Consider the following 144,179-nt stretch of genomic DNA (forward strand, 5'->3'; position numbering starts at 1 on the left):
ATTCAGTAATCTTCTGTAGCCGTGTGGTTTCATGTCACCTTTTGAAACCCCCCATAGTTCAGCTATTTATTTGTTGTTTTTTATTCATATTTACCATAAATCATATACAAATACTTATATTAAAACCATCCTGAAAATGTATTAAAACAAGACAACTTCATCAAATTAAAATATTGTAACAGTTATATTTTCAATATAATATTATGGTGTTCATATATCGGGATTTATATTATACTCCACATGAAACATCAAACAATATAAAATATTCTATATATAACTAAGCATTTGGGACCTTATTATATATGCATAAACAAAAATTGATAATAAAAAAAATATACAGCCGTGTGCTGGGATCGAACTAACGTGGTATATTGTATGTCTCTTTTAAAACAATGTGTTAGAGATATTTTTATTCAAACCCTTGAAAGTAGGATCCATGACTCTTTAAGAGCAAGATTTTACAGTACTTTCGTTAATTTTAATTTCCAACCCTATTTGAACTATTGAATATTCCAAAATATAGAATAGCACTTAGTAAATTAAGAATGAGCGCACATAGATTGAATGTAGAAGTGGGTAGATGGAATAGAACTCCTTTGAATGAAAGGCTGTGCCCTATATGCAATGAACTTGAAGACGAGTTTCATTTTATTTTTGAATGCCAGATGTATGTTGAGATAAGAAATAATTACATACCGAGATATTATCGTCAACGACCCTCTATGTTAAAAGCTATCGAACTTTTACAGTCAGAAAATAAACAAATACTACGTAACGTATCCATCTTTGTGTACAAGGCTTTTGAATTGAGAAATCGAAATGCTCAAATGTTACACTTAGTGTTGTTCCCTTACCTGTCATATTGTAAATTGCACTTTTTTCATAATGTATAGTTTCAAAGAATTGAATATTTAAATGTACTTCGTTGATTATAATATGTTATTGCTTGTGAATGACATTAGCACTAACACCATCACGTAGAGATATCTACACAAGACAACTTATAGGAATATAGCTTAAACAGTATTAATTATTTTTATTTATTTTCTTTTTTTCTTTCTTTTTTCAGGCTTTCATTCATTTTTATAACTGATCGCCATGTATATATGCAGAATATTCAATTTATCAATGATCAAGGGTCATCTTTGACTTATATCATTGTCTTTATTATGTGAACTGTTTTATACGAAATAAACTTTGTTCTGTTGCTCTGTTCTGTTCTGTACTAAAATACATCTGCTTTTAGACAAGCTCGTTACCATTTAAGCTACTATTCCAGAAGAACAAGACTTATACTCCTGACAATGGTTTTATTTACCAAGCGCGAAAACCCCAAAGATAATTTAAGAATTCAGCTGTGAAATTATGCTTATAATTTTTTTAGATTGCCAGGATCAGGTCAATGTTGCTGAGTAATATTACAACACTCACTGATGATTCCATCGTAAGTTGATACGTCTGCTGATGACAAAAGCATGTCAAGAGATAAACAAGTTCCGAGTAATGAAGGTCTAATATCTTTGAAACTAATGTCATCAATCTGACTTTGTTTCGATCAATAATTTCTCTTTCAAAATGACTTTCTTCGGAGAATGTGCATCAAATATTTGATATGCATCGTTTAATTACAAACTGAAAGTTTCAGATAGAGAGATACTGCAAAATTTTCTTTTAACCCATCTCTTGACACTGCTATATGAATTCAAACTAGAGCTATCACAGAATGTGATTCATACCCCTTCAAGTGTTTGAATGCTAAATGATTTTAAAATCTGACCTTGTATGAAAAACTTTCACATTAAGGCTTACATAGCAAAAGTTCAGAAGGTTGCTGTGACCTTGACCTCGAAGGTAGTGATAGGGGTTTTGAGCGGGACACATTCTCATACTATGGTGGTCATTTATGGCAAATAATTTTAAAATCTGACATTGTATGACAAAAAATAGACTGCATACAAAACTACTATCAGTAAGGCTTATATAGCAAACAATTCAGAAGGTTGCTGTGACCTTGACCTTGAAGGAAGGGACCCCGGTCTAGTGCACAACACATCCTCATGCTCAGGCCAAATGATTTTAACATCTCACCATGAATGAGAAAGGTATGAACCGGACAAAAAAGGGATGGAGAAACCAAAGGAAGAAGGTAGGGACATAATCTTTTAAGCGACATTAATCCTGTGGTCACTTCTGCCTTATACCAGGGGTGGGGGTTGGAGGTATAATTATAGGACATTTTTCTCAAAAAGCCAGTTTATGATTGGTTCAAAGGTTGCATTTTGTCTTAGATTTCAGAATGCAACAAAATAACTACTTTAAGCTGTTGTTTGATAGGAACATGTTAAATAAAAAGCGTAATGTAGGCTCTTTAACTGGGGACATGCAAAATAAATATGATGCCCTTGCATGATATAGAGTGACCACAGATAAAGAACAATCAGTTTTAATCACTTTTAATGTGTCTGTTCAGTATTTTGCTAAACACCCCATGTTTATCATATTAAATCACAAATTATTTGTATGTGGGCAGTACTTTCACAGATTTATAAATAGTATATACTGAGGACACCGTATTTTCAAATTTGTATTGATCAATTATTTGAAACTGGCTGAAATGACATGTCATGGTAATAGTTCTCTTTTCTACAGTATGTCTTAAACGTTAAGAGTTTATATTTTTCAAAAGTGTATAAACCATAGGCCATTTATTTGTACAATATAAATTTACCTTATCTCTAAATGAAACAATACTTTATATTCCGAGGTGAGTGTAAAATGATGATTGCAAGTTGCAAGATTGAAATGGTTTCGATTTCTAGATATCGACAATGTCATAAAAAGAACAGAAATGTGTCATTGTTGAATCAATATCCGAGTCAAGAAATGTTATAAACTTTTATAATACGAGCTGTTGTAGGACAGCGCGCTCAACTATACGCTGATTTGTCTTAGAAATGAGTACAATAATGATGTAGTATGTGCCTGAGAAAAGCAATAAAGAAAGTCAAATTAAAAAGTTAACAAGAAATATCGCAATTAGACAAAACCAGTTTTAAATGATTGTCAGCAGAACCTCAGCCTTCGTTGTGAGATTCAGTTTCAACTGTTGTTTTTTTCTTTTAGTAAAAGTGACCTTGACCCTAGGAGACCCAAATGCAATCCCATGGTAGTTCTTCATAAACTCATTATATATACCAAGTTTGGTCGCTATATGAAAACCCCTAACTAAAGTTACTCAGTACCAACGTTTTTTCTAGTCTTTGTAAGAGTTATCTTGGTTCTAGGGCCCAAAATGCAATCCCATGAAAGGTCTCCATAAACACTTCCTATATATCAAGTTTGGTCACTATGTCAACCCGAACTTCAATAATTCAGTGCTTACCATTTTTAGTAACAGTGACCTTGAACCTAGGGGTCCCAAACGCATAAACTCTTCCTATATACCAAGTTTGGTCATTTGATTTGAGATCTGTTAAAAACCAAAGTTGCCCAAAAACTGGCTATTACAGTCATTGCCGGGAAAGAAGGTGCTGTCAAGGTGATTGCTGGCTGTTGCAGTCACTGGCCTGGAAGCAGAGTGATGTCAAGGTGATCACTGGCTGTTATAGTCACTGGCCTGGAAGCAGAGTGCTGTCAAAGTGATCACTGGCTGTTACAGTCACTGGCCTGGAAGCAGAGTGCTGTCAAGGTGATCACTGGCTGTAACAGTCATTGACCTGAAAGCAGAGTGCTGTCAAAGTGATCACTGGCTGTTACAGTCACTGGCCTGGAAGCTGAGTGCTATCAAACTGATCACTGGCTGTTACAGCCACTGGCCTGGAAGCAGAGTGATGTCAAGGTGATCACTGGCTGTTACAGTCACTGGCCTGGCAGCTGAGTGCTATCAAACTGATCACTGGCTGTTACAGTCACTGGCCTGGAAGCAGAGTGATGGCAAGGTGATCCCTGGCTTTTACAGTCACTAGCCTGGAAGAAGAGTGTTATCAAGTTGATCACTGGCTGTTACAGTCACTGGTCTACTTAAAACTAAAGTGATTTTTGATAAGTGACAATACTCTGTATAAACTGTGGACTGTGAAAAAAGCGATGATACAAATATATAAATATCACAAAGGGCAGGCAGGTGTTATTTAAAATGCACTCTCACAGATACACTGTTTTTACAACTTTTTATTTTTTGTCTTGGAAAGAGCAAATTTTTGCATCGATATCTGCAAACCTATGATAAAAGATTGCTGAAAAATGGCTCGTTCCATGACAAAAAATTAAAAAAAATGTCAAAACATTCAATCTGTGAGAGTGCAGCTTTAAGAGTTCACAAAACCAGGTGTTCAGAGCTCTTTTTATTCTGACCTTCACTTATAAAAAATGAACACGGTGTTCAGCTTACGTTAGTTGATAACTTATTTAAACTACAAAGTGGAGAAGCAAAATATTGATATATGATTATACACACCTGTCTAAATTAAGAATATATTTAGATTGAATATCAGTCCAGTGACTGATAGATATCTTAAATGATATCTGTGAGATTTTGTGCCTATTTTGTAAGCAATATAATTTCAGTCCGATTTGTATCCAATAGACGGAGCATTAAAAAAGGTGTGATATTGTTTTTTTAATGTTTCAAGAGCAGCTAGATATGATATTTGATATATGTCAGATATCAGTCCAAACTGTAGCTGACATAATATCGGCCTAACTTGTATCCGACGGGCAAAAAAAGTTATGCCCGATATCGTTCCAAATATATATCTGACATATAAATAATATCTATCTCGATATGATTTTGCTGACTGGGATGCATGTATTGTCACTTAAATGGTAACAAGTTATGGCCAAGGTTAAAAAATTGCCCTCGAAAATCGATGATGTTGTTGACGAGACCAAGGCTATCACAATATCACGACATCTTTCTTCAAAACAACAGGCAAGCTGAAAATTATTCCTTAACTCCCATATCCAACTTTTTGTTCATGCCAAATGTACCATCAGTCATCATTGGATTTCACCAAAATAACCACATGGTTTATATCACGAAATTCCGATGGGAATTTAAAACAATTTCTAACATAATAAATATTGGGCATTTTTGCGATAAAAATCTGTTATGGTTAGAAAATATCATCTATATCTGGTATACATGATCATCCACTTATTGAGAGTGACATTTGTGCTAAATACAATTGTTCAATCTCCAGGAATGCCTTAGAAGCTGTTACTCCTAATAAATGAGTCACTTTCATTTTAGAACATTTCCAATAAACACCCCAATAGGGCAGCCTCATGAACTCTGACTCTCAGAGGGTAACACACATGGAATTGCTGTGAGGAATAACTGGTACATTATAATATCACCTAATATTATTGGGAATTCTAGTGAAGTATACTTCAGAAACCGGAGCACCACTAATGGATGTCAAATTGTCAATACTTGTTTGTTTTTCTGTGTTGATCAAGGGGAAGAAATTGGCAATTCTGTGTTGATCAAGGGGAAGAAATTGGCAACTGTTCCAGCCAGATTTGCTACCCATAAGATGTGAAAAACTGTCCAAGTGAACATTCGTACTAAGTTTCATATTCATATTATTTTTGTACCAAGTTTTATGTTACCAAGAGAAAAGCAATTCTTTTAACGTATTTCAAGTCAATGCCAACATTTGGAAAATATAAAAGCCGATGGGCTTCCTTAGCGAACACGTTCTCAGTACGACTTGGGAGGTATGAATTAGGAGGTATTCTATAACCAACATAATTTAATACCCTGTCAAATGTATGTCAGCTTATTGTAAACAAGACAAGTGACAGACTGTATCATTTGTTGAGCAATTTGAGATTGACTCATTGTTTCTGGGATAAGCTGAATTCCCATCGGATATAAGGAAAACCGTTTTTTGTTTTCTACCTTGTGTTGTTACAACACCTCAGTGTTTCTTTTCAATTTCCTTTCAAAGTCAGACAAAAAACGTATCAATTGTGTACAATTTATTGCCCAATTTTCAAGTTGTTACAATTGTTTGTATTCACATAATTCACAAATAAATGACAAGTCCCTGGTACATAAAGACAGCAAGATCAGATTTAGCATTACAGAAGAGATAAAACAACTGCATGAAAACAAAACAGTAGGAAGTAAGTTTAACATACATTGACATATAAGAGTTATCAATTTGATAAGATATTGCATAATTATCATCATGTGTCCTTGTGTTATTAAAAAAAGTGGATTAAAACAGTTTGTTAAAGGTTCAACATAAAAAGACATATTATGCATCATATAAAGAATTTTATACATCATTCTAAAATTCCTAAACCAACATGACTATGCTAAAATACAAATGTGTACAAAAACACACATTACATAAGAAAGACAACAGCACAAAGTACATAGATACACACCGATAGGATGGTGACAATTTTGAGAACCTTACAAACTTCCAACACTACACAATTACACTGATATGTTATAACATAATAAGAATAAATAACTGCAGTTGTTCTAATAAAATCATCTCTACTTTGATACAGCGTTTAAAGTGCCTAAATGGAGTTATTCATTTCTTACCATTATTTCTTTATTTCATTGTTGATACAGATTGATATGTATATACATTGAAAGTCACAATGTTCTAACTATTCATCTATTTTTGAACACAACAGGTATGAGACCCAAATTCTTTGTGCCTGGTATGGTTAACAAGTGTTTTTTCTGCACTTCTTAACGTTTTCAATATTTTTCAGCATTTTTAACATACCTCTTGCAAAATTTTACAATAATTTCAGATCTTTTTCCATACATTTTGTATCATATCTGCATGTTTTAAGGTAATTTTTAAACATTTCCCTAATCACTAAGTAAGACCAAACTATTATACAGATATTTACATCGTCGACAGCCTTCATGTCAGCTGTTATTTCCCTGAAGTCTGTCGCTTCATTTTCTGTTCACTGAAAAACAGGAAGTACAAAAATGATGAATAACCAAAACCCGATTGACTGTCTTTAGGCAGTATTACAATTATCTTTAGCAAGAGAGACCCATTTAGCACTAAAATTGACAGAAACAAGTCAGTTTATCAATGTCAACATTGCTCCATGAAAGAGTCGCAACACAATTCAATTTATAAAGATTAAAATACCTAGAATAGCTAATCAATAGTATTTCTCCCTAAGGTTTAGAGACCAATTATATAACATACATATTTATATAAATCAAACTTTGACATAACCCACTCGACCATTGACCAAGTCAATCGACCAAGTCAAGTTTTTCCCCCCAGAAAAATAGGACAATTATTTAATCGGAAATTTGTATCGTTATCTTAATCTGTTTCAAAAGTCTAGACACTTGTTGAAATCGGTATAGCTGATGCCAATCAGAACATCTCGGCCAATATCAAACAATTATGACCTTGGCAATAATACGAGTCTTTATAAATGATCCATCATGGTTGCTTCTATATTGAAATTGTGTTATGTGTATTCATCCGTCAAGGGTTGTATTAAAACATAATGAACATATAGCGAAGAGTATCAAACTGTTTTCCTTAAATTTGAATCTTATTTTAAGTTTATCCTTAGCGTAATTTGGGGGCATGATGGTGAACAAGCGTGCTAAGTTTCAAAGCCAGATGTCAATGGACTTTGAAAATATTTGAGGCCGTACGCAAACTTTAACGTAAATTCTAATTTGAAAAAGGGGCATAATTTGGTTAAAATGCTTGATAAAGTTATCTCCTCCTGTGTGCAGGTTTGGGGCATGATGGTGAACAAGCGTGCTAAGTTTCAAAGCCAGATGTCAATGGACTTTGAAAATATTTGAGGTGGTACGCAAACTTTAACGTAAATTCTAAGTCGAAAAAGGGGCATAATTTGGTTAAAATGCTTGATGAAGTTACCTCCTCCTGTGTACAGGTTGGGGGCATGATGGTGAACAAGTGTGCAAAGTTTCAAAGCCATATGTCAATGGACTTTGAAAATATTTGAGGTGGTAAAAAACTCTTACAAAAACTTTAACATAAGTGGTTACGCCGACGCCGACGCTCGGGTGACTAGGATAGCTCTCCTTATTTTTCGAATAGTCGAGCTAAAAATGACTGAAGACAATCACATATATATATTTTCCTTACATACTTTGAATGTCAGTACACCTTCAAAGTGCATTAGCACTTTTCTCAGATTAATGACCTAGACGTTTCCCCAAAAGGCCATTCATCCAACACCTTCTATCTTAGAAATCTTTCTATCTTCTATTTGAGACGGGATGCACAAGATCAACAACTTTATTAATTCATTTATCTTGCAATTCTTTGTGTGATGTTTGTGATATATTCATCAGGGACAACTCTGCCACTCAACAGTGCTTTCTTTACCATTTAGAGATGGGAACAGGGCATTTCTGCGTTGGAAAACATGTCTTTTGGACTGAAATTGGGAATTCTAATTTTGCCTAAAAATGAACAAGAGTGCTTTAAAAAACAGACAGTATAGATAAAAAAATGAGATAAAGTTTGCATCAACTTTTCCGTACAATACTATTTTTTTCAAATCATAAAATTGGGAATTTTATTTTCACTTTTGGGAAAAAAAGAATATGTTTTAGCATTTGGAATTGCAGTGTTCGAAATTCGCGGTAGCCAGATAGCCCGAGGCTACCAAATTTCAGCTGGGGCTACCGATTTTCCACAGAAACTAGCCCGACCGGGCTACCGTTTTTTCCTCATGTGATTAAAAAAAACACATGCCAATTAAACGCGAAACACATCGTATACGCAAAAGCTTATTATTCAAGAATGCTTCCTTCAAGGTGACTGGAGCGACTAAGTCGCCTTGACAACGGTGAGGTCGGATTCGCCGAAATTTACGATGATCAAAAAGCTAATTGCTCTGCTATTCAGGGCTAAAGCCATGTGCTGAATGTTTGTTTATTTAATCAATGAATATAAACACATGTCAAAATTAATTAACGCCCGAAGTGACAAGTAATTATCGATCAGTTTCTAACCAGTAAGTGTGTCTATTTATAGCAGCAGTCAAACTCTACGACGTCAATAACTCCACCAATTATGTAAATAAACGGATAACATCGGCAGTTTCGACAACTACGAGGGCTATGCAAATCAATAATGCTAAAATAGCAATATCAACATTGATACATTTTATTTATTTCGTTTAAATATATTTTATTTATTAGCTAAAATAAAAGGAAGGATATTTGAGTTTTTAATGCGAACAGAATATAACCATTCTACAAACATCGTCTTAAATGCGCAGAAAACAGGTGCCCGTTTACTTCTTGACAAATTTAATCAAAGTGAAAGGAGAACTGTCGGATATAGTTAACTCGTTGTCAGTGTACAGTACAGTAAAGTTCTATTTTATACCTTTGAATTGCTTTGCCATTTATTTTAAAGAACAATTATAGTAATATTGGCAATATAAACATCGATATATTTTTGTTGTTTCTTCCGAAACTTGAAAGTGAAACTGAAAGTTGGAAAGAGAAAAATGTCATTGCACAATCGCTGGTGGATTTCGGATTTTACAAGGATGCATTGGATAACGGAACTTAAAGTACATGCATAATTCTTTCCATTAAATAAAATGATATGTTCAGAATTTTTTTTCTCTTTTTATCACCTTTTTGAAAACTTTATTAGTTACTGAACTTTTGATGACAACACTTATTATGTATGATTATAATGTATTATTGACGCATTGTTCAGATTGGGGAACATTTATTGAAACTGTATGAATGTGCTTGATTAGATGATCAGAATCGCTGTGGAATCGTATTTAAAATTCCAAAAATTATTACGAACAAGTGATACTTTATAGTATTTAAGTTTGGGCTAGTGAAATTGGTTTATGGCTAGTAAAATTTCCTATCTGGTAGCCCTAATGGGCTAGTGGAATTTCGTACACTGGAATTGGGCCAAATTTTAGCACCAAAATTGTTGAAAAAAAAAAAAGACTGCTTGAAATAAAAAAAGACTTAATAATATCTATGCAAAAAATGTTTCATGTAAGACAATAAAACTTTCAGATAATCATTTAACACTTAATATATTTCTGGTATGCATCAAACTATACCAATACACCTGGCTTTGTTCCACCTTAGCCTCCAACCCATGTTAACCTGAATCAATCATTAGAGCAATGAAGTCTAACCTTCTCGCAAGGGGGATTTTCCTGTGGGTGCTGGTCCTGTGATGTTCTCCTTCCCATGTTGGAAGGCCTTTTCTGGAGCAAACCTCCGTGGGACAGTCTTCTCCTCCAGCTTCCGAATGTGACGCTTCTGTTTCTCCACCTGCTCTTTCAGGGAAAAGTTCTCCTAAAAATAGATGAATTAGAGATGTTATTTATCTACGTTGATTTTGAATTAGCTTTCAACACATGAAAAAATAGCTGCTATATAAGAAAGCAGTAAAAATCATGAAAATCTTCTACAGTTTAAAAAAGCATCTACAGAAGGCTTCAGGCACACCTGTTAGATTTCATGTTTAATATGCTTGTTTGTATCATTCAGACTGCTGACATTCAGTCCCATTTGACTTTCAGTCAAATCTCTTGGCACAACATTTCACAAGATCAATGGTTATATTATGAACAGATACTAAGCTATTTAGCAAGGAATTCACAAGATCCATGACTGTATCATGAACAGATACCCACCCATTTAGACAACAATTCACAAGCTCCATGCCTATATCATGAACAGATACCCACCCATTTGTCAACAATTTACAAGATCCATGGCTATATCATGAATAAATAACAACCAATTTAGCCTACAATTCACAAGATCCATAGCTATATCATGAACAGATACCCACCCATTTATTCAACAATTTACAAGAACCATGACTGTATCATGAACAGATACCCACCCATTTAGACAACAATTCACAAGCTCCATGCCTATATCATGAACAGATACCCACCCATTTGTCAACAATTTACAAGATCCATGGCTATATCATGAATAAATAACAACCAATTTAGCCTACAATTCACAAGATCCATAGCTATATCATGAACAGATACCCACCCATTTATTCAACAATTTACAAGAACCATGACTGTATCATGAACAGATACCCACCCATTTAGACAACAATTCACAAGATCCATGCCTATATCATGAACAGATACCCACCCATTTAGACAACAATTCACAAGCTCCATGCCTATATCATGAACAGATACCCACCCATTTTAACAACAAATCACAAGCTCCATGCCTATATCATGAACAGATAACCATCCATTTAGTCAACAATTTACAAGATCCATGGCTATGCCATGAAGAATAGCCACCAATTAAGCCTAACATTCACAAGATCCATGCCTATATCATGAACAGATACACACCCATTATGACAACAAATCACAAGATCCATGCCTATATCATGAACAGATACACACCCATTATGACAACAAATCACAAGATCCATGCCTATATCATGAACAGATACAAACCCATTATGACAACAAATCACAAGCTCCATGCCTATATCATGAACAGATAACCACCCATTATGACAACAAATCACAAGATCCATGCCTATATCATGAACAGATACAAACCCATTATGACAACAAATCACAAGCTCCATGCCTATATCATGAACAGATACAAACCCATTATGACAACAAATCACAAGCTCCATGCCTATATCATGAACAGATAACCACCCATTTAGTCAACAATTTACAAGATCCATGGCTATGCCATGAAGAATAGCCACCAATTAAGCCTAACATTCACAAGATCCATGCCTATATCATGAACAGATACACACCCATTTCATCAACAATTCATAAGATCCATGGCTTTATCGTTAACAGATACTGACCCATTTAGTAAACAATTCACAAGATCCATGGCTATCTAATATCAAAGAGATACCCACCCATTCAGTTAACAATTCACAAGAACCATGACAATTTCATGAACTGATACCCACCCATTTAGCAAAACTTTTACAAGATCCATGGCTATATCATGAACAGATTCCAGTCTATGAAGCAACCAATTCACAAGATTCATACATATATGTATCATGAAAAGACACCTACCCATTACACCAATTATCCACAAAATCCATGGCTATATATCATGAACGGATACCCACACATTAAGCAAACAATTAACAAATCCATGGCTATATTATGAACAGATACCCATCCATGAAGCCAACAATTCACAAGATCCATGTATATATAATGAACAGATACATACCCATTCAGCCAACAATTCACAAGCTCTTTGGCTATATCATTAATAGATACCCGCCCATTAAGCAAACAATTCACAAGATCCATGTATATATAATGAACAGATTCATACCCATTTAGCCAACAATTGACAAGCTCAATGGCTATATCATTTATAGGTACCGGCCCATTTAGGCAACAATTCACAAGCTCAATGGCTATATCATTTATAGGTACCGGCCCATTTAGGCAACAATTCATAAGATCCATGGCTATATCATTTATAGATACCGGCCCATTTAGGCAACAATTCACAAGCTCAATGGCTATATCATTTATAGGTACCGGCCCATTTAGGCAACAATTCACAAGCTCAATGGCTATATCATTTATAGGTACAGGCCCATTTAGGCAACAATTCATAAGATCCATGGCTATATCATTTATAGATACCGGCCCATTTAGGCAACAATTCACAAGCTCAATGGCTATATCATTTATAGATACCCACCCATTTAGTCAACAATTCACAAGATCCATGTATATATAATGAACAGATTCATACCCATGTAGCCAACAATTCATAAGATCCATGGCTATATCATTAATAGGTACTGGCCCATTTAAGCAACAATTCACAAGCTCAATGGCTATATCATTTATAGATACTAGTGATGGGCAATCGGTTGAATTTTACAATCGATTATCGGTTACAATCGGAAACCATCAACCGATTAGACATCGGCTATAATCGGATATTATAGAGCAGTGGTTTTTAGTAATATACTTGAAGTAAATGGGTATCTCTTTGTCTATGTACGCTGAATTTTATGTATAATTCAAAGAATAGAAATAACATATTTATTTTTCATGATATAGCACTTAAAATCATAAAACAGAAACAAAACTATTTTCTAAATAAAAAGCATAAACAACAAACTGAAATGTTCACATCAGAAAGTCACATGTATGAATCTACCAGTATGACTCTAAGTTTTTGTTTAGAAATATTGTCTGGTCAATGAGATCTGGATTCATCCTACATCTCTTCTTGCTAACCACCTGCCCAGCTAGGCTGAAAACTCGCTCACTAGATACAGATGAAGCCTGGCAACATAGGTACTTTTTGGCCAACTTAGACAATCTTGGGAATGATTCTTCATGATCCCTCCACCACCCCAGGACTGTTTGTCCGGGGTCCACTTTGGTGCCTAAGTATCTGGAGACCTCCGCTTCAACAAGATCAGTTGGATCCTCATTTGTTACCCCTGTGCACACAACATCATCTAACCAGTCCTCTGTGTCAGCAGCCTTTGCTTTTTTTGGAACACTTGGATGACCTAATGCTTGAGGATCTGGTTTACTTTCACTCCCTTTGGCCAGATCAGGCATCTGTGGCAATACAGGTTCATTGTTGTTCACCTCTTCTGGCATTTTCTGTTTGAATGATACAGAAGTAGTGAGTGCTAATTTCATTAACAAATCATGAGCTTCAGCTTTCATAGTGGGCATGAAGTCAAAGTTCTTGCGATATGGATTTAACGCACATGCTGCTAAAGACACATCTTCAGTTTCTGTTCTTTTGTCAAGTTCCTCCCTCATTCTGCTCTTAACAGCTCTTATCACTGGGGGATCATCCTCATTGGCTGCAACTTCTTTTGAGAGTTTGATCACCACTGGCAATACTTTGTGCATAGTAGGGATTTTCTCAGCACAAAGAATTTCTGTTGCACATTGGAATGGCTCTAGAACAGAGACCAACTTCTCTACTATAGCATGCTCCTCAAAGTTATATGCATTGTTCTTAATAGCTGTGACAGCTGCTTTGGTGATAGTGTTTTCACTTGTAGTAACAAGTGAAATCACAGCTGGGGTTAACTCACACAGACGCTTTAGCATTGCTAATGTACTATTCCACCTGGTGGGAACGTCCATTATAAGCTTATGGCTGGCAACATCTTCTGATAGCAGTAGTTTTTGTTTTTTGAGCAGCTCGCCACTAACACTTGGTGATGAATGAAAGAAAGTTACCAACTTTCGTCCTTTGCCCAGAACTTTTGCCACCTCTGAAACTGACAATGCATGTTTCACAACAAGATTTAACCTGTGGCCAAAACAACCAAACCGTGTCCAATTAAGAAGTTCAAAAGCCTTGCGCTCATTAGCTGCATTATCAGTAGTGGCTATTGGAGTTTTCAAGTTCCATTCAGCCTGCGTTTTTTTCAGTGAGGTTGAAATATTCTGTGCTGTGTGACTGCCTTCAACTTTCATGGCCCCTAAAACTGCAGTCTAAAGGGTCCATGAATTGTCTATGAAATGGGCTGTTACTGTCTCATAGCTCTCATTTTTTAGACTGGTCCAACTGTCATGTGTGATAGAGACATTGTCACATGTCTCTAAGTCTGTCCGGACCTTGTCCTTCACCTCATCCTTTTTCTTTTCAAGCCTGCGAGTGATGTCACGTCTGGATGGTAATTTGTACCTGAAACATATGAAATACCTCTTAATTAAATAAAAAATATTGACAAATTGATAGTATGCGCCTTTTTTTACATAATTTTCACATACAGTATGACATAAATAATATTTTCTTGTAAACATTTTCTGCATAGAAGTATTCATAACCCATTAGGGATAAAAATATATCCGTTTCAGGTTTCATCATTTTCATTTCCTCTTAAATGTTTACTTTGAGTGATCAACTGTTCTTTATGCAAAAAATGTAGGTCTTTAAGGCCTTTAAAATTGACATTAACAAGCATTCAAGGAAAAATATAGGTTTTCAATAAAATGTCAAAGATATTTTCTGATCTACATACTTTAAGTCAAAGTGTAGACTGAAAAAAACATTGTTTTGACTTTGACTTTTAGTCTACTAGGCTTATCATACCTATTATCCAGAAGATCTACGAAGGTTTTGAAGTGTTTATTTTCGACAAGGCTGAGAGGTAACACTTTGCCAACAAGAAGCTTCAGCAATGCGTCATCTAAGATGGCCTGTCTATCAGAGTTGAGTCTTGGGGGCGCGAAACTCAACTTTGCCTGGACTGGTTGTTTTGTAGCTTTCTTCATTTCACCAGTAGAATCATGGGGGTGGTCATGTTGTAAGTGAAACTGGAAGTTTGTTGTATTGCCTGAAATTAAAAAAAATGTTCTGAAGCATCTTCTATTGTCAAAAACATCTAAACAAATAAGTTCTCATCATTTCAATAACATTGTCAAGTTCGTTTTCATATCAACAAAGTCACCTGAGCATTTTATTATTCTTATAAATATTACCAGGTAAAATTTATTTGCAAAAAGATTTCACATAATTTATTTGTTTAGTGATATTTTCGTATAAAAAAAAACCATAAATAAAATCATCATACTCTTAAGATGACTGTGTTTTAACATAAATCAATCCGAACAGCCCTGGCAACAATCGGTTACTGTACCTTTGTTTGCGTAAGCCTTTTTGCAAAGGCGACAATATGCCTTGCTCATGTCAAGGTTTTCTTTGGTTGGAGGTCCTGGTTTGATTATTTTGAACGCAAAGAAGAGCCAGACTTTGGATTTCGCTTTTCCACCCGGATAGTCGTACAGAACATCATCATTTTCGTCTGCCATTCTTACGAATTGTTCCCAAAGAAAAATGAGCGGAAACGTCGGCAAGATTAAATTCGTAAATGCGTACTGAGTAACCTCCCTTGTTAGATTCGTCAGATGTTCCGCGATAATCGATTATGAAAATTTACAATCGATTATCGCCGATTTTTAAGCTTTCCGATCAATTTTCGATTATAATCGATCATCGGCCCATCACTAATAGATACCGGCCCATTTAGGCAACAATTCACAAGCTCAATGGCTATATCATTAATAGATACCCGCCCATTTAGCAAACAATTCATAAGATCCATGGCTTGAACAGGACCAATAAGGAGTCACTGCTAGGGGGGCCTAGGGGCATGCCCCTCTGAAATCTTTTAAATTCCTCATGCTATTTAGTGCGTTTTTTAAGCATATTTTTATAATATGAAAACAACTTTGAAACTGTTAACAGTAAAAAAAACAATAGTCAGAATGATTCAAAAACGTTCATGCAACAAAAATGTAACAGTAGGTTAACTAACCATGCTAGTAATTCAATTAAAACAAGAGATGTTTGTCAAACATTATGCCCCCCCTGAGCGCCATGTTGTCAGGATTATATGGACAATTGAATGAAATATGCATGGACCGAAATGACAGCTGATTTGTTGCTGTTTTAAGATTATGACCGTTAGAGTGTGAGGATGAGGTGTGTTATGACCGTCATGACCTTTGACTCTATGAACTCAAAATCCAGAGTCATCAGCTGGTCACCAGAAACCTAAATGTCTAGTTTTAGGGCCATGGGTGCAGGCATTGTCAATCTATCACAAGACAAGTTTTTTTCGTTCAAGGTCACTGTGACCTTGACCTTTGACCCCTTAAATCATAAGGGGTCATCTACAAGTCAGATGCAACTCCAAGTCAAGTTTGAAGGCCATGGGTTCAGGCATTGTTGAGTTATCACTTGGACAACCTTTTACCATTCAAGATCACTGTGACCTTGACCTTTAGCTCTATGAATCCTAAAATCAATAAGGGTGATCTACTGGTCAGGCTTAACATCCATGTCAAATTTAATGATCATAGGTTCAGGCATTGTTGAGATATCAGTGGGGGAAGATTTGTTAACTTTTTTGCGTTAAAGGTTACTGTGACCTTGACCTTGGCCTGATGACCCCCAAAGTCGATAGGGGTCATCTACTGGGCAGGCCCAACCTTCATGTCAAGTTTGATGACCATAGGTCCAAGAATTGTTGAGTTTGCTTTCACTGTGACCTTGACCTTTGACCCCTAAAATCAATAGGGGTCATCTACTGGTCAGGCCCAACCTCCATGTCAAGTTTGAGGGCCATGGGTGCAGGCATTGTTGAGTTATCACTTGGACAACCTTTTATCATTCAAGGTCACTGTGACCTTAACCTTTGGCCCAATGACCCCTAAAATTAATAGGGACAATCTTCTGGCCAGGCTCAACCTCCAAATCAAGTTTGAGGGCCATGGGTGCAGCCATTGTCAAGTTATCACTCGGATAACCTTTTACCATTCCAGGTCACTGTGACCTTGACCTTTGGCCCAATGACCCCTTAAATCAATAGAGACCATCTTCTGGCCAGGCCCAACCTCCAAGTCAAGTTTGAGGGCCAGGGGTGCAGGCATTGTCGAGTTATCACTCGGACAACCTTTTACCATTCCAGGTCACTGTGACCTTGACCTTTGGCCAGATGACCCCCAAAAACCATAGGGGTCATCTCCTGGTCAGGCCAATTCTCCAAGTCAAGTTTGAGGGCCATGGGTACAGGCATTGTTGAGTTATCAATCGGACAACCTTTTACCATTCAAGGTCACTGTGACCTTGACCTTTGGCCTGATGACCCCCAAAAACAATAGGGGTCATCTACTGGTCAGGCCCAACCTCCATGTCAAGTTTGAGGGCCATGGGTGCAGGCATTGTTGAGTTATCACTCGGACAAGCTTTAAAATTATTTTACCATTAAAGGTCATCTACTGGTCAGGCCAAACCTTCATGTGAAGTTTGATGACCATACATCTAGGAATTGTTGAGTTATCACTCGGACAAGCTTTGGTCTACCGACGGACCGACCGACATGCCTGTGCAAAGCAATATACCCCTCTTCTTCGAAGGGGGGCATAAAAAATATGCTTAGTTCAAGAAAAGAACTGTTAGGAACATAAAGCACAAATTAAACATTGTAATTCTTACGCAAATTTGGTTGAAAATAATCGTTGATCTTTGGTTTCGACAATGTGTTCAACCAAGCAGCCAGAGGAGAAAGAGTTGACTGGGTAACGACAAAGTAATGTATAACAGTCACCTGCAGACTGCAGAATTGAAACCAGTCTCTTAATTTTAGCAAAAGACATGTAAATTACAAATACAAAAGACTTTACTGCAAATAAAAAAATTCCCACTGGAGAGATTTAAATGCAATGAAAATTTTCGATTTTTCTTGAATGAGAACCCTGGTCATGAACAGATACCAACCCATCTAACCAACAATTCACACAATCCCTGGCTATATCATGAACAGATACCAACTCACTAAGTACCAAAAAACACCAATTTTGCCGACAATTCACAAGATCAGGTGTTAGATCTTGAACAGATTCCAACCAATTAATCCAACAATTAACATGATCCATGGTTATATCATGAACGGATGCCCACCCAATTGACCAACAATTCACAAAATCCATGGTCATATCATGAATGGATACCAACCCATTTAGCCAACAATTCACAAAATCCATGACTGTATCATGAATCAACACCCACCTTTTTGAGAGTGCCGTTTTCGTCCTTGATCTTGACAATGTGTTTGATCTTCTGTTTCTGGTTCTGATGTCCCAGCAGTTGGGCGTAGTTCCGACCCAGCTTCTCTATCTCAGCTTGAACATCCTTGTTTTGACCTGAAATTTAACATTCATTATAACCACAATCAACACTAGTCTTATGCTTATAAATTATCTAAAAGCTGGCCTTAATCAGGCAGCTGAAACAAAAACATTGCAAGCAGATAGCAACGCTTGTCTGTCATTCTCCATTGACCAAGGGACATAAGTTAATTATTTTCAAAAAACATTATTACTCCTTGCTAAGCTGCAAGCATAATGCACATTGTCACTGGTACATATACTTGGTTTGATGTGAAGATGTCAGACTTTATTTTGCTATTGCCAATTTTGTACAGTTGAACACCGTTAATCCGAAATCGCAGGGACCAAACAAATTACTATTTGGAATAGCGGTGTTTTGGATTAACAATTTTCCGCAAATGGCAGCGTTCGCAAATTATAGATGACGTGAAATACTAAGTTGTGATGATTGCAATTTTGGTAACACGTTACTAATACGATACACAGGGGTCGACACTAACCATTTTCCCAAGGGATCCCGAAGGGACACCAACATCTGAAATCCGGTGTCCCTTCCTGAAATTAAGAGTCCCTTCCATTTTTTACATTTTTTTTCATTAATGAGCCTGTTTTAATATTAAATTGAACATACAAATCCAGTGCCTTTTACTTTTCAATTTGTAATTCAAGTATACATCATATTATACATGTTTTCAACAGCATACAATGACAAGTTAGTTATAGCACAATGTCACCCATGTGAACCTCTGGCAATGGCAGAGAGGAAGATTTGGGTCTTAAGTCGGTAGATTGGGTTCAAAAGTGGTAGAATGTCTAAGTCACACAATGGGTACAATGTAAACAAAAACTTGATGTTGTTACTATTTTTAGATTTTCGGAAAATACGCATTAAAAATGCCATGGTTCAGGGTCTTGTCAGATGTCATTGCTTTTGATTGAAAAACAGTAGGAATATTACATCTGGCTTGTGAATAAATCAGACTGCCCAACAAGTGTAGTGCATACTGGAAGAGCAGACAACTGGAAAATAGTGTATGTTTATTTTCGCTTCAAAATGTCATTATTTTTTAATCCATTGATTGAAGATAAATATTAAACTTTGGGAATTTTATTTCTATAATGTTTTGATCAAGGCATAAAACAAAGAATGCTGAATAGTAGGATGGCTTCCCAGTAAACAAGTTCCGTAGGATGCCCGTCTTTTGTGCCGTAAAAGTTACTGTAACAACTCGATGGTCGCATCATTAAGGCATCATAGTCAGCAGTTTTGGCATCTTTTTGGGCGGTTCTGACACATGAGCAAACTAGTTCACCATAATTATTGTACCGATTATAAAAGTCCGTCACCTCTGACACCATAATTATTGTACCGATTATTAAAGTCCGTCACCTCTGACCTTGTTGATAATGTAAACAACAAAGTGGAAGCGTTAACCCGCATGCGCACTGTGAAATGACCTGTTTATTTATAGATTCATGAAGTAATTATAGTGAAAAGGTCAGCCATACTTTCGCTTTAGTGTGTCCGACGTATTAATATTAATACCTTTTTTACATGCACTGTCAAGAAAGTTAGGGGGACCCAAATTTAGGTAATTAATTCATGAAACGCTATTTATTTATTGATATTTAGCTTATATCGGTCAAAATTTAAGTGTCCCGACGGAATACCGGACTTTGAAGTTCAGGTGTTCCTCCCGAAAAATTGGTGTCCTCGAGATCCCGGGACCCCGTTAGTGTCGAACACTGATACACTCGGTTTGAGTTATCTTTCGTATACAAAAACATTTGTTGATTTTGTGTTTAATAATTGACAAATAACAAAACATTTAAAACAAAATGACAGCACATGTATGCATTCGGATTGTTCGGTAATGGGTCGAGTGAGCAATCCAGGGATCAAATCAGATGAGACATTTTCGAATGATATTCAAATTGTGTTAACCAGCAATTATACACACACTACATTGATGAATAGCTCATTTTCTGACCTCGATGTTTGTAACATATGCATACTCAATGTCGCTAATTGTGCTCTATTGTCACCTCAAGCCGATGCCCGAGTGCATTTGAATTGATCGTAATAGCGATTATTTTGGAATAGGGATTTCGGTATGGAATAGGGATTTCGGTATAAAGACCAAAAATTTAGTAAAACAAAAAAGGAGTAAAATTGGGACCGAAAAATTATTTTGAAATAGCGATAATTTCGGATAAACGGTGTTTGGAATAACGGTGTTCAACTGTAGTTTTATCAACAATTAAAACATCAAGGCTAGGACTAAATAAATCCTTGAGCTCAAACTTTCTAGGATTTTATGAACCACTGTGAATGGCGTTGACCAATATCACATTAAAGGGACTAGACACCAGATGGTAAAAAAACCCTCTGTAAATTTTGAATTGGAAAAATACCAAATAACTGTGAAAGAAACATGTGTCGTAAGTGATGTGAAACATCGGTAAGTAAGATTCCATGCCTTGTACACATTGATATAATTTTTATGTATGTTTTTTACAATTTTCTTTTTTTCTTAATTTTATCATCTGGTGTCTAGCTAGTCCTTTTAAAACTGAATGTTTTAAAGATAGTCATTCTTAAGCACACATACCAAGCAGCATGTTTTTCTCAGCCTCGAAAGCATCCAACTGGTCCATGAAGGGTTCCACCTTGGCCTGTAGATCTTCATACAGCTGACGGTATCTTCAGAATAGGAAGTTTCATATACAATGGGGCTCTTTCTTTTTACAAATTTGTCATTTTACAATGGAACATGAGCTGTCACAGAGACAGCGCGCTTGATTATTCCGCCCCTTTTCGGTGTATGGATTGAATTTTTTTTGCGAAACATGCATGGATCACTGTTAGATTAGATTTCAATGCAACATGATGTGCTGAGATATTTACATAAATTGAATGGAAAATATTTGAGGTGGTACGCAAACTTTAACGTAAATTCTAAGTTGAAAAAGGGGCATAATTTTGTCAATATGCTTGTTAGAGTTACCTCCTCCTGTGTACAGGTTGGGGGCATAATGGTGAACAAGTGTGCAAAGTTTCAAAGCCAGATGTCAATGGACTTTGAAAATATTTGAGGCCGTACGCAAACTTTAACGTAAATTCTAAGTCGAAAAAGGGGCATAATTTGGTTAAAATGCTTGATGAAGTTACCTCCTCCTGTGTACAGGTTGGGGGCATGATGGTGAACAAGTGTGCAAAGTTTCAAAGCCATATGTCAATGGACTTTGAAAATATTTGAGGTGGTTCGCAAACTGTAACGTAAATTCTAAGTAAAAAAAGGGGCATAATTTTGTCAAAATGCTTGATAGAGTTACCTCCTCCTGTGTACAGGTTGGGGGGCATGATGGTGAACAAGTGTGCAAAGTTTCAAAGCCATATGTCAATGGACTTTGAAAATGTTGAGGTTGTACACAAACTCTTACAAAAACTTTAACATAAGTGGTTAAGCCGAAGCTGACGCTCGGGTGACTAGGATAGCTCTCCTTATTCTTCGAATAGTCGAGCTAAAAAAGTATTGCTATTAGATGGGTGTGTGGTTTTTGAAATTCAAAAATCTTCCGCACTCAGTTGTTTGTTGGCCCATTCCCAGACCTAATTTAACTATTGTTAATATTTACCAAAAAGGGCAGACTTACAATTCTGACTGGCCTTTACCTACCACCTACCCCTTTACCAAAATAAACAAGTACATAAATTACCTTGCCAGTTCCTGTTCTATCTCGTGCGTATTTGTTGCTCCTGTCACATGATCCCTTAGCTCAGTCAGCTGTTTTTCATATTCCTCTACCAGGGCAGACTTCTGAACCTCAACACCCTCCTTTTCACTGCAGTAAGAGATAGGTTTTTTCTCATTGTATGACAATTAGGTGTTTTTTGTTTAAACTGATACAAGTCATACTAGCATTGGGCATCATAAAACAGACATGTTACAATCTTTAAAGTCGTACTGAAACAAATGTGTAAATAAAATTGACTGCTTGTCTAGTTTTAATATTTCCATCCTAAAATGGTTAATTGTTTTGCGCAGTTAATAAAAGACACAGCAGTTTAATTGCATTTCATTTTTCTTTGTCGGCAACCACAATAAAAAAAATGCTATATTTCTCTGGAGTGGACAATTGTACCCAACTTGCTTCCATTTCTGCATTTCATATGACATGCTGGAAAATGTTTTACTTAACAATAATGAGTTAATTGTATCTATTATTATGTAGATACATTTTGTGTAAAACATACAAATTGTGAATTTAAACAACATTTTTTTCTTTTTTTTTTTACAAGAATCACACAGAAAGCATGCAATAAATGGTACATAATCTCTACTCAGTGTTAGCGAGGGATACAACTAGTTAGCAGGGAATAACTGAAGGCTCTGGTCAGGTTGTTTCCCATTGTAACAAATCATGTGTTTCTATGATAATTTACCGATATCACAAGGAACGGTAGATATATCATTTTATTAAGAATTATTTCTCTTTCACACAGCAATAAAAGAACCTTCTTACTCACTTTGGAACTTGAAAGGAATTTGAAGGCAAACCAAAATACTGACATAATTATGTGTATTAGACCCCCCAACAATAAAAAAAAAAGATGTTTGTTTCCACTAACAACTAATAAAAAATAGGGTCTGTAGGCGGGCGAAACTTTTTTCTATTTTATTTTTTGAAACACCTTGATTTCTGTACCAAGTCAATCTCAGGGTATATCGCTATTGTAGAAAGTTTTAAATACAAAATGGTCAAATTTTAACATGTTCACTCATTAGTCATTAGTGAATATATTGTAGGAAATTAGGAAAAAAATCCACACTACAACAAAAAAGTGTAGGGTCGGTAGGAAAAAATAGTGGGAACAAACACATTTTTTTTAAGCCTAAGCAAAGTGAAGCCTTTAAGCAAGGGGAAACATACTAACCAAAATCTATCACACGCTTTAAACCATAGGGGAAATGGCATGCATTTAAAACCTTAGTTCTTTTATTTACAAAAGAAAACTCGAATTCCCTATCTTATCAAATTACGTGAAGTATTTGATGGGAAACAAGCTGGGCACCAGAATGTCTCACCCGGAGTTAGCGTTGTCTATCTCGTCAAAGATCTGGTACCCGGTGTGGGTGACACAGATCATCTTCTCATACAGGTAACCATTGTATCTGACAGATGCATACATATCACAATACAATAACAATCAATATTGAGCAGGTTTTGAACACAACAAATTATGAATAAAATAAAAAGTAACAAACAGTATGTGTTTTGAACTTCCACCAATAGAAACTATTACAAAAACAAACGAATAACAACTAGATATCCATTAAATTAATATAGAGTTTGAAAAACCACCAGCCAAGGCTTGTAAAGAAATGGCCAAATTTACTATGATAAAAAACTACAAGTATGGAAAATGAGATGGCTGTGGGTTTGTTATTTTTTTGCGAAGTTTGTAATTTGCCCTTCATTTCATTTAATACCAGGGTAATTCTAATGGCCTTTTCCTGGTATTATTCTGTCATCACTCAACCTACCTCTTCAGTATGTCAATGCGTTCACAGTAGTCCACAGCCTCGCGGGCGGCCATTGTGATCTCTGCATCAAGCTCTTCCACACGCAGCTGAAGCTCATCAACTTCTTCACTCTTCCTATAATGTACAAGATGGCAGCTGTTTAAATTACATGTAATATACCACTCAAAACGGGTATTAAAAAATAACTACAGCTTATAACTAAGACTTAAAAATATTATTAACATTAACATTGTAGTAAATTTTGTTTGAATGACCAAAAAAATTGGTCCCCTATTGGAGTTTGTCTGTATGGACACGAGTAAAGAATTTTAAAATATATGCCCTTACGTCTGTAGGTGTTCCTTGTAGTCCACGATCTGCTGTTTGTAGTTGGAGACCTTCTGATTAGCTGCAGTCAGCTCCGCATCTTGCTCTTTCAGCTCCCTGAAAAAAGAACAATTAATATAACTCATAAGAAGTTCTTTTATTGCTCAAACATGTATGGAAATAGAACTCTGTGTGAAATGCAAGCTTTTTAAGACAAATTTTCAGGATTTACTTCACATTTTAATTTCATTGTCTAGTTCTCCAATGGTCTAATCAGCACAAGCCTGCAAGCCCTTCACTGGTTATGTGCGTTTAAATAAGGGATGGCAAAGTTTACTTGATTGTTCATTCATGTACTCGAATACTAATTCACTATTCAGAAAAACACACAAAAAAACACAGTGTATTAAATTTCACCATATGCACAATTTACAGATGACATACAGATGATGAAACAGTACTGATGCATTGCCATAGACTCTCATACTAATGTTTTCCCATAGAAAAAGTAGTCTATCGATAGCCTTAATTGAATTGATCCCCATGATCACTACAAATTATAAGCCAGGCACTTAGAGCACTCCCCTGCACAGACAACTGACAGTACAGTGCTATTGAAGAGTATTTAATTCTAACATGCAATGACCCTTATACAGGTTACATTTACATGTCTCTTTTGAAAACCAATTCAAATTTTTCCACATACTCCATTGGAAGATTATCCGAGTAACAATTTTACTACTCATTACCATCCCTATATTAAATTCTTCGTGTCATATAGCTGGCCTTATTCCACATCTTTTATTCAAAAAGTAATATAAACATTCAAGCTTGTTCATTAAAAAGTCTGATTTGATGACTGTTTCTCTTTAACATAGAAATTGCCAATACATACTGCATGTGCCTTTCATCCTGAGTTTTCATTTTTTCTTCCAGCTCTATCAACTGCATAGACATGATCTGTATGCTGGCATCCTTGGCCTCATTCTTTCTTGATAGTTCATCTCGCTCATCACAACGCCTGGAAATAGGTAACACATTCTTAGTGATTGATAATGCTCTACAAATTGTCTGGACCTTCAGGTTTGCATGCTTTGCATAATTCTTTCTTGCTTGTTCATCACAAAGCCTTGGAAAAGTTGACTCAATGAAAGAGTTGCTTACAAAATCTACCGCTTATGGTCAAGTTAAAATCATACTTGAGGGATCAGCCCTTGCAAGCTGTTACCTTGACTGAATGGCTATACAAGTTTCAGGAAGTCAGCCCTCGACTGCAGGAACCATGACTGAATGAATAAATACTTGAGGAAGATAGTCCTTGTCTGCTAGAACCATGACTGAATGAATATAGATACTTGAGAAAGTCAGCCCTTGTCTGACAGTACTATTACTCATGACTATTATACATACTTGAGGAAGTCAGCCCTCGCCTGCTGGTATTGACTCTCAAGGTCCTCATATTTCTCCCCCTGAGTCTGTAGCTGATCTGCCAGCCTGTCTGTCTCCTGGCTCAGCTCCTCAATCTCACACACTTTCCTGGAATAACAATATGAGAAATGACTTACATTCCATAGGCAGTAATCAATTAGCCAGTCGGCAATGAAAGGATCACTTCCCCAACTCACCTTTTAGAAATTTAGAAATCTGTGCTAGTTTCCAATCTGTGTGTGGACAAACCATCAATGGAGTAATAATTGAATAACCTCTAAAGTCAACGTTAGAGCTCCTATTATATCTAAAGAATAAACCAGAAGTCATTATAAAGCCAAAGCGAACAAGTCCCTTACTGGTCATAAGACTTCTGTAGGTCAGCAAGGTCAGCCTGGACCCCAGTTAGGGCCTCATCCTTCCCCTTCAGCTGGTCTTGGAGGCCCTCAATCTCAGCTTCTAGCCTACCACACTCACTGGTTTTACTGAAATTGAAAAAAAAACATGGAATATAACCTTACATTTAGTTACATTAAAATTGCACAATGGTAACAAATGATCAAGAATCGATGCACATCTACATGTAATACCGTTTTATTCCAAATAAGGATATTTACAGAACTGGGCTGTATTTATTAAGCATATTAGTAAATATTTTCAACTTAAGAGAACATTTCGTAGTTGTTGGTGATTATATTAAATGCCTCCTCTTTTTTAAAAAAATATGTATAAATTGTTTATTCCATTTTTCTTGCTTATTTTCATACTTTTGCTGTTCAAACAATGCGATTGACCTGGCAGCTGAAGGGCTGAAACCATTTTGGTGATGGGTTTGAGCAGCGCTTTTGGTCCCCAATGGGGTTAAGCATCTTACAACAGAAAAAAAACTGGAAAGAAGCCCTTTCTAAAGCTCTCCTGACTTGAAGCAAACTGGAGTGTCGATACTACATGTAACAACAAATAAAGTAACAACCAACAGTAACCAGTGAACTTTTTTTAATCAGTTAATTAATAATTAAGGAATGAATTGCGGGGTTGATGTCATTATCGGGGTATGAACGCAATTGGGTTGGTCAATGTGTGTGGACACGTACTTTGACCAACCCAATTGCGTTCATATCCCAGATAATGACATCAACCCCACAATTCGTTCCTTATATTTACACCAATAGTTCATTATTTCATTCAAGAATTGTTAAAAAAAATCTTCATTTCATTTAAGAAAACCTTTAAGTAATCCGTTTTTACCCATTCTGTAAATAGAACGATCCAACTATAACCGGAAACATTTTTTTGAGATGACGTCACAATAACGCGGGAAAAGATCAACCACTTGAAATCACTTTAAAACGTAAAATTGAAACACTTTTGGTACCATTATATTTAAAATATAACTAACACTTTTAAAAATGTTGATCTATATTTTACGGGACATGCAGACACAATTCAACCAATAACAAGATCAATAGCTTTCATGTATATTGTTATGCAATGATTTACGATCCGAACATATCCGAAGGCAGTTCATTTAAGGAATGGAAGTTGAGGTGTAAATATTTATATATATAAACATTTTTACATTTATAGATTTTTTTGTCCTTGGAGCCATTTAGTCTGTAGAAATCCGCGAACAAATCACATCCCTGAGAAACACAAATTTACAAAAATCCTATAAAAAATATCCATCCTCACAATTGCAGCTGTTCCTGGAGTTCACGGATCTGAGAGGCATTGGTAAGGAGGTCAATGCCGTGTCGTTCCATGTCACGTTCCATCTGCTCTTTCTCTCCCCTAATGGCCGAGATCTCATCCTGGTTATGAGCTAACTGTTCCTCATATTCCTCACGAGTCTGGTTACTCTCCATCTCAAGCACTGAAAGTGTGGGGAAATAAAACAACGCTATATCACCTACAAGAATATTTGATAATGATGCTCAGGGCTCTCGCGAGGGGGCGACTTAGGCGAAGTGGTCGCCTAAAATTCCCAGACTTCGCCCATTTGTATCATCAAAGCGACATTGACTTCGCCGAAAATTTTAGCACATTGTAAATCTGTCAATCAGCAAGTATTTGGCCACTGTCCATTCAGTCAAAACATCGCAATTAGCCATTCATAAAATTTGGTAATCTCCTTATCCGATAATTGGGCCGTGTCATCCAATTACCAAAACATTGCCAGTAGGCGGAGGTATTGAAAGTTAACCAATCAGAATATACATTGAGAAGACCCTGATCAAGTGATCGTTAAAATGAGATAGAACAGGCGACATAATTATGAAAAATCGTGTCAAGAATTAATAAAGTTAAAAAGTAATTGATATATGTATTGAACAAACAATGCAAGACATTTTAAACATTGTTGCTTTTGAAGCAGACGGTCATAGCCATTTTCGGGCCATCGGCAAGGTGGCGCTAAGAAAATCAATAACATGACGTATCACCAAATATTTGATTGGTTTTAGTGAAATGTTAATGATAAAAGATTTGTAAACACACAAAAAAAAATAATTGCTTTATGTAGTTTACTTACAGTATTTTTCTCCTGTTTACGATGTCAAAAAAATTGGCGAGATCGCAATTTTGTCAGAACAATTTTTCGAGTTAATTTCTCAACCTCCCATTATGTATCAATTGGTAAAGTTTTCATCAAGGACAGTGATTTAAATGTCATTTGGTTCTTAAATGTCAGCATATTTAAAATTATTTAGCCAGAGACAAGTAAATAACAGCAGAGCTGAATTTGACATTCGTACCCTATCCCGATTGTACCAAAATAAGATTCGTCCCCCTACTATATTGACAGTTCATTTATACGGTCATTTTGATTGTTTCAAATCCTTAGCTGTCTTGGTTTTTGTTTCATTTTACTTGCTATTTGGAATTAAACTACCGGTATGTGACATTGACAAATACACTTTTGCTGAGCCAAAAATGATGATTTTATGTAATTTATATATATTTTATGAACATTTTATATAGTTATAGCAATCAATTTGAATGTAAATATAAAAAATTTGAGGTGTGTGGTATGGCATAGTGTTTGTATCAGGTGTTACGAAAAGTATAACTTCTCCCTAAAGTCTCCCCACTTCTCCCTCAATTGACTGAAGGGAGAAGTCACTTCTCCCAAAATTTTCAGCCAGCCCTTTTTGATAACATTTTAGCTTGCCATCTTCAAAAAGCATGAGCCAAATTGGACTAAAATGATTATATTTCTTGTTCAGAAAGCTGTTGCTTTTTCTATCAAAGAAAACAAAGAACATGATAATAGATTATAAGTATTGAACATTGTTGCTAGTTTTAGAATATTTCCACTACAACTACATGATATAATACACTTTTACAAACTTTAAAAAAGTAGCATAATTGTTTAAACAAGATTTAAATCAAATGCTTGCCAACTCTTTACTTCATATACCCTACTCAAACCATGCCACATTCCACACTTCCTACCGTTGATCCTACACTGCAGCTTGGCCACCTCCATATCAACTTCTGCCTTCTCAAGCTGTATGTCCTCCAGGTCATGACTCATCTGGTCCCGCTGTTCCCTCAACCCGTCCACCTCGCTGATCAAGTCTGACACCCGACTTTGTGCATCATTTTTCTCTAAAGAACACTTCTCGGAGAAGTCATCAAAGTCTGATTGGAATTTTTCAAGTGTGCACTGTAGTGTTTCATTCTGATTTTTCAACTCCGTGGTTTTATCATCCGATTTTGTTTTTTCAAGGGTTAACTTCTCAAGACGTTCTTTCAAGTTATCCACAACCTTATCTGCTTCACATTTTGTCTCATCAACCTCACATTTGACTAGCTTCATCTGTGCTTCCAGGTGCCCTATCTCTGTATGCAACTGAGATTTCTCATACACAAGATCTCCAAGTTTGTTCTGTAACTGAACCAGCTCTGCTTTCTCACCATCCAACTGTCCAAGCAAATTTTGTATCTGTTCCTCTGTGTAAGCCTTCTGATCTACAAGGTCACACTCCAGTAACTTCACCTTAACTTCTGTATCAGTCAACTGACTTTCCACCATGGATTTCTGAATGACAAGCTCCTCCACCTGAATCAGAAGATGCTTTTTCTCACCCTGCCATTTACATTCAGCGTGTTCGAACATTTCTTCAAGCCTGGCATTTTCTTCCTTAGTCCTGCTAAGTAATTCACCAGTTTCCTTAAGTGTTGCAGCCAGGTCTTCATTTTCCGCTTGTAATTCGACAATGCGTTCATGAAGCCCAGAAGTGGATTGACTTACAAGAACTTCCCTGTCTTCCAAAAACCTCAATTTCTCACAGTTCTCTTTCACTGCTGTTTCATGTACCTGCTGTAAATCATCAAACTGCAGCTGTAGTTGTGATTTGTCAACTTGTAGCTCTTCAATATTAACTGTTAGTGACTTTATATTGTCTTTCATGAAGTTATTGTCATTTGAGAGACTTTCAATTTGTGTCTGTAAAAAGGTGGTGTTCTCTTCAAGGTTCTTCCTGGAATCAGAAAAGAAAACTTCACTAAATTAAGAGCATTAACATTCCGGTCACAGGCAAAACCTAACTGAAATCACCCAATTGCTTTTCAAAATAGGAAGAAGGTAATTCTTTGAGCATTGATTTTTAAATCATTTATCTTTAAAAAGAATTTCTACCAAATCAAAATGTTGATGTTTCAAAGTGTTGAAACCAAACCCATCCATGCAAATCAAATCTGAAACTAACTAACAGGACTATCTTGCATTTATTTATGATAATATGGTTATAATGTACCCCAACATTACACCAAACCAAAGAAGCATGATTATCCCCATCCAGCCTGCCAACCTGTGAGTCTCCAGTTCTGTCCTGGCCTGCAGTGCCTCATGTAACTGTCCCTGTATGTCCTGTACTGCAGCCTTCAGCTGGCTGTTTGTAGACACAAGACCCTCATACTGGCCCACCAACTCGCTAGTTTGGCTCTCTAATCGCTGGAATACACTTGTCATCCGGGCATGGAGAACCTAGGTGAGAGATGATTGTATATGATTATGAACAAGAATTTTAAAGACTAAATTCTAAAGTTATGATTTAGTCAACAGATTTCCAGCGTTTACATTGGATATGTTTGTGTTTCACCTGTCCACAATTATATTTATACTAACAACTAAGGTTCTTCTAGTCAACATACCGAAACATTAGCTGAACCAATTGACCACTCACCACACTCACATGTCACCGTGTTTATATTCAGTAAAGTATCATTACCTCGTATGCTTTCTTGACAAGCTTGAACTTTTCATCTGTTGTAAGCTTTTCATTCTGTAGCCTCTTCAAAATATCTGGAATCACGTACAGCAATAAAATGGTATTATAAAACCATTTTAACCCATAAATGAACTTATTCGGTAAACATTTACTACTTCCAACACACAGAAATGTTAAAGCCGTACAAAGAAGATTTTTTCTGACCAATTTTCAGCCAAAATTCAACCCAATTCTCAATGCTTAAACATATTCTTTCCCAAAATTGTGAAATTAAATTCATTATAATGAAATGAAGTATTTATCAACTAAAACTCTGGATCCCAAAATAGTTTTTATATGGAAAGTTGATGTATTCTTTAACAAATACACAATCTTATATCTTTTTAGTCTAATTTTAAAGCATTTTTGTTCATTTCTAAGCAAAATTTATATATCAAATTTCATTCAAAATGCTGCATTTTTCCTTATCTAAAAGGCCCCAGCTCCTTCAAAGAAATGTCTGGGTAAAAAACACTGAGCTATACAGTAACTTGTACACACACTGACCTGCAGTTTTCCTGGTCCTCGTTGGTGAGGAAACTGTACCATCAGCTTTCATCTGGGACATGTCCTCTCCCTTTCCATCTGAAGAATGTTAGAACATCTCTAATATGTTACATACAGTACTGGGTTATGCTTTATGACAATAATTACAGAAAAATTGAATATTCCGGCATTTCACCAATATTGTAAGAAATCATTTTATTTTTTCTATTTGAATCCATGAAAATGAGTAATTTGAAGATCCAGATAAAAAAAGTAATGTCAAAATATGACCACTGGACTTAAATTAAGTAGTTTTTCATTAATTTTTCAACAAAAATCAAATCATGACACAGCACTGTTAATCCCACCATCACATAATTATATGGCTTGAATTGTACCACACAGGAAAAAATCCCTATTCCCCTCACCTTTAGACAACATTCCCTCCAAACCTTCCAAGCTCGAGTCCAACCATGCCACCTCCCCTACCAGTGTCGCTAGCGTTGCCTCCAGCTGTTCCCGTAGCCGAGTGATCTCCCCGTCCTTCTCTCGTACGGCAGCTCGGAGTGTGGTAACCTCTGCCTGCACCTCCTCATACTTCCGACCGACATTCTCGCTTGTTGACACCTGGGGTATTGGAATTTCATTTCTATATACATTGAATATTAGTTATCACACATTTTTTTTACTTTTGGACAGAACATTTTAACCAAGTTAAAAACATTTCAGTATTTTCTCCATACTTTGAAAATGAGTGAAGTCTTACAACTTATTCCATTTTTTTAAATTAAAGTTACACATGAGATTTTATATCAATTGGAACTATTTACACTTAAAATTCCAAATAAAAGATGGCCAGAAAACATGGGTTTTAAGCAGAATATTATATATATATACATAAAACACACCCTATTTTTGAGAAGATCATTGGATTTCTTAGCCTCTTTCAGTTCCTTCTCAGCTCCAGCAATGCGAGCCTGGAGGGAGCTCCTTTCCAATGTGGCATTATGCAGTCGCCCATCAAGTTTCCGCAACTCTTCCTCCTTTTGTGATAGCAGCTTTTCTCGATCTGTCCGCTCCTTAACTAGCTTGCGAATCTTGAGAAGAAACATCCACTTTCCAAATAATGTTTTATTCATTCAGGGACATTCTTTTTACCCCTTTCACATCTTCGATCAATTCATGGAAACAATCATCAACAAGACTTAACTTTGTGAAACAATTAATTATTATAGTTATGTACAAAAGTGTATGTCCAGTATCATCTTTAAATGTTAGATCAACCATAACTTCCCATGTAAATGTAGCATACAGAAAGGATAGGCTAGCAATACGGTAGGTATGTATATATATATACCTCTTTTTCCAATTCTTTCACTTGACTCTGGTCCACTGTTGTTAGAGGCTTTTTGTTTGGCTGAAATCAGAATTTCAGAGATGTTGCTATAGTTATTAGAAAAACACCAAACAGATATTAGAATATTCATGATCAATAAACAACCTGGAAAACAACTGACAATTATATATTAAGGCACTCTCTTTTTCGTAAACAAGTTACTGAGTGAGATTATAATAGAGGATAAAATAGAGCTGTCACAGGAGTGCCGAATTCCACCTGGACACAGGATTGGCAAACAATTTATTTAAAAAGAGGCCATAACTCAAAGGCAATTGTACACTGCATTATCACTTATCATGTTGAACAATGTTGTTTAATTAGTGTCCATTGAGTAATTTAGAAGTTATGCCTCTGACAAGAAAATGCAACAAAGTGTAATTATTATGTTGTTAGCTGAAATATAAATGTGCTTTACCATCATTTGAAGTTTAATTAAATTCCATCCAGTAGATTTCAAGTTATGGTCTGGACAAGGAAAATTGCATGGGTACTATAGAAAAAGCCCTGGAGTATAATACTCGCGTACTTTTACACTAACCATGTCCAAAATAAACCAAATACAAGCATTCCTTCATTTTCTGGAATACAAGTCAGTGACGCAGATCGGCTAAGTTTGATGCAAAACAGCAACAGTTACTTCAGAGTCAAGGGACTTTTCCACCCTCCCCCTTTTCCACTGCAAAATTCACCAATTTTGAAATTTTTGGCAACATTTATCTTTAACAACTGAATTTATGCAAGTGCAAATGTTCATACATCTTTCTATGCCCTCCTGCATGTAAATCAGGGTTCAAATTTAGACTCGCATACTCGCAAAATGCGAGCGACATTTGCAAATTGCAAGTGACTTTTATTCAAGCTCGCAAAATTCTGCGAGTGGCTTTTTCTAGACCACAAAATGTTAAAAGAAAAGTAGAATAAACATGAACTTAACTCCACTATGAAGTCAAGTGTAAACCTGCTGATGCAAGCCAAAGAAAAAAATTTGTCCTGAACTTACTGGTGGTGGAGGTTTCTTGTTTGGAGTGCTTGTAGAGGTGAATGAGCTTACATTGAAAGTTTGCTCCGCTGAAGTGATAAAATAGAAAAATAAGTTTTGAAAACAAGAATTAAATCTACATCCATTCACAATTTCCTATTTAGAATTAAACAATTAGAATAATGCTCCTTGAATCTTAACGCATTTAACAACTGATTGGAATGTGAATTTGGTCAAACTCTGGAGTCAATAATATGATCTGGCCGCTGATTGATCTCAAGTCGCCAGACAACATGATCACTATTATTTAATATGTCAATAACATAAAATGCACTAAATCGTCACCATGGGTGACTCTTGACAGAATGAATATATTTTTTTTAAAGTTTTTGCAAACATCAAAAATGAGAATCAACGTCAAGAAATGATAATTAAGCTTGCCTCTGCCGTTTTATAACAAAATTAAAAGGACTCAAAACACAAAGGGCTACAAGCAGACAAAATAAATTATTCCAAACATACCTTTTGGAATTTTAAATCTCTCTGTCTTGTCGACAACAAACCCAGCAGCCTTCTCACACTGTTTTGGGTCATAAGTGCCAGGTGGGGGAGCACAACCTGAAAATTACAATATTATTTTAATACATATCACAAATAACTATTAAGTATGTTCTTTTTTTGGTCCAATGTTTAAAAAGCCTCAACTGCCTGCCTTTTGCCTCCACACCCTGATGATTGCTGGCCATCACAGTGTATGGCTGTACTTAAAAAGGTTACATGACTGTTGTGGTACTAGCAAGTTGCCCACTAGATTTCCCTAGCACAGAACAGGTCTAGTTCTCCTTGCAGAGGATTGAAGCTCTTCCCCAAAATTTGATAATCTTGAAGGTCCTCCACTTGTTCAGCTTGTCCAATTCACATGTTTGACGAAGTGTCAATCCTTGCAGTATTTTAAATGTCATACTTGTGGGACATTTACCCTTCACTTTTAAGGTCTGTTTTTAAATTCTCAGGTCAAGAGGTCACCATGGGGAACCTTGATCGTCTGGACCCAGAGTCTGCTTACTTTAACAAACTTAACAGGCTCATTATCATCTTCAGAAATCTAGAACAGGCTGCTGGTTTTTACCAACGCCAACTACATTGAAGGATATATTCTGAAAGCAATTTTTGTCAGTAGTTGGCCAGCAAGACATTCCTTCAATTGTTATCTTACTGATCCAACTTGCAACGTACAAGGACCTAAATCATCATTTTCCACCACATTTATATGCATGGCACCATTGTTTTTTTATGACAAAATACAGTGTGGCAAATCATTTGGATTGTGTAAACTAAAATACTGACAGCTTGATCCTTTCAACAAATGTTGATATATTTTCAAATATTGTCTTTGAAGTCCACAATTTTGAATAGCATCATTGATGTGAAAGCATTTTGTAAAATCAACCACTCTGGGCCAAATCTTAACTTCTCTGGGAAACAAATCTACTTTTCTAGCACAGCCAGAGTTTCACATGTATGAAATAGTGTTTCCAATTCTGTTGTTCAGTCAAGTTTTTCCCGGAGACCAGATCAGAACTAAATATTTGAGTGACCATCTATTGTTTGAAGGTCAATTCATCTTTTCTTCTATATCAGTAAATTATCCAATCACCATAACAATTTCTTTAAAATTGAGATAATTACATAAACAAAAGTACATTAACTTTGAACTAGAGCTGTCACAGGAGTGACGAACACCCCCAAATGCCGCCTGGACACAGGAATGGCAAACCATTCTTTTGAAAAGAGGCCATAACTCCAAGGTTACTGCACACTGCATCTTCTTTTATCATGCATGTATTGTTTTATTTAAATCTGTTGGGTAATTTAGAAGTTACACTGCTGACAAGAAAAACTAGCCTTTCATGAGTTATCGTCCGCAAACTGTTTTTCTATTTTTAGTTACAGTGACCTTGACCTTGGCCCCACCAGCCCCAATATTGAACTTGACCTGTATCTTCTGATGTTACACCTGTGTACCAAAAATTGTTCAAATCTGTCTAGCCTTTCATGAGTTATCGTCCGTAAACCGTTTTTCTATTTTAAGTAACAGTGACCTTGACCCCACCAGCCCCAATATCGAAATTGACCTGTATCTTCTGATGTTACACCTGTGTATCAATTTTTTTTCAAATCTGTCAAGCCTTTCATGAGTTATCGTCCGGAAACCGTTTTTCTATTTTTAGTAACAGTGACCTTGACCTTGGCCCAACCAGCCCCAATATTGAACTTGACCTGTATCTTCTGATGTTACACCTGTGTACCAAAAAATTTTCAAATCTGTCAAGCCTTTCATGAGTTATCGTCCGGAAACCGTTTTTCTATTTTTAGTAACAGTGACCTTGACCTTGGCCCAACCAGCCCCAATATCGAACTTGACCTGTATCTTCTTATGTTACACCTGTGTACCAAAATTTTTTCAAATCTGTCTAGCCTTTCATGAGTTATCGTCCGGAAACCATGAAAACCGACAGACAGACCGACCAACTAGCTCACTCCTATATACCCCCTCAAACTTCGTTTGTGGGGGTATAATAAGCCCTGTTCTATGGAGGCTATTCGTTGCCAAAAGTCCAGACGTGTATGTGTGTATTTTAGGTTTGTATCATTGATGATTTACAAATTTACATTTTACAACCGCCAACTCATCGGTTGTATGTTTACATTTTACACTGCACATTTTCATTTTTCATTGTACCGATTGGAGTTTTATTCTTGTTGCATCTATTCAACAGAGGATTCAGGGTTTCTAAATTACATCATCATATTGTTAAAGGCAAGTTATACGATCTATGATTTAGTGAGTTTATACAGGGTCAATCTGACAAATATACATTTTGACTACTATAATGACAAATGACAAATCAATACTGAAATACTGACGAATAGAAACAACAAAAAGCACGTCTACATTGACAAATGTAAGAGATATTGAGTACGATTAAGAAGCACATTGTGGGAATTACACGTCTGGACTTTTGGCAACGAATAGCCTCCATACTGTTCACAGGGATTCAGTCTATGGTAATCCTTAGTCCACCTTAATGGCCGTCAACGAGTCTTTTGACGAGCGTCTGGTGTGAACTAGCTACAATAATGAGCTATCAGGGAAACTATTTTATTATCTTAACATTTGTTATGTATCCTGTCGAGTCTGCCTCAACAAGCACAAACTAGTAGCATTTTCGCAATTTTATTTGATAACTCTGCCAAGAATACTGTTTATTTACCGACTCACAAATCTTCGCCAGTAATTTTGACCATGAGGCAGCATGAGCTTTTCAACTTTACGGGAACCGGGTATGTTAACCTCTTGACTGGTACCCGTCCGCGCGTAGAGCCAAAAAGTGCATGCCGGGTTCAGCACTTGTGCATACTCAACTGAACATGCATGCTACATATGCAGTTGTTTTATCAAAAACATCTTACGACTAAAAGAGGATTATTTGTTTGTTATGTGTATCATAGAGTATGAAAACACATTTTCTATGATTCTCAGTCCAAGAGATCACCCTAGGAACCAATCACTCGAATCAGGTAGCTTGACTGGCCAAAAATGCAGTCCAAATACCAAGTACGTAACTATGCCGCTGCCACCAAACCTTGGAGGAAAAGTGTGGTGAAAGACCTTCACATATAGGCAGCTATGAAGATGTCTATTATGCATAACATTTTGTGTTGATCTGACTCTAGGTTCTCGTCCTCTGCAGGCCGTCTCAATAAAGGAGTTAATAATTAAACAGCCCTGTATTGAACGTTTAGTACAGTAACAGCAGAAAAAAATATTTTCAAAAAATGTGTCAGTGGCATCAGAAGAAATGTATACCTTGGTTGTCATTGAAACGTTTGATTGATGCTTTTGGGAATGACATTTTCTTTTCTATAAAACTCGGATCAAAATAACATTTTCTGTCTTGTTTACAGCCGCCAACACTTTTGAACTTGATTTTGTTCAACCAATAGATTTCGACTTCCTGTGAATTGTACAGTCACGAATAATAACATCGACATCGCATGAGGGTCAACGTGTAGAAAACTTTTGTTCGCCAAATTGTCGATACAGTACAGGGGTAAGATTTTTTTATTGCTTTATATGCATCTCATTGTACGAACTTTGAATAATATGCTTAGAGCAAATCACTTAGAGTCAAATCAAATCCAAAATACCAAATGAGTATATGTATCTAATTCCATGAGGTATTTAAAAAAAACTTATGTGAGGATCATTTTATAAAGTTATAAATACACTCAAAATGTTGGAGCAAATGCATTTTCTAGACTACTTCCAAGTATGCACACATGATTTAAACTGACAGAGATTTAAAAATATGCACATTTATATAACTATTCTGTATCTGTTTTAAATCGATCATTTCTCCGGTCCCTAGCTGCCTCTGTTTTTGGCCCACCAGCAAATACAACTATTTTGAAAGGAGATGCGGGGATGGGGGGTGGGGTGCGAAAGTTCCCCACCGCGAGCACAACCATCGTGTTAGTTATGCATGTAAAAGGGGGGAAAACGCTTGTATTTATTATTATAAAAAAATAATGTCTTATTAATTAAAGATTGATTACTGAATTAAAATGTGTTCATATATGTTATTTTAACGTTTTTGTTTGTTGTAGAAATGCTCAATGTTGAATAAGAATTGTTGAAATAATTAAGATAATTAATTAATTATAGATCTGTTGGTCATGTCAAGCCTTTTTACCAAGTTTGAGGTCACTATATAATGTCCCCGCGTTCTTGATCAGAATTTAAAAGGATTTTTAACTCAATGTCACTACGACCTTAACCTTTTACCCACTGACAATCAATAAGTTTTAAATGATGTTTTGACCAAACTGCCAACCAAGTTTATCGTCGATCACGATATGGCACCCTTCAGGAGCATAAAATAAAATACACTGAACTGTGTTGAAAATGTTTGAAAATGTGTACATATGAATTCCCATGCAATCCCCATTGAAAACAGAAGTTGGTGTTATGTAGAAATAGTTTTTCGCTAGTGTTGAGCTAGTTTTTATCTGTGTCGAATGCACATACAGTATGTGTGTTGTCATGGCTAACGGATTTTTTATAAAGCATTTGAAAAAATACAATATTTTACTAACATCAGAAAAAAAGTGCCAGTTTACATGCAAACATTAATAACGGATTTGTTATATTGATATACAATTTCGGATATTTTTCAGTCCAATCTTTTATGACACTACTTCCCATATGCATTTTTACATACCATCTTGATGCTAAGCGATTGAAATTCAAACATTTATATTGCCATTGTTTTGATCTAAAAATATACTTGTACTAACATTAACACTTTCAACTTGGATGGGAGGCTTACACCTATACCACAAGACCATTTTCACATTGGTGGGGATCAGACCCACAACCTTTTGGGTTAGAGGGTGATTACAACTTCACCTGTCCCAATCCTCTAATAGGAAATGGTTTTCTCTCATTATATACTATAAGTAAACCATGATATTCTAAACGTGCCCTGTACTCGATCATACGTCTACACATGCACATTAGTATCAGCCAATGAAATAAAGCAGGTCCAAAATAACGTATACATTTGCTATAACTTCCGCAGCAATAATGGTACGATTAACGAATTGACAAATTATATGAAATAGGAACGTTCATTTAATACGGCCATACTACCGAATAATACACTAACTCGATATTGCCAGCGTACCATTCGTTATATAACCATGGTAACACGCAGGGGGCGCACGCGTTTATAACGTTATATGACACTTTATTGTATTGTAAATAAGCAACAAAGTGCTAAACCCTTCAAACGCGGTGGCATTTCGGCTTTAAAATGCATTTCTTCTGATGTTATAGTAGAATTGACGTCATTTGAATGTTAAACATAGAAATAAACAACATTTACATCGCATCGTTAAACCAATGACGTCGTCCGATCGACTTAAAGCACGGGTGTATGTATGTAAATATGTCTGTATGTATGTAAATATGTCTGTATGTATGTAAATATGTCTGTATGTATGTAAATATGTCTGTATGTATGTAAATATGTATGTATGCCTTTACAGACTTATGCAATGATTAACGAGACGACAAGATGGACATAAGTCAGCAGGGCACTGATTTTCAAGTGGCATTAACGATTTTCCGAGGGCCAAGAGAGCTAAGAAAAAACACATGTCGGCCGTATGGAACGCTCATCAATCTTGCCTGAGGAGACGGCCCGGATTTCAAAATCCTGAGGAAATGTTATGTCCATTGAGTTCTGTGGCTGGAAGGGGATTCTCCTGCAGCATGGCCTTCCAAAAGACATGATTGTCAAGGCTGAAAATCATTCGAAGGTAAATTATATGAAGGAAATGTTTATTTAATATAACCATAAAATAGTCCGCATAAAATGCGAACACACGACCTCCAATATTGAATTATCAGTTAAATAAATAAACGCGTATTTGCAATAATATTTAAAAAAAGATCACAAAAACTCGATGTCATAAGACTGTCATAAGTATTTTTCAGGAATAATAATTACTCGTATATTCAAGTCCACACGTAATGGACGGCTGTTTTACGGTGCACGAGGTCCAAGAGAAACCTAGGAGATTCTCTTTAAAAGCTCTATACTTCACTAGGATAATGCCCCGCAACATACGGCGGAGGCAGCTAAGCTGACCTAGATCGATTGTTTTAAATGTTGATTATCGCTTAAGGATTTTAATTTGTGCATTTAAAACATTAATGTGTTGTTGTTTATGAAGAAAACGCTCCGAAAATGCTTTGAAAAAAATAGGCTGCTAGGTCTACTTTTTGGGAATTTTTGATAATTCTTACAGCATGTTTATTTGTTCATAAAAACGGTCTTTTTATTGTTTTCCGAAGAAACTATTGCATTGAAATGGAATGTTTTTAGGTCGCCAACTTCACGCCGTTAAGCAGCTAACTTCAAGCCGCTAGGCAGCTTGTCCGTTGGGCCTCTAACTTCACGCCGTTAGGCAGCTTGAACGCTAGGCCGCTAACTTCACGCCGCTAGGCAGCCTGACCGGAAGGCCGCCAACTTCACGCCGCTTAATAGCTTGACCGATGGCGATAGGACGCTAGCTTTACGCCGCTATGACGTTATGCAACTTACTTCACGCCGCGAGGCAGCTTAACCGCTAGGCGGCCAACTTCATGCCGCTAAGCAGCTTGATCGCTAGGCCGCTAACCGCTTGACCGCTAGGCCACTAACTTCTCGCTGCTAGACAGCTTGACCGCAAGACCGCTAACTACACGTACATTTTTTATTGTTTGTGCGATTCTGATTTACATTGTGTTGCGCTTTTTCTTCAAGAAAAAAGTCTATTCTTTGCCTCAATACTTCGTCTTGTGTATGCATTTGGCCATTTATATGGAATTAAAATTGAGTCATACACTTAAATTAACGCAAAATGATATTTTCAAAAAATATACATAACTTCACAGCATCGTTAGTACGGAATGACAGTGTTATTGTTTTGTCAAGAACCTTGGTTGACAATCTATCAACAAGACGTTACTATACTACCAGACTGCTTCATACCATTTGTAATTATGAAAAACGTGAGTTCACGGCAATCATCGGCTAAAGAGCCAATCGTTTCTACTCGGCCATCTCCGACAAGCTCGATTCGCTAAAGAACGTGACCTAAAATGGGCCATTAGTTATAACGTGTCCATCAAAAGTACTGAACACGGACAGTGTACAATTAAACTTATATCACACAGACATGGTAATTGTCCTGACTTTGAGTGCTATTTTCGACATACCATAATAAGAAGATATTAAAGTGACACTCTTATTCAAAATCAATACATACATATGTATAGCATTATTTTTCACTGATAAACTTTTAACTACTTACTAAATAATGCATTTATAGAAAATATTAATTACTGATAACAAGATTGTAACCGTGTATTTAATAGCAGAAAGCGCAAAAATAATAAATGATTGGTGAATGCTAAAAGATTTACAGTAGTCTTCTATAGTCTCATAAAGTAGAAATACCGTGTTTTATGCTCATTGCTTTCAAATTAAACTCGGTATCCTTCATAAGAACCATTGTTTATAACATTTATTCATCCTTTTTCGAATATTAAAGCAATATTATTAATTGTGGTAAATCTACTATGGGAGTAAGAGTGCATCTTTAAGAGCATAAATATCAATACAACAACTCAAAATCGTTATAAAATAGTATAGCAACAGTATGACGTTTTTTAACGAAATATTTGTTCTTCATGCTGTTAAATGTTAAGTTTTAAAAGAGAATAAACGATTAGCATGTGCATTTACTGATTATAAAAAGTACTTTGATAGTATTAATAGTGGTTTCAAACTGTACAAGTAACAGATTCGTGTAAAATTATTACGCCATCTTAACAACATGTATACACAAGTCAAAGCTCGTGTTAAATGTTGTTCTTCATATGTTGTTTTTCGAATGCTCTGCACGAAGTAATTTCGCCTTTACCCTTCCCCTGTTTTTAGAATATTTAGATAGTTTTTGATAGATAGATGATGTTCATACTAGCGATAGTAAAATAGTTGATACATCTTCTATATTTATGTTATTTTTCGATGGTATGGTTATTCTTGGCAAAACTGTCGAAGGTTGATCTCAGACACCAATATTGTCAAACGTGGAGCTTAGAAGTTAGCCCCTATAAATGTAAAATTGTTGAATTTTGGGAAAGAGGCCCTGTTAAAGTTACTGAGAAATGTATATGGAGATAAACCCCTAGTAGACACTTTGAATTATTTAGGTACTGTATATAATTGTACTGTTCACTCAATCAAAGCAATTTAGCTGGTAAAGGTTTAAAGGCATTAAATACATGTAATACAAGTGAATGTCAAACTTCATTTTATATTTAAGCCAAGTACAGTTTGTCAACTATTTGATTTTTCGTTTTTGTTTTTTTTTTAATATAGAATTATGGGTGTGGGGATTAAGTAAAAATACAGAAATAGAACGTGTACATTTGAATTTCTATAAAACATTAGTACATTTTAAAATATCAACGTGTACATATATGTGTATGGTAAGCTAGGTAGACACCCGTTGTATATTAATAGATATGTCATCGTTATTAAGTTTCGGTGTAAAAAATAGAACTTGACAAGAGCTGTCATAGGACAGCGCGCTCGACTTTACGCCGATTTGTCTTAGACACAATACAATGATGATATGAAAAGTGCCTGTCAAAAAATTAAAAAGTAAACAAGAAACGCCGCAATGCAACGAAGCCAAAGCCTTCGTTGTGAGAAATGCAATCCCATAAAAGGTCTACATAAACTCTTCGTATATACCAAGTTTAGTCACAATATGTAAACCCTGACTATAGTTTATATTCAGTACTATCAATTAACAAGTGTTAGTTGGTGTTGTCAGAGGGCATTTACTGTTAAGGATTTATTATACAACTTATGTTTTACAGGTACTTGTTCCGGAAACATATCATTACACCCGTTATGCATTGAAAATGGCCGATACGGCAATGATATAATAGACCATAATCAATGAAACTATAATTTTAAATATGTCTTATATGTAGATATGGTGATTTAGAAGATGAATACCATTCTGTATGTATGTGTAAAGCCTACGAAACTTAAACAAATTCCTTACAAACAATTTATGTTAAACCAAGTGTTGCAAAATTTATCGAATTTTACAAACAATGAACATCAGTGTTCTTGTACGGCTATGCAAATATATTCAGAAAGCTTTGGTATATATGCGCTCGAATATCGTTAAAATAAAATGTAATTTCAATAAATATAAGTCATTCTTGTTGGCTGTACTACAAACCAGTCCAACCTCGTCTTGTATTTGTAACTGTTATTTGTATGCATATTGTATGTGTTAAATGCATATTAAGTTTATTGTTATTGTATACAACATCCTTTTTCATTTTTTCCTCTCGTACTTATTTATTTTCCTTTAGAAATAATTGTCATGTCACGTGATTAATTACATTAATTAAACATATCATATAACAAGAAACGTTTAAATGTATACGTTACTAAATAAATATATATGAACCTTGAGTCTTGCATAAGTTAAGCCCATTGAAGCATATAAAATTGCGGGATCTAGAGGCATCCATCCCCTTGTCTATAGGCCTCACTTTCTCTGATAGTAGTTTTTATAGCAGATCAAATCAAATGCCTTTAATAAATCAAGAAATACAAATGGTAATACCGATATTCAGTCGATTCTAATATTAAACTCATAACTCCAAATTTGGGTATGCGCATAATACATCCCAATTATTGTAAGACTGATCTATCCTGCCAAAGTGCGGCAACGTTTCCGTATTAATTATGAACGAATTATAAAACAGACGTTGCGTGACGTTCCGTTGACAGGAGTATGCGTCACTATATATAGTTAGTTCTATTAATGTGTTTCTTGACACTGGATAAAGATGCACACAGCAATGTGAGTATTTAGATTTTTACCTTATGTTATATTAAACAAACTCATTATTTTGACAATAAGTTATACGTAAATACACGTACATAAGTACCGTCGTTTTAGCGCAATTTCAGTGGAAGAAAATTTACACGAACTTATCAGAGGACAAAATAGTTTCGTAACCTTTCGTTTTATAGGAACACAATGTGGTAGATTACAGTGAAATACAATTTGAAATTTCAAAAACTAAAATTATGTTTGAGAAATGCTTTCAAAGAAAAATCATGTGTGGAGGAGAGTTATGCATGTTATGTTTATATAAGAGTTTTGTCAACAATAATCTCCATAATACAGAGACTGCAAGTTTCATTTTTGGAGTGATGTATGCTGGGCCCATACACACCTCTGTGTTGAGTTTGAGTTAGTGACTTGGACAAAGAAAAGCAAAATTGTAATATTGTAGAAATGCTAATACAGGAGCAAAGATGGTAAAAATGCTCTATCTGTTACAAATAATATATTTTCAATCATACACATGTATTTTGTTACAATTAGTTATATTATAAATATTTCGAAACTTATATGAATTCTGTTTTCTGAGCCTGGGTATGAAAACGGGCTCGAGACATTTGTGAAAACGGACCCCGTGCTTACAAAGGATCACCCATTTAGTGTATGGTGTTTTCATAACTCGCTGTTGTTTCGCTTGTTAGTTGACGTTAAACAAAGATTACATTTTCCAGAAATCTATTTTTTCCATTTAATATAATTTTATATACATGACTCAAGGCACTATAGTTGTTGCATGTTTTGAAGGCTTAGATCACGTAGGCTTATGTTGTTTTCGTGGTTTATGAATACGTGTCATAATAAATGTTGTGAACAATCACATTTCTTTATCAACAAGATGCCGCAAGTCCTAGTTAGTGGTGCCATAAATCCTCATACGTCAAAATAGTCAACGGTTTGCCTTATTATGAAGATAATGAACAAACAGTTATTAATGGTGGTGTTTGTTTTTCTCGACGTAAGTAACGTACGTAACGGTTACATAAATGGCTAAAAGTAAACTAACAGAACAGCCACAGTTATGGCGGAGCGAGAAACCGTCACCTGTCAAGATGTATGTGTTTAACGTGTGATGGAGCGCTGTATCGTGATAAACACTGACATAGGCTTTCCTGGTTTCAGAATAAATATGCTTCTACAGATAAGTCCCAGATATAAATTTAGACATTTTTTTTATTTTAATGACCAGATCTCGAGGCATTTATATTAATGACATACTTAATACAATCGAATGATTGTTCTATGGGCCAGGTTATGTTTTAGTTTGCCAACAAATGATTGTTCGAGTGCAGATGGTGCTTCAGCACGACGTACAAAGCAGATATTTAACATTTACTCATTTTTGGATATGCTATTAATATTTTCTGTTGTTTCCCCAAGTTTTTGCAGTTCAATGATAATGGCAATACATGTATATTCATTGTCATTATCATTGAACTGCAGAAACTAGGGGATATAACAGAAAATGTATATATACTGAATCAACCACACAAGTGGTTTTAAAAACGGTTTGTTAAAATATATCCAATGTTGCAGTGGGAAAATACCTCTAACACTTAACGGTGTGCTTTGAGTATATTGTGTATTGTCATATATTATTACGAATATTCCTTTTGATTAATTGATTGTAAACGGAAATGACGTACGTAAGCATCCTCAAATACGGCAATGGATGTATTTACATACAACGGTTTAGTCTTTAAAGTGTGTCGTATTTCCACTGTACGTGGGCGTTAAGAAGGCTTGAAAATGTTTCTTTTGTGCCAAAATTCGTCAAGTTTTTCCTCATTGTGGAAAGAACATTCACCCCGAAAACATATTGAGACCTTCACATATGGATAGCTCGCAGTAGCGCATCTTGGTCATTTGCTCGCTTGCCCTACTGCGTTCATACAGTATACACGCAAAAAGAAAATGCGATCAATACTTATTTTTACCAAAAATAGTCATTGCGATTAAAAATTAGCAGTATCTTCTGCAATTGAGCATTTGTTCTTAAAGAAATGTAACCGACAACATACGTTTGTATAAATGAATAGCTGATTTTTGTAACGTCGTATATCATTGGTTAAATGGCGTCGCACTAATCCAATCGGATCGCAATATTGAAATAAACAATGACGCCATAACTCCTTGCGTTGTTTTACAATATGAACGTCAAGTGCTATCTAAACAAAGGGCAAGGCGAATGTAAATCTTTCAAAATGCTACAGGTACGCCCCTGGGCCCCGTTTTAATAAAGATAGTAAGGCTAAAAATCATCATTTTCCAGGGGTAACATTGCTTAGGGTAAAAACTGCGTTTGAAAAATTATCTTAAGGACAATTTATAGCATTGATTCTGACCGTAACTTTACGGTCGTCTCTGGGTATTGCTGGTTTTCAACAAAGACGAAGCCCTGAACGGTTAAGATATGCAATGTGCATTAAAATTATGACATTTCGTACCACTGCAACATCGTTTCCGTTGTAACCAATCGGAATTAATTATAATTAAGTGACTGATTTTATTTAAATTATACAGCGTACGGTATTTGAAGACAATCGGCTCTAACAGAATATATGAATTGACAATACCACAAAAAACATGAAAATATTCATTTAGTCATAATTTCATGACAAGGGGACATGAAATTATATCCGGGCTGTCATCTTTTGAAGGCTTGAACTGGATAATGTGACGAAAGACCATCTAATTTCGTCCGATACACATGCTAACACGCTTGTCTTAATGTAACTGTACCTGTCAAGAACACACTAACAATAGTCTGGGCCCACGGTCAAAGGGTATGCAGTAAACACGAATCTTTCATTAAAAATAAATCAATATGCGGGCTCTCTTTCTCGATGTATGTCAGAACATACTGCTGTATAGACGTAATATTAATGGTATATAATTGTTGATGTATTATTAATGATATATAATTGTTGATGTTTTCCGAATACCTTTGTTTTTATCTAAAAACATTGAATAGTCAATGGCGAAATTCGTTAATTATTATGATTATTTCGAAGTAGCGAAAGGTTAGCTGTTCGAGGGGCAGTATATACGTAGTGGCAACAGTAGCGCGTTACCGATGAAGACTGCGTCTTGGCAGAACTGACTATTTCTGTCCTTCAATGTATTTATTGCCCCTTGGCATATGCGCTTTTTAGTCTGAAAGAATCCTTTGTAAACGTTTTGTTTGGTGAATTATTTATACACTGGTATAAGGCAACAAAGCGTAGACACAAATTGATTCGGATATTCAACAAGAAGGCGCAAGGTGAAATGTCTGGACCAAATTTCTCGAAACATCTTAAGCATAAAGGGCTAAGCATTTTACTACATTTAGCATAAGGGGCTTAAGCATTTTACTACATTTAGCATAAAGGGCTTAAGCATTTTACTACATTTAGCATAAAGGGCTTAAGCATTTTACTACATTTAGCATAAGGGGCTTAAGCATTTTACTACATTTAGCATAAGGGGCTTAAGCATTTTACTACATTTAGCATAAGGGGCTTTAGCATTTTACTACATTAAGCAAACATTAGTTGCTTATATTTGATTTAACCTAACAAAAAGCAGTTGTCTATTATTATCTTTAGACAATTTTCCTTAAAAGCCTCCCTAAACTCTTTAAAATGAGAAATTTACACAACATAACTTTGCGATTACAAAAAGGTGGGCTTAGCTTGATCATTTTATAACGAACTTAAGCCTGTTTGTGAAATTAGAGCCTGGGCTGCATGGTGGATGTTGCAAAACTTGGAGCCAGTGCAGAGCGATTCGCGGTTGAATTATTGTGTAACAGCTGCAATATGTGTGCGCTTGGTATTATAATGAAGCATGAAAGCAGAGGGATCCCTATAAAATACGACTAAGACTGTGCTCAGAAACTTGAACTGGTGCGACGATCCCGCCCCTTTAAAAAATAGAGCGAATATGACCCACCTGGCGCTTCTGCTGCGCTTTGCTATCACAGGGCACTCACTATTTTCATCCGCGCACATTTTGTCTTTTATTCGTTTCTGTCTGGCTTAGAAATAGAATCATGTCTCATCACCTAAACAACCGAGAGTCCTTGTCTTTGAATTAAGACCGCAATGCCAACTACTTGTCAACAAGTGCTAGTTTCTGTTCTTGCGTCAACAAGTTCATAAAAAATCAAATACATCACTGACAAACCATCTTGCAACAGAACAGAGCGGTAGAGCATTTGCAAAACACCTTCACTAGATCTGTCTAAATTTCTAATACGAGTTTATCCTGTGAGCCGCGACTCTTACACAACGCTCTTGCTTTTCTCGCAGATTCGGGCTTAATTCCGTATTAAGTATGTAATGCTATGTTGCATTTAAAATCGCATTAAACTACTGAGCACGTGGAACACTTGTAAAAATAAGATGGCTTATATAACTTATAATGCCCTTTCCAATGGTATATTATACATGTGTGTGGACGAGAAAACCGTGCAGCTATGTTGTCACTATAAAAAACGTCCCTCGTACATGTACCGAGCATGTGTCATTAAATATAATTATTGTTTTTTAAATGGTATTCACAATTTGTTAAGCTGTTTTAATGTTTTAAAAGTATATCCAGTTTAAGTCTTCGACGATGCCGGTGACTTTTCATTTCTGTTTACATTTCAAGGACATGTACATATCTATTTTTACACAACAATGAATTTTTTTCTTGCACATCATTGTAAATCTTAGAGAATATAAAAATAAAAAGAAAATTAATCTCCAGTTATTATTCAAGCATTTGCGATGATGTTCTTAAAGAGAACATGTTAACGCACATTTAAAAATCGAGGTAACATAAGGAGGAAAATAAATGTTCAGTATTTTGCTTTTTATGTAACATGAACATATTAAAACAGTATTGACAAAATGTAACAAATGTACTATGTACTTGCTTAAGCACACCGACTGTTTTTAGGCTTACAGCTACCCCAAAATTCACAATCGTATAAAACAGATCTCAAAACGATGAGGTACTTCAGACAACCCTATTTTATGAACAATGTTATTAACTCGCAATCCAGAGTTGTTTTCAAGTCAGATAAGTTTTTTTTTGCATGTTTGACATTCGAATGTTTATAAAACAACAGTTTTCGTTCAATTTCGTTTATTTTAAAAGGTGCATTGTTGGGTCATTGTTGGGCATTGATGAATTACGTTCAGTTGACCTACATACAATGAGAAATTTAATGCAAAACTACATAAACTATAGTTACAAGGCGTTATATTATCATCAGTGTCAAATAAATTTCTAATTAAGATTATTGACATTGGCATATTTTAATACGCCCAAGTATATGAATGAAGTATGTTTTATACTTTGCTTTTATATTGTGGTATGAACATAATATTTAAATATGAATGTGAGTTTCATGGCTGTCAAACACAACAGTATACAGTGGAATTTTACTAGAAAACATAAGAGGAAGAGAAGGCAGTAGAAGTCCATTTTGTTATGTAAAAAATTAAAAAAATTACATGTAATCTTAACATTGAAAAATACACGATTATCAGTAATATTGGCAATTGGCAATTCTTGTCTGTTTCAGGAAGGTGCCCATCTGCCTAGTGTTGCTGTCATGTTCGGTGCTGGCCCAACCCCCGCGGCCACCGCCAACACAAGGTGGCCCTGGCGGTCCTGGTGGCCCTGGCGGTCCTGGCGGTCCTAGTGGCCCCGGTGGCTCGCCTCCTACAGCGCCTTCCGGTGGAGGCGGACCTGGACTCCCTGATGCGAATCCTTGGCATGAACTTCTTCACAGGATGATGGAGCTAATGCAGACGGCGGCTGGTATGGAGGGCCAGCCTGGAGGTCAACATGGCCACGGTCCTGCCCCTTCTCAGCAGCCAAGTCAGGTTCCACCTATTTATAATGGTCCTCAACAGGAACAAGGTCCACAACAGGGACCTGGCCCCCAAAAAGGACCAGGCCCTAAACCGGGACCTGGTCCACAGCAGGGACCCGGCCCAAAACAGGGACCACAACAAGATCAAATGCAGGGTCCTCTCGCTGGAAATATGCAAGGTCCAGGCCAAAGACAAATGCCGGGGCCACAGCAGCCTCGGAGAACTCAGCCAACTCGTCCACCAACTACAAGAGCGCCACTTACGCCTCCTCCGACTACGAAAGCACCAATGCAAGACTGCTTCTGGGAAGGCAAGTTTTACAGGCCTGGAAGCGATATTGTACGTGGGCAACATGATCGGTGGTGCTATGTTACTTACTGTGATTCTCAAGGAAACATTCAGTTCTGGGACGATTACAACTGCCCTCCAAATTCAATGAAACCAACAAGTGATCACACAGCCGGGCGGAACGTGCCTGGAGGAACAAAACCAGGTTGTATGGAAGGCGGAGTCTATTACGAACCAACGCAAGAGATCACTAGCCACCAGGCAGGCGAACGATGTTACGGAACCTACTGTAGCGCCGACTCACAAATCATCCAATGGGAAGACTGGTGTGCCCCACAGACACCAGCCGCCAACCAAGGACCACCGGCACCCCAAAACAACAATCCGCCTCCACCACAGGCCGGTCCACCAAAGCAGCAGGGTCCACCACGTCAAAAGGGTGGCAACATGCGCGGCGGCGGTGGTGGTGGAGGCGGTGGAGGTGGTCACGGTGGCGGTGGTGGTGGCGGTGGTGGTGGCCAGAGAAACAAACCACCAGTGCAGCAGCAACAGCAGTTTGGTGGTGGTGGTGGTGGTGGTGGTGCTCGTGGTGGCGCCGGCGGTGCTGTTGCTCCACGAAGAACAGGACCAAAACAGGGATGTTACCATAATAGTCTTTACTATCAGGTTAACGAAGATGTTATTGTAGGAAATATCGGAGATATGTGTTACGGATATTATTGCGAAGGTGACAATGTTTTCGTTCATTGGGAAGACCGGTGTACTCCAACCACGCAAGCTCCTGCCGTAACGCAGGGCGGGATGGGTTCTGGAGGCGGCATGGGATGGTTCTAAAATAGCTTTTTAATTTAATCTGGTTTTCCGGAACGTTCGTTGGCTCATATTCAGCTTCTTCTTGCCGTGAGAGAAGTTGACGTTCTATCAGTGCAAGGGTTTTTGGTTATTTTCACAGAATTACGTTCCTTATTTCATTTCTTTTTATAAACAGTACACAACTTCTAAAATTAGATATTAAAACACAGCGTTTTTTTTAAATATTTGTTTGGAAATTTCTGAAGAAAAGAATATAATGCAAATGTACCATCCGCCGCGTCAGAACACAATTTTGAAATGTTGATATACGTGTGCGTTTGTTATTGTTTGTTTCTTTATAAGAACTATGTCTATTTATCATTATACCAGTGTGATATAAAGTCACTTTTGACAAAGCTGCAGTGTTGTTGTATTTTCTAATATAACGTCGTCAAAACGAGTTCCCGTTGAAAGACGTAGATAATGTATTTCCTGTCATCTGACCTTCGTTCTTACCACGCATGAGTTACTTCCCTTGCAGTTGTAAAGATGGTGGATTCGACAATTTTTATAACTTGTTATAACAACAGCCCATGCGATCTGTTGTTAATTTCAACGGAATTTTGGAAAGTGTATGCAGAATTTTGGCGTTTTATAATGATGTAACCAGTACACGCATTTTTCATACTAAATTTCAGTCCAAAATATGATCAGCAGTTTATATCAATTTATTTTTGTCTCCGACAATATTTCTAACATGAAGGGAGGATGCAGGAGTTCACGTTAGAGGGTGTACACATTCGGATGCCCCCCCCCCCCCACACACACACACACTGGTCACTGGTGTTGTAGTTATATTTTACTTCAATAATGACACAAGAGTTCACAAGGAAACTTTCTAATTTGTTTCTTTTTAGGGGTTGGGGGAGATTTCTGATATGAAAGCTTGCTGCTATAAAAACGCATCCTGCGTTCATGTCGAGGTCCGTGCAGAATGTTTATCGTATACGTAATAACAAGAGATGTTTGTCAAACATTATGCCCCCCCCCCCCCCCGAGCGCCATGTTGTCAGGATTATATGGACAATTGAATGAAATATGCATGGACCGAAATGACAGCTGATTTGTTGCTGTTTTAAGATTATGACCATTAAAGTGTGAGGATAAAGTGTGTTATGACCCTCATAACCTTTGACTCTATGAACTCAAAATCCAGAGTCATCAGCTGGTCACCAGAAACCTAAATGTCAAGTTTGAGGGCCATGGGTGCAGGCATTGTCAAGTTATCACAAGACAAGTTTTTTTCGTTCAAGGTCACTATGACCTTGACCTTTGACCCGATGACCCCTTAAATCATCAATTGAAGGCCATGGGTTCAGGCATTGTTGAGTTATCACTCGGACAACCTTTTACCACTCAAGATCACTGTGACCTTGACCTTTGGCTCTATGAATCCTAAAATCAATAAGGGTGATCTACTGGTCAGGCTTAACATCCATGTCAAGTTTAATGATCATAGGTTCAGGCATTGTTGAGATATCAGTGGGGGAAGATTTGTTAACTTTTTGCGTTAAAGGTTACTGTGACATTGACCTTGGCCTGATGACCCCCAAAGTCGATAAGGGTCATCTACTGGGCAGGCCCAACCTTCATGTCAAGTTTGATGACCATAGGTCCAAGAATTGTCGAGTTTGCTTTCAAGGTCACTGTGACCTTGACCTTTGACCCCTAAAATCAATAGGGGTCATCTACTGGTCAGGCCCAACCTCCATGTCAAGTTTGATGACCATAGGTCCAAGAATTGTCGAGTTTGCTTTCAAGGTCACTGTGACCTTAACCTTTGACCCCTAAAATCAATAGGGGTCATCTACTGGTCAGGCCCAACCTCCATGTCAAGTTTGAGGGCCATGGGTGCAGGCATTGTTGAGTAATCACTTGGACAACCTTTTATCATTCAAGGTCACTGTGACCTTGACCTTTGGCCCAATGACCCCTTAAATTAATAGGGACAATCTCCTGGCCAGACTCAACCTCCATATCAAGTTTGAGGGCCATGGGTGCAGCCATTGTCAAGTTATCACTCGGATAACCTTTTACCATTCCAGGTCACTGTGACCTTGACCTTTGGCCCAATGACCCCTTAAATCAATAGGGACCATCTTCTGGCCAGGCCCAACCTCCAAGTGAAGTTTGAGGGCCATGGGTGCAGGCATTGTCAAATTATCACTCGGACGACCTTTTATCATTCCAGGTCACTGTGACCTTGACCTTTGGCCAGATGACCCCCAAAAACCATAGGGGTCATCTCCTGGTCAGGCCAATTCTCCAAGTCAAGTTTGAGGGTCATGGGTGCAGGCATTGTTGAGTTATCAATCGGACAACCTTTTACCATTCAAGGTCACTGTGACCTTGACCTTTGGCTCAATGACCCCCAAAAACAATAGGGGTCATCTACTGGTCAGGCCCAACCTCCAAGTCAAGTTTGAGGGCCATGGGTGCAGGCATTGTTGAGTTATCACTCGAACAACCTTTTACCATTCAAGGTCTTTGTGACCTTGACCTTTGACCCATTGAGCCCAAAAAACAATAGGGGTCAGCTACTGGTCAGGCCCAACCTCCAAGTCAAGTTTGAGGGCCATGGGTGCAGGCATTGTCACGTTATCACTCGGACAACCTTTTACCATTCAAGGTCACTGTGACCTTGACCTTTGGTCTGATGACCCCCAAAAACAATAGGGGTCATCTACTGGTCAGGCTCAACCTCCATGTCAAGTTTGAGGGCCATGGGTGCAGGCATTGTTGAGTTATCACTCGGACAAGCTTTAAAATTATTTTACCATCAAAGGTCACTGTGACCTTGACCTTTGACCCGATGACCCCCAAAATCAATAGGGGTCATCTACTGGTCAGGCCCAACCTTCATGTGAAGTTTGATGACCATACGTCCAGGAATTGTTCAGTTATCACTCGGACAAGCTTTGGTCTACCGACGGACCGACCGACCGACCGACCGACCGACCGAGCGACCGACATACCGACATTGCCTGTGCAAAGCAATATACCCCTCTTCTTCGAAGGGGGGCATAAATATCCAAAATTGAAAATCATTTTCAACAAAAAAGGGAAACACACTTGGGAAATTCAAATACAAACAAAAAATTGAAAATTTTATTCAGTGTCTAAAATGTCTCAAAGTCAGACATCAAATGGCTTAAACGTTTAATTGAAAGTGTTATGTCTTACGTTCCATATTTTTTTTACATAAAATGGTACAATTTAACGTCATAATTCATAAACTTTGAGTGTTAAATGAATGACATAGTAACACATTCAGACACAAGGCAATTTATTGACAGCTAACTGAAACTATTTATGAAAGAAAAACAATGCTACTGAATCCCTGCGTTGTGAAACATACATACATGTTAACATAATACTAAGTGCTTTAAAGAAGGAGGGCAATGCTGTTTCACTTTGTTTGTGCTATAAATAAAGATAAAACAACATAACTGTCAAATGTTTTGTCACCAGGGGTGGTATTCAATATTCAACTTAAGTTAATCTTATAGTCATAATTCATTCCATTGGTCAGTTATAAACAACAAGTAATCCGATTAGCTACATCGTTCTTTATTCCAGTTAAAATCAATATTGAAAACTAGCCCTGTGGATAACAGATGGAACCATTGGAATACAAAAAGTGACAACGTTAAACAAATGCATTGATTTCGTTGTTGAGTATTACATTTTTAAACTTCAAACCAAACTTTTCAAAACAAATGTCATACATACAGAATTCTTAAAAGATGAATAATTTATTCAAAATAAAAAAGTACAGACATACGATCAACACAAGCTCTTTAAAGCAAAAAACACTATCATTTAAACAGTTTATTAACAATAAGTTTGTGTTTACTTATTTATGGTGAACATAAAAGTATGATATTTATAATGAGATTGCTAAAGCCGACGAGATAATACATAAACATAGATAAAACTAGGTCGTCACTCACTTGTTGACATTTATTGTTTGTTTTTTTCTACTAAACTGCGCGGATTTCGTATGAATAGAATGTTGAACACACAATACATCAACAAAACATCTAGTGCACGGCAACCCATTGTGAATATCACAATATATTTACAGACATGTTTAACAAAAATGTTAAGACAAGGGATGACAACACTCGCCCGCCTTCTCAGTGAACCAGGGGAAATAACTCGATAACTATTTTATTCAGAGTAATAGGTATTGATACTCATACATATAAAGGTATGTTCATGTGTCATTAATTAAGTTGCCAAATTTATCATTTTAAACCGTCAATGCGTTGCTGGCAACAACAGAGTTGTTTCACGCCGACGCCGACAACACTAACGGCTATGACTGATCCTAGACATTTTATGAAACACGGACGAGCTTAAATACATAAATAGTAAACCAATCAAACATTTTCACAGCAATATTAATTAACTACAAGCATGTATTTTGCATTACTTGTGAACAATTGAAGTAATGGACATGATATGTCGTAGTGGAATGTTCTATAATCTAATGTTAATGCTGGGACAATATAAAAGCAGTATAGCCTATAGGACTGAAAGGAAAATGTCTTGGATTAAAACCCCGCTAATGAAAACGTTTATTGGTAAATATTGTGTATAAGAAGACCTACAACAAATTATTATTTTTTCACTTATAAGACCATGACTTCAGCAATTCGGTAAACACGATTTCGGTTTGACTAAAGTTGGCAGTTCTACACACAAATATGATAATGAGAAGGTGCTACTTTCGGCATGATAATAGACACGTTTGATATCAGTTAATTTAATACAGTACCAATTACAAAGGACATAAATAAAAGAAAACGTATACATATATAATGAAAATGAAAATGATCACAATGGATATCGTAAAGCGATTTGAACATCAAGTGACATCTCTAAATCAAACGTTTTGCAAAATTTTGCAAATTTCACAACATATTTTCTTTTTATTCAAACTACACAAACGGCGAAACAATCGTCTCATTTAAGACTACACGATTTCTGACTCTCTATTATTGAAATCTTTGACGGAAATGAAAGCCCCATCCGGGAAGTCTGGAAAGTCGTCTGCTGTACCGGAAGTGCAGCCATTTGTGAGGTTTATCCGCCTGAGATCCTCCCCGGCCCGCACCTGATGCTTCTTCAGCGTCGGCATGGTCGCAGCACGGAAACGCTATAAACATAGAAATCCCACCATCACGAGATATCGCTATTGTACAACTACATTTATAGATAAAGGTATTTTAGCTGTACAAGATGTCGGCCTCTAACCCAAGAGCTCCTGCTGGAGCCGTATTCGAAATGCAACTTAGATTGAACTTAAGTTTATGTTTAAAAACTTTTGGCCTGTATATTTCGCTGACCAATAGGCTGAATGGAATCACTGAGGCATATCCAATGAAAAGGATAAGATCAATATTGAATAGTGGCACAGGGTTCCAACACTACTAAAGACACGCTCTTGGCCACTGAAATGGAATGCAACATGACTAGTTTCTACCCAATCAGAGCGAGAATACCGACCTATTGATGTTCTCACAGTATCATTAGAAAAAAATGACCGCAAATGTGAATAACGCCAATAGTTTTCGGTCTTTATAAATATGCACACATTGCAGGAAGAAACACTGTCCCAAGGACAATACTATCTTTGTTCTAATGAAACGCGTATGTTTTTTTTTTGCAGAGTCATACATTAAAATGTTCGTCTTGTCACCAATAAATGTCACTAGCATGTGACGACAAGAATGTACCATGTGTTTTACTAGATACAGTATATCGCTAAGCGTCTGCATATGCATGTACCTCAACGACTTAATGGTCAGCAGTACTAAGGCTAAAACATGGTTTGGTTAGGGTTACGTCCTTTTCAAATCAAGTCGGGTAGTAACCTTTGATATTAAGAACGTTAATGCCATCATTGGGGATTGGCGTCAAAAATCTTTTGTATAACGCTGTAAAGGTTTTTAAACTACAAATTAAACACACACTCAAATAATTATTATTTCGTAGGCAGTGTCCGGTAGATCGAACCAGAAGCATAATTGTTTGAGGCCAAAGCAATACACTACTAGTATTTCTGTAAATTGCCTTCTTTTTTCTACTTTGACTGCAAGTTTTTACCCATTAGGTGCAAGGTAATTACATAATATATGCCGATCTCAAGTCATCTAATTTTATACACCTGAAATGTCTATTCTGAATAAATTATATTTATTGCATAAGTTTAATAAAAATGAGATATACTCTATGATCCACAAATATGCTAAGAACCTCTTTATTCAAACTTTTATTACAAAGCTTCCAAGTATTTTAACACGATCAAAATCGTGCAGCAAGCAGACTTAATGAAGCTTATACGTTCACTAGGCCATTGGGCGCAACAGAGCGATTTGTATCATGACAGTTCATTTAGATTTATAGTATCATAATGATAATATCAATATTTTGTCTGAAAGATCCAATGTCTGATGTTCAGCGTAAAAAAGACAGAAAAGCAATGTCTAGCCTATTTGGACATCGAGAAAAGTCGAGCGTTTTACTATGATACCATAGACTGTCAAGCACGATATTTCTATTATGAAATAAAAATGCTGACAGTCTGATCAGCCCCTTTGACAAATAACAGATTCTGTGGATGACATCTTTTTCTCATTTTGTGCAATGGTAAGTCTTAGAACGACTTGCCAGCTAAATTGTAATATATTTAAACGATAACGCCAGCCATGTATGTTGTGCGCAATTGAGACTTTGTGGTTTTATACCTGAGCGAGATCTCCTTCCTGCTGGTATAACCGGAACACAAAGACAATGGGTATGCAGACGACTGAACAGAGAGCAAGCGTCCAGCCGATCATGATCGACCACCTTGGGTACTCGTAGGTGATAAATTTCCGGTCGTACGACAACTCCGAGTATGTGATGGCGCCCATGATGAATATCGTCTGTAAATGTTGCAAAACGTATACCAATAAATGTTTGCAACAGAAAAAACGGATAGCAGAACACAGAACAAATATCAACAATTAAGTTGGCACCATTCTATGTACTCGCATGAACAAATGTTAAGATGGCAATATACACAAAGATAAGCACATGTAGGAGTTACGTCCCTTCTCCAGAATAAAAGGCAACCCGCGTTTATAAGCCGCCACAACGTCGGGCCCCAGCATAGACGAAATGCGGATCAACAATCATAACGCTATGGTTGTATTTTTAAGCAATACTATACTCACACATCATTATATACATTGTCAAGATACTCACTTATAAAATGTAACTAATACATGTTAAAATCGTATCATGCATGTGAATATATGTCTTCATAGACTGATATACGCACACTATCTCACAGACTAACCATAGTGAATACGCGCACACGACCTTCCTCAGAGACTTACCATAGTGAATACACGCACACGACCTTCCTCACAGACTTACCATAGTGAATACACGCACACGACCTTCCTCAGAGACTAACCATAGTTAATACACGCACACGACCTTCCTCAGAGACTTACCATAGTGAATACACGCACATGACCTTCCTCAGAGACTTACCATAGTGAATACACGCACATGACCTTCCTCACAGACTTACCATAGTGAATACACGCACACGACCTTCCTCAGAGACTTACCATAGTTAATACACGCACAAGACCTTCCTCAGAGACTTACCATAGTGAATACACGCACAAGACCTTCCTCAGAGCCTTACTAGTGAATATACGCACACTACCTTTCTCACAGACTTACTAGTGAATACACGCACACGACTTTCCTCACAGACTAACCATAGTGAATACACGCACACGACCTTCCTCACAGACTAACCATAGTGAATACACGCACACGACCTTCCTCACAGACTAACCATAGTGAATACACGCACACGACCTTCCTCACAGACTAACCATAGTGAATACACGCACACGACTTTCCTCACCGACTTACTAGTGAATATACACACACTACCTTTCTCACAGACTAACCATAGTGAATACACGCACACGACTTTCCTCAGAAACTTACTAGTGAATATACACACACTACCTTTCTCACAGACTAACCATAGTGAATACACGCACACGACTTTCCTCAGAAACTTACTAGTGAATATACACACACTACCTTTCTCACAGACTAACCATAGTGAATACACGCACACGACTTTCCTCAGAAACTTACTAGTGAATATACACAAACTACCTTTCACACAGACTAACCATAGTGAATACACGCACACGACTTTCCTCACCGACTTACTAGCGAATATACACACACTACCTTTCTCACAGACTAACCATAGTGAATACACACACACGACATTCCTCACCGACTTACTAGCGAATATACGCACACTACCTTTCTCAGAAACTTACTAGTGAATATACGCACACTACCTTTCTCAGAAACTTACTAGTGAATATACGCACACTACCTTCCTCACAGACTTACTAGTGAATAAACGCCCACGCCATCCCTAACAGACTTACCATAGTGAGTATACGCATACGATCTTCCTCACAGACTTACTAGTGAATAAACGCCCACGCCCTCCCTAACAGACTTACCATAGTGAATATACGCCCACGCCCTACCATAGTGAATATACGCATACGCCCTTCCTAACAGACTTACCATAGTGAATATATGCACACGACCTTTACCACAGACTTACCATAGTGAATAAACGCACACGACCTTCCTCACAGACTTACCATAGTGAATACACGCACACGACCTTTATCATAGACTTACCATAGTGAATAAATGCACACGACCTTCCTCACAGACTTACCATAGTGAATATACGCACACTAGCTTCCTCACAGACTTACCATAGTGAATACACGCACACGACTTTCCTCACCGACTTACTAGCGAATATACGCACACTACCTTTCTCACAGACTAACCATAGTGAATACACGCACACGACCTTCCTCACCGACTTACAAGTGAATATACGCACACTACCTTTCTCACAGACTAACCATAGTGAATACACGCACATGACCTTCCTCACAGACTAACCATAGTGAATACACGCACACGACTTTCCTCACCGACTTACTAGTGAATATACACACACTACCTTTCTCACAGACTAACCATAGTGAATACACGCACACGACTTTCCTCACCGACTTACTAGTGAATATACGCACACTACCTTTCTCACAGACTAACCATAGTGAATACACGCACACGACTTTCCTCACCGACTTACTAGTGAATATACACACACTACCTTTCTCACAGACTAACCATAGTGAATACACGCAAACGACTTTCCTCACCGACTTACTAGTGAATATACGCACAATACCTTTCTCACAGACTAACCATAGTGAATACACGCACACGACCTTCCTCACCGACTTACTAGTGAATATACACACACTACCTTTCTCACAGACTAACCATAGTGAATACACGCACACGACTTTCCTCACCGACTTACTAGCGAATATACGCACACTACCTTTCTCACAGACTAACCATAGTGAATACGCGCACACGACTTTCCTCAGAAACTTACTAGTGAATATACACACACTACCTTTCTCACAGACTAACCATAGTGAATACGCGCACACGACTTTCCTCAGAAACTTACTAGTGAATATACACACACTACCTTTCTCACAGACTAACCATAGTGAATACGCGCACACGACTTTCCTCAGAAACTTACTAGTGAATATACACACACTACCTTTCTCACAGACTAACCATAGTGAATACACGCACACAACCTTCCTCACAGACTAATTAGTTAATATACGCATACGATCTTCCTCACAGACTTAGTAGTGAATAAACGCCCACGCCCTCCCTAACAGACTTACCATAGTGAATATACGCCCACGCCCTACCATAGTAAGTCTGTGAGGAAGGTCGTGTGCGTTTATTCACTATGGTAAGTCTGTGAGGAAGCTAATGTGCGTATATTCACTATGGTAAGTCTGTGGTAAGGGTCGTGTGCATATATTCACTATGGTAAGTCTGTTGGGAAGGGCGTATGCATATATTCACCCATAGTGAATATACGCACACTAGCTTCCTCACAGACTTACCATAGTGAATCTACGCACACGACCTTCCTCACAGACTTACCATAGTGAATATACGCACATTAGCTTCCTCACAGACTTACCATAGTGATTATACGCACACTAGCTTCCTCACAGACTTACCATAGTTAATATACGCACACGACCTTCCTCACCGACTTACCATTGTGGATAAACGCCCTCCCTAACAAACTTACCGTAGTGAATATACGCCAACGCCCTCCCTAACAGACTTACCGTAGTGAATATACGCACACGATCTTCACCAAAGACTTACCATAGTGAATATGGGTGTGAATATCATCCACATGTATTTCATAACGGGGTTCACCCGGAAACCAAACATCATCTCTAGGTTGTCCTGGAATCGGTTCGTTCCTGAAATATACGTACAATCAAAATGATAACTCTTCCAGAAATATACATACAATCACAATGATAACTCTTTCAGAAATATACATACAATCACAATGATCACTCTTCCAGAAATATACATACAATCACAATGATAACTCTTCCAGAAATATACATACAATCACAATGATAACTCTTCCAGAAATATACATACAATCACAATGATAACTCTTCCAGAAATATACATACAATCATAATGATCACTCTTCCAGAAATATACATACAATCACAATGATAACTCTTCCAGAAATATACATACAATCACAATGATAACTCTTCCAGAAATTATCTATTCGAAGTAAAAACAGATCTACGTAACCACAGTTCGGTTTTAAATAGGTAGATTATTTAAAAGGACCGAGAACAGTCCTACGAAACGAAAAACAATGCACACCAGTTGCTATTTACATAAAAGTTTCCACTTTTGACAATTTTCTGAAACAATGTAAAGAATTCATCTCGTTTAGTCGCGTATACTGATATAATAATTGATAAAAACCATAGAAATAACCGTAGATAAAAACGACGTTTTCTTTGCATTTTCAAAAAAATAAATAATACCAATTAACCGACTTAGTATTTTCTGTTGTTTTTTTTAAGGTAATAAGTATACACGTACACAGAATACTCCACACTATCAACAAATGTAAAACCAGTGTTTACTTTTTCTATCAACTATAAAGAAAAGAAATCGCTTATGTAATGGCTATCTCGTTCTCTCGTAAATAAAATTCGAGACGTGTTCTTGGCAAAAATAAACCCCAGCCGCATTTACATTGTCAGTTTCTGATAACATATGCATAAGGTGTCCCATCGATCATACGGATAACTTATAAAATATAACCTCATATATGATGCTTTTATAATTTGAATGCATTAGCTGTAGTCTAAATTAGTTCATCAAACTGGATTCCAGTCAGGTGAAGGTGAAAAATGACTGAAAGCAAATAACCCTGAGCTTTACGCCGAGGGAGGCAGGGGGTCGGGGGTCGAATAAGGTCCCTTGGCGGGTCAAGGGCAGCACCATGGTGAGGGTCAACGCCCCTTTAGCTCCCTGCTATGAAGAATTTTAAGAGCCTAAGATTGCATTCAGACATATATGTACTTATTGTTAAGAACTAAAGTTTTTTCTTGTTAGAAGACAAAAGAGATTAAAAAAAACCCCGGAATATTCACATCCTGGGGCCGCACAGCCCAGACTCCGACCTTTTGCCTTGAATGTTTGCATAATTGGATAATCTACATTGACTTACAAGAGCGTTAAAGATGAAACTGACCGACGTAAAATCAGATCGGCACAGGTAGTATTCGGCTACGATCAGTCACATTTAATTTACACCAATATCGTTTAAATACTGTGCGTCAATATTTTCAAAGCGTAGCTTAATGGTGGATTTAATACCTTAAAATACGCAGGCTTAAGGAGCAGTTGTTATGGCTTCAACAATACAATAATTGATGTGCTAGCGGCGAATTATATACTATTTCAATCATGTGATTATATGCAGACAATGGCAAAGAATTACGAGGAAATTCCTCATCTGTTATCTAATGGTACGACAAAAATGTCATAAATGAAACAATCTAGATTTAAGAACTTGTAAACTCATACAAATGATTAAGATCATATCTGCATATGACTAAGGATGCATATTCATGGAAATAAGACATGCTTTTCATGGAACGTTAGTGTAGGGTCACAAGTGATAATGGCTATCTTTAAAGCGTAGCATGCACTGTGGAAATATCTATCAGCAAGCCAACACTCGCTGAAGACTGAGTGGCGGACCCGTGTTCTAGTAGTTAGTAACTTGATTGTCAATCCAGGGTTCGCAGGTTCGATATCCCGCCTCAGAACTAACATAGATAACCGTCTTCCGATAGGAACGTAAAACGAGTAACAGTGCTATACGCTCGTTTACATGTACGTAAACGAACCAGAGTTGCTTTGACCAAGGTAGCATCTTGTCAGAGCACTTTAGATTAACGACCTAACAAGACATATACACTCAGTGGGTCCGACTTTGATTGTAGAAATTCCCGTTGGCGTAGTGAAATAACGTACACCCACCCCCAAAACGACTGAAAGGTTGACACGACGTCAAGCGTTTGGGACGCATGCTGGGCATTTTGTACACGTACCGTAGATATATGACACGACGACACACTCGAAGAACGCAACGACCAGCACGATACGACTCGCCGAGTAGTAATCGAACAACTGAAACACATACATCCCTCCCTGTAGGGGAGGGGTTATGGGTGAGTCACCTGGCATTTACGACTCACCTGTAGTATTATAGAGGTAAGGACACATACATGTATTCGTGATACAGTTTAAACTGTTACAGCCCTCAAATTGATAGTTCCTCACGTGACATAAAACAGTTGGTCACGAGGGAATTGCAACATCCATGATCGAGCATATCATTCAAAGAAAAAAATTCATTGCCCGAAGAGTTATGAACAGAGGTCAAGTTCGGACAATGAACTTGTGACAGCCTCCGTTTACACCTATTTTATGTCTTGTATGTACAGTTTACTGGCATGTCCCCTAAATTAAAATCAGCCATAGACATATCAGATGCATAGAGATTATCTCATCTTCGTAGACTGTTATAATCGATAGTTATTCCATTGTATGATCTATTGCTGTAAGGAATGACACCTTACACACAGAGTCTTTTTTAATCGTATTAAGGCTTAGATGCTGTAATTAGTAATGTAATCAGTTTCCTTGCTGAAGTATATACTATACGTGTATCATTTACATGACATATCGTACAACGCGCCTTTTAATGAGTGAAATATGGTAAATCATATGAAATATTTCAACTCACGCTTTAACAAATATTTCTCCCACCTCAGATAAGTAGATCAAATAATTTAACCAGGCTAAAAATTCTTATTGTGTTGTGGCATTTAGAACGCTAATTAACTATTTATCGCTTCAAATGTCACCATAAAATAGTTTTCACGCACTTTTCAAGAAATAATGCTTAACTCTCCTTAGAACTATTTAAAAACCGATTTGACTATTAACATAGTCTGAATCACTGCGCGCATATCCATGACGACCACGAATTATCGCATATCCATACGCAATTATTTTTACTAAGCATAAAAGAGTTCCAGCAAAAAATACATTTTTACTTAATTTTGTTTAACTGAGTTGGGAGAAAAAGCATCTACCATAGCCGCTCGTGTAAGATAGGTTCATCCCGACCCTCGCGCAGGGTGTTTTGCAAAACACCCTACGCTCGGGTCGGAATGAACCTATCTTACACTCTCGGCCATGGAAGATACTTATAATCTTGACAATGTCAAACACGCAATTGAAGTGTAAAACTTGTTATTGTCGTGATTTGGATTTGAAATAACCAGTTAGGACGAAATAGCTCACAAACCTTACGCGTATTTCATATAAAACATGAACGTGTCATGATCGTAAACACGGCTTGTTTACTTTTTAACTAAAACAAATGCGTACTGAGGAAGAGATTCAGAACATACATTATTTCTATTAGTAAGTCATAATGCTCGACAAAATATGCACATACATCCTTGCATTCACCAAGAAAGAAGTCAAGAAAACAGTCCACCAACCTTGATCTATAATATAGCCATTTTAATCGTTCAAAGGTTCTACAGGGCTGAACAGTTTACATAATCTTAGTCAATGACATTCTCGATGATAAAAAACATAAGTAATTAAATGCATAGTCAGTAGAGGACAGAATTACTTTCAAATCAAGTTCGACAATTCCGGTGCCGTTAGAGCGGAACAGGCATGCTAAGTTTATTTTTATTTAAATTTGATGCAGTAAAATCAACTCCGTTCTAGTATAAACCATTTCAGCATTTGTGGCAATGACTGATCGACCTCATTAAATATATAATTATGTATAATGTATGGTTCCAACAAGACTTTTGTACCAGTTCTGCCCCACAAGGTTAAGGGTTAGTCCATCTTGAATGTTGAACAGATCGCTGTAATTGCTAAATTCTATACGGCATATTTATGCACAATCAGGACCCATCAGTGCTTAATGCTGTGTACTTTTAGAGGCTGATGGAATCACAAATATGCACATGCATGTTCTTATTGTTTTAACTTTGTGATGATGCAATGAATAAACTTCACATGTCATATAATGAGAAGTATGTAAACAAGTTGGGATGTAATGAGAACATTTAATTTCTAGAGATGCTGTTTATTTGGCCAAAACATATTTGCACAGCAAAACTATACAAGTGTATGTAAAATAACAAAACAAAGAGTGTCTGAAGCGAAATAAATGATCGAGGCGAATTCAGTGTAATAATACGTTCAGTATAGTGAGACTTATGTAAGAATGTTATATTTATACCCCCCCCCCCCCAGAATGCACTTACCTCGGTAACCATGGAGAGCCCTACGAGGAAGCAGGTGACGCAGACGACACCGATGAGAATTTCTCGTCTGAATCCTTTCCGGAACACGTGGGGGTAAAGGTCAACCACGAAGGTTATGAACCCTTCAACCCCCACAAACTAAAATGGAAATGGTTCGTGTCTAGTAATGTAATATAATATTATATAAAACAAATGGATTTCTATTACACCAAACTTGACTGAAATCTTCAAATTCTTGGCAGGCATCAAGATTTTGATTTTTTGTTCACATTTTTTACTCAATGCTGAGTGGAAAGTAAAGCACGAAATGTTAACTTCTAAACCGCTCCAATCTAAAATTAATGAATTCAGTAATTAAATATCAATGAATATTGCAATCGATCTCTAAGTAAGAAAATCAAATTATGGGATTCTGCTGCTATCTCGCTGGAACAGGCAAGATGCCAGTTCATTGCAGTTGCATTTAAGCAGAAAAAACAGGAGTATGCAGACGACATATCGGATATGAGACTGTTTTTATCCCTTCTCATTTTCAGCGTTTTTTTTTTATACAATAAGCTAGTGGGTAGCATTTCCTAGAAATCCTGAATCAATTTTGGTCACCCGTGCCAACGGGTTCAAGACTGACACAGATCCGGGGCTCATATGTCTTAAATGTTCACAGAGAGATAAATTGAAAGCAACACTCCGCAACTGTGTTGCCATGATGAGTACCCAGACTCGCAGAAGACATTATGGCTACAAGAATACTCGTCTTATAGATAAACGAATAAATTTATGGCGATGTTTGTTTTCTGAAAAGGTAATATTTACAATAGCAATAAATGGTGTAACCACACCAGGTATTCAACAGTTTATTAATAGTGAGAGGAGATCGTGAAATGCATCTATCCTAAAACAGTAATTTACAACGTCGCTGTCGGTATTGTTCTTTTAACTTCTTCGTGATGTTAACGTTGATCCCTTAATGCGGTATCATTTTATTTTGCTGCGCTGGTTCTAAACTGCGAGTCGGTCACTCCGGTTTATAACTAAAGCATCGCTTGGCGGTAACAACAAGTAGCCCCACATCGACGCTGCAGACGACGACGGCGATGACGTGATGCGCAATTTTCATAACAAAAAAAATCAAACACACATTGAAAATGTGTATATATGGAGGGCCGCGTAAAGAAAGTGTATCTAAGTTACAAGGTTCCCGCGTTTGGTATAACACTTCGGAGTGCTTCTCGTTTATGTACAGTATCTGAATGTCTATATGTCAGGAACACCGCTTCGGGGTACGATATGAACGCCAGGCGTACTCCATTTTACGTACCTGACTGTCGAGTCCCAGTAGAATGACCATAATGAAGAATAGACAGGACCAGAAGGGGGCTATCGGCATCTGGGATACCGCCTCGGGGTAAGCTATAAATGCAAGGCCTGGTCCTGTAGAAGACAAAGGGTACAGAATGATAATACAGTTTTATTGAGAATAGTAAAGCATTGTAAGATTGGCATTAACATATTGCGAAGCACACGCCAACTTGACCGACAGATAACGTCCGTAATAGTTCAAGGGAGGTAATCCAAAGTGTAATGAACTTTGTGTATGACCATCACCTCCTTTGCGTTAGTAGCACTTATTTACTGACGAACATGTTTTCGCATTAAACAGAAGCTTAAAAATGCATAAACCTCATATATTTTCTTTAACGCTACATGCACTGTGACCGTTACCTGACTCGGCTACTTCGGCGACGGACACTCCCTGTCTTACGGCCATGAAGCCAAGGATGCTGAAGATGACGAGGCCAGCCAGTATGCTTGTGAAACTGTTAACAAGACCGAACAGTACCGCGTCCCTACATGGAAGAAAAGGGGGGAATATTTAGATTTATAGTCTTATGCACGCAAGTGTACGCGCACGCAAGAAATACTGCATTTGTCGATTTTGGACCATCTGGTGTCAAGTCCCTTTAAAGCCCCAGTAACACACATGCTAACAAACTGAAACGGGATAAAGTTGGTAGGAAGCCCGTCAGTGTATGCGACTAATCGACACGTTCGGACAGCACCCGTCCGACTAACGATGCCAGTTTTAGAACTGCAGTCTTAACAGTAGGACCGTGATGCTGTCTAACACACATAAAACATCGAAACTGTTCGCAAAATATATAGCCGAGCAGTATATTCCCTCGGTACTCATATAACCGCCCACCTGTATAGATGCAGTGTGGAAATAGTATTCGTTACTGGGGCGGCCCAACAATATATGTGTTAATCTCAATCAGGAAAACAGAATGATGTCCCTACAGAGCAAAATAAATGGCAACATGATCTCATACCGACATGATGCAAACGGGGAGGGGAAGTGTGCGTGTGTGTGTGTGTGGTGGAGGGGTCTAAGATTTCCTTTCGACAGCGGGGCTAATGGAGTTGATACCCACAACCTCTGTACAAATAAGTGCAGTAGTAGTGTCTGTGTCCATGGTGTTCTATTGAGTAATAATGGCAGCGTTATTCCCGTTGTATACTGGCATTAGGTGGCCTGTGTAAGCATTGAGTTAAACAATCTGATAGACATACATGTTATATAAACACACGTGAATTTCATGAGAACTCGATGAACGTTAAATGCCAGCCAGTAGACGGATCGCACAGCCGGTATAGCGATAACGTGTAACCTGACGCAGGCCATTAAGGTTGAGAGGTGTATACTGATCGTGGGACAGGAAGGTGATGGATGGCCTATGTACCTTGTTGCATATAATTAATCTAGAATCAAGGAATCTCGAAATTTAATCTTTTATATATACATGTACTACAGAAAATTCTTTCTGGCATTGAAGCGTATGGTGTATTCTAGATTTTGTGAACTTTGGCTAACAATACCGTACCATGTATACTGACCGACAGACATGCAAACGCGTTCACTTAGACTTGGGAGCAATACTAAACTTGTGGTGTAACATGCACTATTGAATATTTCATGACGCACAGCAATAAAAAGATCTCAGAGTTCTGCTTGAGGTCAAATCTAATAATAATGTGTGTTTCTAATTCTTTACTCAGATAGCTTAAAATCAATTGGCGGGTAACTATCGCGGACAACAAAGAATTCATACCAGTGCACCTGTACGATAATAAATACTATCTGCTTTTCATGTCGAACAATAGAGAATAATAGGGCTGATCGGGGTACTATAATAGGCGACAAAGGCGTTCATTTGCTGGAGTAAAGTTCGCATTATAAGGCATTGATTGAAGGTCTATGCAGCAACAGATAGTATTATGTCTAAAATATAAAAACCTCATTGTCTGGGATATGCGTATGTGTATATTCACATCTTAAGCACGTGTGGGGCATTTCTGCTTCAATACGGGACAAATTTAGAGTCCAATGTGAATTTGTTCGTGAATATGTATCAATTTCAAGATTTGGAAGATAAATCATGCCTGATAAGTTATCTGATGTTTTACAGTTCACGGCCTTTTGGACTCTTGTATTCATAGATATTTCTAGCTTCTTAATTTAAGTACTCAAATAACAAATGACTTTTATTAATAGAAAAAAGTTTATAATCGTCCTTATTAACTACTTCAACATAAATAATAAATAGTTTTGAAAGGTCAAGTAACATTGCCAAATATCAAGTTAATGTCAGAAAAGAGCGAGATTCTATATTATGACAACGGGATACGTGTGGGTTTCATACACGTAAATGAACCCTATAGAAGAAATTTGAAGTACTTTATAAATATTCCCTCAAACAAGGAAATATATATCCAAAGAAACATGTATGCTTTAAAACCGGACAATACATAAGCGCTTGTTCATTACTAAGTGACTCGTGATAACAATACTGAGCAACCCCATCTCAAGTGCAATACAGTCGAACCCCATTGGCTCGAACTCGCTTGGCTCGATTTCCTCGTTGGCTCGAATTGGATGAAAATGACCGATTTCTTTCAACTGAAGGAAAGCATAACCGTTTGGCTCGATTTGTTTAGTGTACGTTGTAACTAATCGCTACTCAAACTAATTAGCATCGAGTTGTTTTTTAGGGTCGACTAGTTAATGATACTCGATTTCTTACTGTCTTTATCCTATGATCATTTAAAGATCAGATATCATATATAATGTAAGCAAACCTGATATTAAGAGCATAGTTTAAAAGAAAAAAAAAGGTCGGTAATGACCTCTAATAAGTATTTGTGCCACATAAGTATCATGTTTTTTTCAATATCGACCGCAATTACGGCAAAAGTCGAACACCGTAAATAGTATCGCTGATTTGGTGATAAGTATGTTTGCGGTTAAGAAGCCAGACAAACTAAGCTCATTAAATAATTGCCTAATAACATGGGTCTTATCAATCGTAGACCGACACAAATCTTAAAATATAATTTACATGTTACATATTGGAGCTTAAGTTTAAAAAAGTATTTCGATTTTTTTTACAACAGTAAAAACTTCAATCGATGACGTCAATGAAAATATCTCTGATATTTCTATTACAGCAACATTAAAACAGGTACTTCAGTACGGTATTTTAACTGTGTTTTGCGCCTCCTAAGCCAAACTATTTCTGGCATTATTTTATAAACAAGGCATTCTTGGACATCAAATGACAATAGGTCATCCACTCGACCATGTTTTGCCTTATAAATATTTGCCAAAATGCACACTGTAACATACATTTTGAATTATTCAAACAATCATGCACTAGAATATGTTACCCAGTTTCAAGATCTAAGTTTGTTATTTTGAGATGGTAGATTCCCTGAACAATTACTGAATAAGAATACGCGCAAAATACGTTGTAATTTTCTCGCATTTTACCTGAGTGAGTTGTGGTTGAATCGGTTATAGCTGCCGAGGGCGGTCAGGGTTCCAAGGGCGATGGAGTAGGAGAAGAAGATCTGGGTCCCCGCGTCCACCCACACCTGTAAATAACCGATTAATTGTCGTCTGCATACCATGGCACATTGCCATTGAACGCTAATAATTTACAATAATGGTTTTGAACCTGAAATAAAGTAGTATCGTCAATACCGGTCTGCTGAGTTCCTGCGTCCACACGCACCTTTAAAGTATTGGTAGTTTGATAACAGCCGATTTGTCGCCTGCTTGTTTGGACATTGACCACCTGTCTATGACAGTGACATTTTGTGGCACATTGTCGTCTGCCTTACAGCACAAGTTCAACTTCTTACACATAGACGTGGACTCTTACATATACTTAAGGTCGCTTGGACGCACTACACAATATTAGAGTCGTGCCGAGTTGTGTGAAATGAGTACATAACTCGCAATAACACCGGCTATACATGATGCGGGGGGGGGGGGGGGGTGCGCACACTCTTATCCGGATTGGCGGTTGGTTGAGGGCGGTGAAACATTGAGATTGCTCGATTTATCTGAACTTCTTTGTACAGTGTTACATTGAATGTTGCTGACTTGTCATTTGTTGTCCTGCTTCATATACGTTAAACACATACACAATTAGTTGTTGTCTATTGATACAGTGGACTTTAAGTTTAAGGCTAGTCATAGTTTCTTCGCTTAAAGGCCCATTCGCTGTGGTATTAAAGTTATCAAATATTAACATTTTCCCACTGGCACCGGATTTTTAAACTCCAACATTTTTTTTAAAAAACAAAAAAATCTTATAATTCCTTACTAAAAATTATAATACCGAATATGTAAGAAAACTGTACTGTATAATATACAGTACAAAGTGCATATTTTAAAAAAAAAATATTTTTCAATATTTTTTCACATATTCGGTATCATAATTTTTAGTGAGGAATTATAGGATTTTTTTTGATTTTTTAAAAAAAATGTTTGAGTTTGAAAATCCGGTGCCAGTGACATTTTCCAACCCATTTAATACATTTACAAGCATGTAAGTTAGAAAAAAACGGTTTAATTCCAGTATTTTTCCGTGGCACTAAACCATACACGAGTAATGATTTTATCGGAATTAGTCAACCTTGCCGCGAAAGTTGTCAACATTCAGCATGCTAAAAAGTAACGCGAATATAATTTTGAAATAAAAATTTGTTGTCGCTACTTTTTGTTTACAGACAAAAGGTCAATTAGAAACGTTCAAGATGCCTTATGCATATATACTGGTAAATATAAAAATATGAACAAACAACACGGGCGGGACCAGGATTTGAAGTTAAATGGGACGTAAGGGGCGGATACAGGAATTGGCGATAGAGGGGCAGTAACTAAGGGGCGTGGCCTTTTGCCTTGCGCCCCTCCCCCAGAACCGAACTACAAATACAGGTTAATCGATCCCCCATCCCAGTATCCACCAAAGCTGATAGTGTGGCTTTAATGTTAGCTTCATTCCAACAGATTGAACGTTTTGACAACTTTTTTATTTTTCGTCTTGGAAGAGCCAATTTAAGCGAAAATGCATGTAAACCAGTCATTGAAGCTTGCTGACAAAATTTAGAATGCAGATTTTTACATTAAGTTCAAAAATTGATGGTTTATGCATTTTTCTTAAACCGTAAGTAACGGTTTTAGCCATAAAACATTAATTTTGAAACGGAAAAATGAAAATCTGCGATCTGATCTTTTGACAGCAGTCTTTTATCACTGAATTGAAGATATTTACGCAAACATTCACTCATTCCAAGACAAAAAATAAAAAAAGTTGTAAAAACGGTAAATCTGTGAGAGTGCAGCTTTAAGGAAATATTCTATTTATACTTAATGTTACCATTGATAGTAATTATCGCCCAGAATTTGAACAGCGGCGGTTTAAATAATAGGTTTCTGTTTTTAGTTATGCACATCATTATATTGGCCGATTTATAACATCATAAATTCACTGTATTTATAATGAACATGCAGATAAAAAAGAAGGAAACAATTATGTTAATACCGTGTAGGCGATTGTTACGACCGGCATGCGGAAAAAAGCGATCTTAAATGACCTCATTAACGAAATAATTGGAATGAAATTTCTTTTAACTACAACAATACACCGGAAATTTAGAAACTTCAACTTCTTTAATCAATACGTGTGTATCTAAGCGACCACGATTGAAACACTACAGAAATTTAAGAGTTTCAATGTGAGATTGCTTAACACGCACATGTCACATTTAATATTAAGAATGAGTATGAAACTTAAGTAAACTACTACAGCTATCACAGAGGTAATGTCTACCCCCGCAAATCACATTGACGCACGATGCTATTGACTCCGGCAAATATCGAAGTAAACTAATTTTAAATGATTTAAGATTATATCAAAGAGAATCATTCGTATAAACCACAAGGTCAACATTAAATCTTCATTATAGCTGAAGTGTTAAACAGATGTTCAAGCGCACCAAACTTAAAAAAGGAGTTTGCCACGGTATGAGAAAATGAAATAAGCAATGTTTCTAAAAAAATACGCCAAGCCCTTCTACCCATCATGGTGGTAATCTGTTCCAAGTATCAAAGTGATGTCTTAAAAACTATGGGAGTAACTTGCTCTAGAACTCCAAAATAACCAAAAGCAGGCGCTCAGCTAGGCCCACTTTGAAATAACGCAGATCGATACCTTGGGAGTAGGTACCTAGTGTGAGCGGACATTTCAAATTCGGAGTTTTTGATATGACAAAAACATCGACATGTCAAAATATCATTACGCAACTGCGTATTTGCGTACAGTCAGCTACGCGTCTGATAAATATATAAGTCGTCAAAATAGCAAAAAGAGTTAAAGTCGTTTTTAAGTGCACACATCTCTAAGACGAAATGGCCGTACGTCACAAAAAATACACCAGGTACTACTACACGTCATGGTGGCAATGTGTACCAAGTTTGAGAATGACACCTCTTTACTTGTGGCAGGAATTCGCTCAAATAAAAAAATCACATTCAAGACACAGAAGTCATGCTCTACTACACACCATGGTGGTATTAGTACCAAGTTGAATGACATCTCTTAAACGGTCCACAAACTCCACCATAGCCCACAATATACAAATTATATTCAAGGGCACATGCCTCTACAAACTGGCCATTTGTCATGGAAATATTTCAGACACATCTACTCATCATCGTGGTGTACCATTCGAGGTTCAACTAACTGGGTAATGATTAGCCGAATGGTATTAGCTGTTCGTTCACAAACAACTATCATTAAAGTATATATTAACATGTTATCATTTTCTTTATAGAATTAACTTTTAATTTGATATACAATATGTGTAATGGACGTTAAAGTTAAACGAGGAATGTCCGTAACGATCGTGGACAATGTTATTAAAACACACTGCATTGCATCAAACGTAAGACATGTCACATAGATTTCACCATACACTATTATACAGTTAATTGAACAGTTTGCCAAGTTTTATGTCTATAGTCCAATAAGTGTGTTGTTACAACTGACTTTGCTAATGATACCATGCTACTTTTGGGGTATATTGTAAAGTGAATAAACACTGGTCATAACCAACCTCCCTTCCATGTTTGAAAACGGGAATTCAAACGGTATCTTTATATTGATCCAACAAGGATTTGTGTTTAAGGTCAATGTGAGGTAAATCTATGGATGACATATGCTGATCATGACCAACCTTCATTCCAAGTTTGAGGACCTTAAGCACAAGCATACTCAAGTTATCAATTGGACAAATCACCGCGACGGTGACCTTCTAACCACAAAGTCAATAACCTTTATAGGGGTCACCTAGTGGTCATGACCAACCTCCTTACCAAATTTAAGGTCAATCTGGAGACAATCAATAGGGGTCATCTGCTAGTCATGACCAACTTCCCTCAAAGCTTGAGGACCCTGTCATATTAAGTTATCAATAGAACAAGGTTTCAATGTTCAAGGTTGAGAATCTAAGGTCAGCCTTAGTAATATTCCGATAAGCTTTATGTGCTCAAGTCCACTGCGACCGTGGCCTTTGACCTTCTGACCCCAGAAATCATTAGAGTCATCTGCACGTCATGACCAAGTTTGAGGACCTTAGGCCAAAGCGTTCTCTAATTATCGATCGGACATGGTTTGGTCTTCCGACCGGCCAACGGACCGTCATGTGCAAAGAAATATACCCCTTACTTCTTCGAAGGGTGCGTGGAGGGGGTCACAAAACATTATGAACTAACATTTCTTTAGCTTATATTTGTGATAGGACTTACTAATGCAGTATGCACGTGTAAGATGCTCTCTGCATTAATTACAAATCGGTTTGTGCTTCTCCGACACTAAGACCGTATACTGATATTTTGTTCTGTAACGTCACACCTACGTCAAAAGTAAGCGCTTCCTTTGTATTTTGAGAAATCACTTAAGCTTTGCTTTCAAAGCGTTTGTTCTGAGACTTCATAGCGTTTGTTCTGGGACTTTCATAAATTGATATAATTGCAACACTGCAATTACCACGGGTCATTTAAAGAAACTGTCGAGTGTTACAAATTGCACTATTAATTGCCAATAAAGAGGGGACGTCCATTTGAGATTTATGAAATATATGTCCTCTATACGCATACACGGATGCGAAACAGTGGCTCCAGCTCTTTAGGGGTCAGTCTAAGGCATCATGATAAAACGAAAGTCTGACTCGTTATTTTACCTTATATCACGATTATGGGGGCTTATTTGAGAAATCGGGGATTGCAGTGCCATATAAATAGTTTTAATCTTCACACGTTTTCGGTTATTTTATACACATACTGGTTATGGAATAATAAAAACGATTTTTTCATGAAACACATGCATGCTTACAAACGAATGTAGAAAATGTTAGTCAATTTTCAGCTGAATTTCACTTAAGAAGTGTCATTGGCTCTTTTTCCCTATACAAATAAAAGAGTTGGGGCCACTTTTTCTCATCCATGTCATCATAGTTTTACTTTTGTTAAACAAAGCTCAACAAAATTAAACATAAACACTCCTTATACGTCCGTTTATATGAAATAAATCAACACCAACTTTTAAGGGAGAAATATTCTTACCTGCGTGTCCAACAGTCTTGACCAATCAGGTATGAGGTAGAATTTAAGCCCTTCAGAAGCGCCCTCTAGCGTCAGGCCTCTTATCAGCAGGATAAACATGAGGATGTAGGGGCTGGTCGCCGTAAAATACATCACCTACAAGGATACTTACAGGTGTCAACTACATACAGCAGTGACATCTGGGGACTGCGACATAATATAGAATCAATCGAAAGAGATTACTTACAAAAAAAGTTATAAAAAAGTATTACAAATTTCGAACAAAATTACGCAAACTATTTACTTTATTTAAGGAATTTAGTATAGTCAACATAATAATGTTTTTACGAAACTATTTTATGATAATTCATTATTTGCACTTTACCATTCAAAACAGAATAATAATTGTACTTTAATTAGATTCGATTAAATTATACTCATAAATTGAGTAGCGTCCGCTTTAAAAGAAAGCGACCTGAAAATAAAAATACATGTTTTGTTTTACAGGAATGCATATCTTATCCACACCCATTGTTTCTTACTCGCATCGGAGTAGTTTTCAACAAAAGGCGCCGAATGGCATAGGCTAATGTTAAGGACTTAGTCACTGCCACAATGTTTCGCAGTTTATGGGGAGTTTTAGTTCTTTTTGGTGTAATTTTTACTTTTAAATGAGTGTGAATAATTTAGGAATTGTTATGACAACATTGCAAATCACGGGCAATTTTGCATCGAGATGCATTTCTTTGTCCAACGCTGAATGTCTGCACACTAAAGTGCAGAGAATCCAACTAGCCTGAACAAAATAAACATCGCATTAGTTTGGGCAACTCACTTTTCGGAAACATCTTTCTCAATTTCTTGCATTTCATGTGCCTAAAAGTGGGAAGGGCAACGATTCAAGTCCGGTAAAAAGGAGATGGGTTTTTATAGGTATTAAGTTTGAATGTAACGTTTTAATCAACGGACTTGCATCGAGCACATTTGAGGTACTTAATGTATCCGAAAATTGCCTCGTTTTGACAGGGGGATCCACCGAGGCTCTACCAGCTGATTGCCTTTGACGTTTTGAAAGATTTTTGGGAACCGGTGACATATACTTCACAACCCTTGTACTTTGATTTGGGGGTTCTTTGAGGGTACTCTGGTATAGATATGGGTATGCGCATATTACATGATCCCATTTTTTCACTTTCAGAATCACCTTGCCGGAGCTTCGGATTCCCTTCCAGATGCAGAAATAGACGACTATCCATGCTAGGAGAAGACATAAACAGAGGTCCCACTTGATGTTCCCCGGCTCGTCGATCCCCGAGGACAACCCCAGCACTTTCCGCCTGTAAGTGGTTGACGTTAGGGCATGAATACGACACCATCCGAAAGTATGGTATGTCCGAAAATACAGCATTTGCAAGTTTCATGCAAAGCTAACTGCACGTGTAAATAAAAATGTGTTACAAGAAATGAACACAAGTTGAAATACTTAACAAAACTAGATTATAAGTATCTTCCATGGCCGAGAGTGTAAGATAGGTTCATCCCGACCTGAGCGTAGGGTGTTTTGACCGAGTTTCCGCAAAACACCCTGCGCGAGGGTCGGGATGAACCTATCTTACACGAGCGGCTATGGTAGATGCTTTTTTTCCCACCTCAATTAAACAAAATTAAGTAAAAATGTATTTTTTGCTGGAACTTTTTTGTGCTTAGTAAAAATAATTGCGCATGGATATGCGATAATTCGAGGTTGTCATGGATATGCGCGCAGCGATTCAGATGATGTTATTAGTCAAATCGGTCTTTAAATAGTTCTAAGGAGAGTAAAGCATTATTTCTTGAAAGGTGCGTGATAACTGTTTTATGGTGACATTTGAAGCGAGAAATAATTAATTAGCGTTCTAAATATTACCACAAGAAAATGATTCCATAATGCTACAGACGACAGTCTTTAACAAGGGAGGTAATTACAATGTGGAGACCATTAAAAAGAAGTTCCATACGGGCATTTTATCTTCGCCCGTGGGCAAGATAAGAATTTCTAGCATAGCTAAATTATTGGATCTACTTATCTGAGGTGGGAGAAATTACTTTCAAAATGAAGTCAAAAAAAAAAAAATAAGTATAAAGATACTAACAAAAATAAAAACCTACTTTTATTTTTAAAGTGTTATTATAAAACAGAAACGTAAGTATAGTAGTGGTAGTTTTACCAAACGAAAATAAATCATAACATGACATAAACTGCGGTAATATTGACATATACTGCGGGTAAATTGACATAAACTGCGGGTAAATTGACATATACTGCGGGTATATGATATGTCTATGAAGTCAGTAATGCATTGGCATAGTATAAGCAATACATAGTAGAACGGTTTAAAAGAAGTCGCGGTTTTCAGTGCGTGTTAATCGTGGGTTGGGGGTGGGTGGTGGCTCTGAAACAAACTAACAATGTTAATATTAATCAGCATATGGAGCTGATATCCTCATCTACAATAAAAAGACACAATGAGTAGAAGCGAAGCGTAACCTTAAACGTGAAATGAACGCACGAGTTTCATGTTCAAATTGGGCTGCGCAGCCTATAACATGGTAGAAATGGATTAAAAATCAGCACCAAGCAACCTTTCCGATTACATTTGGTTGCCTTTAGAAAAAAAGAGTACTTGTTATTTCCAGCAAGTCAAAGCAATTGCAACAAACAAACAAATGATTCAAGCAAAGTCATTATTTTTTTTACAAAACGAAATGATGCAATGGGAAAAAAGTACTATAATTTATCTTCACCACATGCTAAAGACCAGTACTGCAGTAAAATCTAACTTAATAATATTTTGTGTAACATAGATTGAGTAAAATGGAAAGAAATGACTTCTAAAATTTGATAATTTGCTAAATGTATGCGTATAATATATATAATTTTTAAGCGCTATAATCAAAACGCAAAACTTACTCCCAATATTCGGTGACTGGATCCGAGATTTGCTTCGAGACATTCTCCGCCACTTTCGAGGTGACCCAGCTTACATTCGCAGCGACGCTCGATACGGTGCTGGCAGCAGCGCCACCTAGCGACCCATTCACGACAACGCTAACGTTATAGAGGGTGTCGTTGCCTTGATGGCCTTTCCCGAGCTGTCGATGGTCAACGCGACACGTTTCCGTATTCCAATCGTTTTCACAATGTGACCAGGGTAGCACCGAAGTAAACGACGAAAACAAATAGTGGAACGCCCATGTTAGGATTATGTTGTATTCGCAATTCAGTAGAAACACGATGATGGCACAGGCGTAGCCAATACCTGTAAGAAAATGAATATTTTATTAAAATATGATTCTACCATTTTCTGTCGACATAATTTTTATCCGAAAAATCAGATTAAATCGTGATTTTGCCGACCGCGATACACCGGTTTTTGTAAAATACACACGACCACAGCCTTTTACGGCTATATTTCACAGCCACAGCCAACTGTGGGTTTTCGTACAACTATTTAAAATTATAAAAAAAATCTGTCATTTTGTACCTTGCGTTTTTTTTTCATTATGGGTAAGCGAAGGGTCTTAATTAACACAGTATATGCGGTTTGTATACCTTGAAAGAGGGGGCATATTTTCCATGTACCGGTGCCCCCCTCGGACATAAACTGTCCTAGAGACACCTCCAGGAAGAAGGCTGGGATTCCGCCCAATATCACCGCGATGAAATACGGGATCAGGAACGCACCTGCAAGAAGAAACAAACAAAACCATTCATTTTTAATGTAAGACTGATCTTTGTGGTGCATTAGGTCAACACATAATCGAGGACTTTGGGACGCCTATAGTGTACTGTTTGTTTAAATGGTTTTCATCGCGTTGTATATAAACTATTGTATTGATTTATTGTAGTACACATAAATAAAATAAACCAAAAAATAATGGTGAATCATGTAGCATGTACGTGCATTTAGAATCATTCAAATTATATACATGTATGTATAATTATTTCTATCCGTTGTAGTTTAAGATTATACTCTTTAAAATTTATTTGATATTCTCATATTTTGGTATTCTAATATACCAAGTCTAATAGAATACTATTTTCAGTCAATAGTCAAAACATTTTTGCAATCAACAATTTGATTTTATCCAATCATACTTTTAATTAATTTAACATCAATTGAATACAATTTCTGTTGAATATTCCCCGATAAATTTGTAACTAAAATAGAAAAAAGAAAGATAACGCAAAAAATAAAAATAAAAAATAAAATAAAAATCCACATTTTTTCGTAGCTGTTGACCGGTTGCCGAACTATTGACCCGTGTCAGAGAGCAAACACAATTGACTATTGATTTATATATAGGAGGTCATGTTATACATTAAGCTATTATAGACTGTGGATTTCTGGGTCTGACAAAGTCGCTGTGAGGTCAATTTATTTGTTGTGGATTTCTGTATACACGGGCAGTAATGTACAAAACAACTGAACATTGCACATTTGCCAATCTTCTTAATAATTTTAAAATTAAAAGTCATTCAATGGAAATTTCGGTATGGAGGGGGCTACACTCACATATGGCCAACATGCAACTCCATTAAATAATGAAATTTATGTACATGTAGGCGATTAAAACACAATTATAGCAAGTATATGAATATAGACCATTTCCGGCATTCAAAATGCGGGAAAATCTACAAAACCGCCGACGTCATCAGTTACGTCACGTCATTGCGGAAGCAGACGATAAACCATGGTGGGTGTACATTCAACCGATCTCGATTATGATGACGATGTCATATTTACAGAAAATCCGGAGCTTGAATCCGGAGTACGTCATCGGGCTAGGCAGGCGAGAATCCCGACAATAGCAGATGACATTCGAACGCTCTGCAGACACAAGTGCCACAGGTGTTTAAGTCACGTGTACAAACCGGGTCGAGATTACGCGATGCAGCGAAAAACAGACGAGCTTTTGGAAAACATCCGGGGCAGCATGCAGAGTCTTGTGAAAGTTGAAGCTGATATAAAAGTGTCTCGGGATACTTTGAAGGAGCTGCGAGCAGACTATGGTAAACTCGAAACGCGGCTGAATCACGTGACAGTGACACATGGTAATGTGGTTGGGGAAATGCGGGAAAAGACTGCAGAGATTGACATACTACTGTACATAGAGTCGATAATTACGCATCTTGAACAGACAGACGAGAAAGGCAAACTTGTGTGTGATAACACAGACGCAGCCGACAAAATTTGGTTCACACATCCGGAAGACGTTGAAACTGATTGACAGATAGAGCTAGTTCCTAGTTCAAGTCGGTCACAAAAAGACCACAGTGGTGCCCCGCCGTCTTGTTTTTGACAACCATTTGGTTACTTAGTTTGTACACTGTATTCATATTCACGTTCACGCGTTTTTAATCATATTTCAACGGACGTACTTGATCGTATCATATATAATAAAACCTCGTCGAGCAGCAGATGAGAAATTTGAGTTAATATTTTATTGATATTCTGCCAAATCTTGACATTGAGTAATCAGAAAAAAGCAATTTTCAGAGATAGGAGCAGACATCGTGCAAACACTATTGTTATTTCTAGGATAAATAAAACAATATTTTCACAGAGAGAAATGTGGCCAGGATTTCTCCTGCAGCCAATTCCAGATATGCAAATATCTTCTGAGACACTGTATCGATTTGGCCATAACATTGACAGAATGATGGTGCACACGTGAGACCGGGTGACAGAAAAACCTTCATCAACTTCGGCTGGAAAGTGTACACCAAAGAATGTATTTTATTTGGAAAATGTCAGCCGTTTATTTATTCATTGCCACGCTGCATAATTTATTCATAATTATTTCTGATGATGTTACCTTAAAGATGCACTCTTACTCCCAAATAAGATTTACCACAATTAATACAATTGTTTTGATATACTTAAAAGGATGAATAAATGTCAAAAACAAAGATTCATATGAAGTATACCGAGTTTAATTTGAAAGAAAGGTGCAGAAAAAATGGTGTTTCTACCTTATGAGACTATAGTAGATCGCAGTAAATCTTTTAACACTCATCAATCATTTAATATTTTTGCGTTATCAGATATCAAGAACAGGGACACAATCTTGATATCAGTCATTAATATATTCCATAAATGCATTATTTAGTAAGTAGTTAAAAAACTTATCACTCAAAATCATGTATTTTATACACGTGTATGTATTGATTTTGAATAAGTGTCACTTTAAGTGAAAACTTTTAAGAAATAGACGATGAACCAAATATTAAGCAAGAAAGGCATCTTTACCTTCACTTTGTATCATTTAATTCAAAAGGTAATTTAACGCAGTTGATATTCAGCAGATTTTTTTTATATCAAATATATTATCAGTGAATAGGAGGAATTAATTTTGCAGATTTTTCTGCACATAACTCAGTTTATCAGCGGAGCGCAAATTTGCACTGAATACATTTGCAATGAATATTGTTTGGAGATTATATAAAACGTTTTGAAGTCTCGATTTCCCGAGAGATTGTAAAATAGCACACTTTAACATCTGTTATAGATTTACAAAACATATTCGTTCCACTGATACATTTCTATCTGACCGCAAATCAGACGCGCGTTGTAACTCAATATTACGTCCATGCTTCCAACAGTTGAATCTGTATTGAAGGGACTTGACACTAGATGGACCAAAAATCGGCAAATACATTATTTCCACAAGACAAGCCTAGAATCATTGTTCAATCGAGCTAGTATGAGGCCGACAATACATCATTTTACATGATTGAAGGAATAGTTTATCGCCGTCTCAGCTGAGTTAAATCGTTTAAAATAAGCGCATAATCGTCTCCCAATTTAAAGTGTGTATAATTAGCTATGAAAGTCATGTGATTAGTACAGATACAAATACCGACGCTATTTTTAAATTAAAAACGTACATGGTAGACAACCCCAGTAAATTTCGAATGGTAAAATTCGCAAAAACTGTGAAAGATGCATGTGTCGTAAGCGATGTGATATATCAGTAAGATTCAATGCGTTGTACACAACGATACAAATTTTATGTAAGTTTTTGACAATTTTCTTTTTTCTTGCAATTTTATCATCTGGTGTATAGTCCCTTTAAAGCTTCACATAGAAACAACATAAATACGGGGTTGCTAAAACAGAAGTACGGTTTAGTTGATTAGTATATGTCTAATGTGTTAATAAAAATAAGTAGACTCACCTCCACCATTTCTGTAGCATAGAAAGGGGAATCTCCACACGTTCCCCAGCCCAACGGAAAACCCTATACACGCCAACAGGAAGTCCAGTTTGTTCGACCACACTTCCCGCTCCATTATCTCCGGTTTTAGCCCCTCACTTGACAGGGTCGCTGTGTCCGTTGGCGTCGACGGGGCCAGGGGCTCCGTCTGTTGTTTCCACTCTTCCGGTGGAGAGTTCTTGTCGTCAGTAGCCATATCTGTAGTATGATGTGTATGTATAGGTATAGCTCTTACGCAACTAAAATTTTAGTATTCTTCACCTTAAATGAAAATTATGAAGTCTAAAACGTTTAAAGCAAACTGATTTTAAATATCAAAATGTCACGTAGCACGAGCTTGTGTTTGATATATATTTTTTATCAAAGCGGACCACCTTGCAGTTTCAAGTCTAGTAAAAGAGTACACTGCAATGTATATCTACACGGGTTTTATAGTGAAGTTTTGATATCAACTTAGGCTTAGGGTCATCATGTCAAGGTGGTATAGCCATTATATTATAATCAACATCACCAATTAAAAGACTCTTTGAAACTGATAGAATTATCAAACCACTGAAAACAGTGTAAGAAGATTGACATCTTAACAAAGACATAAACCATTCACGAAAAAAGATTATACAGATAAGCCATTTGACAAACAAATGCTTAATATTACCTTGAAAATTAGGACTGCAAAAAACAGTTTTTAGAAGCTGGGTATCTACGCAGGTTGAATAACTGTTTTGTTTACGTTTTATTTACGTAGGTCGTGTAAAGTATGAGCATAGAACGCGTCTAAAAACATTAGACCATATCTGATAAACAAGTCTGAGTTATGCGAAAGATGAATGGATGCTTGAAAAAAGGTATTCTGGGAAAGCGCACCTGCACCCATTCCTCTCCACGAGCACGTGTTTACTTATAGCATATGCTATGGCATTCATCTCCGCGTGTTTGCAAGCACATGCGTCAACATATATGGAAACTATTTTTACGTACAACTGGTAATGTGGCATGCAAAAACAATAGCTCAAATGTCTGAGAAATACAAAAATATACCTTGCATTACGGAAGTAAAAACGTGCGTATCGGAAGTACCTCTAAATATAATTCCAACTCAAGAAAACCACATGGAACTTCTGACGTCAAACGAGAAAGCCGAACTATGACTAAATGTATAAGACCATCCCTTTGGAACCACAAACAAGAATTCCAATACCAGAAGTTTCCCCACTCTTTTACAAGGAGGGTCAATATATTAGCAGGTTCCTGTACATTTCTATCGACAAAACAGAAGAACTGGAATTTTCCGGATTCATTGAGTTTTCAGTGCGATAAATTGATAAGCACTTTGGGTCGAAATCTAGTGTGTGTAATCCATATATCATCAAAATACTTCGGGACTGATACCCAATGATCATAATGTTCACAAGTACCAAAGTACAAAGCTTATCGCCCTTATAAAAACTGTACCGGGAATCAGCAGCTTTGTGTTTTTCTTGGTTCAATTCCTTTTTTTTTTGGTCTGTTAATGATAGCTATGCCTAATGAAACAAAAAAGGTTGAAAAACGTCATTAAAATAGTCACTTTTGTCATAGGAAACTGTTCTGGGTTGTCTAATTTAACAATTTTAGAATACGTATTGTATAAAGCCTTGGCAAAACGGTTTCCTTAACGGGACATAACGACAACATGACTTGTCAGATGCCGTAAAGCGTTCCAGACGGCCTTCATTAATAATATAAACCGGATATACAATTAGATAAATGATTTTTTGCTATCAAATACGCCGTTGACCACAAAGCTGAAGTCATTGCTCATTGAAAATGGTCTGTTCTGTTAATTGGAGGGTGTGTGTGTGTGTGTGGACTTTGAGGCGGGGGAGGGGGGGGGTAGAGTTTGTATGGTCTTCAAGCGCAGATTGATTACATTATTGCTTGACCCCAACGCACCCCCGAGTAGATTAAAGAGATTATATAAAACCAAAGAGAGTATTTAATCTCTTAAAATGTGGCGTGCAACAACGATGAATGACATCTCACGCCACACAATCGAGAGAAGAAAATAAATAGGGTCAGCCCCGGCTAAATGGGGATGGGGGCGTACTTTGTGCGCCTCACCTAAGCTCAGTTGCAAATAATGGACGTTTAACATGTACATTATAATGGTTTAATTTAAAAAGTGACCTTACACAAAAGTTTTAATACTCCAGAACAAGGATTATACCAAGTTTAAACGTGCGGCCACGACTCACTTAGCGTTAGGCTTAAGAATTAGTCACAGCAGTAACAACATGAACAGCACTCGTCGTTGCCAAAATACTGCATAACATTGCATGCAGATGATTGGAATAAGAACAAAGTCAATACGCAATCTGACATTGATATGGCAACGAATAGCGTCCATAGATATGGTAACAAGAGTACGTCGTAATTGGATAGGTGCTCCAAAATCTTTGTGTTTCATTCATGTTTTAAGACTGTGGTAAGCGTATCAAATTGGTAATCATGAACTAACAATCCCTCAAAAAGCCGATTAATTCAGTCACAACTCGTTAACCTTAAACTAACATAAGAATATCAAAAACCTATAAATAAACAAAACACCGCCAGCAACCCTTTATTTGAGTTGTGTCCGTGCCAGAACACAATCAATACAGCCTAACCTTCTGACGGGGGTATTTCGGTATGGATTCAGTAATTTGGAGTCGGGTTCCAAATATATGGTTTTATTTTAGAAACAAAGATAATGCATGCGAATAAATGGAGGATATTTATAATGCTTTAATAATGTTCTACCACATTATAGCTCACCGAATTTGCACTGAGAACTAAAAGTTGTATCCCACGCTTAGCCACGAGGCAATTATTTAGTTACGGTGTTCATGAGGCGATGTAACACTATAAAACTAATTTTTTTGCTTTGTATGCAACTCCATTTTGGTCCAAACCCGTTTGACTTCTCAATGAGAGCGGGCTTAAATGTTTAAACAGTGTTTGAAACAGCGATTTCTTTTTATTTAAACCGACAAAATCCTTATTAACAACAGACATATAATGAATATATTTTAACAACGTTAACAAACACATTGCAGCTATATTATAAACTACAGGACTTGCAAAACCCTGCAATTATAAACAAATCATTGAAACCAAGCACCATGAGCAATAACCGAATTACATTTTTTACATAATATCCTCACTCGGTGTCTGTTTTCCTCAGCCTGAAAACCACCATGCCATTTATGTACATGTATATATGTTTCCATTGTTATTTATTGTACCGATTAAACCTTGCTGTATATACGTCATACTATCCATACATGGAGGAAAATAAAAGATTTATCTAACTTCAATAAAAGAATGGGAACAAAAATAAATTCATTTAGACATTGACATTACGGAAATTTCCGGTTTCCATTACTGGTGTCAACATTATTTGCAATGACGTTAAACGTAGACTTATAGATAAAATACCTTTACTAAGGTTAAATAATATTAAAGGACCAGAAAAAAGCAATATCAGCTATCCCCAAATCCGCTTCTGAAAATGCATGCATGCATTTAACACATTTAAATTCTTGTGACTTTTGAAACAGTTTATGTTTACTGATCATCATACGTCATCGGTGTGTGTATACCTTGTGATAAATTGCGTCATAAATGCTACGTCGGAAGGCAATATTTTGCTTCGAATGAAGACTTAAAACAAAAATAACTTCACTATTTCTTCATCATTTTAGATGAAACATAGCGCAGTCTACGCCTCTTACGGAGCTCCACCTTTTTTTTACCAGAGTGTGATTGAGCGTTTAGTTTCTTCAAACACTTCGAAAAAGCTTTTCACAGTACGGCCGTCTGACGGAGCACGGTCAAAACATTATTATGGTAACAGGTTTGTTGAAGTGTTTGAGGAAACCAATCACCTAATCCAATTTCGGTAATTAAACGAAGGCGGGGTCCTTTAAGTGGCATAGACTGCCCTTTGTTTCATTTAAAATGGTGTAGTAAAGGAAAAGTTATCTTTGATTTAAGTCTTCATTTTATGCAAAATGTTGCCTTCCGACGTAGCATATATGACGTGATTTATCACGCACTGATACATATACCCACAATGTCTTAGACAATTGTTCAAATACATCCAGGAGCTGTTATTCAAATACTGACTATGTAAATAACACGTATTTTCTAATTAGACCTCTTATCTAATGTAACACACAACTGTTAAGGTAGCTGGCTGAATTTTGTAAGTGTCGCAACTTGATTTGACCAATCAAGCGCCCCTTTGTTAACGTAACTACTGCAACATGAACTGTAATAAATAATAAAAGATGGTACCTCAGATATTTGAAGCATCTCATTATTTACTTTTTAGAAAAAAAAACTAGTTTAAAAAATTGATTGCTATTGTTTTTGTAAACCAATACACCTTGCTTATTTACATTAAACAAACAATTATAATAATTTGCTTTTTTATTTTATAAAATAATTATGTTTCTTGTTTGTTAAGTCTTAAAAAAATGAGAGTTTACATACTTGTTTTAATGTTATCTCCAACTTGATAAGGCTATCACAAACCTAACTTAACACTAGTCGTATACAACTCAGAGCTTTGTTAAAGCTTAAAATATTAATCCACCGAATACAAAGCCGGAACTAAGCGCGATGTTAACTTCCACAAAGAGTTGTAAAGTGCAGAGAGCTTCAGTCTATTCAGCTGATCGGTCCGGCAGATCTTGTTCAGACATAAACCGCTGTAAACTCCCCTCAGTGACAGAGTTCTGTAACTTAGATGTCAGTTGATATGAGTGTTAACGACACGTTTTCTTTTATAACAAATACAGTTTATATCCGGTTTCTATGCAGATATTTGAGGCCTGTAATTATTGGGGCAGACCGACACACAGATAGAGAGATAGACAATAAAACTGTTTCTTTACGAAACAGGCGAATCAGAAAATATGTTTTGTAGAAGAAATATTTAAAACAATATTATTGCAAAACCCTGGATTTGTTGATATGATATATTATAATCTTCATAATTTGGTTCTCCGCCTGCTGAAAACATTTAAAAATCAAAGCAGTGGAGACAAATTTTCAAAATCTTAAAGCTGCACTCTCACAGATTGGCCGTTTTGACAACTCTTTTTAATTATTATTTTTGTCTTAATGAGCCATTTTTTCTTATATATCTGGAAACCAGTAGACTAATGATCATATCCCAGTTTTTCATGTTTACAATGAAGCGTTGATGTTTTATGGAACGCTATAAAACTGCACTCTCACAGATTGAACGTTTTGACAACTTTTTTATTTTGTGTCTTGGAACGAGCCAATTTTTGCGAAAATCCATGGAGACCAGTTATATACGACTGCTGACAAAAAATTAGATCCCAGATTTTTATATTTAAGTTCAAAAATTGATGTTTTAAGCATTTTTCTTAAACCGTTAGTAACGGTTTAAGCCATAAAACATTAATTTTCGAACAGAAATATGAAAGTCTACGATCTGTTTTTGTCAGCAATCTTATATCATTGGTTTGCAGATATGTATGCAAAAATTAGCTCTTTCCAAGAGAAAAAAGTAAAAAAGTTGTAAAAACGGTAAATCTGTGAAAGTGCAGCTTTAAGAAAAAATGAGGTTTTCAGCAGTTTCCCAAACGATTAAGATATGTTCTATTGTGAGTTATCTTATATGAATGAATTGAATGCAATGATACCAAAATCAGCTGACTCTGAGACAAAAACTAAAAATAAATGTCATAACTGTCAATCTGTGAGAGTTCAGCTTTAATGCCTCAGTTCGCTAGCTCAGTCCTTCTTTATCTTATTTTTTTATAATAATAAAATAAGTTTCAATAAGATATCTTAGTCGTAAACCTAACGCTTCTTAAAGGTACTCGGGAACATCCCTAAATCCAACTGTAAATAGACGATTTTAATCGCAAAATGAAACTATCTTATAAGTTTCATTACTTCGCTACATATTGATTGAGCTGAACTTTAACCAGTAGGCCTATTGAAAATAAGCAAACAGTTGAGGAAATTAAAATAAAAAAATGTACTGCCATACATGACTTCTTAAAGATTTCAGATCAGCTGACTAAATATAGACCTAAGGCCAAAAAAAAATATATTTCGTTCTGGCAACCCGTCCCTACCTACGAAATAGGCGCCGACTCTTCCGTTTTTATTACTTTTTATAGTCAGTTTGTAAAAAAATAATAATTGTGTATTTTAATATGTAGCTTAAAACCTTTATGTTTTATACCGAGTATAACTTTAACACTATTCTCCAATGAAGACAATAATATTTAAAAAAGAGAAGCCTACCCTACCTATTTTTGAAAAGGATGTTACCCTAGACCCTAGTCTAACGTTTTAATGACACAAACATTTCGACTCAACTTTCTTCAAGCTCAATTTAGAATGCATACAAAGTTGTTTCATTCATTGACCTAGCTGTTAACCAAATATGCCACTGGCCAAGTGTTATCAAGATTGGACTAAAATTGTGACTACCACCAAGTCAGGATGACATATCGCCAACCTCCCTGATAGAACACCTCCAGCGTTTCGTGCTCAGTTTAACTAAACTTTACGCTATTTATTAACTGTTTCCAACGTCGCTTTAAATTTCGCAATGGAAAATAACCAAACTGTAAATTAACATATCATAAATACAACTAAAGGATGTTGAAACAAGACCCTTTGCTAGATTAGATAGATAAAAGCCTCATTTATAAAAATATAAACCTAACATCTGTAATCCTAAACCAGTAATCTAAACATCAAAATTTTTAGGACAAAGAAACTTATTTCAACAAAATACAAAACTAAAAGTTGTTATAATAAATCTTGAATATGTAAATGTGAGCAGATGAAATCATGAATCAATTACTTACAAATTCGTTGTCAACATTTTTTGTTGAAAACGAAACACGAGCCATGTACACGTGCATAAGTATTAATAAAATGCACGTCAATGCCAACATGATATACATTGTAATCCGAGAGGAGCACGACGAAGTTCACATGTATGACGTAATTTACATAGCAGAAAACTAATACATGCATATATAAGTGATGAAATACAAAGGCACTTGGCAGAAAACTCAGACCCTTATATAAGTAATGACATACAAAGAAAATTTGCAGTAAACTTAGACTCGCACAAAAGTGTTGACATACAAAGACACTTTAAAGGAAACTAATTCTCTCATATGAGTGATGACATACAAAGACGCTATGCAGGAAACTAATACTCGCATATGAGTGATGACATACTTGGCAGGAAACTAATACTCGCATATGATTGATGATATACAAAGACACCTGGCAGGAAACTAATACTCGCATATGAGTGATGATATACAAAGACACTTGGCAGGAAACTAATACTCGCATATGATTGATGATATACAAAGACACTTGGCAGGAAACTAATACTCGCATATGAGTGATGACATACTTGGCAGGAAACTAATACTCGCATATGATTGATGATATACAAAGACACCTGGCAGGAAACTAATACTCGCATATGAGTGATGATATACAAAGACACCTGGCAGGAAACTAATACTCGCATATGATTGATGATATACAAAGACACCTGGCAGGAAACTAATACTCGCATATGATTGATGATATACAAAGACACTTGGCAGGAAACTAATACTCGCATATGATTGATGATATACATAGACACTTTGCAGGAAACTAATACTCGCATATGATTGATGATATACAAAGACACTTGGCAGGAAACTAATACTCGCATATGAGTGATGACATACAAAGACACCTGGCAGGAAACTAATACTCGCATATGAGTGATGACATACAATGACACTTGGCAGGAAACTAATACTCGCATATGATTGATGATATACAAAGACACTTGGCAGGAAACTAATACTCGCATATGATTGATGATATACAAAGACACTTGGCAGGAAACTAATACTCGCATATGAGTGATGATATACAAAGACACTTGGCAGGAAACTAATACTCGCATATGATTGATGATATACAAAGACACTTGGCAGGAAACTAATACTCGCATATGAGTGATGACATACAAAGACACCTGGCAGGAAACTAATACTCGCATATGATTGATGACATACAAAGACACCTGGCAGGAAACTAATACTCGCATATGATTGATGATATACAAAGACACTTGGCAGGAAACTAATACTCGCATATGATTGATGATATACAAAGACACCTGGCAGGAAACTAATACTCGCATATGATTGATGATATACAAAGACACCTGGCAGGAAACTAATACTCGCATATGATTGATGATATACAAAGACACCTGGCAGGAAACTAATACTCGCATATGATTGATGATATACAAAGACACCTGGCAGGAAACTAATACTCGCATATGAGTGATGATATACAAAGACACTTGGCAGGAAACTAATACTCGCACATGAGTGATGATATACAAAGACACTATGCAGGAAACTAATACTCGCATATGATTGATGATATACAAAGACACTTGGCAGGAAACTAATACTCGCATATGATTGATGATATACAAAGACACTTGGCAGGAAACTAATACTCGCATATGAGTGATGATATACATAGACACTTGGCAGGAAACTAATACTCGCATATGATTGATGATATACAAAGACACTTGGCAGGAAACTAATACTCGCATATGAGTGATGATATACAAAGACACTTGGCAGGAAACTAATACTCGCATATGATTGATGACATACAAAGACACTTAGCAGGAAACTAATACTCGCATATGAGTGATGATATACAAAGACACTTGGCAGGAAACTAATACTCGCATATGAGTGATGATATACAAAGACACTTGGCAGGAAACTAATACTCGCATATGAGTGATGACATACAAAGACACTATGCAGGAAACTAATACTCGCATATGAGTGATGATATACAAAGACACTATGCAGGAAACTAATACTCGCATATGATTGATGACATACAAAAACACTTGGCAGGAAACTAATACTCGCATATGATTGATGATATACAAAGACACCTGGCAGGAAACTAATACTCGCATATGATTGATGACATACAAAGACACTTGGCAGGAAACTAATACTCGCATATGAGTGATGATATACAAAGACACTTGGCAGGAAACTAATACTCGCATATGAGTGATGACATACAACGACACTTTACAGGAAATTAATACTCGCATATGAGTGATGACATACAAAGACACTTGGCAGGAAACAAATACTCGCATATGAGTGATGACATACAACGACACTTTACAGGAAATTAATACTCGCATATGAGTGATGACATACAAAGACACTTGGAAGGAAACTAATTCTCTCATATGAGTGATGACATACAAAGACACTTGGCAGGAAACTAATACTCGCATATGATTGATGACATACAAAGACACTATGCAGAAAACTAATACTCGCATATGAGTGATGACATACAAAGACACTTGGCAGGAAACTAATACTCGCAAATGAGTGATGACATATAAAGACACTATGCACGAAACTAATACTCGCACATGAGTGATGATATACAAAGACACTTTGCAGGAAACTAATACTCGCATATGATTGATGATATACAAAGACACCTGGCAGGAAACTAATACTCGCATATGATTGATGACATACAAAGACACTATATGCAGGAAGCTAATACTCGCATATGAGTGATGACATACAAAGACACTATATGCAGGAAACTAATACTCGCATATGAGTGATGACATACAAAGACACCTGGCAGGAAACTAATACTCGCATATGAGTGATGACATACAATGGCGCTATGCAGGAAACTAATACTCGCATATGACTGATGACATACAAAGACACTATGCAGGAAACTAATACTCGCATATGATTGATGACATACAAAGACACTATATGCAGGAAACTAATACTCGCATATGATTGATGACATACAAAGACACTTTGCAGGAAACTAATACTCGCATATGAGTGATGATATACAAAGACACTTTGCAGGAAACTAATACTCGCATATGATTGATGACATACAAAGACACTATATACAGGAAACTAATACTCGCATATGATTGATGACATACAAAGACACTATATACAGGAAACTAATACTCGCATATGAGTGATGACATACAAAGACACTATATTCAGGAAACTAATACTCGCATATGAGTGATGACATACAAGGACACTATATGCAGGAAACTAATACTCGCATATGAGTGATGACATACAAAGACACTATATTCAGGAAACTAATACTCGCATATGAGTGATGACATACAAGGACACTTGGCAGGAAACTTATTTTCTCATATAAGTGATGCCATACACAGACCCTATGCAGGAAACTTATACTCGCACATACGTTATTCCAATTCCAAGTGTGATAGCGTGCCAATGCTATCTGCGAAACAGTGATAACTTGCACTGACTATGACGTAGCGCTAACAAGGAAATCCACGTATCATTTCCTAACGTCTAACTGATACTAATTTTTTTGCAATGTGTTTAGACCAAATGTAAGTTCAGGTTATATGTTAAGGCATTTTATCTGATATGATTGGTGAAGAAACTGATGATTGTCGTTCCTTAACCTGAGCGAGTATCGAAAATCCTTTAAATATAAAAATAAAATAAAATATAGGGTTTTAACCTTTCTCACGTAAATGAAACAAATAAATGTGAAATAAAAGCCTTGGTAGATGGGAAATGACTAAGGCCGTACTTACAAAATATCTTAAGTCAGTTCCTAACTTATGTCGCTTTCGTAAGTTAAGTATCTCTTTTATCATATGATCAAATAACTTAATAATATAGTATGATCTGAAAACGTTATGTTAAATATTTTTTTTAAAAAAGAACATACTTTTATGTTAAAAACACTTAATCGCTTCCTTTCAATTCGACTATAAAAGCACCTTGTACCTATATTATACTACTTTACTCATGAATGAATCATGTGACATTGCGCTATTCGTCGTTGTCGCTCCCTTCGAATATATTTGTTCAACGTACACCCTTGTTGACTTTTTTATGTTGGTAGTATTGAGTACAACATTTTAATTACACCTCAACTTCCATTCCTTAAATGAACTGCCTTTCGGCAATTGCGTTCATCTTCGGATATGTTCGGATCGCAATTCATCGCATAACAATATACATGAAAACTATTGATCTTGTTATTGTTTGTATTGTGTCAGCAGGTCCCGTAAAATATAAATCAACATTTTAGAAAGTGCTAAGTTATTATATTTTTAAACGTTTTGTTGCCAAAAGTGTTTCAATTTTACGTTTAAAGGTGATTTCAAGTGGTTGATCTTGATCCCGCGTTATTGTGACGTCATTTGAAAAAAATGTTTCCGGTAACAGTTGGGTCGTCCTATTTACAGAATGGGTAAGAAAGGATTACTGAAAGGTAATCCGAAATGAAATTAAGTATTTTTTTTATTGTTTTTTGAATAAAATAATGAACTATTGGCATAAATATAAGGAATGAATTGCGGGATTGATGTCATTATCGGGGATATGAACGCAATTGGGCTGGTCAAAGTACGCGTGGAGTCCTTCGGACTCCACACACTTAGACCAGCCCAATTGCGTTCATACCCCGATAATGACATCAACCCCGCAATTCATTCCTTAATTAATTTCACTTGGCATCATCGGACCGACAGACCGACGGACTGACAAACCAACCGACTGACCGACCGACCAATCAACCGACCGACAAACAAACAGGCAGGCAGATATGCAGACATTCAAAGATCCAGTCAAATAGACTCATACAATAGTACATCGTCTAAATACATAAATGTATTATAAACATATCCTCTTCAAGTGTCGATACGCATCACATCACAAATACAGCCAGTTTAAATATATCGGCAATTTTGCCGTTTGAATGCCGTTGTTTGTTTGGGATAAAATTATCTAGCGTCTATAAAACTTTGTGTTACATTTGTTTATTCTATGATTTAAGCAAACACTGCAAATGGATCGACATTCACATGAATACATTATTTTCAGCAAAAATGAAAGCATTTAGAGACAAGTTTGACGAGTGGCGTAACAACTCAAATGATTGATTGACTACACAATAACTAACGCCACTGACCTCGTATCAAGCTACTTGACTACTTTGCGTATGCATACAAAAACATTCAGATACTATCAGAACACTATTAGAACCCTTCCGTAGTATATGTAAATATACATGATGATGCAAATGAAGGTAGTATAAATCCTAACAGCAAAACGCTCGACTGCATTTGGTTGCAATAAGACTCCAAGATTATCTTAAAGCTGCGCTATCACAGATTGGCAGTTTAAACATTGGCTTTATTTTATGTCTCAGAATCATTTGATTTTGCATTCATGCCTGTAAACCAGTCATATTAGATGACTCACAATAGAACGGATCTCAACTGTCTGGAAAACTGCGTAAAAAACACATTTTCTTACAGCGTTTGTAACGCTTTTAGCCATAAAATAAAAATTTTGGAACAGAAACATGAAAAACTCCGATCCGATCTTTTGTAAGCAGTCTTATATCAATGTTTTCCAGACATTTGCAAAAAAGTTGGCTCATTCCAAGACATAATAAAAAAATAAGTCATAACTGTCAAACTGTGAGAGTGTAGTTTTAAAGAATCGGTCTCCTATACATGTACCATACATGTGTGTATGTCTAGTTACCCACAGCGTGTTGAATATCAAAGATATTGATGAGTAATCGTACCGCAAGAAGATTGGCAAAACATGAGTGGAAGCATGAAAGGTAGTGAGACAGTGACTGAAGACCAAATGTGATCAATAGACCCCACCCCAACCGTGTCCAACTTGTTTTACGCCAGTGATACATGTAATAGCTTGTCTGGCAATCATCATCAGTGACGTTGATGTTGTATATGGAGAAATCATTCATTAAATATGTATGAATATTTGGACATACATTATGATTTAATGATAAGAAATAACAAAACCGGTTTGATAGTAAATTATTAATAAATTCATAACGAGAATACTTTGCTCTTGACAGTTTAATCTCAATAACTGTTCACTCATTAACTGTTCGAATTTTGATATCTTATTTACTGCAATTTGAAAGCAAAACGTCTCCGCCTCTCGTATTGATCATATTATTGATCAGTTTGTACTCGCACACGCGAAACATGGTTGTCAAGGTTACTGGAAAATTTATACGATTTATTTCAATTATAAAACGAGAAACCCACATTTGGATAGAATAATGTTACGGCAAAGTCTAAATATAAAAAAGGACTAATTAACTGTATATACATATTAAGAGAATAATAAACACATAAACCCTCCTACCTATTGATAAATCCAAAAATCCTTGTGAACAAATAAATACTCGTTTCCAGCGTGGCTTCTTTCACAGAAATGGCCGAGCCGTTATCTTCCGCACACGGTTGTTAACAGATCTGATACTCAACCGAACTTCTCACTTGTTATAACTGTATTATACTATTTATTCGTGACCGCTGGTCGGCGCTGCTATACAAATTTATTTCATTGTCAATATTCAATGTAAAACTCACTTGTAACTGATACTTTATCAAACTTCTACTTTAACGAATGATTTTTATATGCCCAACTATGGTACAAAAATAGTTAAATCACCGATTACTGTATGGTTGAATTTGTTCGTAGCAAGACTTTTGAGTGTCGAACGTTGCAGATACGTAATATTCACGCAAAATGTCACATTATGTTTTTTGAACAATCTGATGAATTGAATAAAACTCTGGTTGGTTTATACTAATTTATTTTAGCTCGATTGAGACGAAAGCTGATAGCTTATAAGATCACTCTCGAGTCCGTTTCCTGGACTCTGGTTAAGAAAAACATGTTTAATGGTTATTTAAGATGTATATTAACCCTTTAAGTTAGTTGTTTATGAGTAATAAAATGAAAGCTCTCGAGCCGTGTTAAACTACAGACTCTGTTTAAGTGTTTATGAATTAAATCAGAATTATATGAGCGAAAAGGGTTTAACAATTTCTTTATACGACGTTACTTAGAAAGAAACACACTGCTTTTTGATAAGAAATTTGATAAAATCTTCCTTCGTAAAATTTGCTAAACTCCTAATTGCTCAATACTGAACCTTAAAGCTGCACTCTCACATATTTACCATTTTTACAACTTTTTATTTTTTTATTTTTTTTTGTCTTGGAAAGGGCATATTTTTGCGTAAATATCTGCAAACCAATGATATAAGATTGCTAACAAAAAATCAGATCGTAGATTTTCATATTTCAATTAATGTTTTATGGCTTAAACCGTTGGTAACGGTTTAAGAAAATGCACGAAACATCAATTTTTGAACTCAAATATAAAAATATGCGATCTAATTTTTTGTCAGTAGTGTTATACAACTGATTTCCATGAATTTTCACAAAAATTGGCTCGTTCCAAGACAAAAAATAAAAAAAAGTTGTCAAAACGTTCAATCTGTGAGAGTGCAGCTTTAAAATGACACAAAAGAGTTTTAAACATCTTATGTTTTGGTCCTTAAAACGAGTAGTGCACTGTGAAAAGCCCTTAAATACCCATATTCAATGTTAAGTTAATTTGACGTAAACCCACTATCCTACGCAAACAATCGTGTACATGCTTCGCGCTTCCTTCCTTCACATGTATTTACGATCGAATAATGCAAGCCTTGCACAATCATGCACTCATTGAAACACACTCGACAAAGTCTGGCGTGATTCTATTTTAGTTAAACCTTTAACAATTTGCCGAAAATAAGGCAAAAACAGGGACACGGAAAGATCTTTTAAACAGACTGACTTAACATTTCGTGGTGCATGAGTTTGTTGTGTAAACAATGCACCTGCCGTTTATATCTTATTTCCATAGATTCATCATGTTCTCCAGTTTTTTTTTTGTCAACTTCCACTTAAAATAAATAGGTTTAAAGTAACTCCTTCTGTATTATAGGGTAAGACTTCGAAAATTTTATTGTGAAACGTTACCACTTTTATCGTTTCTTTACTTATTCAGTGAGGCGGGGACCGGCGCGCAAGCGCCTTGGTTCTAGTGCTAAGCGGGCGGCGCTCGCCGCCGCCCGTGACCCGCTCTGAAGACCTTGTCAGGCGGGGAGAATGATAAAACGTTGAAAAATGAAATAGGGGCTCATTGATGAATATCGTTTAAATTCATGACAGAAAATTGCTAGTTTTTGCCATTAAGCGTTAGCAAAGGAAGTACAAATTGAATTGTTTTAGTCTTGCAGAAGTCTGTTTAATGAGTTTCTGACATTTGCTGTCCGTTGTTTGTTTAAAGCTACACTCTAACAGATATACCATCTTGACAACTTTTTTATTTTTTGTCTTGGAAAGAGCATATTTTTGCATAAATTTCTGCAAACCAATGATTTAAGATAGCTGACAAAAAGTCAGACCGTAGATTTTCATATTACCGTTCTAGAAATTAATATTTTATGGCTTAAACCGTTACCAGCGGTTTAGGAAAAATGCATGAAACATTTCCATGGATTTTCGCAAAAATTTGCTCGTTCCAAGACAAAAAATAAATAAGTTGTCAAAACGTTCAATCTGTGAGAGTGCAGCTTAAAAGTAGGTAACCCAGTTTCAACAAAGTTTGCACATTTTCCGCGAAGAAGTCCCTTTGATGCAGGTTGGTGAAGAATTGGCATATAGAGAAGAATATAACACAATGAGTGTAGATACAGCATAAAAACATGTCTATTGTGAACACAGTATTATGATACAACCAATGAAAACACATCATGCGGTCACACATAGTGTAGATACAGCATAAAACATGTCTATTGTGAACACAGTATTATGAAACCACCAATGAAAACACATCATGCAGGTTGGTGAAGAATTGGCATATAGAGAAGAACATAACACAATGAGTGTAGATACAGCATAAAAACATGTCTATTGTGAACACGTATGATGAAACCACCAATGAAAACACAACATGCGGTCACACATAGTGTAGATACAACATTAGAACATGTCTATTGTGAACACAGTATTATGAAACCATCAATGAAAACACATCATGCGGTCACACATAGTGTAGATACAGCATTTGAACATGTCTATTGTGAACACAGTATTATGATACAACCAATGAAAACACATCATGCGGTCACACATAGTGTCGATACAACATTAGAACATGCCTATTGTGAACACAGTATTATGATACAACCAATGAAAACACATCATGCGGTCACACATAGTGTAGATACAACATAAGAACATGTCTATTGTGAACACAGTATTATGATATAACCAATGAAAACACATCATGCGGTCACACATAGTGTAGATACAACATAAAAACATGTCTATTGTGAACACAATATTATGATACAACCGATGAAAACACATCATGCGGTCACACATAGTGTAGATACAACATTAGAACATGTCTATTGTGAACACAGTATTATGATACAACCGATGAAAACACATCATGCGGTCACACATAGTGTAGATACAGCATTAGAACATGTCTACTGTGAACACAGTATTATGAAACCACCGATGAAAACACATCATGCGGTCACACAGAGTGTAGATACAGCATAAGAACATGTCTATTGTGAACACAGTATTATGAAACCACCAATGAAAACACATCAAGCGGTCACACATAGTGTAGATACAACATTAGAACATGACTATTGTGAACACAGTATTATGATACAACCAATGAAAACACATCATGCGGTCACACATAGTGTAGATACAACATTAGAACATGTCTATTGTGAACACGGTATTATGATACAACCAATGAAAACACATCATGCGGTCACACATAGTGTAGATACAACATTAGAACATGTCTATTGTGAACACAGTATTATGATACAACCAATGAAAACACATCATGCGGTCACACATAGTGTAGATACAACATTAGAACATGTCTATTGTGAACACAGTATTATGATACAACCAATGAAAACACATCATGCGGTCACACATAGTGTAGATACAACATTAGAACATGTCTATTGTGAACACAGTATTATGATACAACCAATGAAAACACATCATGCGGTCACACATAGTGTAGATACAACATTAAAACATGTCTACTGTGAACACAGTATTATGATACAACCAATGAAAACACATCATGCGGTCACACATAGTGTAGATACAACATTAGAACATGTCTATTGTGAACACAGTATTATGATACAACCAATGAAAACACATCATGCGGTCACACATAGTGTAGATACAACATTAGAACATGTCTTTTGTGAACACAGTATTATGATACAACCAATGAAAACACATCATGCTGTCACACATAGTGTAGATACAACATTAGAACATGTCTTTTGTGAACACAGTATTATGAAACCACCAATGAAAACACATCATGCGGTCACACATAGTGTAGATACAACATTAGAACATGTCTATTGTGAACACAGTATTATGATACTACCAATGAAAACACATCATGCGGTCACACATAGTGTAGATACAACATTAGAACATGACTATTGTGAACACAGTATTATGATACAACCAATGAAAACACATCATGCGGTCACACATAGTGTAGATACAGCATTAGAACATGTCTATTGTGAACACAGTATTATGAAACCACCAATGAAAACACATCATGCGGTCACACATAGCATTAAAACACAATTAATGTAAACATAGTGTTTAAGCACAATTAGTGTAAACACTGCATTATAGCACATTTTAAGGTAAACACATCATTAGATCAAAATCGTGTAAAACACAACATGAAAACACAATTACTGTTAAAGACAACATTAAAACACAATCAGTGTAAACACAACATTAGAATTAGAAGGTAAACATGGCAGTGTATCACATATGTGTTAAAAAGCATTATAACATAAAATATATTAAACACAACATAAGAATACAATAAGTGTAAACACAAAATTAGAACACAATAAATCATCATTAGAACACAATTCAGTGTAAACACAACATTAGAACACAATATTGTAACACATTTCGCCTTCGTCAGGATGGCTTCTATTCTAATTGACCGTTGGAACAATTTCAACAAAGACTTTCATTTCCGAAGACGTCTAATTTATGGCTCACTTATTTAAATATACATGAAACACATGCATATAAATTAGCTGGTTCGTAGCGGCGCAACGCAGTGTCTCTTTGGAAGCAAAACAATCATTATTATCATGTCTGCGTAATTATAATCAGCGTTTTATCTTCTCAGTAAATAAATAATATTAGCTTTTAAATAGCACTGTAACTGTAGAGTATATTTAGTTTGTGTTTACATAGTGCCTACCAGTTTTGGAATTACATATGGCGTTGCCATTTTAGGATTTCTAAGATCTTGTCGTGTTAGAATGTTAATTGTTGAGTGATCAAAAATATGAGATATCCACTGCCAGATTGCGCCGCCTTATGTACTCGACAGTCGGTTTGGATTTTAGGAATTAGGAATTCTGACCAATTAAAAAGTCTTTAGGAAATTACCAGCCAATGGCATCGGTGCTTGGAATTCCTAACCCTAGAAGGCAGTACTTCGGTCGAGCAAACAACAACAATATTATGCATAAATATCGAGTTCAACATACAAATATTAACAAAGGGCAGTAACTGTTGTCATGGAAATATCAATTTAATGCTTTGTGACCTTGGTTCATTTGCAAAAGTCACAATCAAAATAATTTTCATAACCTTGGACTTCCGAGTTAGGAACGCGCGGATGTTACAAAATAGTTCAAATACATACCAGTTCAGAGTAATGCATCATGTGATGCATCTGTTGAATTATGATTTGCTATTAACAAATAACATTGTAAGAGAGTTTAAAATTACATTAAAAGTTATAAACACATTCATGTTCTGAAAATGAACCGATGTATCATGCCGCACTTCAAGTTCCCAGGTCTCAAAATGGCGGAAATGACAGTTCCATGACAACTTTAGGAATTCCTAAAATCGGTAAATACTTCGAATACACGTTATTTCACAAGATAAACTATGAATGGTTACTTGCATAGATTTGCATTGTATTATATTATTTGTGTATTAACATGTATACATAGTGTTTATGAGAATGAAACAGCAATTAAAGATGCACTTTTGCAGAGTCAAAATGTCAATGCAGTAATTTATTACAATATAAACAAAGTCAACACAATTCAGTATAAACAAAACATTAGAACACAATATAAACAAAGTCATCATTAGAACACAATATAAACGAAGTCATCATTAGAACACAATTCAGTGTAAATTCAAACTTAGAATTCAATATAAGCAAAGTCATCATTAGAACACAATTGTTCAGTGTAAACAAAAAATTAGAACACAATATAAACAAACCGTCATCTTTAGCAAACAATTAGTGTAAACGCAGCATAAGAACACAAATGGATCATGATTTACTTTCCTGTTCTTACATTGTCTTTTTTACACGACAGAACCTGGTTGTTTAAGACACTTGTGAAGTTATTCATAAACAAAGCAGACATCATGATTGCCCTTAAATCACATCTGGTGGTTTAAATTGCATCGTTAAGTATGTTTGATTTAAATATTCAGATTTATTTTAAAGTTGTAAATCTTAGATTCCCCTGTGCCTGTTAACTGTATTTATTTCCTGGGCGTGGTTGTCTCGTCTTCTTAGACAGAGTCCTTTTCCCAACATATATTTACACGTCTAGTTATTCAAATAAGTATTTTAGTATGTAGTTTCCATTGAATTTCAGAAACATAAACTTAGTTGAAAGACAACTGCAAAGACATGTTTTAAGAGGCCGTGTTGAGTAATGCGCCGTGTTGAAGCCAATATTTTCTAATATTTTATTTTTACTTAACTCTTGACAATAAATTCACTTCGTTTCATGATCCACACAAGCATATGGTTAAACAGTAGTTTGTTTGGATTCTTTTTAAATGTTAAGCAGTTTTTGTACAATTCACATGCATGTTACATGCCTTGATTTTTGAATATTTTATTCTTAGGCGATTATAATTTTATTGCTAGATTTTCATTCTCTTATTTGTACCGCTTCTTAAACTTTATTGACTTAAATAAAAAAAGTTGCACTAGGGACTGTATTCGCGTATCGGTCCGGTACTGTCCTGGAACGTCGTCTATTCATATACAGTGTGTGTATACCACGTGATAAATTATGTCATATATGCTACGTCGGAAGGCAACATTTTGCTTAAAATAAAGACTTAAATCAAAGATAAGTTTTCTTTTACTTCACCATTTTAAATGACACAAAGGGCAGTGTATGCCGCTTTAAGAGCCCCGCATTCCTTTAATAACCGAAGTTTCATATGGTGATAAGTTTTATCATCAATCACTTCGATAAACCTGTTTCCAAAATGGTGTTTTGACAGTGCTCCGTCAGACAGCCGTATTGTGAAAAGGTTTGTCGAAGTGTTTTAAGAAACTAAACTCTCAATCAAACTCTGGTAAACGACCGAAGGCAGGGCTCCATAAGCGGCGTGGACTGCACTATGTTTCATTTCAAATACCATTTTGAAAATGGTGAAAAAATAATAAAGTTACCTTTGTTTAAAGTCTTCATTCGAAGCAAAATATTGCCTTCCGACGTAGCATTTATGACGAAATTTATCACGTGGTATACACCCACTGATATACCTTCGGTGACAATGTAAAACATTCACTTGTGATAAAGGAGAACTGCTACGATCGTGTTCGTGGTCAGTCTAGAAAGTATGGTTCAATATTCAACGCATATTTAACGGTGAAACAGTCATTTAATAAAAATGTACAAATAAAATGTCACTCCTCGTCCCCATTTAAAAAAGGACTGGATGAAAATCTAGCAATAATTTATTTTGAACTAACGCTTTGATTTCCCTTTTCACGCTTCAGTTATTTTTCCAGAGAACAGTGATCACTAGGTGAAAGTGATACTCTTAATCGAAATTAATGCATACACATGTATAACAAACATAGATTTTGAGTTTTACACCTCTTACTTCTTTCTAAATAATGCATTTATGGAAAATCGTGACTAATTTCTGATAACAAGATTGTAACCGTGTATTTAATAGCGTGTGTGTGTGCGTGGTCGTGTGTATGGGCGTGCCTGCATGTACGAGTATGTGGGCGTATACCTGCGTTCATGTGAGTGCATTTGTGTGAACTATAACAACCCTTAATAAGATGAGATAATAGAAACAATTCAATGTGATCATTTACAATCAGTGCAAACACAAGTATTAAACACAAATACGATTTACCACAACTAATACTATTGTTTTAATATGGCTTTAAGAATAAATACATATCGAAAACAATGGTTCTTATGAAGAATACCGAGTTTAATTTGAAAGAAATATGAGACCATAGTAAATCCTTTAGCATTCACCAAAAAATGAATCATTTTTGCGCTTTACTATTAAATAAACAGTTACAATCTTGTAATCAGTTAATAATATTTTGTATGAGTTTATTATTTAGGAAGAAGTAAGGGTTTATCAGTCAAAATAAATGTTTGTTATACATGTGGAATATTGATTTGAATAAGAGTTTCACTTTAAAAATTCTGTGTGTTTTAAATTAACGCCGATTGACTCCGTTATATATTGACCACATGAGTCATTTTCTTTCTGTTCAAAGAATGACCGATCATTTTTTAACGTCAAAAACTGACCATCCCCCACACCCCTCCCCAAACCGTTGCGTGTTCAAGAGTTATATTCACTACCGAACTTAGTCAATAATATGGTTACCAATATTAGTGGAATTTATTAATTGTATATGTTTTTATTCAACGATAACCGTTTGACTACATCAAACTTAGATTCAAAACACTAAACTCTGTAGTCGCGTATTTTATTTTATTTTTATAGATCTGTATACTATTACATTTTCTCCGATAGTGACATACAGAAGAAAACTTGGATGATTTTAAGGGGAGGGGGAGGGGCTGCACCCCCTCTACTGCCGGGATCCGTTTGTGCTTATTACAATGCAGATTTCTGTCGATTATCATTTTTTGGTTTGTTCGTTATATTTTGTGTATAAAATGAGTGTCACACACTTGATTTACTATGCTTTTGCTTAGTTTAGAGCCTTATAACTGCAGATTTCTACTGACACTTATTAAAGAAATTGGTAACTAATAAAGTAGTAGAACCGTTTATTGTTGTGTTATTACTGTAGATGTATATATAAAAAAACACTAATCAGCATAGTCACAGCTCATAGCATAGTGACTGGAACGATTATTGATGTGTATTATCAAAATATTACAATTCCGCAAATGAGATTGCTTAATAATTAAGAAAGCCTCTCATTAAAATAGCCGCCAGATTTAAGTCATTGATGTATAAATAGAGAATACTAGGTTAGTGCCGTGGATGGAGGAAGTTTATCTGGCAAGGCGGAGGAATTTATCGGGTGAGCCGAAGGCGAATCCGATAAAATCCGCAGCCGAGCCAGATAAACTTTCTCCATCCACGGCACTAACCTAGTATTCTATTTATCCTGTTACTTTGTTTAATTAAACACTATAAAACCTTAAAATTAATAAGAATCTTTAAAAGTAAGGGGGATAACTGTTTTTCCCTGTTGACGTCATCACACTCGGTATCCATGTTTAAATCGCCCCCAAAATAGTTCCTAAAACTGTTCAACTTTTTTAGTACGTTTATATTCAAAGTCATTGCATTTTAATACGTCAATATCAATTCAAAACATAAAAATACTTTTAAACGTGCATAAGCATGGATCAGTCTCTGAACATTATTTGATGATGTAACAATTATTCCGCAAGTCAGAGTACAGTACACAGGTCAAAATTCAAGATCACGAGTGTTTACAAACAATCGCAACATATTAAATGGATTTAAATGATGTTGATAGTGTTGAATGATCATAACTGCACCGGCAAAGATATCATTCATTTCTGTTGTAAGTGAGATTTTGTCATTCACCACAGAAATGGAATAAACTATCGACGAGTATCGTTGAATGCTGTTTCACAGTTTCCAGCATTTGCGGGTGGGGTAAGATTTTCACATCCCATGAAGATTTCAGGTCGATTGTTTTGCGAGTGTCATTATTTTGCATAATGATGGGACTTTATGGGCGAGTGATTGCTGAGGTCGGCTGTTAGTGGTCCATTGATAAGATACTGAAACGGCAGTTCTGCTTTTCTTCTGACATTGCAGAATATATAAAAGAAGTTCGTTTTCGCGGTCACATGACCACCTGACTGTAGATAAACATCACGTGGTCTACTATCCTAATAAACTAAAGTTTACACGGCACCTTGTTATTGGACCGATTTGTATGCAGGTGACAGGATAAAGCTGGTTATTCAGCGCCCGTCTTGTGTGGAATTAGATATTTTGCGCAACAACAATAACAAATATCCCTAACATAAAACTGATCAGACACTCTAAAATTTCTAATCTTTCCATTTAATAAACAAAAACAATTCGATTAACGTCATGCTAAACGTTTAAATACACTACGTGTTGAAAAAGAAACAGGTATAGGGGTTAGATTATTTGATACTGCGCAAAAACGAAGTCGGTGAGGTACCCTTTTCTTGATATCAGGCGAATTGTAATAAAACATTGAATACATGTATTTAAAAAAATCAAAAATTAGACGAGCAGTTTTTTCAAGAATTAAAGAAAGGCGCACTTTTTTCAGCGAAATACGACGCCGTTTTTCCCGCGAAAAATGACGTTATAGACGAATTTAGAAACAATAACGTTCAACAAGAGAAAGAAAAATATATGAGCGTGAACGTTTTCACAAGACGTACTTGACGTTGAAATTTCATAGCTGTATACGAAAAATTGATGAAAATATCGGTTATTGTAGCTGGAACGCAAAAATATGAGAGACGTCTCAAAATTGACGTCAGTGGCATATTTTGAAAACTCGTAGATTCAAAACTGTTCCGAATATTGAAAAAGTAAAAACAGTCCCTAACTGGGCATATGCTCTTCTATTCGTATACCAATTTTCAGACAGTAACTCGAAAAAAAATTCATAGTAGCGTTCCACCTTAAATGACTAGCGAGTGCTAAAAAATACAGTGATCAACTATCGTCTCATAAGGTAGAAATACCGTGTTTTCTGCACCTTTCAGTCAAATTAAACACGATATTCCCCATAAAAACCATTGATTTCGATATGTATTCATCCTTTTGGGTAAATAAAAACAGTTGTATTATTGCGGTGAATCTTATTATTGCGGTGAATCTTATTTGGCAGTAAGAATGCACCTTTCAGCAACGCCCATACGATACCGAACACAGGGCAGTTTAGTGTAGTGGATACGCAACATACACACGATCAGCCATGAGAGTCCTTGATTATTGCTTCGAACGACGCTCATCAATGCCACGAGGTCAGCTAATGGTTTAACTTAATCAGTATTATCCCTGCATACGTGGGATTAATAGATTGCTAATGACTAACAAATGAGGAAAAAGGCTTAGCTAACTAGTGTTTGCCATGGCCTTTGGAGAATTGAAGTTGGTACTTAGCGAGTTTTATACCAGATGAAATACTACTTTCGAAAATATGTAAATACTCGTTTTTATAATGAAAATTAAACACTTACATCTTTTTTGTAATAAATTATAAAACTATATATTATATACATATTAGAGGAATATTATAAGAGGAATTGGCATTATAATGTTAAATAATTATGGTAGTGTGATTAATTTTGAAAGGGAACTGTAGATTGTATAATGTTTGTTTTTTCTTCCTCGTTGAAAGTGCAAAAATATATTGTTAAATAACGATTCACCAAATCATTCGACTGGCAAGCAGGGTTCAGTAAACACCAAACTTATGAAATAATGGTGATATTCTTTATGTAAATATTGTATTTTGCAAGATGTTTGTTCTTTATCGTGAACCCAAATCTTTTTTAGTTACCAACTTGGTAAAGCTGCACTCTCACAGAATAATCGTTTTGAAATCTTTTACATTTTTTTTTATCCTGGAATAAGCCATTTTTTTGCGTGAATGTCCGGAAACCAGCGATACAATACTGCTGACAAAAGATCAGTTCGCAGTTTTTCATAGTAACGTTCAAAAATTGATATTTTATGGATGTACGTGAAGTTAGCGGCCTAGCGGCCTAGCGGCCTAGCGGCGTGAAGTTAGCGGCCTAGCGGCCTAGCGGCCTAGCGGCCTAGCGGCATGAAGTTAGCGGCCTAGCGGCCTAGCGGCCTAGCGGCCTAGCGGCGTGAAGTTAGCGGCCTAGCGGCCTAGCGGCCTAGCGGCGTGAAGTTAGCGGCCTAGCGGCCTAGCGGCCTAGCGGCCTAATATAGTATCTTATTTCAAAGTAGGAATATATGCTTTTTCTTATAAACAATGATAAATTAAATGTTTTTGTGCACGAAATATCAATTTTAAGCGATTTTCAACAATTTTTTCAAAAAAGTTTAGCAAACATTTTTCTATTTTATAGCATGCAAACATGTCTGCTCTGCTAACAATCTGATATATTTGCTGTTTATATGCACAAATCATCACTCTGAAACGATTTTCAACATTTTTTTCAAAGAAGTCGATCAAGCGATCTAGCGGCCTAGCGGCCTAGCGGCCTAGCGGCGTGAAGTTAGCGGCCTAGCGGCCTAGCGGCCTAGCGGCCTAATATAGTATCTTATTTCAAAGTAGGAATATATGCTTTTTCTTCTAAACAATGATAAATTAAATGTTTTTGTGCACGAAATATCAATTTCAAGCGATTTTCAACAATTTTTTCCAAAAAGTTTATCAAACATTTTTCTATTTTATAGCATGCAAACATGTCTGCTCTGCTAACAAACTGATATATTTGCTGTTTATATGCACCAATCATCACTCTGAAACGATTTTCAACATTTTTTCAAAGAAGTCGATCAAGCGATCTAGCGGCCTAGCGGCCTAGCGGCGTGAAGTTAGCGGCCTAGCGGCCTAGCGGCCTAGCGGCCTAGCGGCCTAATATGGTATCTTATTTCAAAGTAGGAATATATGCTTTTTCTTCTAAACAATGATAAATTAAATGTTTTTGTGCACGAAATATCAATTTCAAGCGATTTTCAACAATTTTTTCCAAAAAGTTTATCAAACATTTTTCTATTTTATAGCATGCAAACATGTCTGCTCTGCTAACAAACTGATATACTAGGCCGCTAGATCGCTTGATCGACTTCTTTGAAAAAAATGTTGAAAATCGTTTCAGAGTGATGATTGGTGCATATAAACAGCAAATATATCAGTTTTGCTACCCGTTCAGCGGTATCGGTGCATGTTTTAATTGTTACCATCAATCAAATAAAATACCCCGCTTTTCTGCACACCTTTAATATGTTTTTTTGTTATCTTGAAATCTTGAATCTTGAATCTATGTTTTTTTTTTGTTATGGAGATGATAAATAGTTTGTGTTTGGCATAAAATGCCATAAATATTATATTTATCATTAATATTTAAATTTTAAGAAACAACTTGTGACTTTCTTTCAGGATATGATTTCTTGTGGCATTGTCGGCGGCTACGTTTAAATTTGAATGATATTGAGGACGAGTTTCATTTTGTCCTTTAATGCCCAGTATATGCAGACCTTAGACGTCTATATATTCCGAAATATTACTACAATCACGCGAGATTGATGAAATATATTGTTTTAACGCGAAGTAATAACCAAACCATCCTAAGAATTTTGTTGAATTCACGTTATATAAATGTATTTATATTGTATGACTATGTACCTTGTTGGTATACGTCGAATAAAATTATGTTCATTATGTTCATGTCCTAAGGAAGTTAGCGCTTTACTGTGATGAGTCCTTCAAATTACGTGATTCTTTAATATAGAATAACTATTTGCTATGTCGTTCCCTCTTTGTTTCATTTGATTGTATCATAAAATGTAGTGATGAAACCTAAATCTGTAGATCCTCAACTCGGACATACAAATATTATTTTTTGTTTTGTTATATTATTATTCTTACACTCGGTTAGTCACAAAATTGCACTCAGCATGAACAGTGTGGTTGCATTAATTAACCGTGAATCTGTGTATCTAAAGAAATACATATCTATATATAATCGAAATAATTTCTTTTACATATTATACCTTAATATTGCAAACATCCTTGTTATTGTTATACACATTCTCACGCTATTTATGTTAACCATATAATAAGTTTATTTATATAACTTATGTTATAACTGTCACATGCCATGCTTTTTGTTTCTTTACATATTGTTGTGACGATGAGCGTTTTAGGCTGTCTGTTCTTTTATTTTCTGTACGACGAAGTCGGATATGAAAAAAGTATATTGTAATTCATGTACATGTTTACATTCATCCTCGGCACCTCAGTGTCTCATAAGCTATAATTGTATAGGATATGATATACTGGGGTGCCGAGGATGGTTTACATTGTAAGTTTGTTATGTGTATTTGTATCAATAAACGCTACGACCGTTCGGCCTCAATCAGAGCATGTACATCGTCGGATACCCGCGATACACTATTGATCATGAAATGTAACGGAAGAACGTAACGTGGTTGCCGATGTACCACATACTGAGGAGAAATTACAAACGGAAGGGAGAGAAACGCAAGGCGGAAAGTGATCAGAATCTACCAGTTACTTCCCATAGTTTCATTTTTATTGCTTGAATATTATACAAACTTCTGCAAAAACACTGTAAGCCCTTACACGTTTATCTAAGTGTTTCCTTTAATACCGAGTTAGATATGCACGGAGGGGAGAGAAACGCAAGGAGAAAAGTGATCAGAATCTATTAGTTACTTTCAATAGTTTCACATTTTTAGCTCATGATACAAAATTCTACATTAGACTGTAAGCCCTTATGCGTTCATTTAAGTGTTTCCTTAAATGCCAAGCTAGAAACCTTTAACTACTTCAGAGTTAAGGCCCTTAAAGTGTGAAAACCGAGCTAATGTAACCGTGGCTGCACTCTTGAACAATACTTATAGACTCTAGCCTAACATTTACAGTGGTTCCCATGATGGTGTGCCATGTCACACGAATGTTAGCATCGGTGTGAGCACGTCACGGTCGTGTTTTGGCCCCTTTTGGATGTTTCAATAAAGTTCCAAAAATGATATTTTATGCATTTTTCGTAAACCGTTAGCCATAAAACATTAATTTTCTAACGGAAATATGAAAATCTACGATCTGATTTTTTGTCAGCAATCTTTTATCATTGGTTTGCAGATATTTTCTCAAAAATTTGCTCTTTCCAAAACAAGAAATAAAAAAAAATGTTAAAATAATCAATCTGTGAGAAGTTTCAAATATTATACATGGAATCCGACAATAAACAAATATTGATTTGCCTTGACTTGACTTGAACTTAGGTCAATGTTAAAAAATGAGCTCAAAATTGAGGGAAAAAGGCAATGTTGTGCCATTTGTGCCGTTAATACAGGTTGAAGATTATTAAAGTTTCGTCCTTTCTTGAAACGGGGCCCGCGACTCGCAGTTTATCTAAAGGAGATTAAACAACTGCTTCCTAATGTTTAATACACTTTAAAACAATATTTATAATAACAATAATGTAATGTACCGCAAACCAGCTTGATGAGGCCTACACAAAAATAATACATTTGGTTCGGGTAACCCGACCCCACCTACGGAATAGGCGCCGACCCTACAGTTTTTTATAGAAAAAAAAAGAACTAAAAAATTGCTTTTCAATATGTAGTTTAAAACCTTAAATGCTTATACGGAAGATTACTTTAACACTAATCTCCAATGATGAAAATAACCTTCTTGTAATAAAGCCTTATAAAAAAAGCCTACCTAACCTACCTTTTTTTGAAAAGGTTGTTACCCTAACCAAACAATTTATTTTTTTAGGCCTGAATGCTAGATTATCGAAGACACACCTGAGTTATGGCCCTTGCGATTTGTTGCGAAATTGGCACTGCCCATAAAACAATCAATTGTTCAATCCCAATCGACATGGGTTTCAATGACTAATATTTGCTAACAAAGGTATCTTAAGCTTGCTTTTTCGAAACGAATTTTCCAAGAAGTGCATCTATTTCGAAAAAGATAGTTTGAATAATCAGTTAAGACAAAATTCTGTTCACTAAACAATTAAAGGGCATTTTTGGTCTCACCATATTTTTGTACGCTCGTTAATAAGAGAGCCCCAGAGAATGTTGGCGTATTAACCTCGGGGACTTATCTGATTTTCTTACCTGGCACAAATAGATTTAATGATATATGTGTCCTGTACCTTGAAGGACGATTATACCAGTATATATATGCAAATGGATTCGCCCTTGAACGGACGCTTAATCATTATTTCGAACTCGAACTGAAGCTTAAAATCAAAGTTCAGATGAAAGATTGTAAATCAAGGGAAATGTCGTGCTGTAGTCTCATTCGCGTGTTGAAATCTTATAAACCAAAGGTTGAACGATTGTTCACAATAGTTATGAGAGAGATATTGGACAGAATGTTTGATGATTAAAAACAAAACCCTACTAACGCAAAAGCACATCCATCATCGATAATGCATTTGATTTCTGGCTTTGGGCAGTACAAAGTTGTATTGCTTTGATTTCACAGGAACCGGACACCGAATGTTAAGCTGCACGTAAAGAGCACGGCAGTAAAACATTCTGACAGAGACAAAATATATATTAATTATGACAGTAGTCTCGGTCTGATTGAGAGTGCAGTGATATCAATGGATACCTCCAACCCCAAGTTTAGTGCGAGTTGTAGCCTCTGAAGTTACTTGTGTAATACGGAAATATTCCGTGCAGCACCCGCATATTCAACCCATAGACAGAAGGTTGTTCAATATTCTCGATCCGTCGATAATCTTTTGCCGACTTAACCTTACCTACCCTTTGATCTGTTGATCGGTATTCATCGACCGTTGACTGGTCTCGTATGGGTCTTCAATGGTGTTCCTTGTCACTTCGTATTTCTGTTGCAACATCAATATCGTCTTCAGATGTCTCATTGTAACTAAATTGAGTTTCTTCCCATTAAACAACAGTGTAATACATTTCTTGCATCAGCCTCATATCCAACATCCACATCCAGTAGTTGTTTGTAGTATATACGCGTATGTGGACGGACACCGCATTCTGATCGGCTACTAACCGTTGCTTATTGCCGAGCAATACTAAGGGTCAACCGTTGGTGTTCAATTACTTTCGGTGGTCGGACAATATTCGTTTGAACGCTCGACATACCGAGCCGGCAACTTGGTGCCGAATACGATTTCGCCGTTTGTGTTGTTGTTGGTCGCAGCTAATTTGAATGTAGGAAGGTTGACGATCTGTGTTGAGAATTTATAACAGGGCTTAAGTGTTGCACTTACAATTATTGTCAATGAAAAGGCTTAATCAAACCTTTCCCCAGCGAATTTCTATTTCGCAATAGGAACACCTCTGCCTCCTCCTCTAAATGACATGGACTACTAAATAAATTCTTTATATATTCAAAGGACAATTGACATATTTGCACGCGAAATAACAATGATTTCTAGTGCTTCATGACCCCAAACACCATATATGGCGCGAAAGTTCCACTTGTGTACTAAACATTGAACAGCGTTAGAAAAGATTTCTTAAGAAAAACAAAATTGTTTGAACGAAACCGCTGTGTATTCGGTAAAATGACAATATCTGGTGTACAAGGACAAGGACAAACAATGCGGTGACCCTTCCAGCCAAAAACAACAACAACAACAACAACAACAACAACAACAACAACACAATCAAAAGTAGATCAAAAAGATCCGGCATGTTCAGCCTGTTTTTGAAAACACCAACCATTCAGCTTCAAAACCTATAAGTATGGAAGGTAGCCAATGGTCTGAGATGGTATAACCATGCTTTGATTCACGGTAATGTGCCACTCAAAAGAAATAAGGCATGACACAATAAGACGGCTCTTAGGAATTGGTGTAATTTGCCCTTATACGACGAGCCTCGGATGTTTGCCGGTGAAAAAGTAGTTTGTAAAATAAATAATATTAATATTAATAAATTTAATAAACGAATATTGTTTTTACGCTTATATTAAATTTTATCCAAGTGATGTGTTTTATTTATCACATCATTAAGATTATTAAGACTAAAGTCCTAAGACTTAAGTGCTACATTTGAATGAGTACGCAATCAACTTGCAAATATAAAGAACTCTGACATTGTTAACCGTCCATGTACATTCCAAAAATGGCCGAAGTACACCGATTGTCTGTTTTGCTGACACTACCAAGGAGGTAGTCCCATCATTTATTGATGCAGATTTTTCAATGTCTTTGTTGTATTATGAAGGTGGGTGTATCTCAATGCATGTTTGTAAGGCCTTGTGGTTCTTGACGGGGATATATTTTTAATGTTTGGTTAAAATGTTTGGCGGGCTTGTCCGGTCGATTCCATTGTGTTTTGCATACATTGGATGACTTTGTTTGTGTTTCCAAAGGAAATCTCCTCCAAAATGTAACTATCTGTTCAAGCGGTATTGTTAAGTTTAATTAACCGGACTGTTGAAAAAATGAATCCAATATTCATTAAATCGAATCTTATTCAATAAATGTAGATATATTCAGACGAAAAATTCTTGTTAGGAGTAAATATTACCATGCAGACATTCGGTAGTGGGTGTCACTGCCAGTGTCCAATGAACTCATTTTATTTATCACAATCATTCGTGTCGAAAGAGAGAAGGATATTGCTGATAAATATGATCCAATGGGTATATAAAATATTAAGGAAAACATAAAAGGATAGGCTTTACTATTGTATTTTTTCTCATGATGATATGTCTGCACGCTAGGACTGTTCATACAGTTTAACCTAATAAATTGTGTTACTGGCAAACGTACATAGATTTATATAAATCTAATAATATTGCCCAAAAGAATTGGTATTTATTATTGTTGAACTCACACTATGTCTACATCCATAATGCGATATAGGAGTTTATGACAAACCAAAAATGACAGAAGTCTAACGAACTAGGGTTGGAATCGCTATTTTTTCGGGAAGGAATGTCTTATCTAAGCCGTGTTTATTGGCAGAAGAAGTACTGAGCAATATGATCGGTCGAAAAGTTTTGTTATCTTCGGATATTGTCGAGTTGTAGCAGAACCGTAAAGATATTGTCCCACCATAGTCTTATAGTTTTAAACAGTGTTCCATGATTCATTAGTATGTCGAAGGTTTATTATTCAATCTGAATGGACATAATGGAGGCGATAATATAAAAGACAATCGGAGCGGACTTTTGAAAGCTTATATTTTGCTGTGTCACCATTGATCTTGCATCAAAAGCAACGAAAACCCTGTATCGCTTCAAACAACACGTTCTGTCAGCCCCATCCCCCTCAAGACCGTAACGTTAAATTTAACAAGTAGCTCAAAATAGTCTTCTAAATATTTTGTTCATGATTGCATAATCACAAACACACCACATACGTTTTCTTTATAATTGATACGTTGCGGCATCCTCATTCACCTAAACCTTCTGTGTTTTTTATGAGACAGAAATGATGTCTTTTAAGGATTTTCAGGTTATTTTTCCCGCCACTGCAAAATGTTAACTTCCGAAAATGTAAATTTATTCTATGGTTTCCCTGGAGACTGATACAGAATTATTATGCTTCCATTAATATTTCTTTTAAAAAGTTACGCCTATGAGACAGTTACAAAATCAATGTTTTTATTATGAATAATGGTATAATGTTGCGTGTTTTATGTGATACTATCCTTAAAACAATGTTTTGTGCCTTTCTGGGGACATTTTCAAAATAAAACACATACTTTGATTGCGTGTGTATGCAATCAGATTTTGAACACGTATCAATCGCCCGTTGTAGTATTTGTGTGTGTTCGATATATCTCTCTTCCAGAACGTATTGAGATTGGACATTGCCTCATTGGATTCAGATAGGTACATATATGGTTAACTCAATTATGCCATGTTATTTCAGTAAACGTCACTTTAAAAGTCCATCTGGAGAAGCCTGTCGATAAAGTGCACATGTACGCGTGGTACCGTATCTTTATCTCCCATTATATACTTCGTAAAATTGAATTTAGCAGGGTTGTACTAGAACTAGAAAATAATCTGTATGCATATTTATGAATTCGATTTTTTTCCATTCGTCTGTGTTGACCTTACCAGTGTATAATTGAATTATAATGAATAATAATCGAATGCTTTTTCTGTCACGAAATACAACATCTATCAATGATGCCTTATATTTACGACTACACCAAACAATGACACAGGTACCGCTGGAAACTGTTCTGTTGGTACGAAAACGTGTTGGATACTTATATATACCTCGGTACATCCTCCCTTCAGAACATATATAACTCGCTACAACTCCCTTTAGAACATATATACCTCGCTACAACTCCCTTCAGAACATATATACCTCGCAACAATTCCCTTCAGAACATATATAACTCGCAACAATTTCCTTCAGAACATATATACCTCGCTACAACTCCCTTCAGAACATATATACCTCGCTACAACTCCCTTCAGAACATATATACCTCGCTACAACTCCCTTCAGAACATATATACCTCGCTACAACTCCCTTCAGAACATATATACCTCGCTACAACTCCCTTCAGAACATATATACCTCGCAACAATTCCCTTCAGACCATAAATACCTCGCAACAACTCCCTTCAGAACATATATACCTCGCAACAACTCCCATCAGAACATATATACCTCGCTACAACTCCCTTCAGAACATATATACCTCGCTACAACTCCCTTCAGAACATATATACCTCGCAACAATTCCCTTCAGAACATATATAACTCGCTACAACTCCCTTCAGAACATATATACCTCGCTACTCCTCCCTTCAGAACATATATACCTCGCTACAACTCCCTTCAGAACATATATACCTCGCTACAACTCCCTTCAGACCATAAATACCTCGCTACATATTCCCTTCAGAACTTATATACCTCGCTACAAATTCCCTTCAGAACTTATATACCTCGCTACAACTCCCTTCAGACCATAAATACCTCGCTACATATTCCCTTCAGAACTTATATACCTTGCTACAACTCCCTTCAGAACTTATATACCTCGCTTCAACTCCCTTCAGAACATATATACCTCGCTACATCCTTCCGTGAGAACACTTACTTCCCGCTACACCTCTGTTCAGCACATATATACTTCACTACGTCCTCTATTCAGCACATATATACCTCATTACATCTTCTCTACATCCTCCATTTAGCACATATAAACCTCACCACATCCTCCCTTCAGCACATATATACTCCACTTCATCCTCCCTCCAGCACATATAAACCTCACCACATCCTCCCTTCAGCACATATAAAGCTCACCACATCATCCCTTCAGCACATATAAACCTCACCACATCCTCCCTTCAGCACATATAAACCTCAACAAATCCTCCCTTCAGCACATATAAACCTCACCACATCCTCCAGCAAATATAAACCTCACCACATCCTCCCTTCAGCACATATAAACCTCACCACATCCTCCCTTCGGCACATATACACCTCACCACATCCTCCCTTCAGCACATATATACCTCACCACATCCTCCCTTCGGCACATATAAACCTCACCACATCCTCCCTTCAGCACATATAAACCTCACCACACCCTCCCTTCAGCACATATAAACCTCACTAGATCCTCCCTTTAGCACCTATAAACCTCACCACATCCTCCCTTCAGCACATATATACCTCACCACATCCTCCCTTCAGCACATAAAAACCTCACCGCATCCTCCCTTCAGCACATATATACCTCACTACATCTCCCTCCAGGTCATATATTCCCCGCTGCATCTCCCTTCAGCTAATGTATTCCTCGCTACATCTACCTTCAGGTCATATATTCCTCGCTACATCTCCCTTCAGCTCATATAGTCCTCACAACAACTCCCTTTAGAAAATTCTTTGTTCATTTGTCTCTCTAGATGAGAGTTGTGCAGGGTAATTTTCCGCCAATGCAGAAATGTTGACATCTCGGCGGAGAAGAAATTAGTACCATGGTTTCCCTGGAGACTGTTACGAAATATGATGATTCAAAATATTAAGTCTGACAAATTCTATGATGTTGCTTTTCATCAAACACACGAAGTTTTAAGGAAAGTTAAAACATGTCTCTTTTTGCAATTGATATTGTACAATTTATTGGTTCATATTGCAACTGGAACTAGACGACAATCCCGGCCGTCAAGAACGTACTGCAGCCCTTATTGAAAGCAGAATGGGTCTAAAGCCAAAGCTAACTTACAATCAACATCGCCGAAATCGATATAGACAACAAAAGCAAACACTTTCAATAAGATTGATTTTAGCCCTCCTTGTATATCTAGTTGAAACAACATTATATAGTTTTTGCTATTTATTTTTCGATGAGGTAGAAAGCACGAATGTCGATACATGTATGTTTTATTCTTAGAAAAAACCTTGTTTACCTTAACTAGTCCTTTACGTGGGCAGAAATACAAAACAGTTCCTAACAAAAACATATATTAGTAAACAGGTATTACATAAACAAATGGTTTTCGCATGTTCTTAACAATTGATTCCCTGGTTGTAGCCGTACCTTTTCATCACATTCATTATGTACGAGTTAACTTCATTTGAGACCTTCACTTTTATAGATGTTAGAGTTTTTATTTGTGAATCGAAGAATAGACCATTAGGTTGTTATGAATGATCCCAAGTTTAGATAAATCCTCTTTACAGCATCTAAACTTCTTTTTTAACAATATCTCTTTCATCTATTGCTTTATAAGCATTTCATGTGCGCAATTTAGGAACATCTGTCTTACGTGCAACTTATACAACAAGAAAAAAACATTGCTTTAAAAAGATATGGATCCTACTTTAAAAGTGTCAGATACATAATTTATATTCATTGTTGTATTTGTACTTTTCTTAAGACTTAGGTTATTCAGTCCTTTTGTTGACATCACCAACCTCCCAAATTACATATGTTATTGTGTTAAAACAGTAAAAAATACAATAACTTTATAATTACTGTCTGAAACAATGAAGCAATTTCTAAGGAAAACATTAAATGTTCGTTTACGCAAAACATACAAATCGGCAAATCATAAGTTGAAGCCAACACAAATCGACTACTTTGATTCGTAGTTAAGATGTTGCATAATTATGTATCTACTATTTGACGAAACACACTACATTATAAGTTTTTTATTAAATGATAAGTGAGTTTTGAGATATGTATGCAGTTTAAAGTGTAACGTCAACAAACATATGCGAACGCTAATTTGTTTTTTTCAAGTAGAGAAAGATGCATTACTATATGAGCCAGAATAGTTGTGATAGAGAATAGCTTCGATGAACTATATACGGCATTTTGTTCGTAGGAAAAGCGACTATATAATGGTTTGTGACGCGTGCTTTTGAAAGATTATTATTTGTTCGTCAAATGGTATTAATTATTAGCAACTAAATCGAAACATTTTTTAGTTAATTATAGAAAGAATAATTAGTCCGCTTGGCTGTTTTGTCGGTAACAATGCGGTGTCCACAATGACATCTGGTCGTGGTTACCTTTAACAAGCTTCTTTTATCAGCACTGTATCGTCACACCATGTCTTCTATCCCATTATGGGGTGCTATTACTTTTGACTGTGTATTTTTACATTGGCATAAAAAAATACCATAACAACTTAACATATTATGTATGTTATGTTATGTAATAAACATCAAAACAGGCATGTGTCTTTTCATCGTCAAATTTAGTTTTTCACAAAAGTATTAAAAATAGAGTTTCAGAATTATAAATGCATAAATTGATATTTAGTATTTATTTTCATATATATGTTTCTTTTTCTTTTAGTTTTGGCCACATTATATAACGATCCACTTATACTCATGTCTGAGATTGACTGTTAATGCTGGAATTGTAGTTGTTGAGTTCTCTCTTAAATGGTTCGTGTCAGATACACGAATTTCTTACACGTTGCCATCCACTTTTATACATCAATTGAAAGGTAGTATTACAGAATATATACACTTTGAAACATAACATGTCCATCAATTCAATCCAAGCAATTTGCAATTTTGTGTTTGCAAGGTGGCATCATTATACCGAAAGCAAGCAGATCATAAATGAAAATAAACGTTTAATTTGTACACTTATTATGCATCCAACACTTTAGATGTTTCAAACATACAACAATCCAGTTTTAATTTCATATTATGACCTTACAGAATGCAAAAGTGGGCGGGGAAGAACAATAAACTAGATTTTGCAAAAATTCATGTTTAATTTAGTTTTGAGGTTATTTTTTTTTTCAAGAATAAAACAAGCATCCTTTGCGATATGTTTTGTGGTAATCAGGATTTTACGAGATAATTTTTTATCCGATTTTGGATTAAAAAGCATTTGCATTTTTTCGGAAAAAAATCTGTCGACAATATCAGCCTATTTTCGTTTTAAAACTACCGAATCAACGTTGTCTTGCGGCTTCTTGGTGATATCTTTTCAAAGAAGAAATATATTTAATAAACTAGCGAAAAGAAGTTGATTTATTCATTTCCTGGTTACAAAAATGCAATTATTCCTTAAAATAGCTGCATTTACCACAAAGTCACAATGATGTACATGTAGTGTTTGACTATTTTGACGCAAGAAAACATCCGAAAAAGTGCAAATGATTTTTGATTAAAAATCTGATAAAAACGTCGTTCGTAGAATTTGCCCAACTCCATATCACACAATCACATGTTGCAACTAAATAAAAAAAATATTTCTATAATTGTTTATGTTTTAGTCTTTCAAATGACAAATGCAGTGTGGAGGGCCCTAAATTATCATGTACATATATGTGTATTTCACGAAAGGCTTTGAAATGGGTTATGACTATCAATTAAAAAGGAACTTTCTAAATAAATAATACATCACATTAACAAAACTAACAACATACAACATATAAAAGTACTTTAAATTAATGTCATATTTGATCTCTCTAAATGAATTTATTCTGCTTGTCCTAGCGGTAGGTACACTTTTAAACACTTAACTTTAATGACATTATACCGGTCCTAAAAGTTCATTTTGTAAAATTCTCCAAAGCTCGTTGTTGACTTTATCGAACGGGTCTACTTAACGGAATGACAATTGAGTTAATCGCCGGCGACCGCATTATTTATTGTATACCTTAAAGCATATTTATCCCGAAGATTGCCGGTGATGGCCAACTTGTTACAATTTATAATTTGGATGATTTTGTTGGTTTTATTGAGGGATATCCCTTCCAGAATATTAGTTCAAGCCTTTAACTAGCTCAGCAATATTTAGTTTAGCTCAGAAGAATAATCTCAACAAAAGTAGATGTAGTCAGACAGAAAATACACTTATAGTTGTAGGCATTTGATGTATTGGATGACAATGTCGGTGTACAATGAAGTCAATTATATTTATTACAAACAATTGTATCGCGTTAGAGAAGGAAATCATCGACAAATATGATCTAATTGATATATGAAATATTTAGGAAAATATATGAGCATGGCCTAACTATTTTATTGTATTTTTCTTCTGATGATATGTCTGCACGTAATGGATGCTCATACAGTTTAACTTAATAAATTGCGCTACTGGCAGACACACATAGATTTATATATTTGTAATAATATTGCCAAATGAGAATTGCTACTCTATTATTGTTGAACTCACACTATGTCTACACCCATAATGCGATACGAGTGTTTATGACATTCCAGACGAGACAGAAGTCTGATGACATAGGGTCGGACTTATTGCTTTTTGAACACGAATGTCTTGCCAAGCCGAGGTAACTGCCACTGAATAGTCCGCAGGAGTAGAAGCGTTCAATTTGATAAATCGGTAAGTTTTGTTATCTTCCGAGTTTGTCGGAGATTGTCGCTTTGTAGGAGAACAGAGTAGAGCAAACGGGGTATTGTCCCACCACTCGTCTTCCAGTTCTAAACAGTGTTCTATGATGTATTGGTATGTCAAAGGGTTATCATTCAATCTAAATGGATGCGATGATATGAAAGACAATCCGAGTGGACTCATGGAAGCTTATATTTTGCTGAATCCTACAGCATTACCCATACAAAAACATCTAGTGAATGCCATAATTGATCTCGCAATAGAGGCAACGAAAACCATGTATTGCTCTAAACATCACGGTCTGCTAGCCCCATCCCACTCAGGACTGTTAATTATGTTCAAGTGGCTCAAAACTAGTCTTTTTTACATTATTTTTGTTTTTGCATCAGAGTATGGCAATGTACCGTTTACTGTTCCATTATCACAAACACACCATATACCGCCACCTTAGTGAAAGAACTCAATATCTGCTTCTATTTCTATATGCAGTTATTGAGTTATTGCACTAAGGTGACGATGCATTATCTTTATAATTTATGCATTGCTCCATCCTTATTCCTTTAAACCTTTCTTTTGGGTTCGAATGTTTCTCATCCGATAGAAATAATATCTTTCAGGTTAATCTCCGCCACTGCAAAGTGTTAACATCCGAGAAAACAAATTTATTCTATGGTTTCCCTGGAGACTGATGCAGAAGTATTGTGCTTCCATTAACATTTCGTTTGAAAGTTTACGCCTTTGAGACAGTTATAAAATCCATGGTCCTATTATGAGTATTGGAATAATGTCACGTGTTGTACGTGTCAAAATACTTTATACTATCCATAGAACAATGTGTTTCTAAAAACATACTTGTGCGCGCAAAAATGCTGCATGCCTTGGAACCTGTATGTTAAATTTAATGAAAGTTTAAAAGTTTAAACAGTTAAACAGATATTTCGCAAACATTAGTACCTTAAAGTTATGTTTGAACCTATGAAGATATATCTTCTAGTGATTGTTTACCATTCTTGTGTCGTCTGCGATGCATTACAGACACAAAGAGATTTCTTTTAAATCGCTTGTTGTGCAGTCTTCAAACATGGTATTCGTATTTTTCATGACCAGTACATGACTTGATTGATTTAAGGGACAGTAGTTCATAAATAAAGGTCATTGTTACCTTTACTGGAAAAATGGTTGGCGTTTCCGACGAATGACAAGTCGACTACCGGAGGTCTAGATAATATATAAAGTAAATAAGGTTTTCTTACACAACCGTTTGCACGTGCTCGTGTATGCGTTCGTGCGCGTATGTGCGTACGTATGCATGCGTGCGCGTGCTTGCGCGTGCATGTTTGCGTGTCGATAATTAGCACATATAAGCCTGGTACAGCTGGGTGTTTATCTCTCACTATAGACTTCGTAATTATTGAATTTAGCAGGGTTGTATATGTGAAAGAGAAGTCGAAAATAATTTATAAGGAAAGATGTTGCATATTTATTCATATATTATATAACGTAACACATGCCATTATAACTATATCATAAATCTAAAAAGTAAGTGAATTTTGAGATATGTTTGCAGTTTAAAGTTGAACGTTAACAAACATATGCGAACGCTCATTTGTTTTTCCAAGACGAGAAAGGTGCATACGTCGGCAGTTTTTAAGGCAGATTATTGGTGTAGCCATACGCACTCATTTTGTCATTTCTATTTGTGTTGTATGTTTCATGGGAATACATTGAGCAAATTAAGAGGTAAAGCCAACGTTAAAGTGTTTTGATGACATCTATGACACCCAGGTTATGGAATTTTATCGGGCATTTTGTTCGTTGGGAACAAGCAATTATTTAATGATTTGTAACACGTGATTCCGAACGATTAATATTGATTCGACGAGTGGTATGAACTATTGGCAATTAAATTCTAAATCTTTTTGAAGCTAATTAAAGAATAATTAGTCCTTTTTGCTGTTTCGTCGGTAACAACGCAGTGTTCATCGTGACGTTTTGTATCGACTACCCTTAACAAGCTCTCATATCAGCATTGTATCGTCACACATTGTCTCATATCAGCATTGTATCGTCACACATTGTCTCATTTCAGCATTGTATCGTTACACATTGTCTCATATCAGCATTGTTTCGTCACACATTGTCTCATATCAGCATTGTATCGTCACACATTGTCTCATATCAGCATTGTATCGTCACACAAGCTCTCATATCAGCATTGTATCGTCACACATTGTCTCATATCAGCATTGTATCGTCACACATTGTCTCATATCAGCATTGTATCGTCACACATTGTCTCATATCAGCATTGTATCGTCACACATTGTCTCATATCAGCATTGTATCGTCACACATTGTCTCATATCAGCATTGTATCGTCACACATTGTCTCATATCAGCATTGTATCGTCACACATTGTCTCATATCAGCATTGTATCGTCACACAAGCTCTCATATCAGCATTGTATCGTCACACATTGTCTCATATCAGCATTGTATCGTCACACAAGCTCTCATATCAGCATTGTATCGTCACACATTGTCTCATATCAGCATTGTATCGTCACACCTTGTCTCATATCAGCATTGTATCGTCACACATTGTCTCATATCTAATTGTATCGTCACACATTGTCTCATATCCAATTGTTTCGTCACATCTTGTTTGCTATCCCGTCTTATAGTCACGTTTTGTCTCCTATCACATCCTATCGTCAGACCTTGTCTCCTATCCTAATATATCGTCACATTTTGACTCCTATCCCATTCTATCGTCACACATTGCCTCCTATTCCATCCAATCGTCACACATTGTCTTTTGCTCCTAATACTGACTGAGGGGTGTATTTTTGCAATGTCATCAAAACGGGTGTGTATCTTTATAATAGTGTATACATTTTGAATAAATTTGATGTATTTGTGTCATCTATATATTTTCTTTTCTGTTAGGCCACACCAAATTCATGTTTCGATTAGCGGATTTACCGCACCTATTTTTGAAGATGTAAACAAAATATCATTTTTCGCACGGTAAAGCTACGCAAACTTGTAACCGTCCCTGTATGTGAGTTAATGTATAAAAGAAACTAAAGGAAACACTAAAGAGTAGAGCGTTGGAGTACACCAATATGGTTTAACACACTGAATGCATACAGTTCCCAATTAAAGGGCAAACTCTGGATTTATAAGAAAAGAGTAGAGCGTTGGAGCCTGCCAATATTGTTTAACACAAAATGATGATGAATATGTGGCCGGGAGGAGCAGCAAACGCTTTAATGCAATAATTTCTAATGTGATTACAAGAGCATATCGCTGCATGCAGAATACCGGTCTTTAAAACTAGTCCACCATGACGGATCCCATATTGAATCGTGTTTATTGGATTTTAACCGTCGAGGAATGTATTCGTTTTTGGGGAGGATAAATAGTGTGATAAAACCGGTGCTTAAATTTATTTTTCTAGTTTCTTCAACCAATACGGTTAACACAAATTGATCATGAATTTGATGACGGTTTGATATGTGGCCGGGAGGAGCAACAAACGCCCTTGTTGATTGATGTATTATTTATTAAGAAGAGCATATAACTTCCTGAAGAATACGGGTCTTTAAAAATAGTCCGTCATTGCGGTGCCAATATTGAAAGCATGTTGCCTGTGTTTTCAAACATCAAGGGATGTATTTTAAGTTTTACGGAAGGGAAGGAGTGACATAAAACCTGTCATAAAAGTTCATTTTTCAAGTTTCTCCAAAGCGAATAAAAATCACAATTCCAAATTACAGTTCATTGTTTACGAAATCGAATGGGTCTACCTTTTGTATTGATAATTGAGTTAATTGCCGGAGGCCTCATTACATTTCTGTATATCTTGAAGCCTTTTCATTAGGGCAGGTCTATCCCGAAGATTGCCAAAGATGGCCCTTCAAGAATTTTTGTTCAAGCTGTTTACCTAAATTATCTGTTGATAGAACAATAACTAGTTTTCCTCAGTCGAATTATCTTGTCAAATGTAGATGTAGTCAAACAGAATGTGCACTTTTGGAGTAGGTATTGGCTTTGGATGTCACTGCCAGAGTCCAATGAAGTCAACATTATCTATTACAAACATTTGAATCGCATGAGAGAAGGAAATCTCCAATGGATATATAAGATATTTTGGAACATATATAAGCATGGCCCTACTATGTTATTGTATTTTTCTCTTGATGATATGTCTGCATGCTAGGGATACTCAATTACGCATACAGTTTAACTCAATAAAGTGTGTTACTGGCAGACAGACATAGATTTATATTAATGTAATAATTTTATGTCTAAATTAGAATTGGTATTTTATTATTGTTTGACTCACATAATGTCTACATCCATAATACAATACAGAGTTTATGACAAACAGACGAGACAGAAGTCTAATGACATAGGGTCGGAATTATTTCTTTTTAAACACGAATGTCTTGCCCGAGGTTACTGGTACTAAATAGTACATATGAGTAGAGCCGGTCAATTTGCTCAATCTGTAAGATTTGTTATCTTTCGAGCTTGTCAGACGTTTTTGAGTTGTAGGAGAACTGAGTGGAGTAGATGAGGCCTTGTCCTTCCAATCGTCTTCCAGTTCTTAACAGTGTTCTATGATTCCTTGGTATGTCGAAGGGTAATGATATTAAAGACAATCCGAGTGGATTTATGTAAGCTTATATTTTGCTGAGTCCAACCGCATTTCTGTACGGAAACATCTAGAAAATGACACCAGTGATCTCGCAATAAAGACAACGATAACCATGTATTGCTCCAAACAACTCGATTTGCTAGCCCCATCCCCCTCAGGACAATTGTTTAATGTGCAAAGTGCTAAAAACTAGTCTTCTTAATATTATTTTTGTGATTGCATCAACGTATGGCAATATACTGTATTATGTTCAATAATCGCAAGCACACCATATAAGTTTTCTTTATTATTCACACATGTCTGCATCCTTAATCACTTAAACCTTTCTTTTGTGTTGGTCAGTGTCTAATAAGAAAGAAATAATGTTTTTCAGGTTTTATTTCAACCACTGCAAAGTGTCAACTTCCGAAAAAAACAAAATGATTCTATGGTTTACCTGGATATGCAGAATTATTATGCTTCCATTAATATTTCGTATTTCGTTTGAAAGTTTACGCCTTTGAGACAGTTACAAAACCCATGTTCATATTATGAGTAATGGTATAATGTTACGTGTCATATGTTTTTTTCTATATGCAGTTATTGAGTTATTGCACTAAGGTGACGATGCATTATCTTTATAATTTATGCATTGCTCCATCCTTATTCCTTTAAACCTTTCTTTTGGGTTCGAATGTTTCTCATCCGATAGAAATAATATCTTTCAGGTTAATCTCCGCCACTGCAAAGTGTTAACATCCGAGAAAACAAATTTATTCTATGGTTTCCCTGGAGACTGATGCAGAAGTATTGTGCTTCCATTAACATTTCGTTTGAAAGTTTACGCCTTTGAGACAGTTATAAAATCCATGGTCCTATTATGAGTATTGGAATAATGTCACGTGTTGTACGTGTCAAAATACTTTATACTATCCATAGAACAATGTGTTTCTAAAAACATACTTGTGCGCGCAAAAATGCTGCATGCCTTGGAACCTGTATGTTAAATTTAATGAAAGTTTAAAAGTTTAAACAGTTAAACAGATATTTCGCAAACATTAGTACCTTAAAGTTATGTTTGAACCTATGAAGATATATCTTCTAGTGATTGTTTACCATTCTTGTGTCGTCTGCGATGCATTACAGACACAAAGAGATTTCTTTTAAATCGCTTGTTGTGCAGTCTTCAAACATGGTATTCGTATTTTTCATGACCAGTACATGACTTGATTGATTTAAGGGACAGTAGTTCATAAATAAAGGTCATTGTTACCTTTACTGGAAAAATGGTTGGCGTTTCCGACGAATGACAAGTCGACTACCGGAGGTCTAGATAATATATAAAGTAAATAAGGTTTTCTTACACAACCGTTTGCACGTGCTCGTGTATGCGTTCGTGCGCGTATGTGCGTACGTATGCATGCGTGCGCGTGCTTGCGCGTGCATGTTTGCGTGTCGATAATTAGCACATATAAGCCTGGTACAGCTGGGTGTTTATCTCTCACTATAGACTTCGTAATTATTGAATTTAGCAGGGTTGTATATGTGAAAGAGAAGTCGAAAATAATTTATAAGGAAAGATGTTGCATATTTATTCATATATTATATAACGTAACACATGCCATTATAACTATATCATAAATCTAAAAAGTAAGTGAATTTTGAGATATGTTTGCAGTTTAAAGTTGAACGTTAACAAACATATGCGAACGCTCATTTGTTTTTCCAAGACGAGAAAGGTGCATACGTCGGCAGTTTTTAAGGCAGATTATTGGTGTAGCCATACGCACTCATTTTGTCATTTCTATTTGTGTTGTATGTTTCATGGGAATACATTGAGCAAATTAAGAGGTAAAGCCAACGTTAAAGTGTTTTGATGACATCTATGACACCCAGGTTATGGAATTTTATCGGGCATTTTGTTCGTTGGGAACAAGCAATTATTTAATGATTTGTAACACGTGATTCCGAACGATTAATATTGATTCGACGAGTGGTATGAACTATTGGCAATTAAATTCTAAATCTTTTTGAAGCTAATTAAAGAATAATTAGTCCTTTTTGCTGTTTCGTCGGTAACAACGCAGTGTTCATCGTGACGTTTTGTATCGACTACCCTTAACAAGCTCTCATATCAGCATTGTATCGTCACACATTGTCTCATATCAGCATTGTATCGTCACACATTGTCTCATTTCAGCATTGTATCGTTACACATTGTCTCATATCAGCATTGTTTCGTCACACATTGTCTCATATCAGCATTGTATCGTCACACATTGTCTCATATCAGCATTGTATCGTCACACAAGCTCTCATATCAGCATTGTATCGTCACACATTGTCTCATATCAGCATTGTATCGTCACACATTGTCTCATATCAGCATTGTATCGTCACACATTGTCTCATATCAGCATTGTATCGTCACACATTGTCTCATATCAGCATTGTATCGTCACACATTGTCTCATATCAGCATTGTATCGTCACACATTGTCTCATATCAGCATTGTATCGTCACACATTGTCTCATATCAGCATTGTATCGTCACACAAGCTCTCATATCAGCATTGTATCGTCACACATTGTCTCATATCAGCATTGTATCGTCACACAAGCTCTCATATCAGCATTGTATCGTCACACATTGTCTCATATCAGCATTGTATCGTCACACCTTGTCTCATATCAGCATTGTATCGTCACACATTGTCTCATATCTAATTGTATCGTCACACATTGTCTCATATCCAATTGTTTCGTCACATCTTGTTTGCTATCCCGTCTTATAGTCACGTTTTGTCTCCTATCACATCCTATCGTCAGACCTTGTCTCCTATCCTAATATATCGTCACATTTTGACTCCTATCCCATTCTATCGTCACACATTGCCTCCTATTCCATCCAATCGTCACACATTGTCTTTTGCTCCTAATACTGACTGAGGGGTGTATTTTTGCAATGTCATCAAAACGGGTGTGTATCTTTATAATAGTGTATACATTTTGAATAAATTTGATGTATTTGTGTCATCTATATATTTTCTTTTCTGTTAGGCCACACCAAATTCATGTTTCGATTAGCGGATTTACCGCACCTATTTTTGAAGATGTAAACAAAATATCATTTTTCGCACGGTAAAGCTACGCAAACTTGTAACCGTCCCTGTATGTGAGTTAATGTATAAAAGAAACTAAAGGAAACACTAAAGAGTAGAGCGTTGGAGTACACCAATATGGTTTAACACACTGAATGCATACAGTTCCCAATTAAAGGGCAAACTCTGGATTTATAAGAAAAGAGTAGAGCGTTGGAGCCTGCCAATATTGTTTAACACAAAATGATGATGAATATGTGGCCGGGAGGAGCAGCAAACGCTTTAATGCAATAATTTCTAATGTGATTACAAGAGCATATCGCTGCATGCAGAATACCGGTCTTTAAAACTAGTCCACCATGACGGATCCCATATTGAATCGTGTTTATTGGATTTTAACCGTCGAGGAATGTATTCGTTTTTGGGGAGGATAAATAGTGTGATAAAACCGGTGCTTAAATTTATTTTTCTAGTTTCTTCAACCAATACGGTTAACACAAATTGATCATGAATTTGATGACGGTTTGATATGTGGCCGGGAGGAGCAACAAACGCCCTTGTTGATTGATGTATTATTTATTAAGAAGAGCATATAACTTCCTGAAGAATACGGGTCTTTAAAAATAGTCCGTCATTGCGGTGCCAATATTGAAAGCATGTTGCCTGTGTTTTCAAACATCAAGGGATGTATTTTAAGTTTTACGGAAGGGAAGGAGTGACATAAAACCTGTCATAAAAGTTCATTTTTCAAGTTTCTCCAAAGCGAATAAAAATCACAATTCCAAATTACAGTTCATTGTTTACGAAATCGAATGGGTCTACCTTTTGTATTGATAATTGAGTTAATTGCCGGAGGCCTCATTACATTTCTGTATATCTTGAAGCCTTTTCATTAGGGCAGGTCTATCCCGAAGATTGCCAAAGATGGCCCTTCAAGAATTTTTGTTCAAGCTGTTTACCTAAATTATCTGTTGATAGAACAATAACTAGTTTTCCTCAGTCGAATTATCTTGTCAAATGTAGATGTAGTCAAACAGAATGTGCACTTTTGGAGTAGGTATTGGCTTTGGATGTCACTGCCAGAGTCCAATGAAGTCAACATTATCTATTACAAACATTTGAATCGCATGAGAGAAGGAAATCTCCAATGGATATATAAGATATTTTGGAACATATATAAGCATGGCCCTACTATGTTATTGTATTTTTCTCTTGATGATATGTCTGCATGCTAGGGATACTCAATTACGCATACAGTTTAACTCAATAAAGTGTGTTACTGGCAGACAGACATAGATTTATATTAATGTAATAATTTTATGTCTAAATTAGAATTGGTATTTTATTATTGTTTGACTCACATAATGTCTACATCCATAATACAATACAGAGTTTATGACAAACAGACGAGACAGAAGTCTAATGACATAGGGTCGGAATTATTTCTTTTTAAACACGAATGTCTTGCCCGAGGTTACTGGTACTAAATAGTACATATGAGTAGAGCCGGTCAATTTGCTCAATCTGTAAGATTTGTTATCTTTCGAGCTTGTCAGACGTTTTTGAGTTGTAGGAGAACTGAGTGGAGTAGATGAGGCCTTGTCCTTCCAATCGTCTTCCAGTTCTTAACAGTGTTCTATGATTCCTTGGTATGTCGAAGGGTAATGATATTAAAGACAATCCGAGTGGATTTATGTAAGCTTATATTTTGCTGAGTCCAACCGCATTTCTGTACGGAAACATCTAGAAAATGACACCAGTGATCTCGCAATAAAGACAACGATAACCATGTATTGCTCCAAACAACTCGATTTGCTAGCCCCATCCCCCTCAGGACAATTGTTTAATGTGCAAAGTGCTAAAAACTAGTCTTCTTAATATTATTTTTGTGATTGCATCAACGTATGGCAATATACTGTATTATGTTCAATAATCGCAAGCACACCATATAAGTTTTCTTTATTATTCACACATGTCTGCATCCTTAATCACTTAAACCTTTCTTTTGTGTTGGTCAGTGTCTAATAAGAAAGAAATAATGTTTTTCAGGTTTTATTTCAACAACTGCAAAGTGTCAACTTCCGAAAAAAACAAAATGATTCTATGGTTTACCTGGATATGCAGAATTATTATGCTTCCATTAATATTTCGTATTTCGTTTGAAAGTTTACGCCTTTGAGACAGTTACAAAACCCATGTTCATATTATGAGTAATGGTATAATGTTACGTGTTTTATGTGTCCAATTACTTGAAACTATCCTTAGAAAAATGTCTTGTGCCTTTCTGGGGACATTTTTCTAATAAAATTGCTTTTGTTGCGTGCATTTGCTATCAGAGTTTGAAAAAGTCTGTTTTGTCCGTTGAAGGTTTTGCACACCAAAACATGTTGCATGCCTTGCAAACGATTGTACGTCAAAAATAAATGAAAATTTTAAACCGGTAAACAGTTATTTCGCACATATTTGTACCTTAACGTTATGTTTGAATCTATGTACTGTCTTCTAGTATTTGATTACCATTCTTGTAGCGTCTGCGAATCATTACAGACACATAGCGATTTCTTTGTTTAGCCTTCTCGTCGGCCTCACATAATAACTTTTGAATAGCTCGTTGTGCAGTCTTCAAACATGGTGGTCACACTTGCCATGGTCAGCAGATGTCCTTATTGGTTTTAGATTCAGTTATTGTGACTTTTACTGGGAAAAAAAACGGTTGGCCCTTCCGACAGATGACACATTGATTTGTGGAGCATTATATAGTACATCGAATGAATCAAGCCTTCAAACACAACCTCTCATGCGTGCATGCGTGTGCGTATGCGCTTGCGTGTGTGTATGCATGCGTGCAAGCGTGTGTGTTTATCTCTCGCCGTAGAGTTCGAAATAACTGAATAAACAATGAAGTAAATGGTACGAGAAGTCGAAAATAATATGCATATTTATGAAATTGATTATTTTTTCTAATCTTCTGTGGTGACCATACTGGTATACAAAAAATAATAATCAAACGCCATTTCTGTCACGAGATACAATAAAAATCAATGATGCCATATATTTACGACTCTATTAATCAAACAATGACAAAGGTACAGCCGTGTTTTATCGGTACGAAAACATTTTGATACTTATATGTTTAACTTTTTCCAACATGTTTATATATATATATATATATATATATATATATATATATATATATATATATATATATATATATATATATATATATATATATATATATATATATATATATATATATATATATATATATATATATATATATGAGACTATTTAAAAGTTTGTTACACGTGGTTCTGAAAGGTTCTCATTTGTTCGTCGTTTGATTTCAATAATCCGCAACTAAATCCAAACATTTATTGAAGCTAGTTTTAAAAGAATTAGTCGATTTTGATTCGTTGGTAATATGGCAGTGTTCACAATGGCGTTATGCCTTTATTGTCCTTGGCTGCGATAGCTTCACATGTTCTCCTATCACCATTGTATCGTCGCGCTCTGTCGCCCGTCCAATGGTTTTACTTCTTATTTTGATTTTGGGATTTTTTGTTTACAATGCTATCAAACCAGACACTTGGCTTTGAAAGAATAAAATTAAACAAATAGTTTTTGAAATACGAATCATGATTTTTTTTGTCTTTATTGTCATCTATATATTTTATTTCTTTTCTGTTAGTTTGCCCAAAGTAATATACGCTTTGCTTATAAACTTGAATGAGTACATTCTTTTGCTATTGTTATTGAAGTTGTTGAGTTGCCTCCCAAATGTTTCGTGTCTGATAAACGTATTTCTAACCCGTTGACTGCACTTTTTGTGTCACCACATTGTAATTACATCCCTTGTTAAAGACTGTCGTCTGTAGCATCATGGAAACCTTGTCTTGTGGCAATATTAAGAACGCTAATTAATTATTTCTCGCTTCAAATGTCATCATAAAACAGTTTTCACGAACCTTTTAAGAAATAATGCTTCACTCTCCTTAGAACTATTTAAAGACCGATTTGACTATTAAAATAATCTGAATCACTGCGCGCATATCAATGACAACCACAAATTATCTCATATCCATACGCATTTATTTCCTCTAAGCACAAAAGAGTTCCAGCAAAAATATATTTTTACTTAATTTTGTTTAACTGAGGTGGGAGAAAAAGCATCTACCATAGCCGCGCGTGTAAGATAGGTTCATCCCGACCCTCGCGCAGGGTGTTTTGGAGAAACTCGGTAAACCTCGTTTCCGCAAAACTCCCTACGCTCGGGTCGGAATGAACCTATCGCACACTCTCGGCCATGGAAGATACTTATAATCTAAGAATACAATCCAAACATTTAGTAGTTTTCTTTTTTTAAGATTCCAGAGCTAGCGACATCATTATAAGCAAATGCACGCAGTTCATAAATGGAAAAGGCTTTTAGTTTGCACATTTATTAATTATAGAAACACAAATGCATTAACGACATTGTACGTTTAAAACATATAACAGTCCAGTTTAAATTTCACATTAACAGTCACGTACATACATATGTATCTTACGAAACGCTTTGACATGGGTTGTGAAGGTTATGTGCGCAGGACATTTCTAAATGAATAAAACATTCATTAATACACCACATAAAACGGGACTAGACACCAGATGATACAATTGCAAGAATAAAATGAAAATTGTCAAATATAACATAAAATTTAAATCGCACTTACTGATGTATCACATCGCTTACGAAACAATTCGAAAAGTACATGGTTTGTCGAACAAGTATGCTTGAAAACATCGTTGACATATTTACTGACATGTATGATTTAGTCCGACTTTTGGATTTGGAATTTTTGGAAAGTTGGTCAAGGACTTTAAATTTTGTTACTGTATAAAAAGGTGCTAGTTCTCTTTTTGATTAGATTAAAAAATCAAATTTTACTTTATAGTATATACACCTACATATCGCTTGGAGACATCCATGGAAGGAAAGATGATACTTAATTAATAAGTTTCCTCAATACATACAGTGTTTTATCAACTTAAAGCAAAAAACCCTCGATATTGGTAACATTTTATTATTACATCTGAATATTCTTTGATAAAGAGTTTATTTAGTATAAAATTGTTCAAGTAGTTGTTTAACAACTTCAATGTAAAAATATGCTTTCAATTTGTCAAAACCTAATTTTAAACACTAGTGCAATTTGATTGAAAAATACATTTTCCAATAAATTCTCATTTTTTTTCTAATATTGATATTATTCCGGACGGTCTTACGATTGGTCTGGCGTTTGAACATCTCGATTCTTGGTATTTAACTGATATCGAATCCTTCATCTGCAAAGGAGAGAATGTTCGTTTGCAATTTCATAATTTATTTTATATTTTTATTGATCTAAAAACTGCAACTAGTATTCGAAAAGTAACATAAACATGTTATAAAAAAACAGGACATTTATAGATTTGGGCTTTACATTTTCAGGCATTTCATATCCTATGTCAATTTGAAAGAAACTTTATAAACTCTGCTTTCGTATAAAGCGGCATCAATGTAGTTTTACAAATGTAAGTATCCCGCTTTGCAATGACACTAGAAAGAAAGCAAATCAAGATATTTTATAAATCCTGACCCAGAAGTTCATAGACCTTCATGGCAAAAAAACAACACTTTATGTCACGACTTATTTAAGGCGCTTTACGGGACCTATTTGTGTCAAGATTTGATATGAATACAGACAATTTGAACCTTGTAATACAGTTATACAATACAGCTTAACCAAATTAAGATTAAAATACGATAGCAATTACTCGTCCGTGGTGAATAACGTTCTTTTATGAAACTCTTACAATAAAGCACTAATGTAATAATGCCAAATATACTCCAAATAGAATGACTTCATACTTCCAGATATATGCACCGCCCAGATAGCAACGCTATGGGACTCATTTTTGGCCACTGAATGCATATACATCAGAGTTTAGACCAAAATCAGGAGATATAAGAGAAGAATAGAGCGTTGGAGCCTAGAAATATAGTTTAACACAAATTGATCACGAATTTGTGTTCCGGGGGGAGCAGCAAAATCTCTAGTACAACGACTTCTAATTTGATGAAATGAGCAAATAAATTGATGCCTGCAAAATACGGGTCTTTAAAACAATTCCATCATGTCGGTGCCCATATTGAAAACGTGTTTTATGAGTTTACGACCGTCAAGGGATGTATTTAATGCTTTAGAAAGGATAAATAGTGACATTTTACAGGTGATAAGAGTTAATTTTCAAGTTTTCCAACCAATAAGGTTTGACACAAATTGATCGTGACTATGATGATGTGGCCGGGAGGAGCAACAAACTCCCGTTCTCAATGATATTTAATTTGATAACAAGCGCAAATCGCTGACTGCAGAAAACGGGTCTTTGAAAATAGTAAATCATGGCGGTGCAAATATTAAAAACGTGTTGCATGTGTTAACAACCATCGAGGGATGTATTTAAGGTTTTACGGAGGTGTAGAAGGAACATAAAACCGGTCATAACAGTTCAATTTTTAAGTTTCTCCAGGGACATAAAACCGGTCATAACAGTTCATTTGTTAAGTTTCTCCAAAGCGAGTAAAAATCACATTTTCAAAGATCAGTTAATTGTTTACGATATCGAATGGGTCTACCTAGCACAACATTCGATTTTGAATGTCCAATGTCGTGCCAGCACAACATTCGATTTTAAATGTCCAATGTCGTGCCAGCACGACTTTCACTTTTGAATGTCCAATGTCCAATGTCGTGCCAGCACAACATTCGATTTTGAATGTCCAATGTCCAATGTCGTGCTAGCACGACTTTCACGTTTGAATGTCCAATGTCGTGCCAGCACAACATTCGATTTTGAATGTCCAATGTCCAATGTCGTGCTAGCACGACTTTCACTTTTGAATGTCCAATGTCCAATATCGTGCCAGCACAACATTCGATTTTGAATATCCAATGTCCAATGTCGTATATTTAGCTAACTTCACACAGCTATATATTGAAGCCTATTTATTAGGTCAATCCCGACGATTGCCTGTAGTCGGCCGAGTTGTAACGATTGAAAATTTGAATTAGTTCGTTTGTGCCACCTAGGGATGGCCCTACAAGAATATTTGTACAAGCTGTTTATCTAATCTGCTGTTGATAGAGCAGTATTTTGTTTCGTTAAGTGGATTATCTCGACAAATGATGCTGTAGTTAAACAGAAAATGCACATATGGAGTAAGTATGTCACTGCAATTGTTATTTATTCCTAAATATTTATTTATCCATCGGTTCTATTTCATTGTATTTTTCTCCTGATGATATGTCTGCACACTAGGGATACTCAGACAGTTTAACTTAATAAATCGTGCTACTGGCAGACAGACGAAGATTTATATAAATGTCATAATTTGTCCAAATTAGAATTGGTATTTTATTATTGTTGGACTCAGACAATGTCTACATCCATTCGGTCGGACTTGTTGATTTTTAGACACGATTGTCTTGACCAAGACGAGGTTACTTGCATTAAGAAGACCATTTGAGAAACAACCAGCAATATGGACAATCGGTAAGTTTTGTAATATTTTGAGTTTGTCGGAGCCGGTCGAATGGAAGGAAAACCTGATGCATTGTCTCACCACTCGCATTCCAGTTCTTAACAGTGTCTCATTAATCACTGGTAGGTGGAAGAGTTATTGTTCAATCTAAATGCAGGCGATTATATTTTAGCTATAATGTCAAAAACAAGCCGATATGACCTTTGTAAGATTCTATTTTGCTTAGTCCTACCTCAGTGCCCGCACAGAACAATCTAGTAAACAAAAGCCTTGTATTGCTTCATACACCACGTTCTAGAGCCTTCACTTCTCACAACCGTTGTAATGTTTGACGTGGCTCACGATTATTTTTCTAAATATCATTTTCGTAATTGCATCAAAGTATTATCAAAACACACCATATACAACTTTTATAATTGGCTGCATCCTCATTCAGTTTAACCCTATCGTCTGTTTTCATACGTTTATAAACAGTTAGAAATAATGTTTTACAGGTAATTTATTTAAGTGTTAATTTCCGAAAGGACAATTTCATTATATGGTTTCTCAGGTGACTAATGCAAAATTATCGTATTTTTATTAATGTTTTGATTAAAAGTGTACGCATTCGAGACCGTTACATAATTCATATTCCTACTATAAATAAGGTCATAATGTTACGCGTTTTATGCATCCACTTACTTGATAATAACCTTGGAATAGTGTTTAACTGCTTGCTGTGCACTCTTCAAACTTGGTATTCATATTTGTCATGGTTAATAGATGACTTTAAGTTATTAATTTCAGAATCAGTAAGTCATAGATTATGTTCATAGTGACTTTAAGTAGACAAATGATGCTTACTAGAAAAATGATAGGCGATTCCGACATATGACACATTGATTCGCGGAGCTCTAGATCATATATTGAACAAATATGTATTTCTAACACAACCTTTGTTATATTATGGTTTATAATCATTTCATGAAAGCAATATTTAAATTACGGTGTTTAGCAGGAAATCACTACAATACTACATTTAAGGTCAGGGATGTTGCCTTCTGGATCTGTTCTTGGTGAGGTAGAAATCCATCATACAATCCCTGTCTGGTGGACAATATCTATTTTGAAAGAAATGTAACATAAATATTTTTGCTTCCGTCTGTGTTAGATGGCGTCGATTTCTGTCAACGATCAGCCTCAATCTGCATACATAGTATTGTGCGTGTACGCGCGCGTGTGCGCGGTGTGCGCGTGCGTGTGCGTGTTAGTGGGTGTGTTCGAAAGATCTCTCTTCCAGATGGTTAACCAAATTAAGCTATCTAATACCAGTACACGACATTCAAATCCCTTCTTTACGAAAGATGTCCATCTGAAGAAGCCTGTCAATAAAATGCACAAATGATACCAAAGGCAGTTCATATCTCATTGTAGATGTCGTTATAACTGAAATTATCTTTTTTTATGTGAACGAGAAGTCAAAAATAATTTATACGCATATCTATGAAATCGATTTTTCCAATTTTCTGTGGTGACCTTTTCGGTGTATAATTGAATAATGACAATTGAATGTCAATTCTGTCATGAGATGCCAAATCAATGAATGGTGTTATATATTTACGAGTATACAAAACAATGACAAAGGAATCACCGGAAACTGTTCTATTGGCACAAAAATACCTCGCTACATCCTTCCTTCAGAACATATATACCCCGTTCCTCTTCCTTAAGAACATTTATACTTCGCTTAAGAACAGATATATCTCGCTACTTCTCACTTTAGAACATAGTTACCTCGCTTCATCTCCCCTTAGAACATATTGACTTCGCTACATCGCATTTAAGAACATATTTATCTTGCTTCAACTCCCTGCAGCACATTTATACCTCGCTACATCTTTTCTTTCGAACAACCTATGTTCATTTGTCTCTCTAGATTTGAGTTGTGCAGGGTAATTTTCCGCGAATGCAGAATTGTTGACATCTCAGAGAAGAAAGTGGCACCATGGAAACTGTTCCGACACTATAATCTTCCAAAATATTGAGTTTGGCAAATTATGGGTTGTTTCTCTTCAAAGCCTGAAAAACAGTAATAAGTATTATATTTGTTTTTCATTTTTATTATTTTCAATTTTAAGACCTTATATTGCGTCTGGAACAACATAACAAATCTCGACCGTCAAGGTCGTGCTGCAATCCTAATTGAATGAAGAAAAGGTCTAAAGCCTATGCTGTCTTACAATCAACATTGCCCAAATCGATATATCCAATCAAAGTAAACCCTTCTGGAAGATATGGCCTTATGCTGGGGGACGTGTATATTCAGTAAAAACAACTGTATCTAATTGTTACTTTTTATTTTTTGATAAAAGTAAAAAGCACCAATGGCGGAACGTTTGAACGATATGTTTATTCTTTGAAAATTATCTTTCAATACTTTTTATATTGAAGGTTTGTGTGGCCAGAAATACTCGAAGTTTATAGCCAAAAGCAAGAGTAAACCGGTATTACTTACACACATGCTTTTGACTTGTTCTTTACAATTGATTCCTTTGCTGTAGCCAGTAAGACTTTATCATCTCATTCATTGTGTACGAGTTAACTTCATTGAAGACCTTAACAATATGTTTGATCGTTTATTTGTGAATCAATGAGTAGACCATAACGTTGTTTGAATGATCCCAAGTTTAGATAGATCCTCTATACAGCCTCTGCACTTCGGTTTTAACAATATCTATTTTATTTATTGCTTTATAATCATTTTATGTGAGTAATTCAGGAACTTCGTTTTACATGCGAAGTTTATAGCAAGGAAAACATTACTTTACAAACGATAAGGATCCTTTTATCCAAATTTCAGATACATAATTAATTTTTGTTGCCGGTTTCGTACTTGCCTTATGTAACTAAGGCCTTTTGTTGACACACAAACCTCTTAAAATACATAATGGTATTGTATTTAAACAGTAAAATGTGCAACATATAATGTTCGGTTCGTAAGCAAATCATAGCTGAAGCTAACAAAAGTCGACTACTTTGATTCGAAGTAAAAGTGCTGGATAAGTGAATTTTGAAAGAAGGAAACATTTTGTATTTAAATGTCAACAAACATATGCGAACGCTCGTTTGTCTTCCAAGTCGAGAAAAGTGCATAACTCGGCAATCATTTAAGCTCTAATTATTGGCCAAGTCATATATATATATATATATATATATATATATATCATAGTGTTTGAATGACGTATTACATCAATCTTATGATAATATATCGAGCATTTTGTTCGTTGGTCATTGGGATAAAGCGACCATATAATGGTTTGTGATGCGTGATTTTGAAAGGATATCATTTGTTCGTCGAGTGGTATGAAATATTGACATCTAAATCCACTCGTCTTTTTTTAAGCTAATCAAAGAATGATCAGACCGCGTTTCTTTTTAACAAACAACAAGCATGCGGTATTAGAAAATAGCGTTGTTATTTACCCGCATGCTAAACAGTAAAGCTTCGCAAACGTGTTACCTTCCCGGTATTGTAGCTAATGTACAGACGAAAACAAAGGAAACAAATATAAATAAAAATGAAGAATGTTCATAGTCCTCAGTCTGTAGGATAGAAACCCAAGTGCAAGAACAGTTATGACCAGAATTTGTATGAACACAATCAAGATAATTTAATACAGGCTAGCCAAATTGAGACTGTAATACCGAAGTAATTACTCGTCCGTGGTGAATAGCATTTATTGAGGAAATATAACAATCAAGCGCTAACACAATAGTACATTAGGCAAATATAATGATTTCGAACCTCTAGATATACACACCTCCGCGATGGCATCACCTCTGGGAACAACTTCGGTCACTGAATGCTTTGCATATATTTCCGAGCTTTAGGCCATAAACTGGAGCTATGAGAGAACAGCGTTGAAACCTAACAATGTGATGATGAATTTAATAACGGTTTGATTTGTAGCCGAGAGGAGCTGCAAACGATTTGTTACAATGTTTTCTGATTTGATGATAAGAGAAAATCGCTGCCAGACGGCAAGAATAAATGTTGCCAATTAACTTGTTCTCAATTTAATAGTATTATTAAGTTGACAGCTTCTGCATACACCAAATAATATCTCTTTTTCCCTGTATGTTTTTTACAAAACATGTTTAATCAGCAATGCATATTATCGAAATGATCACCTACGGATACTAATGCAGTCACCAAATATGCCGACTGCATTCTGAACCGTCGAAGTTTAAAAGTCATATAGTGTTTTTCATAATGCCATGAATAATTAATTTTCAATATTAATTCCAACACATTATGTTTGCCAGAAATAAAGTGTAGATCATCAATTATGATATCAACTCTATTATGCAATTAGGCGGGGTGATTATATTCGGAACAATCAAGAAAGTCTCCAATATCCGCGGAAAATCTTAAATTATGTTTAATAAACTGCCAACAAGACCAATTTTAATGCAAAGCACCAACGACGTCGCAAATGTTGTTGAAACATGACTTAAATGAAGCAGATGTAGTTTACTAGCACACCAATTTTGAGGTTCCTGGATACAAGCATTTTTTTATTTATTGAAAGAAATCGGATGTTCAGCTCAAGGTCATCACGACATACTCCGGTACCATTAACTGTGATACCGGCTTTTCCCAATATCGATACAAGGTACCGGGTTTTAACAACCCACCCTAAAGTATCTTAACTGAAATTCCTGCGGTTTGATTGGCTGACGAGTTATCGTGTGACCCTATGTAATTGTTGGGTTATGCACAGTTCCAGCATTTTATAATTGATACTGTTATATGAAATGAATCATCCTTGACTTTTCAAATTTACCATTTTATTTAAAAATCAGATTTCTTGAAATAAGCAAAAAATCCCCCGAAACTTTATCTGAGCTTTGATGAATCGGGTCTGAAGGTTTGTTAACCAAGCTATAAAAAAACCCCGTAACCTACGAGTTTGAGGGCCAGTTACTCAATACCCATTAACGTGCCAAAAGGTTTGTAATAACGTCATATTTTTTGTATCTTAATGTTTCATTTTTCTTTAATACAATTGTATGTTAGTAGAGGTTGTTTTTTATCAAACATATTTTACAATACTAATTTGGCTGGTCCATTTTGACCACGTGATCCTCCAAGGTACAAGATTGAGACGTCAGTAGCTTGAGAACTAATACAAATTTTATCAAACTGTATTTGATTCGAAAACTTTGGATGCCATTGTTAAATCGTTTGAAAAAAATACGTTTTGATATAAAGATGCAATAAATTCACCTTTCTCATCAATATGAGGGAAGTATTGCATGTCATAGCAACCGTTTGATTTAAAGGGACTAGACACCAGATGAAACAATTGCAAGAAAAAAAGAGAAAATATATCATTTATCTTTCGCAGTGTTTGCGTATTGTTCCTATTCGAAATCTACTGGGTTTGTCTAGTCAGTATGTTTAAAAATATTATCGGTATATTAATCGACACTTCTGACCTGACTCTTAATAAACACACAACATTGCATCCGTATACACAGACCTCGACAGATAAACATCGGTGATGAAATTGATCGATGAAATCTTTTAAAATAGATAACCAGTACTAAAAATGACAGCGCGTTGGCATAAACGTTTATTGCCACGTTACTGTGCGAAACGATAACACGACTCGCAGGATGTTCGCAAAAAAGAACAACTACCGCTCTATTTTTAAACGCGAAAATTCAGCTGAGAAAGCATGTGAGAGGACATTTTTGTCGTGAATATTCTTAAAATCATGCAAACTGAAGTATCATCGGCACCATACTAGCTCGTATCGGTAATTCGAGGCTTGTCTTGAGGTAATACTGTATTTGTCGGTTTTTGGACCATCTAGTACCTTAGACTATAGAAAACTCCTACCCCTGAGTATGCAAACATGCTTTACAAGTATTCTTCTATTCCGAAAGGGTGGTCCTTCAAAAGCATGATTTGCAACAAGATTATGAAAATATCAGTCACTGATTGAAATGCTCATTTACAAGAGTGTACGTAAAACGATTTGTTTTCTGTCAAATTGTGTGCTCCCTTGGAATACTCCAAAGCATTACCATCTGGACAACATTGGTTGAGCATGTTATAGTCTATGTGTCGGTGGAGTTTCAATGATTTCCTTTTACCATAGAGGTCGCCAGCTCA

General features: G+C 36.2%; 4 protein-coding genes across 6 annotated transcripts; 1 reads left to right on the plus strand and 3 right to left on the minus strand.

The window, feature by feature from the left end:
• Positions 1-5,970: 5,970 nt before the first annotated feature.
• LOC128228070 (hyaluronan mediated motility receptor-like) lies at positions 5,971-38,106 on the minus strand. Of its 2 annotated transcripts, XM_052939154.1 has the most exons (22): positions 37,982-38,106; positions 34,633-34,728; positions 34,132-34,199; positions 33,090-33,149; positions 32,641-32,829; positions 32,161-32,359; positions 31,754-31,831; positions 31,208-31,281; positions 30,788-30,963; positions 29,427-30,457; positions 27,666-27,846; positions 26,333-26,458; positions 25,956-26,081; positions 25,441-25,566; positions 24,567-24,662; positions 24,240-24,353; positions 23,781-23,867; positions 22,411-22,536; positions 21,303-21,394; positions 18,590-18,723; positions 10,171-10,333; positions 5,971-6,948 (listed from the first exon to the last, which is right to left on the minus strand). In XM_052939154.1, the coding sequence occupies exons 1-22, from the start codon at positions 38,025-38,027 to the stop codon at positions 6,935-6,937; spliced, it is 3,402 nt and encodes a 1,133-aa protein (XP_052795114.1). In that variant the 5' UTR covers positions 38,028-38,106; the 3' UTR covers positions 5,971-6,934. The 2 variants fall into 2 exon arrangements, with proteins under 2 accessions (XP_052795114.1, XP_052795115.1); XM_052939155.1 differs by lacking the exon at positions 23,781-23,867 and having other exon boundaries at positions 37,982-38,043.
• Positions 14,499-15,872, minus strand: LOC128228076 (E3 SUMO-protein ligase ZBED1-like). The gene is made up of 3 exons (XM_052939162.1): positions 15,657-15,872; positions 15,110-15,353; positions 14,499-14,701 (listed from the first exon to the last, which is right to left on the minus strand). Exons 1-3 carry the CDS (start codon positions 15,826-15,828, stop codon positions 14,509-14,511), a joined length of 609 nt encoding a protein of 202 aa, XP_052795122.1. The 5' UTR covers positions 15,829-15,872; the 3' UTR covers positions 14,499-14,508.
• A 6,369-nt stretch (positions 38,107-44,475) lies between the features above and the next one.
• On the plus strand, positions 44,476-52,019 carry LOC128228073 (proline-rich protein 2-like). The gene is made up of 2 exons (XM_052939160.1): positions 44,476-44,622; positions 50,228-52,019. Exons 1-2 carry the CDS (start codon positions 44,609-44,611, stop codon positions 51,642-51,644), a joined length of 1,431 nt encoding a protein of 476 aa, XP_052795120.1. The 5' UTR covers positions 44,476-44,608; the 3' UTR covers positions 51,645-52,019.
• A 2,737-nt stretch (positions 52,020-54,756) lies between these two features.
• Positions 54,757-97,251, minus strand: LOC128228072 (sodium- and chloride-dependent taurine transporter-like). 2 transcript variants are annotated; one of them, XM_052939158.1, is made up of 14 exons: positions 97,097-97,251; positions 83,715-83,951; positions 80,086-80,217; positions 79,444-79,792; positions 77,698-77,830; positions 76,515-76,649; positions 71,373-71,476; positions 68,267-68,391; positions 67,863-67,975; positions 66,545-66,682; positions 64,292-64,391; positions 62,013-62,113; positions 58,418-58,597; positions 54,757-56,826 (listed from the first exon to the last, which is right to left on the minus strand). In XM_052939158.1, exons 2-14 carry the CDS (start codon positions 83,947-83,949, stop codon positions 56,644-56,646), a joined length of 2,028 nt encoding a protein of 675 aa, XP_052795118.1. In that variant the 5' UTR covers positions 83,950-83,951; positions 97,097-97,251; the 3' UTR covers positions 54,757-56,643. The 2 variants fall into 2 exon arrangements, with proteins under 2 accessions (XP_052795118.1, XP_052795119.1); XM_052939159.1 differs by lacking the exon at positions 97,097-97,251 and adding an exon at positions 88,269-88,518.
• Between the last annotated feature and the right edge of the window lie 46,928 nt (positions 97,252-144,179).

Source organism: Mya arenaria, chromosome 3 (genome assembly GCF_026914265.1).
Source record: "Mya arenaria isolate MELC-2E11 chromosome 3, ASM2691426v1".
Classification (NCBI taxonomy): Eukaryota; Metazoa; Mollusca; class Bivalvia; order Myida; family Myidae; genus Mya; species Mya arenaria.

Coding starts and splice junctions, on each gene's coding strand:
- LOC128228070 (XM_052939154.1), bottom strand. CDS start 38,027: ATGTCATTCCCAAAAGCATCAATCAAACGTTTCAATGACAACCAAG. Junction 32,360..32,640: donor ATGATCTTCTCAAAAATAGG/GTGTGTTTTATG, acceptor CCAATACCCCAG/GTGTCAACAAGCGAGAATGT. Junction 31,282..31,753: donor GAGGACCAGGAAAACTGCAG/GTCAGTGTGTGT, acceptor ACGTGATTCCAG/ATATTTTGAAGAGGCTACAG.
- LOC128228072 (XM_052939158.1), bottom strand. CDS start 83,949: ATGGCTACTGACGACAAGAACTCTCCACCGGAAGAGTGGAAACAACAG. Junction 64,392..66,544: donor GGCTCTCCATGGTTACCGAG/GTAAGTGCATTC, acceptor CCTCCCCTACAG/GGAGGGATGTATGTGTTTCA. Junction 56,827..58,417: donor AGGAAGGAGATCTCGCTCAG/GTATAAAACCAC, acceptor CTATGTTTATAG/CGTTTCCGTGCTGCGACCAT.
- LOC128228076 (XM_052939162.1), bottom strand. CDS start 15,828: ATGGCAGACGAAAATGATGATGTTCTGTACGACTATCCGGGTGGAAAA. Junction 15,354..15,656: donor AAAGGCTTACGCAAACAAAG/GTACAGTAACCG, acceptor TTTTAATTTCAG/GCAATACAACAAACTTCCAG. Junction 14,702..15,109: donor GTAGATCTTCTGGATAATAG/GTATGATAAGCC, acceptor CATATGTTTCAG/GTACAAATTACCATCCAGAC.